Below are 143698 nucleotides of genomic sequence, written 5' to 3' on the forward strand. Positions count from 1 at the left end.
TCGACCAAATTTGATGATTTCGGTGGCTATGGATTCGGGATTCAAGCCTTTACTCAAGGTAAGCATCAATTCACGATTTTTATGGCTAATTTTGGACGAATTTTGATGAATTGTGGGCTGTTATTTTCGGCAATTAGGAGATCATGGTGTATGATGATTAAGAGCTATGATTATGGAATTTTGATGGTTGTTCATGGAGGAATTCATTCAGCCAAAGGGTTATACCATCAAACAAAGGTATAAATTCATAATTTTAGACTTTTGGTAATGAATTGATTGAATTGAGTGGAGTTTTGGTTAAGTTTAAAGTTGGATTTTCTGGTTTGGTGTTGAATTGATGCTGTCTACAACTAGAATTTTTTGAAACACTTAGAAATGTTTGTTTGAGCTGGAATTTTTATATGTTCTGAGTATATGAGTTAAGTTGGTGTATAAAAAATTTCAGAATTTTTCATAATTTGGATATTGAGATAAAAATTAAATAGCACCTAGTGCTCTGTTTGTAAATTGTGTAAGGCTGCTGCTGTAAGTTAATTATTTGAGGACCTTAAACACATTAGTTTGGCCTAATTTTTGGTATGCACTTAGAAATATATGTTATATAAGTGACATAAAATTTTCAGAGAAAAATATGGCCATTTGATAGGTTAATTGAATAAATCTTTGGCTATAGTCGGTGTAGGCAGCCGTGCTATGCACAACGATGGTTATGCCGATACGTATATTTGCATAGACAAGTAGAAAAATGGTTTGAAATGAATTGAATAATTTGTTAAGAGATGGCTTGATCGAGGTGTCTGAATTATGTTGAGGTTATAATTCGGTATCAATAGGTTAGTCTTGTTGTGTATTAAGTTCCGAATTGAATTGACGTTTTGCATAAAACGTCTTGCAAACAGCGATATTGCAAAGGCAATATCTCGGGCTGTATGATTCCAAACTAAGTTCCGTTTGCTGGTACGGAAACTTTGGGATGTTAACTACAATTGTCTAGTTTTAATATTTCTCTAATTCTGCCTCTAAGATGGTCATCTGAGGCAAAACATTTTTGTGTGCAGTCTGAACTGTTATTCTGGACAGCTTGAGGTTTTAACTTCGAAGCTTGTTTTCGACACCTTCGAGTGCATTTCATGGTCCGAGACCTAAACAAAAGTTGTAGGCGACGTTCTAAACTATAAGAATGTCACTTTTGTTTAGAGGTCGGATTATTTTAGATAAGCGTTTTGATAGCCAAAGTGAGCTACAAAACAACCTTTAAATAGAAAATTGGAGATGAGAATTGTTATTTATTGCGCTATTATCGTAATTGCGTAGATTCGACGAGGCGACTATCGACGGAGTTCAAAGTTCTTGAATCGAGATTAACGCTTTGCTTGATTAGAGTAAATGGATAGCAAGTGGTGAGTACACTTTAAATTACTCGCTAATATTCATAAAGCTACGTATTTTAATACGAAAAGCTATATGAATATTTATATATTTGAAATGTTTGTTTTTAAAATGTATACGTATGTATGCTTTGGAAATGATGTTTTATCGTAATGTGTTATTTTGATAATAACATAAATGTTAAGGCACCGGGGATGGGTAAAGTAAAATGACATGAATCGAATCAAATATGAATAAGGAAATATAGCACATTCCGATATGTACTATCAAACATAATAAATACCCATACGTGCGTGTGTTATAGATGTATGCTTGTAGTTGTAATGTGCATGCCATGGTCCATAAAGGATCAATATAACAAAACGAAAAATACAAAAACGTGAAATGAGAATTGTACTACGGTACACAAAATAATAAGAACTGAGATACAAGGTTGAATTCGGTAGAATTATCCCGGGACCTGTATCTCATCCATTCTCGATGATAATCCTCGGAACTCATACGAAATAAAAAGTAAGTGTGATACATCGAGAATCAATACGAAACAAGATCGAGACACTATGTGAACAAACACTCCTATTAAATGTCAATAGGAATCATATGAATCGACAATTAAGTTCAAAAGACCTGCAGGGTGCAGAGTCCGAATGTAGACACGAAGGTAACTCGGTTGAACTATCTCGGGACCCGTGTCTAAGGAGTAACTCGGTTGAATTATCTCGGGACTCCTATCGATCGTTTGGGATTGAGAAATGGTACAAGTAACTCGGTTGAATTATCTCGGGACTGTACCATATGGTTGAAGGTAACTCGGTTGAACTATCTCGGGACCCAACCATAAGGATCAAGTCACAAGAGACTTGCCAATGATTTAATTCGACTTAGAATCATGATGATATAAACTAAGATTAAGATTCTGTTGAAAACTAATGCAACAAAACGAGAAAGAAAAATATCAACACCATAACAAGAAATCGAAGATGCCAAATACGTATAAACTATAAGTTTATGAAATAAACAAAGAGTTATGAAGGAAAGTAAATAGAGTATGCAATATGATCTCAAAAGAGTATTTTCTATATATAAAATGGGTTTTCAAATGTTTTAACCCTTTATGTGATATTGCGTGTAATTTGGTGAACTCACTCAGTTTTATACTGACCCCGTTGCTCCTCCCATTTTTCAGGGATAGCATGATATGATTTGAAAAGTCAAGCTTCCGAAGTTTTAATTCTCGGAAGTCATTTGCACAAGAAGTGAAAGAAGGTTTTCATTCTAGCGGTCCGCAGTAGTCTAGATGTTTTTGTCTATGTATTTGTACAATGCGTTTTAACTCTGATGTTTTTTGTAAAATTGGGTCACATGTATTTTGATATATAAAATATGATATGATTTGCGAAAAATTTATACAGGTTTTTAGGCTTGCTACGGGTTTCGGAGCTACCACTCCCATTCCCTAGCGCCGGTCGCGACTCATAAATTTGGGTCGTGACACCCGACATAGCATATGTCGTTGGATTACTGTGCAGGTTTACTAGTAGACCAAGTATTGAGCATTGGAATGCTATCGAAAGGGTTATGAGATACCTTAAGAGAACTATGAATCTTGGAATACATTATCAGAAGCATCCTGCTGTACTTGAAGGGTACAGTGATGCAGATTGGAATACATTGTCAGATGATTCCAAAGCTACGAGCGGCTATATCTTTAGTATAGCTGGTGGAGCTGTTTCTTGGAAATCAAAGAAACAGACGATTTTGGCTCAATCTACGATGGAGTCAGAAATGATAGCACTAGCTACTGCTAGTGAAGAAGCAGGATGGCTAAGAAGCCTGCTAGCTGAGATTCCTTTATGGGAAAGACCGATACCAGCTGTGTTGATCCATTGCGATAGTACCGCGGCTATTGCAAAAATTGAGAACCGTTACTATAACGGTAAGAAACGACAGATACGTCGTAAGCACAGCACTGTTAGAGAATTTATCTCAACAGGAGCTGTTAGAGTGGATCATGTACGCACTGATGATAACTTAGCAGATCCTTTGACGAAAGGATTAGCTAGAGAGAAAGTCCATAAAACTTCCAAGGGAATGGGACTATTGCCTATAGAATGAGTCATTCATAATGGTAACCCGACCTAACTGACTGGAGATCCCAAGAAATAGGTTCAATGGGTAATAACAAGTTATGATTGATATGAGCCAGAACATGCAATATCGAAGCTTGATTCCTGAAGCGATTAGAGGATGAGTTAATAGAATCTCTTAATGAAGTCTATACTCCATATGGAGTGGAGTACCTAGCTACAGGAGTACTCTTGATAGCTTCACCTTTGTGAATGTGGAAGTGGGGCCGCTTTCCATGAAGTTTTTTTAGGTAAAAATTTCTAGAGCGTTCACTAAACTGGGATAGACGTGCAGGGCCATAAATGCACGGGCATTTGAGTACACTTAATGAAAAGGTTGTGTGTGGTATGATGTCTGAGATAGAGTTCAAGACTACGAGTCACTCTTGTTGAATCAGAATCCTACTCACTACGCAAAAGTTCAAATCGAAAGATACTTTTGCTTATGCACAATCTTATTGATACAGAAATTGCTCGAGATATTTTAAAATTTTTCAAGTGGGGGATTGTTGAAATAAGTGTGTGTGAACACACTTTAGTGTGAAAAATCCAAAATAAGGAAAGTGCATTAATTCCCACATTGGTAAGGAGTGTGACTTATCATGGGTTTATATGGAGTGGTTTACTCACTTGGGTTTGGGCCCCAAGAGGTACCCAGTTTTGTGAGTGGGTTAGGAGTTAAATCCTTACCGATTTACCACACACGCGCGCGCGCGCCGTCCGTCCGGTCGGCCGGCCGGCCTGGTTTGGTTCGGTTCGGTTTGGTTGGTTCGGTTCGAGCACTAATTTTTTGTAACGTTTTTATTTGAATTTTTTGCAACTAAACATTATCCCTGAATCAGCTCCCTCACATTTAATTTTATTTGACTGATTTTATTTTAATTAAAACAGATTTCAGTTTTAATGGCTTTTAATGTTTTGTCCCCCTCAACTTTCCTATAAATAGAGGCAGTCCTCTCATTTGTGAAATACACCAGAAACCAGAGCTCAGTCTTGAGTAAAGAAAAACACATCAGTGTTTATAATTCCGATCTTGAGCAATCAGAATAAGTGTTTTTGAGCTGTCATCACAGTGCAGTGGTGACAGTAGTTCGGCTGTTTTATCCTGGGGACGACGTGGTTGATCGTCAGCTTTGCACCTTCGAGCTGAGCCGCGAAACGTCTAAAAGAGAGCGACCTAGTCCGCGACTCAGCCTTTTCAGAATTATAAGTTTCAACAGCAATTGTTCCAACAATATATTTTAGCATAGACATCTTATTGTCAAATTATTATGAAAATTTTGAATTTTATCAATTGTAACTAGTACAGTTTGAGCTAATACAAGTCTATTTGATTGAATGAAAAAAAAAACTATAACTAAAAGACATTATGTTGAATATTCTCTTAGTCTTTAAAGTCAATTGGCTAATAATTGTGAATTAGAAAATTATAAGAACTGGAGGGTAAAAATTGTTGCTAACTTGCTAAATATGCCCAATGTTGGGAATCTTCTGTATTATTTAGATGGTAAAATAAAATATGCAAATCAAAAGTAGTAAAAACACAAAAAGATGAGTATTTCCCATACAAGAATATGAAAAGAAGATGGGAGAAGTAAAAGAAAAAGCTTTGAACTTTCGGTTGCAAACTGTAACTGGGCATAAAGAAAAAAAAGGTTCCATGGTTTCTTTTTCATTGACATTGACATGTTAAATATCTTTGTATGACATTGATTTGTATGGAACCTGACTTCCAGCAAGACCTTGTCGGACAATGATGATCCGATGAACACTCTGATACTTAAGTTAGCCAGTAGATAGATTGATAATTTCAGATTTAATCGAGATTACGATCGAAAGTGCATTGTTTTCATGTGCATATCTCAAGCTTTATTTAAAGATAAAATGTAGAATCATGATTGCAGAGATGATTCCTATTAAAATATGGATATCCTTTTAGATATAAAAAAAATATGCATGATTAATCGGAGTGTCGTAATATACTAATCTTTTTCATTGGTAGCTTGATTGTCTAGTAAATGACTGAAGCTAGAATTCAGTTTATCTTGATGGTGAGAGCCAATAAGTCTGGTGAAACTAGAAAATTTGGAAGCAAAAAACTTATATTGCACCAAAACTTCTTGAGTCCTGCGCTAATTTTATTTCCATTTCTAAAAACGAATCTAAGATTTTGAAACTTGAAGTTTTTAACAGTTTATAAAAAAATTGAACCTATGGCCGAACCGATGTGGACACCAGTTGAAAAATTAAAAGAAATCAGACGTAGCTTCAATCGGGTTTTCTAGTTCAATCAGATTAGACCGAATTTCCGGATCTTGATTTTGGAGCAGATATGGGCCGTTTTCCAGTTCAATTAGTTGAACCGGTCAGTCCAGTCCGGTTCTTTTAGTCACTGGTTTAAATCAATATTTATAGAAAAATATGATAATTCTTGTTTCGGTTTCGGCATTTCCTACAGGACCATTTCGTTGCTGGAATTCACATTGTAACAAACAATAACTGTATTAAAAGCGATAGAAACAGGTATCCAACTTCAGATTTCCAGGAATGAGACCTGGAAAACTTGTGGTCCGAGGGATTCACTAATTTCTATTTTGCATTTTAAAACTGTCTTCTAACTGTCTTCTTCTTCCCGTACTGTTCTGCTTTTTGTAATAACAACTCTGCTGCATTTCCATGTTCACATGAATGCCATGCTTCAAAACTCTTGATACAGACATGGACCAACAACATAAGTACTTCAACTTACAATTATGGAAAACCTAGATCCTATGACTACCTGTAGGCCATGCCAGTCATTTCACTAGCTGAAATACTGATTATCAATTACACAAACAAAAATCTCATCCCAATAAGTACGAACAAAGGATCTTCCAGGTCTCTAAATTTTTGTGTCCGAATTAATTAACTCATATTTAACTACTAATTTAATCAATTAAGGACTCTACACTCATCACATACTGTAGACGCGTTTCATATTTACAATTCGAGAGTTAATTGACATAAAACTAAAGAGTATTATTCCTAATCAGAATAGCTTAATTTGGATTAATTGACCTGACGTCTAAGTACGATACAAATTTGTGACGAAATTATGAAGGATTTATGACAAACTAATACTATTACAATGAAATTTCTAACAAATAGATTTGGCATAATTTTTTGAGTTAATGACAGTATATGACTGTACTATTGTTATAATTTTTGTGACGGACACTACTATCACAATTTTTGTGACGGTAACTAATGTCACAAACGGACAATGACTCGCTGAAAATACTACTATTTTATCATAAATGCGTCACAAATTTAATCAAGAAGTTCGAGAGGGCTAAGACGGACGGGATTATTCTCATAATCAGGAGAATTAGAGCCATCAATTTTGCCATCTTGGTCCTATTGTCAATATCTATATACTTACTGATTAGGTCCATGGATTTTAAAATGAGGCAGTTGATATGAAGAAGCTACACAATAATACACACAACAGGATATGCCAAATTTAATAATGTAGCCTATGTACTTTTCAGAGTACAAAGATTCCCAGAAAGCTATAGCATAAGATAAAATCATTACACTATGTTTTGGCAACTGTCTCACTGCCTGAAGATAGACAATAATTCAGCAGAACTGAAACATGCAAACAAAAACAAGAGCAGAATCATTCAGCATCAGCATGCTATTTAGGTAAATAATAATCAGCCAAATTTAACAATTCCATGCTGGCATGAACCAGCAAACCACAAACAGACAATTCTTGAATTAACAAGATTCATGACTAAGAACCTAATACCGACAGATTACTACTACAATCTGCTCTTCTGAAATATCCGAGTAGTTAGATTAACAAACAAGTTACCTTAGAAGATTAATTACAACTTTCCCAAAAGCTTGACATTCACTTCTGCAGACTCAGGTGCTAGTTCTGCGTCTCGCTTAGTAAATGTGGTAATTTTCTGCATGTTGATGCAGAATTCCCTGTAAGCAACATCAACAAATTTTCTTAACATGAGATACATTAAAGTTTACCAGAAGTATAAACACTATATCAAGAAAAGTAAATAAATTGCATGAACAAAAAACAATTGATTAAATCTATTACGCTACTAGGACCATCCCCTCGCAGCTAGAAATTAGATTTGTCGGTATTCTGATAAAAAAATGCACTGTGGTAATAACCTATGTAGCACGGACATAGATACAAGGAAAGCAGAACACTTGGACACGAACACAGCAAAAACAATATTATTTTAAGGATTTCTATGCTAAAAAATGAAGTTGTGTCCGGAGCGCCAAGTTTTCAAGGTTTCCGAAACGGAAAACATTGGTTGAATAAAACGTTCGTGCTACTTAGGTACTAACAACTGTAACGAATTCATGGCATCTCATCTAGTAAAAAGTTACTTACTTTAGTACAATTGCTCCCGATTGCATTGGTTATTCCAGGAGGTTTCAAATGGAACTGCTCGCCAACATGAGGAAGAAAAGATCTAGCATTGAGAGATGTCGCAGGAATGGAGCTTTCATTGTTGTTAGCGACATGCCTATCCTCGGTCAATTGGAAACCAAAAAGTCTGCAGCTGCTTTTACATGAAGACGCCAAATCTTGCCCGCCCTTTAATGATGATTGGGCTATGAGAGGCTGTGAAATACCATGCTGAACATGCTCATTAGACAGACCAAAAGAATCCGTGCCCCATTGGTTGTCCCTATTCGGAATATGCACGGAACGTGATGAAGGCATGCGCTTTTGGTCACATGTTTCAGGATTACGAAACCAACTTTGAGCGTTAACTTCCTGCTCCTCCGGTTCATTGATATTAAATATTGGACTTGGGTTTAAAGGTTGATTGCCTGCTTGCTGGAACATAAAAACCGAACATGGAGAAGATGCCTGAGCTGGCAGACGCGTATGAGTATTAGAACCCTGCATCAGGGAAGACCATCCATTTCTTGAGCTTGTAAGTTGGACATCATCAGAGATTCCGAAGAAACCATTTTCACGAGCCTCATTATTAATTGTTGGGACTCTTCCAAATGATGGACTTGGAATTATTTCTTGACCTTGCAAGACCTTGTGGAATCTATAAGATTCACTAAAGCCTTTAATAGGGACATCAGAGTGCTGCACTACTGGTTCTCTGGCACTATTTCTCATAGGAAACTTAGAACCATGCGAGCCAGTAAAACACATCCGTGTATCAAATTGATGTCGACGTTGATCAACACCATCGGAAAGAGTGTTAAAACTCATAATTTCTTGACCTTGCAAGACCTTCTGGAATCTTGAAGATTCCCCAAAGTCTGATGCACCAATCCCGTCTGCCAGATCACCATTAAGACAGGTCAATAAGATTGCAGGCAGCATAGATAGGGAATTGATTATGGCCACACACCGTCTAAGGAATGTATAACATACCAGGAATTGGAAATTCTGGCTTCGATGAAGGAAATCCAGACCTACTCCTCTTCAAACCAGGAATCACAAAGTTATTTGAACCAGAAATAGAACCAGACGGCTCAATTTCCCACGGAGAAACCCTGCTATGCCTGCTAGTATCTATATCATCCCACCTTACCTGCCAAAATATTAACATGTTAAGAAAATTTTATCCCACAAATAATTGGAGAGCTGTTTCGACAAGATTACATAAATAGATTTAAATTTTACACAGATAAATGCTGTAATAAGGGGCGTACCACAAGGCATCTCCATTTCGAACCAGGCCATCTAGCAGGGTCGAGGTCACTGATTCCGGTTATTAATCCCATATATCTGTCAAGTAGACTGTTAGTCAGCTTTTTGATCATGCAGTCCAGTTAAGAAAATAGATGACCAAGTATGCGTACCTTCTTTCCGCAGCATCTTCTGACTCAAAACGCATTTTGAACCTCATTCCAACAGAAAAGGAGTAACCAAGGCTCTTCACAAATTTATGTAAAGGGATTATGAACTCGGATGAGCTGGCTCTGTAAAACATACTTGAGAAATTTAAGAAGTAGAACTTATACGAGGGACAGAAAAAACAGTGAAACTAGAAAAAGTAGTTCAATTGAAGGGGTCAAATGGTTGTGCCGAATTCATGATTGAATTAAGAGCCAATCACAGTCCCATGCAGTCATTTTCTTAAACTTCGAGCAAAAAATCCATACCTTGGATTGTAGCAAATGTTGAAAACATTTCTCGTAGACATGGCACGGACAACATCGGTGAGAGTGCTGTGGTCGATTTGCTGACTACAATGAGCTGGAAACATAGCACCACATTTAACTTGTACAGCTCGACGAATCCCCAATCTCAGTTCTCCATCCTCACCCCTGATATAGGATGCTTAGTAAGAATAGCTGATAATTATGCTAAGACTTTCACCATAAAACAGAGCTTTTGTACCTGAGAAAGAGCACAGCATCTCCAGAAACAAGCTTCTTCTTATTCACAAACGCACTCCATCCTGTAGTAAGCAAATGCCTCCGTGGTTGCCCTGTTCAAACATGAAAGAAAATGTAAACTTAAGATAGAAAAATCGGGAGCAAAGACGATCATTTTAGTCAGGATACCCCTTGTTGCATATGAGATTGGTCAAACAATATAGATATTCAAGTATCTGGTACGTACCACGATAGATATGTCGAAACTTCCACTCAAAGCCATGCAGATCCTTGGCTACGAGTTCTTGTGAAGGCCTTTGTTGACTGTAATCCTACAGGAACATTTTAACTATATCAAACTTCAAGTTTACAGAAATTAGCCAAATCAGCTAGTTCTAAGTACTAAATGCACTTTAAAAGTGATTAATGAAAAGATATCAAGTCGGTTACAGTTGGCCTAAAGAACAACTGATCTTTACCAAGGGAGGGAAGCAGTCTTCAGCAGCTCGACGTGGGACAGAAAAGCCTCCATGAGTGCTAGTATCAGAAGCAGTAAGGGTTTTGCAGAACATGTGGGGCGTTATCGACTTAACGGCACCTTCCATATCATCCTCTTCGCAATGCCCGTTAAGCTTCCCTTGATTCAGCTTCTGCTCAAATTGCTACACACATTGAAATGCAAAGACATTCGAATAACAATCACATTGAAATGCAAAAGTTTAACCCTTAATTTTTTTAGGGATCTCTTAACCTATAACATTGAGCAAAATATTTCCTATTTGGAAGTATCAAATTAAAAGCATTAGCACCATTCAACTTCAAAATTATCATCTTTCCTTAAATTTATCAAACAAAATTTAAGATTACAAGAACAGAACCAACCTCATTCTCAGGAACCAGAGACACTTGTGCATAAACTTCATCATTATCTGTCTCAGCCTGCCAATTAAACAAAAAAGATAACACATTTAGCCACATAACAATCACCCCATTTCTCCCCAAATGGAAACTAAAACAGAATCAACAAAATAACCACAAAACATAACATAAATTTCACAACTTCCATAAATTGCAAAAGTGCCCAATTCACAAAATTTCAAGCAAAAATACACAAACTTCACAACAAATTAAACTTACATGGAGCTTGACATCAACAACTCTACAAAAAACATAACTAGGAAGCTCATAAACAGCAAGAGGAAAATCTTGGGGAAGCTGCTCCAAATGGCCTTGAGGAAAGTACACAACAACACTATTTTTCCTCGGCAAAGATATTAAAGGGCCAGCACAAGCATGCCATAGCTCCAAACAAACCGGACCAGAACCAGAACCAGAAACAGGAGGGCTCAAATTAGAACCACTGAAACCAGAAACCGAAGAAGAACTTGGAGAAGAAGAAGAGACTGTCGTTTTCTCATCCTCCTCTGTCGTATTAAGATCTATCATGCCCACCATTTTTGCCAAGAAAGAAAATTTCAGAGTATTGAGTTCAAGATGGCTGCATTATAATAGACCGAGTGAGTGAGTGAGTCAAAAAAGTTGAGTTGGTTCTTTTTAAGATATCAAATCAAAGCTTTAATATTTAGTGAACAGTTTTTTCATTTTTAGTTTTTGAAACTTTAAGGGGTGTATTTGAATGAAAAGTTGGTGATATATGTGCGAAGAAAGACAGAGAAAAAACAGAGGGAGCAGTAACAATAGACTGCTGCAAACACTGCAAATATTGCTGAGAGACTGCTGGCTGAAGATGTGATGTGTGGCAGAGAGATAAAGATTTTTAGAAAGAGAAAAACAAAAGTACTTTGTAAAAAAGAAAATGTCATTTTCAGGCTAAAAATTTTAAATAATTTATTTTAAATATTTGGTTGTGAAATTCCAACAAAATGTGTTTTTTTAATTGATTTTGAGTTTGTGAATATATAAATGTGAAAATGGAATATAACATTTACTTGTACGGATCCCTGTATTTCCGGGCGGATGTCTATTGTGTCCCCTTATGTTATGCCTAATTTTTGTTATGTTTTTCTGTTTATTTCTTTTATTTTTCTTCCTCTTCATGTTATTTGATATAGTATATGTAAACAAATACAACATTCTGGTGGGGTTTGATAAACTAACACAATTTAATACTGAATTTAAGCATTAATTGATAAAAAGGAGATGTAGATATAAGCATAATGACTTACAAAAATGTAAATAATTATTGTTTTTTATTATTTAATTCTAGCTAATTCTTTTAGAAAATTTTATTTTATATATTCATGTGATAATAATTGAATAATCGTATTTTCATATATTTTCATTTTCATATTCAGTTAGAATGATTTTGTTATGAAAAAAATCATTTGATAACTGATAACCTAATTAAATTACTACTAATTAGAATGATTATAGCTCGATGACCTGGGCTAAAATTTGAGCTATATTAATATATATACAGTTTGATAAACTGACCATCTAAAAATAAAAAAAATTATTAATCACTTAAGGTTTATATTTTAATTTTTTGAGTTATTTTGTGGACATTTTTAGAACGTCGTCCTTAAATTTTTTACGATCCATTTTAATGAAATTTGAGATTAAAATCACTAACAACACAATTAAAATAATGTAAGTAAAAATAAAAAAAGATCTAGAAACACCAAACTGTTTATGATTAATTATTCCAGATTCTTTTTTGTTAAATGATAATTAGTCTTGAAAATGAACCCTTCATTTCTTTCTTCTTTAATTGGATTCTCACTAGCACTTCTAATGGATTACCCAAAATTAGCCAACCTTGTAGAAGCCACTATTGTTAACCTTTTCCATTATTAATTTGACCAATTCAATTCTTGTTGGAAAATGACTCTCATAATCAAATTGTAGTTCAAATTGGTAGAATTTCGTTACTTAAAGTTTGCAAGTTGAACAAAAATTGGACCAATTTGTAAGTTTACATAAAAGTTCCACAACATTCATCTTTTTCCTTTGTGATGTTGCTTGCCTATGTTGCCTCCTCATTTTTTGACTTTGTACTACGCACAGTAGGGGTATAGACAAACCGAACTAAATTAAAAAAAATTAAATCATTATATTCGATTCAGTTTGGTTGGATAATATATAAAAATGATATTTTGGATTAGTTTATTTTTGGACATAATTTTTGAAATTAATTTTTTTTATAATATCAAATTAAAATGACGAAAACAAATTAAAAAAATCGACCGAAACGACTATTTCAAATTAATTTGGGAAAATAAAAACCTTAAAATTTCAGTTGGAATCTATTTAAGAAAACGCACGCTCCTGCATAGTCCATATTAGGCCCCTATGCAATTATAGTTGTTTTCTTAGGGCAAAAGCAACACAATTAACAAATTCTTGTCATTATGCCTAACCATTCAAGGGACAAAAGGCATTAATTTTATAATATCAAAACTCATTATTAATCTGCACACAATTTTTTTCATTATTAACTGTCAACTTTATTCATATTTGATTTTTAATAGGATTTGAAAAAATTAACGAAATTTAATTCTATATATAATATATACATTACAATAACAATTTACTCCCTAGATCTATAAAAAACAACAATTGGAAATCGGTTCTACAAACTTCAACAATACCAATAAACTATAATTCAAATGTTATAAGCGATGGGCAGCAATCTGCTAGATCGTGGGATCAATTCCTCTCTAAGCGCTCCTCTTCTCCTAATTATCACAAAAAAAGAGCTTTAACAATATTCGATCAGTATTATTGTATATAAAAAAGGTATATAATTTTTTTATGTTCTTCTTTGCTTCTTCAACTTCATTCAACTGATCAATAATGCTCATTGAGTAGGACATGAGAATATACCCACAAATAATTGATAAGTCATTTGTTTTAATTAGCCATAAACCTAGTACTATATGATATTGATGATAGTGATCATGGATTTATATATATTAAGGACATTCAATTGCTTCCACATATGCATATATATTACTAAATTTTATTTCTGTTAATCATTTTAATTAAAAACATTCATGTTATTTTTTGATTTCTTTAAATATAAATAAAACATAGCTCAACCATAAATTGTCAGCAATGGTGTTAAGTTCATCTATCTAACCAAGGTATGCAAAAGTTAAACTAAATCAAAAAAAAAGTTAAATTTATAAATTCAATTCGACTTGGTTATTAAAACAATCAATGAAATTTGATTTTGGATATAAATACTTTCATATAAATTTTATTGATTGAGATGAAAAACTTAACCAAACTAAAATAGTAACTAAATCGACTAATTTGCTTTAACTTAATTTGAACCTTGTAATCTATGTAAATTTATTTCGGTTTAGTTTTCAATAAAATAAAATTTTGATTCAGTTTGGACCGGATGCATATCCCCATGCCTAACTATTATACTCCCTCCGTCCCATAAAGATAGAAAAAGTACCACCTTTTTTTGTCCCATAAAAATAGAAAAAGTAGAGTTAGTTAAGTCAAAAATTATCAAAATACCCCTACATGCTTATCATAAAACATTAAATGCATATTTTGAAAAGATAAACAAATGAGTTGTAAGTGCTATAATTAGTAGAGTGGTTTTGGAAAATGTACATAACTAATAAAGTACAAAGGGTAATTTAGACAAATTATCATAAATTACCTATAAATAACTACTTTCTTAATTCTTGTAAAATGAGTATTTTTTCTATCTTTACGGGACGGAGGGAGTATATACTTTATATACTTATTTCCAATGAGATTGATTTGCTTCATAATTTTATCAATAAGGGCTCGTTTCACTCTTCTATATTAACACACATGCAAGATCAAAAGTCTCAAGTTAAACGTTAATTTTAGACAAATAAATTTTAATTTCGAAAAAATTGAATCATTTAATCCTGAAATTTTTAAAATAGATATTTCAAATGTATGTTTGCTGGATTTTATTTTCGAGACTTGAGACTAAAATGACGGAATTTTACTAAACTGCTACTTTATTTGTTAAAAAATTACTCCTTTTCATCCTTTTGTGTCTAAAATTAGTTTATGATGATGTTATTGTATATGGAATATTATTTTTTACATGAAGGTTCCACAATTTAAATTCCGAAATCTACAATCTAAAATTCAATTAATAAAGAAAATTAAATTAAGAATTATGAAATTCAAACTACTTGTCAGAATCATTAAGTGAAAAGGAACAGTCTATAAATACTCTGTAAGAAACAATAAATTGTAGAAACCCTAACAAGAATTGTAGGTATGAATCACAGAGAATGAAAATGTTGATAGGAGCCATAATTAGTAAACAAATTTGTCCACGTTATAATCAGCAACCAAAAATATATGTAATCATACCCTAATCTTGTGGGGGAAGAAGGGTATATATGTCAATAAACATAAATGTATGGACAAATGTGTCACAATAATGAAAAGAGGCAGGTCTTTATCAGAGACATCAATTGCAAATAACCCAAACCCTTCAGGGCTAGGGTTATATAGGGTCCCTAGCCCTACTAATTAAGGGCAGATAACCCGGACAAAACGGGTTACAACTCAATACCCAATTGGTTATAACTTTGCCCTAGCTTTTTATCTTATATTAGAAAGTTTTGTAACTCACTCTCACTGTGATGTGTGTTTCTAGTATAGGAAAACTTTATTTAGATCCGGTCATATTTGGTCTAAAGATTGAAAAAGATAGTCAAATTAAAAAAAATCTAAAATTGAACGGTTATAAAGACTATAATAAGCTTTTGAGTTTCTAATTTTTAAAATCAAAATGAATTTTTAAGCAAAAATATCAAAGTCTGTTTGCTTAGCTTTTTCTATATAATTTAATTTTTTAGTTTGATTTTATATAACATTATGACTCAAAGATTAATGAGGTGAGATTTTATTTATTATATATATAAAAATTAAATTATTTAAAATGTTATCTGATCTTAACATTCTTGCATTTTCTCTTCTAAGAAAATCGTGATAACACAATCTTAATAATTTTTTTTGTATAATCTCAACAAATTATAATTCTACTCATCATCTGATTGCTACCAGCACGATTACTTCATCAGTGTTGGTAGCATCGCAAGAGGAAACTATGGCTCCAAAAACGACAATTATGGGAAGGCAACAAACACTAATAGTAATGATGTGTACGGGAGGCAGTAGAAAGCGACGATGTTGGTGTGCGAGGTTAGCGATGGCCTTGACGCTCGAGGAGGCAGCAATATTATTATCATACAAAGATGCAACCTTCAACGATGTTGGTGCACGAGGAGGCATTCATTATCCAATATCAATAGTGAAAAAATAATTTTATTTTTTATACTTTATCGATTTAATTGTACTAATTAATGATTGGATAATTTTCATATTTTCAAAATATTGATTAATTTTGATACATTATTTCAATTAAACTTATCAATTAATTTTGATCAAATCGAGTAAAAAATAAAATTCATTTAAATTTATTTTTCATTGAACCGACCATTTGCTAATCATAATACAAGCAAAATAAATTTACGTTTTTGTCATCTCAATCTACTAATAGAAATATTATTCTTTTTTTTCCCAGAAATATTATTCTCTACTATTCGATTTCATCTACTCTCGTAATAATAATAAAATAATGGCTTAATTCCTTAAAAAACCCCCACCTTGCACTTTTTTTTCGTTTATACCCTGACCTTGTAAAAACACCATTTGTACCCAATTTTGGGTTTTTATGTTTCATCTCTACCCAAAAGCATTAAATTGTACTTTTTTCATTTGGAAAAGAGTTTAAAACATACTTTTTTCTATTTTAAAATATACAAATAAATCCTTAAACTTAAAAAATAATCAAATACATCCAAATAATTAATTAATTTTTTTAATTTGATAAAATAATAAAAAATTAAAAAAAATTATTATTATTTTTAATTTTTTTTGTCGGAAATATTTTTAAAAAAGTTGAAAAAATTAAAAAAAAATCGAAATATTTTTTAAAAAAACTAAAAAAAATTATTATTATTTTTAATTTTTTGAAAAAGATGGTATTTTTGTACTATTAATAACATTAATATCTAATTCGTATATAAGTTAAAAATGAAGGATTGTTTTAAACTTTTTTTCAAATGAAAAGAGTACAATTTAATGCTTTTGGGTAGAGATGAAACATAAAAATTCAAAATTGGGTACAAATGGTGTTTTTACAAGGTCAGGGTATAAACGAAAAAAAAATACAAGGTGGGGGTTTTTTAAGAAATTAAGCCTAAAATAATTATTTTTGTGTGTGCAACACAAGCAAGAGAGCGTGGCTAGCATCTAAACAAATTTCCATTTTGCCTTCACTTTACCTTTTAGCGTCAGTCCCACCAACCGCACTAAGATTATTTCACTATGAAACAAATTATTCATTGGGGCACTCCAACATTGCTTTTAGCAGAGTAATTAAAAGCTTAAAAAAGATTGGACTGAACTCATAAAACCTTTTCAGTTTTTCATCACTAATACTAAATGAAAATGAGAAAAGGAGAACCATTTATTGTTATTGTCAAAATAAAAAATGAAGTAAAAAATAAAAAATAAAATATAAAAAAAGTAAAATAATTTAGATTAAATTTATCAAGTCATTGTATCCCTAATCAATGAAATCGAGAGCATTTATTATAATTGTGAATATAAAAAAAGGTGTATGTATCAAATTTGTATTGCCCAAAAATGATGGTCAAAAGGTATGTCGGAGGGTTACTTAGTAAGGAAAGAATTAACATAATTCATACTCTTTTTGCCATACCTGCATCCACTATTAGGGCTTACTATTCTTTGCTCTTAGGACACCCTCACTTTAATTGTTCTTACTTTACTTTTTGTTAGGAAATAAAAGACATTGATCAAGTAATGTTAGGGTAACTATTTCAAGTAACAAAACTTCATACTCTCTTTATTATAATTCTCCCATTTTAAGAGATTTCTTATGACCTTGGTGAGTCGGGTGTGTATTTGATACGAGTTTAAACGCATGATCCCGTCAAGAAAACAGTTAAAATGGATTTAGACTTTTATGCTCAACATCCACTCTGATGCTAAAATCGATAAAAAAAATGGATGCTAATTAGTTAATAAGGTTGTTGAGATATTATCTTTTATATTAGAAGTTGAAGTGTCCTTGTATTCTATCGCGGTGACACATTCAAAGAGGTGTCAATATTAATTATTGAGCAAATTATTCTAAAACTTCTCACGTTTGTCATAATTCACAGTTTGGTGCTTTTTATTTGAAAATCAAACAATTTATTAATTCTGTTTTGATTTTATAAACTATAAAACTCTTATGTTAGTTCCATTGATAATTTGAAATTTGCTTTCAAACTATTTGGTACCTCCGTTTCAATTATATAAACAATTTAATATCACAGTTTCAATTATATAAACGATTTGGTACCTCGTTTTTAAACGATTTGATACTTCACATTTTCTTCCGTTAACGATTTAGTACTTGTATTTAACAGAAGAACCTTATAGTTTATAAAATCAAAACTGAGATAATAAATCGTTTGATTTTTAAATAAGAGATACGAAACTGTGAATTATAACAAACGTGGAGAGTTTTAGAGTAATTTGATCATTAATTATTTTTCAGTCGGTGGTATGTATTTATTTATGGTTTGAATTATGATGTGGTTGGGTTCCTTGCTCATTGTTGTTGTATGAAGACTCGTGAGTGTAACTCTTGGACATCAATTTTGTCAAATAACTAAATTTTACGATAAATGAATTTATATCATGGTTATAATAAAAAAATTGCAAATTTTTATGAATCGCTTGAATACAATAAGTACGGACTAATTTTACACTTTTTTTACAAGAATTTGAAACCTACATACTATAACATTATACTTGAATTGTTTTTCTTTTTGAAAGATTATATTTGCAAGATAATAAATTAGCTTTAAAGCATTTCCTTTTTAATTCTTTTTCACAATTTTAAAAACAAGTTTTAAAAGAAAGTTAGATCTTTTAAGCATTCATAAGTGACAAAGGGAATGATAGTGAAACTCACGTGCGCCATAGGGTAAAACGCATATATGAAATTGATAATGGTCGTGATATCATATTGTTTAAGTAAACATGATTAAAAAAACTAAACATGATTAAGCATAGATCTTATCCTAATTAACCAATCTTATAATTATGCTTTTTGACCAAATTTTAGGACAGTCGGTTAGTTTGTCGCCTATGGATATAAATGGTTATCAATAATTCTTTTAGCATTGCAACAAAATCAAAATTATTACATTAATCGCACGAGTTAGCTAATTAATTATTGCTCCAAAAATAGTACAATAATAAAGAGGTTTATGTTGTTAGATTCACACCAAAGATTGTGTGGTTGTCTACTTTGTTGAAATTAGCCAAAGATGAAAAATTATATGGGTCCCTATATTTGTCTTAGTGCTCTCTGAAAATTCATCATGTCAATTTGAAATATGAGAATTAATTAATATAGAATCTAATGTGATTAAAGGAGCAAAAAGAAGAAAAAGAACTACAAAATTTTAGTGTCATCATTTCTCTTTTTGTCTTGGTTAAATTTTATGTTTAACTAAAAGGAAATAGTGTAATGTATATAGTTGGTGGACATGATGATATTTTAAAATCTTTAGTACAAGGATAATGTGCATGATATTAAAGTTGGATATAAAATGCACTTTTCATTTTGTTTGGGGTGTTGAGAGAACACTTTTCATTTTATTATGCTCATGATTAGTGGCGTACCAACAATTTTTTTATAAAATAGATATGACAATTTATAAATGCAAGATTGAAAAATATAAATTTTAAGATAAATGTATTATAAATTTTAAGGTGATAAAATTATATTATACAATTTGATATTAACTTTTTAAAAATAATTTAAAATTATAAGGTGAACAATTGTCCATAATATGCTTTTTTAAGTCTCATCTATGCTCATGCTAAAGGCCAGAAATTGGAACACATTGATTCCGCTCGTTCCCGTCCTTCGCTTCAGGGCCTGTCCCTCGGTGTGGTCAGTACTCCATACTGTCGGGCCACGTTCATAGTTCTTCCATTTTTCCGGTCCTGGGCGGGCGGTCGAAGGAAGCCCCGAACCCGAATCCCATTTTGGAGCATTAGTAGGCTGGGTCACGCTACCTTCATAGCTTTCTGCGGAACTTTTTACTAACTATTTATAGAAATCCATGATAGTCTCTCTTTTTTTGGGGGGGGGGGGGGGGAGGGGAGCAGTCAAAGAATGAAGCAAACCAAGGACGACAAAGGCGAGAAAAGAAGAAGACTAACTAGATATGTCTATAATACCACAGCTGTAAGACCAAGATATGGATTCTGATTTAATATTACCAAGCTTTCACGCGAGTTAGAAAGCCGACTAATTAGGCTAACTTTCTGAATCGCTTATAAGAAGTCGATTATAAACTAACTCCCACATGAATCCAAATAGAGCCACTTTTTGAAATTTATAATCGAGTTTATGAATGAATATGCCCGTGATTTATTAATCGAACTCGTAATCAATTTTATATACAATGCAACTTGCGAGTTATACACGAAATATCTGTGAATGTAAATAAGTCAGATCACTATTAAATTTGAATTCAACTTGCTTAAAATGATAAATATAAATCAAAAATCGAGCTCATTCGATCATGAATAACAATCAAAATTGAATGAGCTTTTATCGAGTCGAAGCTAACCGCTCCGGAGCAGTTCGGTTTATTTAGAGCGATAGACATCCGACTCTGGTTGCAGTTGCCAAAAATAATGAACTAATCCCGCCGGCGGATTTATAACTTTAGTGCGGGTAACTCCGACAGAAGATGATTAACTTTTGAGAATAATGAAGTTGTCTTGAATAAAACATACGCAACCACGGAAACTAAACTAATCATGTCCTTAATCCCATTAATTTCCACAATCTAATCCAACAATCATGCTTCTACCATCGTATGAAACAAAACACTTGCTTGCTAAACAAATTAAAAATTCATTCAACTATTCTTTTTGCCCCCCTTTAGTATTGAATTGCCACCACTTCTTTTATAAGATAACTAGTTTCGCATACGTGCTATGCACGTGGCTCGTAACGTAACACGTCAATGAATATATTAGTAAATTTATTATAATTATATCAATTTTTTATTTATAATTAATATTAAATTAGATAAGAATTTTTGTAAAAGTAAATATAATATATTCGGTTATTAAATTTATTCCATACTGAATTTATTCTTCTTTTGGTTTATAATAACCATAATTAAATAATTAATTTAATTTAATTAATAATATTTTTAAAAATAATAATAAGATAGAAATTTAAATAATAATATATTGACCAAATACAGTATTTTAATTTTGTAGTTTAATTAAACTAAAAGATAGGTATTCCTACTAATTTGGAGACAATTTAGTTATTTTTTACATATTAAAACTAAATTGGAGATAAGTTAGCTACCTATTCTAATTATGACTTTAATTACAATAGTGATTAATTAAATAACTAATTAGATAATGACTATAAAACCTTTATTTAATACTAAACTGAAAAGGATTATTCGGTAAATTTGCCTGTCCCCCCCCCCATCCGTGCTTTTATATATAGTATAGATATAGATAAAGTTTGAACACTAAATATTTTTCAATTCAATATATTTATTAAATACTCATTCTGTACCATAAAGTTAAAAAAAATAGTGTTTTTAGTAAGAATTAAAAAAACTCATTAATTGTAATAAATTAATTAATATTTTTTAAAACTTTTAGGAGTGAGTCACCAGAAAGCAACTACATATAATGCTCATACAATAAAATTACGAAAATAATTTAATAATTTTATTTAAAATTAACAATAAATTTGGCTACGTTTTCTCTTTACGAGACAAAAATAGCTATTTTTCTATTTTCACGTGACAGAGAAAGCAATAAATAATTGTTGCTATAATTAAAGGAGGAACACTTGCGAGAAAAATCAAACCCTGAATTTGGATAAAATATTACTCAATACTTAAATTATTTGAATTATAGCTCGTTAATAGTGTGTAAATTATTCAATTGACAATTAATTATTGCAATGGAAAACAAATCCTACAAATTAAATTATGTTGTCTTTGTAGTACAAAGATAAACAAAGTTTGTTTTGCACATAAATTGATAATAGTAGTTTGATTGGTTATATTTCTATTAACTTCTTATTTAGCTTTAATTTAATTATTTAATTAGATATTTTTACAAATGTTAATGATACATCTTGAACAGTGGCGGGCCTAGACCAATAAATTTGAGGGGGCCACGTTAACATATAATTAAAATATTGCATATAATTTTTAATATTAAATAATTCAAAAGAAAAAATTAATAATCCAAACAATAAAATTCTTATTGTAATATAATTTATTTTTAAACGTAATCTTATAACATAAAAATATATTAAAGCATACATCTTAAAAATAATTATTCTGAATAAAGATGAATGTTTCACAATCTTATATTTGACAACAATAAAATAATTTATATTTGCTTTGTTTAGTTTTTTTGTTTAGAGAATTAATAATGATTTTAGGTTCAATAGGTTTTTATATAAAAAAATATGAAGATAAATCTTACTCCATATAAACTTAGGAATATTTAGAAAATCCTACTCTATATAAAATTAGAAGTGTTAATTTATTTAGGATAGAAAATTATAATGTCCTATTAGAATAAAAGATAGTTAATCTATGAGGTTTTATTCCTTTTTTCAAAAGGTGGAAGTTTCGAACATTGGTTGACTAAAAAAATGAAAAATTAAATACAACTGAGGTACAGTCGACCCTCTGATAATTAATACACATGGTAGATCAAAAATTTATTAATTATTAGAATTATTAATTTATAGAATTTGTATAAAAAAATTATAAAAAATATTTTAATCTATCTATATTAATAGACCTAATAGTAATATTATATTATAAAAAAACTAACTAAATACACTTTACAATCACTTAATTTAAAAGAAATAATTTTATATTTAATTTAAAAAATATCAATTGATATCAAAACAAAAAATAATTATTAAAAAATTGTATTCATAAAGTAAAATAATTTTTAATATGTTTTAAACTAGAGATACTTTATTTACTTTAATTTGTTTATATAATAATTTCTTTTAAAATTTCTCAAAAGAATAAAAAAGTCATAATCTGATGGTATTTTAACTTACACTTTATGGATTAAGGTTAGTATTGCCTCAAATAAATCATCAATTGTTATATATTTATTTAAAAAATATCTCTCTAATAATTAATATTCATGTAAAATATATTTTAAATTTTATTAATTATTAAATAACAGAATTATTAATTATCCGACGTGGAACGAAGTTGGTTCTCTCAATTTTCTATTAATTATTAGAATTATTAATTTATAGAATATTAACTATTAGAGGGTCGACTGTACTAGCAAATTTTGTAATTAAATCAACATATATATATATATATATATATATATATATATATATATATTAAAAAAATTTGTTTTCCTTTTTGAGGGGGCCATGGCATCCTCAGGTCATACAGACGGTCCGTCCCTGATCTTGAACACACCAATTTCTTGACACAAAAAATAAATTTATTATCAATTTCTTTATTGAATAATTTTTTTATTAATAATGATTAGAAAATATTTTAAAAAATATTACAATTGATGAAGAATAAAAATGAAATTTTAACTTAATAATTTAAATTAAATATATCCAAAATAATGGGACGTTCAATAAAAAAATTGTAGCATGTCTTCATCAGACGGAGGTAATAATTAATACAATCGTTTTTTTACTATTTTTTTAAGGACGGTGGTAGTAATTAATAAAAACAATGTTCTAAATTAAGATAATAAAAACGATGCATATTAGTTTATTTTTAGACCTATGAAAAGGGAAAAGGAAAATGAAAACACAGATAATTTCACTAAATTTCATTTCTATAAATTCCTAAAAAAAATTAATATTTGCTTGCAAGAAGAAGTACATTTTCACCGACCAGTAATTAGAATCCTCCTTACTCCATGACCCCACTCAATTTCCCCCAATTACTACTACTCCCTCTAACTAAACAATCTCCCCTAACTCTCCTAAACACGCGTGTCAATCACCACAGCAATCGAAGTCAGGTACTTGTCGTAATCGAACGATAGCCGAGTAGCGCGTGTACTGACATGGCTCACGAGTGGAAATAGAAAAAAAAGCGGTCCCCTACAGTGAGTAAAGTAAAAAACTTTATGCAGAGAGAACCCTCGACTTTTACGCGGGTGCTTGCTGCTGCCATTGGCTCAGCCTTTCATCGTACTTTTAGTCGTGTCAATCATCCTACCTCTCTACGCTCTCTTACACGCGCCCCCATGCGTGTTTTAATTGTTTTTTTTTAATTTCCATGCAATTCTCCTCCTGACCGTACACGTATTTTGTATTTGATTTCCTTATTTGGATTAGTGTATAAAAAGATTTAACTTTAATTTATTTATTCATTTTCTTTTATGAACAAATTTAGTATAAACTTATTTTACAACATTTTTTTAATAATTTGAATTACATGAAGTAGATAAGTTGAAGTGGACCGTTGGTACCAATATTTGGTTAGGTATTGGATTGCACGACTGGTAGCTTTGTCAATGAGGCTTTTAAGCCTCACAATAAGAAGTTAAAAATGGGGAAGTCATTTTCAATTCTAGACATCAAAAATAACATTAAATTGTATAATTTTATTTCATTGGTAAATGGATATTTACAAACGTATGTAGAGGGGTGGAGGGTGAGTGGCCCCGGCGGCTAGATCATTTCTATAGCGCAAAGTTTTGCCTTCTATTAATAAAAGGGTGACGGATTTGAATTTAAAAACGTAAAAAATCTGGTGTGTTTTTGTATAAAATGTTAATTTCAACCTTCAAAATATTATAAAAATTATCTTAATCCTAAAAAGAAAAATAATCGTATAAATTCACAATTTAACAAAATAATCATAAAAAATTATGGTAAAAATGTACAATATAATTAGCTGAATTAAAATAATCAACTATAACTAAAAATTAATTCAATTTAATTGTTTTAATTGATATGTTATTTATCAATTATTATTTTTATTCAAAATTACATAACTTTACAAGATAAATTAGGTTACATTGATTTTTTTGGGTCCGATATGCCCAAAAGCAAACCTCCACCTCCTTGCAAAGAGTAATGCTATAAAATCCAACACTTTTAACCCACCATTTTGTACCGCTTGACGTGGCAATCAAAGAGTGGATTGATTAAATTCTATTTTTTGTGATTTATATTTTTGGGTGGGAATTGGATGAATGAAACCTTACCATGTAAGGTGAGTTAAAAGAGTTGGGTTAAAGTGTTAGGTTATAAAGCATTTTTCCCTTGCAAATGCCATGACGAATAGGCCTTTTTGACCTAGTGGATCAGATTACACCGTATTTCCGGTAAGCTGATTACATTTCATGCATGTTTATAAGGAGTCAGCATATAGTATGGGATAAGATTGAACTAGCTAGGGTTCAGTACTAATGTGAAGTCCCATAATAAAGAAGTGTACCTAAACATTAACATCGTATACGTACTTAATTATAAACCAGACGAGGATCGAAGACATGAGCTGGAATACCTCTCTCTAGGGCTCAGCTACTGGTTGGAAGTGAGATTTTTAGAAGATTAATACTGACTGACTGTCGCAGAGAAATGATAGAAAAGTTGCTTATTTTTAGGGTTTCTCGAGTATCTAAATAGTGACGAACCACCCATTTTAAGCCCAACATTTAACCTCCTAAATTACCATGATTCCTTCTAAGAACTTCATTCAGCCAATAATAAGATTTTTCATTAATTTTTGGCGGAGGAGAAGATGACAAAAAGTGATTGCTAATTAGCTAGTTGATCATTGTTTTGATTGGTGCTCTGGTAGATACATCATAAGTAGCTTATAGTAATTTCTTTGTGAGTTAAATCATCATGCTTGTGACTGCAGCTACCTAACAAGCCACAGCTCGCATTGATAGCAATTTTAAATATGTCTCGTTAATATGAATTCGGAGTTCATTTCTTAATTTAATAATACGGTTTAAACTTAAAAGAGTTGATCATTTAGCTGGATATCCACCATGTATGCTCAGACCCGATATTGCCGAATTTGTAAAAAAAATCATTTCAGTTTGAGATTATATTAGATTTTTTTAATTGTATGGAATCTGGATAAAATATTTTTATGCTCGAAAAAATCTGAATATATGAAGAATCAAATCAATTAATTAGGACGAATAAGCATTCGTTCAAATCCGACTCATGAACAAATATGTTCAAAAGATTACTTGACAAATTTGATATGCAACTAAAATTGAAACCTATTTTTCATCATACTAAGATAAGCTTGTGTCGTTTTGCATGAGAAATGTGGTGTAGTATTCTTAATAAGTTGGATGTCATATGGGTTTTTCCAAAAAAATTGTTGATTTTTTTTGTACAATGGCAGAAAATTGTTCTAAAAGGTCCATATTCAGAACTGTGGCAAATGCTTTGATTTCTGATTATTTAAAAAATTTGAAAGTGTAAAAGTAATAGTATAATTTTTTAGATAAGGCGATTTTCAAAGAGGATGTGATGTTCAGCTGCTTTTCTAAGACGATTTTTATTTACAAAAGTTGTAATCGGAGTTTTTCGTATTTTAGCTTGAATTATTTCAAAAAATCTTTGTGTATTTTATTTTCAGCCTTGTATAAACTCTTTATCCTTTCTCTCAAAGTCATAATTTTAGCGTGTAATTCTGTATGTGCCGCTTTTTGTGTGAAAATTTTTTAGGAGAATTTTGTTGGCCATTTTTTATAATTGAATGTACATCTTGATTCAGAATTAAAAAAAAACAATTGGAATATCTATCCTTTACAATCCAGGTTACTGATCGTTTTAAAGAAATTATTGCATTCATCAAATTTATTTTATAAAATTTAAATTGAGTAAAGAGTCAATCTAGTCCTTGAAATTATGATTCAGGGTTAAATCACACACTCTCAATTAAGTATAATACTATCGATTATTGGGTCAATTAAGTATATTAATTTCTACTTTTAGATCAATTAAAACTAAAATTAGATCATTCTGGTCATAAACTTATTTATATTAATTCAAAAATAATACTAAACAGTGTCTTTATTAAGATATTTGAAAATAAATTATTTAGTCCTGAATCAGAAATTGAAGAACCACATTGACCCTTTAGTCAATTTAAATTAGTTCCTCGAATAGCAGACTGAATATTGCTTTATATTGTGTCCAGCCATTTAAACTCCACAAATTAGCAGACAATAACTGTTCACTACTCTACGCATGCATAATATACAAGCTCTAATCCAAATAATTAAAACACAGAGACAACTTCACAAATTACTGAAAAGAAAAAGCGAGTTCAGTCATCAGTGAGTTGATGGATGTGGAGTGAGTCTGTATACTGTACGTACCAAAATACAAAGCTCAGCCCTAACTTTGGTAGGGATGATAAAAAAAAATCCATATCCCAAGATGTGAAAATTACACGTGGCGAGATGTGGTGAAGTATTTACGTGGGTTCCATAATCTTTTTGAGTAGGAGTTGCCAAAAAGAACTAGACCGGTCCTTTTCCGATCAGACACTGTCGGCTAACCATAGGTTACGTCGCCACTGAATCGTACGGTTAACAACGGCCCCAAAACTTTAATTACTATGTCAGCCACTTAATTACACTTATTTACTGATTTTGCTTCTCTTTTACTACTACTTTTTTATTTTTATTTTCTCCTTATTCAATTAATGAAAGAATCACTTTAATTAAATTATAAAAAATTCAATTTTATAATAAATACATATAATATGAAGTACTTCATTCTTTCTGATAGAGTTATCCATCTTTATTATTACACAGTTAAGCAAAACACATACAATTATGAATTTCTATTCTTTTATTTTTTCACTATTCTCTTATTTTATATAATTATCAATTACATTGTTTACATATTGTAATATATAGAAATTAATACTAATTTATTGGTCGAGTGTGAATAAAAGTAGTTTAGAAAAATTATTTATTAAAATGGACAAAATAATTGAGACAAAAAATATACAATTCTTTAAGATAAAAAAAATATTATATATTTTTTGTTCCAATAATTTTTTTTATATATATTTTTCATAAACAACAATTATTAATTAAATATTTGTATATATATTTTTTAAATTATTAATGGACTATTGTTTATTACTTTAAATTTATATGATACATAAAAATAAATAATTATATTGACACGGAAATAGTATTACATGATTTATTATATACTAATTAATAGATATTTGCAAAACTAATACTTGTAAATAAGATAAAGTGATCATATGGGTGGGATTATAGCTATTTATAGAAAAATATTGGGCTTTGTGATAAAATGACCAATTTCTACATTTGGTGGATTGATTCAAACAAGGGCCTAACTGAAACAGAATACAGCAGACCCACTTGTAATTGGCAGCCAAGGCTCTTTTTACCCTTTAGTCCTTTTATACACCCACCATTGCCATCAGATGGCCCATTTTCTGAATGACATTAGTAAGGCACAAAAATTCATTCATTCTTTACACATACATTTATGGGCTTTTTACATAAACATCTAACATTTATAAAAATATTACTTTTATACGGGTGAGAGTTTTCAATATAAAAACTACCATACAAGCTGGAAATTATTACTTTTTTACGGATCTAATATATATACTACTCCAAGTCAAACCCTCATAAACCAAATAATTTTCTCTCTCATCACAATTAATTTTTCTCTCCTCTCTCAGATCATCTCTCGCAACTTGTGTCTCTCTCAATTCATGTTTTTCTTAACTGAAATATCAAATTAATCTACAGATCGACGTCATCTTTCAACAACACTGTGACATTTCGTCTTCATCTCGCCGTCATTTTTCATTTATCGTTTTGATTTCAGATCTGGAATTTTTTGTTATTTTTTTCATTTTCAGATCTGTAATTTGTTAATTTTTTACTGTTTTTTTACCATTTAACATGTATAAAAAGTATCTTTAAAGAATTTAATACTCATTTCATGTTATGTAGAATAATTTTGCGATTTTATGGAATAAAATTCTGTTATTTCTACGTTTTTCTTGTGTTTCTGCGTTTTTTTATATTCTGCAGAACGATTTGTTGATGATGATTGATTGCTGAATTATTGTAATGTCACAGTGTTGTAGATTTTATGTTGATTTTGTGTTGATATTATGTTGATATCAACCGTTTTTTTTATTTTAACATTGGCAAATAAGATAATATTGTCTGTGAAATAAACAAAAAAATTAAATTAAATTAAATTGAGACTAGATAATGATATGATAGTATCGGGGAAGAAGACAAATAATGAAGTTAAATTATTGTAATGTTACAGTGTTGACATTGTGTTAATTTTCGGTTGATATTTTGTTGATTTTAGTATTGGTGAAGAAGAAAATAATGATATTAAATTATTGCAATGTTACAATGTTGATCTTATGTTGATATTGTGTTGATATTTAGTTGATTTTATCATTAACGAAAAAGAACACATTATATGTGAAATAAAATAAAATAAATTGAAAAAATAAAAATTAGTGTAAAAGAAGATTGAAAAATTTAAATTAATTAGTTTATTACATATGTTGATTCCGTGTTGATTTCATGTTGATATTAAAACTGGCGAAAAACATTAACAGTAAAAAAAAGTCAAAATCCAAAAAAAATCCAAAAAATAAAAAAAAATAAAAAAATTAAAATTAAAATATGTGATAAATATTAAGTGCAGGAATATAATGGTGAAAAAAATCAAAAATGATGAAAAAAATGTTGAAAAATGGGAGTTAATCTAAAAAGTAAAGTTTTTTTCAAAAAGATAGTATAAAAGAAAAGAAAGTTGGTATGAAATGTAAAGATTTAGAAGGGATGGTAAATGTTTGAGAAAAAACAGTATTTTATATAAAAAGCCCTACATTTATTTTTAAGTTACAACTTTTTTCCATATTTGGTTGGTTTGGGATTTTGAAAGGAAGCACATTTCATTAAGCTATAAACTATTGGTAAAGGAATATGATTTAAATAAATTTCAAAAACTTAAATTTGTGATTAAATTTGTATTGGATTAAGAGATTATTAATGATGATTAAGAAAATATAATTTGAGTGGTTGAATTGATGAAGGGTAAAGTTGACCACTCAACTTAACTAATATAATTAAAATAAAAAATTGGCCATATTTTCAGACACCCAAAAATAGCAATTTGTCCTTTTTTTTGAGACAGAGGGATTATTAACATTTATTTATTTCAAGTCCGATTTAAATTTGAATCTCCAATTAATTAACTTTTTTTAGTTCTACTTAGATTTTTGTAATTTTTGAAACTTTAATATAAATCTCAAAAATTTATGTACCGGGTATACTTGTTCTTGGGTTTGAATACCTGCCCGGCTCGCCCAATCTTGTTACCCTTGGACCTTGGGTTGCGCTTGGATAGTGATATTTGGTCTCAAGCCCGGTCTGAGTCCGAACCCGAAAAAAGTCCGTCATATTATGGGCGGTCTTGAACTTTTAATATCATAAAAAAGTACATGTAGGCTCGTCCAAGTCCGGCATGAGCACGTAAAAATAGTGCATTAAGATCAAAATTGGGTAGTATATTTGAAGTCGAACCGAGTTTGGTCCGGGCTTAGGCTTTTTATTAGAAAAATCAAGCCCAGTCAAACCCGGCTCATGAACAGATCTACCAATTTAGCATGCTATACCCGTGTCGACACGATATAACACAAATACGGACACATAATTCATATCAAATCTCTTAAAATGTGTCGACACGATATAACACAAATACGGACACATAATTCATATCAAATCTCTTAAAATGCAGTTGGACGCTGGAGATTTAAAAGAGAAAAATACATTAAAAAGGGATAAAACATGGCATGCAGATAGGCAAGAAAAAGAAGATGATTCCAAAGATGAAGATTAGCTTGATTTAACTAAATTATTAATAAGTTATTTATAAAAAGAATTTAAAAAAGAATAAACACATGTATTTAGGGTGTGCATTTGGTTAAATCGAATCAGCCGAAGCGACTTTTTTTTATTTTTTTAAAAACTGAACTAAAGTATTGGGAAAAAATATTTTTTCAAAACGAACAGAACCTGTCGATTTGGTCGATTATTTTGATTCGGTTCAATTTTTTGGTTCGGTTTATGTGTAAAATTTACAAAAAACTTTCACTCTTAAAATCGAACCGAACCAACCAACCAAAATTATTCTACATTTTCAAACCGAACTACCCCCCCTCCCCCATATTTAATACTCCCTCCGTCCCGTAAAGATAGAAAAAGCACCCATTTTACAAGAATTAAGAAAGTAGTTATTTATAGGTAACTTGTGATAATTTGTCTAAATTACCCTTTGTAATCAATTAGTTATGTCATTTCCCAAAGCCACTTTACTAAATATAACACTTACAACTCCTTTTTTTTATTTTTTCAAAATATGCATTGAATGTTTTATGATAAGCATGTAGGGGTATTTTGATAATTTTTGACTTAACTAACTCCACTTTTTCTATTTTTATGGGACAAAAAAGAACAAAGGATCACTTTCACCCCCGAACTTGCGTCAAAGTATCAAAAAAGTCCAAAGCTGGAAAATAGGATCACTTATACCCTGAACTTGTGTATTTTTGGTCAAAAACCCCCCTCCCCACTCTCACCTCAGAGAGTGAGATACACTCTCCGGTATTGGATAGTGGTTTTGTTGGTAAAGTGGTTTTTGATAATAAAAAGGTTTAAAATAGTCCAATTCTTTTTAAATTTTTCTCTTTTAACACATAATAATAAAAAAAGAACAAATTAGTCCTTTTAATTTTAAAACTATATATATTAAATTTATATTAACTAAAAGATAGAGGACCTTTTTATATTTTTTACAAAAAAATTAAATTTTTTTAAATTTTTTTAGGTCTCAGGCGAGGAGGAGCTCCTCCTCGCCTGAGACGAGGAGCTGCTGCTCCGGTGAGGAGCAGCAGCTCCTCAGAAGAACAGGGTCTGTTCTTCAGGCGAAGAACAAATCTTGAGTCTGTTCTTCTTCACGAAGAACAGACCTTGCTGTTCTTCGTAAAGAAGAACAGAGAGGTTGTTCTAGGAAGAACAGACCCACCGGTCTGTTCTTCCAAGAAGAACAGCAGATTGGCCGGAAAAATTTCCGGCCAATCTGTTAAAAAAGATGAAAAAAAATTTGAAATTAGGAATTTTTTTAAAAATAAAATTAGGATTTATTAATTAGAGATTTGGTATTTTAAATTGTTTTAGTTAGGATTTTATTAGGATTTAATTAATGATTAGTTAGAGTTAATTGTATTTTTATAAATCTCACTCTCCAATTAAGGTGCCACGTCATCAAAGGGGTGCTTTTGAGCCGGTTTACACAAGTTCAGGGTATAAGTGATCCGGTTTTTCAGCTTTGGACTTTTTTGATACTTTGACGCAAGTTCGGGGGTTAAAGTGATCCTTTGTTCGGACAAAAAAAGGTGGTACTTTTTCTATCTTTATGGGACGGAGGGAGTATTTAGAGAGTTGTTTTGTCATGATTTGGGTGGAGTTCTTAATTGTCACTGTAATTACTCGACAATTTTATTTTTTAATTTGAAAAGTTTAGTAGTCACACATAACTCTAATTTGCAACCTGAAAATAATATTAAACCATATATATATATATATATATATATATATATATATATCTTAAAATTGATGAAATTCTTTAAAAATTTATATAATTAATAAAAAATAAAATAATTACCTCATAATTAAAACAACATTTCTCATAAGCAATACTATTATGTGTACTCATCAAGTTACTATATTCTTTCTTTAAGTTTTGTGTTCTTCCAACAAACTCATATGCTCTAAAATCAGACACCAACTTGATGAGAATCAAATACGAAATCTAAAACAAGTTTGTTTTTTCTTCATATTCCAACGTTTGATCATTATCAAAATGTAATTCTAGAACATTGATCCGTTCTTCACTCAATTTTCTATATTTTAAAGCTCTCGTTTTTCCCGGCCATTGTTCTTCTTTCTCCTCTGCTGCGAGTGACATGTTTACGGTTTAGACTTATACTAGACGCATCAAACGTTTAAAGTTTTTATAAAACTCCACGCCCGGCTTGAGCTTTATATTTTCCATCCAAATCCAGTTCTAACACTTTATTTTTTTGCAGGCTCAGACTGGACTGGGCTTAGGCGAATTTACATGAAATTTTTATAAAAATCTGAGCCCACCCATAAAAAGCAAGCTTTTTCAGTCTCAGCCTCGGGCCGGACTTGAACAAAAAATCATTGCCCAACCTGGTCTTAAATAACGTGTTTGTGCGAGTACGAAAGCCCATAAACAGATCTATGCCGCGACTTCCCCTCACCTATAAACATCATAAATTATTATACATTAGAATGGTTAAATATCGTTCATTCATTAAAAAAACTATGCAGCATGAAAATAAAAATACGAGAACAAAACAACATAAATGTTTTGAGTTTTAAAAATATTTTTGAAACGAAAGGCTAGAAATGTTTTCGTATATATATTGTATTAGCAGAAAAGAAATCTTATTGGGGAGGTTGTGTGAAAACTTTAAGGTACAATTACAGCGACGGAACTAAAATGCTATCTCAGAGGGGGAGGGGGCAAAATTTTCTCATTTTTATATAGAAGTGGTAAATAATTTTCCAACCAAAATACCCAACCTAACCCACCCAAGAAAATCCATCACAATAAAATTTTGGAGGGAAATTGCAGAAAATACTCCGTTTTTTTAAAATATTTGTAAAAATACTCCGTTTTTGAAAATTCATTTTTTTACCTTTTTTTCCGAAAATTTATTTTTTTACTCCGAAAATTTGTAAAAATACTCTGTAAACTGTTTGAAACTGTTTTTTAGAAACCGTTTGAAACTCTATTTGAAACTGTTTTTGAAAACGGTTTCAAATTATTTTTTAATAAACCGTTATAAACCGTTTGAAACCCTATTATAAATTGCTTTTGAAACGGTTATAAAACAGTTTCAAATTGTATTTTTTTTGAAACCGTTTGAAACTCTATTTGAAACTGTATGCGAAAAGTTTTGTAAAACGATTTCAAATTGTGTTTTTTGAAACTGTTTGCAACTGTTTGAAATTGTTTGCAACTGTTTGCAACTGCGGAGTAAAAAAATAAATATTTAAATTTTTTAGGTACATTTGCAAACTTTCAGTTTATGAGTTAAATTTTGCAAATATTTTTAGTTTTTTAGGTATTTTGCTAAACTTTCCAATTTTGGATAATGTTTTGTCCAACTAATTGTGGCCCAAAATATTTTGGGGTAATTTTTTATTTTAAATATGACCCAATTTGTAAAGGAAAATTTAGATATTTATCTAAACAACAGAAATATTTGCACTTTTAATCTCAATAAAAAAAATTATAAAAAATACCTCACTTTTTTTCCATATTTATGTTTTTACTCCCGGAATTAAAATAATTCTAATTTTATTCCATTATCATAAAAGCAGCAGTTACATTATCATCTCGGTATCATAATTTTTTTGTAAAAAATATTTTTCATACATTATCATACTATTATCATTAACTCTGTCATACTATTATCATAACTTATTTTTATAAAAGCAACAGTTACATTATCATATCATTATCACTGGAGTGTTATGATAACGACATGATAATATAGTAATACTGATACGATAATCAGACACTGTTTTATCATAATAGTATCATAAATATTATCATAACATTATCATATAGGTAACATAAATATTATCATCTCGGTATCATATGATAATGTTATGATAACGACATGATAATGTTATGATAATCAAACATTATTTTCTGTAAATAATCTTTTTTTTTCTGCAATATTATGATATCTACATGATAATACAGTGATACTCATATAATAATCAAAAACTGCTTTTTTTTTATAAAACAATATTTTTCTCTGCAAATGTTATGATAATGATATGATAATGCAGTGATACTCATATGATAATCAGATGCTGTTTTTTTGCAGAAAATTGTTTTTGATGCAGAAAATCGTTTTTTTCATCATAAAATCGTTTTATGCAATTTTTTAGATCTAAAGTTAAAAAAATTCAAGAAAACATTATTTAGATTTGAAATTAAAATAAATCGTATTTATTACCACAAATTAAGAAAAAAATCGATTAAATTAAATATAAAAAAGCGGCGAAACGATGTCGGAACAATGGAGGAGCGATGGCGGAGAGATGGCGGAGCAACGGCTGAGAGACGACAGAGAAATAAAGAAAAAGAAGAAGAAATTAAAAATATCCTGGTCAAAAAAATGGAGAAGAAGAGAGAGAGAGCATGTGAAATTGACATGTGAAAGTGACAAGTGGTGGTTGGGAGTAAAAAAGAGATGCTTGGAGTAAAAAATAATAAAAAATATGTACAGTCGACCTTCTGATAATTAATACACATGGTGGATCAAAAATTTATTAATTATTAGAATTATTAATTTATTGAATTTATATAAAAGAAAATTATAAAAAATATTTTAACGCATCTACATTAATAGACATGATATTAATATTATATTATAAAAAAACTAACTAAATACACTTTACAATCACTCAATTTAAAAATAATAATTTTATATTCAATTTAAGAAATATCAATTGATATCAAACTATTAATTAATTATTAGGAAGTTGTATTCATAAAGTAAAATAATTTTTAATATTTTTTATATTAGAGATACTTTACTTAATTTAATTTGTTTATCTAATAACTTCTTTTAAAATTTCTCAAAAAAATAAGAAAGTCATAATTTGATGGTATTTTAACTTCCACTTTATGAATTAAGGTTAGTATTGCCTCAAATAAATCATCAATTGTTATATATTTTTTTTAAAAAAATCTCTCTAATAATTAATATTGAACAAAGGATCACTTTACCCCCTGAACTTGGCACAAAGTATCAAAAACGTCCAAATTGCGAAAACCGGATCACTTTTACCCTGAACTTGGCAAAACCGGCTCAAAATCCCCCTCGGTGCTGACGTGGCATTTAATTGGAGAGTGAGTTTACTAAAAATCATAATTAACTCTAATTAATCACACTTAAATACTAATTAATTCTAATTAAATTTTAATTAAAGTAAATAACATCAGGGATCTTTTTGAATCTTTTCCCTAATAGCAAAATTTTCAAATTTTTTTAATTCCTTCAACAGATTGGCCGGAAAAATTTCCGGCCAATCCGTTGAAGGAGAACAGACCCACCGGCGGGTCTGTTCTTCAAAAACAGACCCACCGGCGGGTCTGTTCTTGACCCGCCGCCGGTGGGTCTGTTGTTACAGACCCACCAACAGACCCTCCGGTGGGTCTGTTAACAACAGACCCACCGTCGGGTCTGTAAACACAGACTCGACGGTGGGTCTGTTGTTAACAGACCCACCGTCTGTGAACTTCAGACCCGACGTCGGGTCTGTTTGCAGCAGACCCGACGTCGGATCTGTTAATAACAGACCCTCCGGTGGGTCTGTTAACAACAGACCCACCGGTGGGTCTGTTTTGAACGACCCACCGCGCGGTGGGTCGTTAACGAGGAGCAGATCTGCTCCTCGTTTTTTCGAGGAGCAGATCTGCTCCTTGCTCCTCAGCCTGAGGAGCAATCCTCAGGCGAGGAGCAGGCGAGGAGGAGCAGTTCCTCCTCGCCTGAGAAGAGGAGCACTGCTCCTCTTCTCAGGCGAGGAGGAGCTGCTCCTCCTCGCCGGAGGTAATTCTTTTTTAAAAAAAAAATAATTTTTTTTGTAAAAATTACAAAATGGTCCTCTATGTTTTTAATTAACATTAATTTGATATATAATGTTTTAAAATGAAAAGGATTTATTTGTATTTTTTTTAATTATTTGGTATTAATTTAAAATGAGTTAATAAAGTTAGGATCATTTTAAGCTTTTTGCCTTTAAAAACCACCTAGGGCTGGAGAGTGTATCTCACTCTCTTAGGTGAGAGTGGGGAGGGTGGTTTTTGTACCAATTTTGACAAGTTCAGGGTAAAAGTGATCCCGTTTTGCTAATTTTGACGTTTTTGATACTTTGTGCCAAGTTCAGGGGCTAAAGTGATCCTTTGTTCAATTAATATTCATATAGAATATATTTTAAATTTTATTAATTATTAAATAATAGAATTATTAATTATCCGACGTGGAACGAAGCTGGTTCTCTCAATTTTCTATTAATTATTAGAATTATTAATTTATAGAATATTAACTATTAGAGGGTCGACTGTATTATAATAAATAAAGATGCCTTGAAGTAAAAAATAATTGGGTGGTTGAGGTAAAAATTATAATTATTTTACAAATTGCAGTATTTTCTCTAATTTTATCATTTGTAAAATTGGGTTAAATGATATATTTCAAATTTAGGAGTATTTAATTTTTACAAAATAGCAAATAAATTTTAAATTTTAAAAATTATTTTCAAAAATCGGCCTGAACCAAATTTTTTTTTTTCAAAAGAGAACCTAATTGTAGAGGTGGCCACGGTTCACAACCCGGCGGTTCCGGTTCGGAACAGCCGGGTCACGGTTCAACAAAATATGGAACCGGCCCGGACCCGTCTAAGTGACGGTTCCATGCCGGTTCAGAACCGGACGGTTCCGGTTCCGGTTCCGGGTTGTTGGCGGTTCAAAAGAATTAAAATTTAATTAAAAAAATTAAAAAAATTAATTTAAAAATAAAATAACACGGATAGACAATATATTAAAAAAATAAAAAAAATCAATTTTTTTAATTATTATGTTAACAAAAAAATTAACTAAAATAAATTTTAATATGCTCCTCATTTGTAGCTATATTAACTTTATTTTTTTATTTATTTGATTTAAAAAAATACAATAAAAGGGCTTGAAACTTATTCTTTGATATTTAATTTATTTTATCAAAAAATAAGTTGCCTACGTATCCTCTTGTAATATCGAGGAATCAAAGCTTACGTAGTTCTATTACATTTTATTTATGAATTTTTTAATCACTTAATAAACCGGAAGTTGTAGTTCCATCGGTGGTAACATCGAATAAATCATCGTCCAACTCTTTAATATATTCTTGATTTCTTATTGATGCCTTGTTCCAATCATCTAGACAAGTTTGAGCTTCTAATGATTCGGGAGCCATGCTTGAACGTTTCTCATCTAATATATGTCCACCGGCACTAAAAGCTTGTTCCACCGCAACTGTTGAGGTCGGACTTGAAAAAATGTGTTTTGCAATTTTTGATAAAATTGGAAACGTATTTTGATGTCCACTCCACCATTCAAGTACCGGAAAATCTTTACCTGGTTTACTACCACTAAACTCAAAAGTAGTTGTTAGATAAAAATCAAATTCGGGAGATAAACCGGGAAAGTTGGATGACCCTTTAAGTCTTTTATGTCTTTGCATAATTAATAGATCACCCGCACTTATTTTTTCTGGTTCCTCCCGAACTTGAACAATATTAGGAGAACTTGAAACACTAGATGAAATTCCATAAATAGCATTATACTCAACATAAATATTAAGTAAATTTTTTTTTGCATCATTAACTTGTTTATCAATATCAATAATATTATTAAAATTATTGCAAGTGACATCAAGTCCTAAACAATCATAATAAGCATTTAAATAATCATATAAACCATCTACTTTACATCTAGGATCTAGAATACATGCAACAAGATTAATTAATGGAATTTCTTTAAAATAATTTAACCATTTTTTTTTCATTAATTGAATAGATTCTTTTAAAACAACATCATTTTCATATTCTTTAAATGCACCGGCAATATTAATACATTCAATTAGTAATAAATGACTTGTTGGATAATATACACCACTTAAAATATAAGTTGCATCATTAAAAACTTTTAACATATCCAAAAGTGTTGTACAAACACTCCAATTTTGTGGAAATAAATTAATTTGATCTACATTATTAGAAATAAAAGTGCATAATAATTGTTTATATTCATATGACTCTTTGAGTAATTCATAAGTTGAATTCCAACGAGTCGGAACATCTCTTGGAAATTTTTTAGGTCTTTTGTTATTTTCTTTACAAAATTTAAACCAAGATTTCATTATTTGTGGATGTGTCCATAGATATGAAAGTGCTTTTTTAATTGGAGCAATGCATATTTCAAGTGATTTAATACCATCTTGTACACATAAATTTAAAACATGACATGCACATCTAATATGAAAAAATTTACCACCAATATTCGGTTGACAAATATTTTGCAAATCACTAATTGAAGCGGTATTTGTCGCGGCATTATCAAATGACACCGAAAATAATTTTTTTACTAAATTATATTCTTGTAAAATATTTTGAATTATTCGAAAAATATTATTGGCGGTGTGACGTTCATCAAAAATTCTATATGCAATTATTCTTTTTTGTAAAAGCCAATTTGCATCAACCCAATGACAAGTTATTCCCATATAAGAATGTTTTTGCCAATGATCACTCCATATATCACTACAAATTGAGACTTGCCCATCAAAATTTAAAAAGAATTTTTTTAAATCATTTTTTCCTTCTTGATATAGTTTGATAATTGTTCTTTTTAATGTATTTCTAGGTATGCGTTTTGCAGAAGGATTTAAAGCATTTTGACAATAATTAATAAAACCTACTTTTTCACCAAAGCTAAAAGACAAATGCTCCATACTAATCATTTTAGCTAATTCTATTTTATTTTTTTCATCGGAATATTTAAATAAAATTGAAGAAGAGGAATTTCCATACCTTGACATTTGCGTTTGAGACTTTTGATTACCCATTTGTGTTGGATGTTTACTCTTCAAATGTCGTTGTAGTGTGCCATAACCACCTCCAACTTTATGTTTGTAAATTTGAGCGCAATAGTTACATATAGCTTCCATAGTACCATCCGATTTTTCTTTTTTTTTAAAGTGCACCAAGAATATATTGGATTGGATTTCTCTTTTTTGCACTTGTTCTTGTGGAATTGGAACATTTTGCGATTGTTCATCCATAACTCTTTCACAATAAGCTTCATCTTGATTATTTGGATAATCATCTTGTAACTCTCCCATAAAATTTTCATAGTTTTCACTTAAATTTGCCATAATTTTAAAAATTAAATCGAAATATTTAAGAATGTAAGAAATTGGAGAATTGATAAAATAGTTAGAATAATTGTAGTAAAAATATAAATTAGTGTAGTGAGTTTTATAGAGCTATTAAATCTTATTTATAATCTTTATAAAATCTTTTATAAGATTTAAATATCTAAATTTTAATTACATTAAATAATATATATATTAATTAAAATATACTATTAATAAATATTTATAATATTAATATTATTACTTAAGATTTCAAACGGTCCACTGACCGTTTGTAATATTTGCAAAATATTTCAAACGGTCACTGGACCGTTTGCAATCTTTGCAATATTTGCAAAGATTGTCACAAAAACCATCTGACATTTGGCCATTTGCTATGAGCCAATGCCTACTGTGTTACACATTACACTGTTAGTCTGTTACTAAACATTTAGTAGTATATAATAAATATAATATGTTAATATATTTATTTAATTTATTATTAATATCATATTATTATCTACTAAAATATATTAATAAATGTATAATTTAATATTAGTATATTACTAAATACAATATAATAAAACTAATATATATAGATATATAAATATAAAATAATATATATTTATATATAAATATTTTTTAATAACGGGTTCGACCCTTAAACCGCCGGTTCCGGGTCGGAACCGCCGGTTCACGGTTCAAAAAAATTGGAACCGGCCCGGACCCGTCTAACTAACGGTTCCGGGCCGGATTTAGTCCGGTTCCGGGCCGGGTTTGACCGGGCCGGTTCCGGGCTGGTTCACGGGCTGACCCGGCCCATGGCCAGCTCTACCTAATTGCATCAAAAAAATATTTTATTTTAATTTCAAATCAAACTGAAACGAACCAATTTTTTTTAGAATTGAATTGACCCGACCAAAATTTTATCTGCATTCCTATAAATCCACTAAATAGATAAAATAAATTTACACCATATTGTTACTAAATTACTATCTGCATTCTTATCAAATGTACATTACTATAATATACTACTTAATTGTTACAAAATTATATATAATAATTAATCCATTCCATTGTCATTTTCTGGCATGCCAAAAACATAATCAGAAATATTCTCAAATTCTAAATTGTCAAAAAGGAATGTTACCAAATTTTCTAAGAAGACGTTGTTGAATTTGCACCAGTATTTAAAACTCCACCCACAATCTCAGTGAGTCGTTGAATCTCCATATTTTTTTTTTTTGGCAAAATAGCAATTGTATTAATTTCGGTAAATAGAAGTACATAATGTTTGTGAGAACTAGATAACAGAGATTACAATAATAACTCCTAAAAAGGAGGCTTTAAGGACTTTTTAGCCACTTCATGGGCCATCCAAGTACACATTCGCTTAACATATGAAAGTAAGCGAACGGTATAAAATTATGACTTCTATTATTGATGGAATATCTTTCTCGACTTATTCCAGTGCCTTCGCAACTTCGGGTGATATTATTCCTGAAAGACAATGAGAACTACAATAAGTGATAAAATTCAAAATTTTCATACAAATCATACCAACAATTGTTACTATATTATAGCTGCATCAGAACTTATCTTGAACATTGCAGTAGAGGTCTTCATCAACGTACTTTAACCTCACACAGAGTACAATATCCTCACAAGGAGTACTTTAACCTCACAAAGAGTACTTTAACTTCACAAATTGATATGACAAATTTTATGTATAATAAATGAGATTTAAATAGAGTAAAAAATAGCATATAATTATACAAATATTTAAAAATAATATATAATAGGTAGTTTAAATAATAAACTTTATTATAATAGATTTGATTTCAATTGAGTTTTCAATAGTTAGAAAAAATTTATAAATAAATAAGACAAGAATATAGTTTATAAACTAAATTCAAAATTTGTTTATCATTTTCAAATGAAAACTTGAAAAATTAGACCAAGAAAATGTAATAAAATTCAATTTCAGAAGAACAACTGATAAAATTGGTTTACAAATGGTTTAATTAAATAAAAAAAACAATTTGCAAAAAAGGAAAAAATACATACCAGAAAGAAAGTGACAATGAATGTATTGGTAGCAACAAAATAGTGAGACTGTAGAAATGAAAACATCATTTTTTTTGATAAATGGTAATTATATTAGCACTACCACAAGATGTGATAGGCAAAAAAAGAAAGCGCTAGAATCTCGAAAAGAAATCTAGGCCTCGAAATACATCATTACCATCATAAACAAAAGAAGGATTGTGATATCTATAATGAATCACACCTTTATTGATACAATGGAAAAGCAAATCCTTGTAAAACGTTTCTTCATTACGGAAAATTCTCTTGTTCCTAGCCTTCCAAATCTCCCATAAACCGAAGAACCAAATAGTTGCCCAAAGCTTTTTATATTTTTGATTCGCCATATCCATCCATTGAAAGTAGAAACTCGAAACCTCCCCCGGCATAGTCCAAGATGAGACACCAATAAAATGAAGGAAATATGTCCAAAACCGCCAAGCAAAAGGGCAAAACATGATTATGTGATTTGCTGTTTCTATATCTGCGCAATAAATGCAGAAAATCTGCTCCTCGACAAGAACGCGACGATGAACCAAAGACTCTCTAGACGAGATACGACCTCGATGTAACAACCACACAAAAAACTGAAGTCTTGGAGGAATATTGTGTTTCCACATCTGAACCAAGAAACCATCACTCTGCATATTCTTCCCCGCCCTCATTCGAACCAAAGTTACCAAATCTGCTGCTTTATACGAATTTGATCCCTGCCAGAAGATACCATCCCGCCTAACTGATATAGTAACTTGCTGAAGCATAGCAATAAGCTGCCGAAGGGATTCTTCTTCTCCCAACCGAAGACGACGCTTCCAGGTAAAAGACCATTGAAACTGATCGTCCATCTGATCAGAATCTGCAACAAAAAGGGAGACCGGAGCAGGAGCTGCTTTTCTTTCTAAAACAAATAAATTCTGGAAACTCAAACTCAGAGGAATTGATTGGTTAGGCAGCCATAAATCCTTCCAAAACACAATATCTTTTCCATTCCCTAGTTTGAATCTGATATTAGAGGAGAACGAACTCCAAACCTGATCATGCGAGACACAAATCTTACGAACACCCTTCCAAAGCGTTGATAAATTCCTATTTCCCGGATCAATTAAATCATTCCAAGAATTCAAGTTTGAACCAATACGAATCACTGAATACCACAATGAATCCCTGTCGCAAGAAAGCAGCTTCCACACCCATTTTAAAAGAAGACTCTGATTTCTTAAGCGCAAGGAAGGAACGTTAAGCCCTCCGGAACACAGCGGTAAGCAGATATCACTCCACGCAACTTTACAAATACCTCTAGTTGAAGCCGAACCTGACCAAAGGAAGTTTCGCATACAAGTTTCCATGGAAGATAACACACTCGACGGAATGGAAAAACAACACATCGAGTACACAGGCAAACTACAGAGAACTGACTTAATTAGGACAAGCCTACCAGCCGGAGAGAGCAGGTTCCCTTTCCAAAGAGCTAGATGGGAGTTAAAATTCTGAATTATCGGATTAAAATGAGAAACATTTAAAGACCGACGAGAAATAGGTAAACCAAGATAGGTAAATGGTAATGTTTCAATCTTGCAATTCAGAATTGAGGCCGCCGATGCAATATCAGAATCTGAAACATTCAAACCAATAATAGAGCTCTTCTGGAAATTGATGCGAAGCCCAGAAACTATCGCAAAGCATCGAAGAATACGAAGCAAATTTCTTATCATTTCTAAGTCGTTTGGGAGAAACATAAGAGTATCGTCCGCGAATTGAAGCAGCGATAAAGATTCCCGAAACCCATCAATATAAACGCCTTCAAGCAGCCCCAAGTTCTTTGATTTTTCAATTAACGCTTTAAAACCTTCTGCTGCAATAACAAAAAGCATCGGAGAAAGAGGGTCTCCTTGCCTCACACCCTTCTCCATAACAAAATTCTCTGTGGATGAGCCATTAACCAAAACTGACAACTGCGAAGAACTCAGAAGAGCAGTAATCCACTTCATCCAAGATGATCCGAAATTCATCATACGCATAGTTTCAAGAATGAAACGCCAAGAAACAGAATCAAAAGCTTTCTGAAAGTCCAACTTGATAATGAAAGTTGAATCCTTACGTCTTGAACTGAGATGAATTATTTCGGAGGCAATAGAGTGACAATCATGAATACTACGCCCTTTGATGAAACCGAATTGGTTGTCAGAGATAATAGAAGGTAATAAAGGAGCTAGTCTATTCGCAAGAATCTTCGACAAAAACTTGAAAATGCCATTAATAAGACTGATTGGACGAAAGTCTTTAATATTACTAGCTCCTTTAAACTTCGGAATCAGAATTAAGAATGCCGTATTCAAACCCACGGGAAAAAACCCTGTTTTGTGAAAATTTGTGATAAGCCGAAAAATATCCTCCTGCATGAACTTCCAAGCACGCTTATAGAAGAACATATTGAACCCGTCGGGGCCCGGGGCTTTATTATCATTACAATGCAAAACAACCGAGTCTAATTCTTCAATAGAAAAATCTGAAATAAGCCCTGTAACTTGAGCAGCTGATAGAGTCTTAAAAGATAACAAATGAAGTGAGTATTTAACCTGACTATCTTCCTTGTAAAGGCTGCGATAATAATCACTAATCTTAGCCTTTATATCATTCGGACTGGAATAACAAACATCATCAATAGTAATCTCTGCAATTTGATTGTTTCTCGCATGAATTGAGGCCGCCACATGAAAGAAAGAAGTGTTTTTATCTCCTAGGAGATTCCAATTCAAACGAGATTTCTGTAACCAAACCACTTCCAGTTGTTTTGATAAGCCAATAAGATCTCTGTTAAGGGAAGAGAGGGCCAAATAATCTTCTTCAAGTAATTCTCTTGAATCTGCAGATTTTTCTAAGTCTGAAATTTGAACATTGACAGCAGCAATCTTGCAATTCAAATCTCCAAATATGTTTTTGTTCCAAGCTGAAATCTGCTTGCGCAGCTCACGAAGTCTGATCACCAACGAAGATTGATCCTTTAGCAAATACCAGCAAGTCTCCACAAAATCATAAAAAACCGGGTTGTCCCACCAAACATTCAGAGAGCGGAAAGGTCTTGGACCCCAATCAAAACAAGCTACCGAAGTTAAAAGCAGTGGGATATGATCAGAAAAAGAGCGAGATAGAGCTTGAAGTTTTAAATTCGGCCAATTCTCCAAAACCGAAGGCGAGACAAAGCATCTGTCAATTTTTGATTTTGAGATTCTATTCTGCCATGTGAAAAAGCGACCTTGCAAAGGAACATCAATAAGCTTGGCATCATTAACAAATCTAGAAAAAGCAATCATAGAATCTGAATAGGTATCACAATTAAACCTTTCTGCAGGTTCCAAAATCTCATTAAAGTCCCCTGAGATGAAGCATAATCTATCACAGTTAAAAAGAACAGTACATTGATTAAATATGGATGTACATGAGACAGTCCTTCAAATCAAAACCAGATTATTGAAGTTCATTTCTTAAATTTGCAGCTTTTTTGTTTTTCAATGAAGTTGACATAGTAAAGTTTATAAAAAAATTATTTTCTAAAACCACAAAAAAATGGACAGAAAAAAATATCAAAACTACAACAGTACAGTTTTTCATAAATGAAACAAATAAAAACTAATCTTAAAGCAAGTAAAAAATTAAAGGTTATATGAGTTTCGATCATGATCAAATTCTAGTAGTTAATTTATTTTGAGCCAACATGTAGAGAACAATTTCCAGAACTGCAAAACAATGTTCGAAGGAACTAAAAATGAATTTTCTGCAAATTTCAATCATACTTGAAAAAATTATAACACAATTTTTCTTTTTAAATTTAAAATAAGAAATTATCCCTAAGTGCAAAATAACTGTCAAAAATTTATACTAATTGGTAATGGAACAGTGTAATTTAAAAAAAAAAATTGAATCTCTAACTTCTAGATAATTCAAAAACGAACTGCTTCATTAAAAAATAATAGATTAATGATGCACACTGATCGCATTAGAAATATGCAAAAAACGAACAAATTGAAAAAATTAATCCAATTATGTTATATTATATAAGAATGTAAAAAATGCATTTCAAACGACCGAATATATGATCCATCAGAAATATTAAACATCTGAATAAGAAACAGACCTATCAATTGTGCCCTAATGTTGATGATTATCCCAAGTCATTTGCATGTAATTTCATTGAAGGCTTAGAAATATATACCTTACATCTAGCAATCCTTTTAGCACTCTTTGTTGATTACCAACATCATTTCAAATTGTTGAAGAAATAGTGATTTGGAAACTTGTGAACATATTTTTTAATAAATTTTATCCATACAGGAATTACTAATTAGGATGTTTGTTTTGTGGTGGGTAAAACAGGGCATGGAGGAATAACAAATCATAATCATGTAATAAAAGGAAAATGTCACTTGATGATGGAAAAGACGATGACAATGGTGAATCCGCTACCAGATGATTTTGAAACAAGAAAAAGTAACACTAGAGATGGAACTGCTTCAGCCCCATATTTGAAAATAGAAACCAATCCAACTAAAATCTGATTTAATTAACTTTATTTTTCAATCGGGAAAACAATGTATGATGCAATTTGATTTGCTTTGCTTAAAGAAACAATTAATTAAATTTAAAAATATGAAAAGCAAAACCAGAAAAAAAATATAGAAAATGAAAAAGAAGTTGTTACCTTTTGTTATCGAATATAGAAAAACATACTTGGCATTTAAACAGGAATCAATTTTCATTGTCCAAAAAAGTGGATGACTTTCAATTGTTTTTGAAGAATCATATGAGTTTCTAATTAACGGAAATTGGTGGAGATGCAGGGGTACTGCATAAACAGATTAGACTTCATATGACGACCGTCAACGGACGGCAGAGAAGAGGAGAGGATGGCAGCAAAAACGGCGGCAGTTGATTTTTTTAAATTAAAAGTTCACTAATCAAGATGATGAATGAAAATAGGAAAAATTGCTAATTAAATTGGAACTCCATACATGACATCACTAAGTTATAAAGTTATGGATACTTACCTCTGTTAACCGTCCAACTGCCCCTTCGCCGCCATCACGTTGGTCTGTAATTCCGGAGTGTAAAGCAAGAGCGACCACGGTTGCTACATTATGTTGAATCTCCATATTTGATTTCCTTTTTTTTTTGGATAAAAATATTTGATTTCCTTAATTGTCCTTGAACAATAATAAAATTAATTTTAAATATTCCCAAATTCTAGTAATTAATCAATTCCATGCCATTTTCTTTGTGTAAAAGACACATGAATATATTAAGTGTACTTTAAAAAATTTGTTATGTATTAATTTCATCTTTAATATGTGTGCATAATTCTAAAACGTCAATTATTTAGGAAGCGGGAAAAGTATAACTCACTACTAAAAAACAGTTCGATTAGCAATTAAAAAATGTGAACAATAAAAAAAATTATAAAAGAAAGACAACCACGCCTGCAGGCTACATGACTATTTTATGCCTACATAGATACTTCAGTAATGCCATCTTTATATATTTCATTACATAATTGTTCACAACTACACATAATCATGGGTCGGGTTCAAGCTGGACTTTTTTATTTTTTTTATGTAAGCTCAAGTTCGATCCGAGCCTAGTTTGGGTTAAAATTTCTACCCAAATTCGGTCTTTACATTCTGTATATGCGGGCTCGCCTCAGGCTAAATTTTGTCGGACTTACATGAGAAATTGTGTAAAAATGAAAGATTGAGCCCGCATATAAAATAGTAAACTTTTTCGAGTTCGGACCGGAGACAAAAAAATCACTACTCAAGTCCGATCCTAGGGAACGAGCTTGAGCGGACCTTAAAAGATATCCAAACACATAAACAAGTCTACCCATAACCAAGCTCTAACATCTACACAATTCAAATATTTCATAACTTAACATATTATCATAATAGCCACACAAACAAATGTAAATAAAAAGTTATAATAAACAAATAAAAATTTCGATAGTATTTTTGTATTAAATTCTTTTAAACAATATTTAAATATTTTTTGTTCTCCTAATATATGTGTAAACACTCAAATTTGCAAATGAGCTTTTTTAAAACTCTCGCAACCGTGCCCTATTTCAGATCCTCACTCTTGTGTTGAGGGGAAAAAAAACATTATCAAATCCGACATCAAATATGTGTCAAACTTGGACAACATACAAGTTCGAGTAACGTAAGTTCTTAAACAGGCTAGGACCTGGCTTTAATCAAAGATAACTTTTGATTGTGGATATTAGATTCTTACAGTTAGAAACTTTTACTTGGTGATTTAAATTTTAGATTTTTTAACAATAGCAAGTCATTCCCTCAATTATGACTTAATTTTGATTTACTTCAATAGAAATTGAATTAAGATTAATCCATAATCAATCAAAAGCGAGAACAAATAAAAAGATTTTTTCATTTCCATTCACATAATACGAACACAATTAAACATCTAACATAAACTTCACTAAAAATTAAAACACACAGCTGATAAATTAATATTCATCGCTCCACTTAAGCACGTTCTCCTCTAATCCTTCTAGCCAACTGCATATCCTTAGGCATAATCGTAACTCTCTTAGCATGAATCGCACACAAATTAGTGTCCTCAAAAAGTCCGACGAGGTACGCCTCCGCCGCCTCCTGAAGCGCCGACACGGCGGAGCTTTGGAATCGCAGATCAGTCTTGAAATCCTGAGCGATTTCACGAACCAGTCTCTGGAACGGCAGCTTTCGGATCAAAAGCTCAGTGCTCTTCTGGTACTTACGGATCTCACGGAGAGCGACGGTTCCGGGCCTGAACCTGTGTGGCTTCTTCACTCCGCCGGTCGCCGGAGCGGACTTTCTGGCTGCTTTTGTTGCTAGCTGCTTACGTGGAGCCTTTCCTCCGGTGGATTTTCTGGCTGTTTGCTTAGTTCTGGCCATGGCGAATGAAAGTTTTTTTTTCTTCAGAAAATATTTGGGTCGGATGCTTTTGGATCTTGGAGCAGGATGATTTGAGAAAAGAAATGGAGTCCTTTTTATAAGATAAAAGAGAGAGATCTCAGCCGTTAATAGTTACATTTCATCGACGGTTGTAATTGAGTTTGATCGTGATAGACGCGGATTGGTGACATGGCAAGTTTAATTCGAAAATTAGAGCGGTAACTGAAGCGGGAAATAAACACGACATTTCCAAATATTTTTACGATTTTCGCGCACTCATTCAAACGAAAGGAAGCCCAAGCCCAAAGTTTATTTGTTTTTAGAGCCTATTTGGGCCAGGCCTATGGCCCGTATAAGGCTGAGCTGTGAAACCAGATGGCAAAAATACAGGAAAGTTTAACCAAAACAGAGAGATACAAGAAAGGGATTTTGCTTTCAACTGACTCGCAAGCTTTGCAAATTTACTTGATCTCTCCGTACTGGTCGATTGGTGAGGTTAGATTTCTACTTTCTTCATTTAATTATTTTTAATTTGTTCATCTTTGTTCTGTGTAATTACTGTTCGGTTAATTACTATTTAGATCTGTAATTTCCTTAATTCTGATATGCATCTGGTAATTAACATAGGCTAGGCTGTTATTTTTTAATTTGTACATTTAATTTCGAATAGCTTGACTTTTAATGTATGATTTGGTGTTTAATTAGTTATTGATTATTGATAATTTAGTTTTTTTGGATATAGGAAGAAATAATTACTGATTTACTACGAGATGTCTTCAGCTCAAGATCCGTTTTATATTGTGAAAGAGGAGATTCAAGAATCCGTAAGTTTGTTTTCTTAGTCGTGTGTATATTGGATAGTTATTAATTGCATACAATGTTGCTTTTAGTTAGCAACTTAGCATATGATTTTTGCTTTATTTTTAGTTAGTTCATTAGGTTTGCAATTTTTAATTCACTTTCGTAATTTTTATGTAATTGTTAGATTGATAAGTTGCTATCTACCTTTCATCAACGGGAACGGAGTTCTATGAATCCTGAAGAGAAACTGCTTTTTGCAAAGGAACTGCTTGGTGGCTGTGAGAGCATTGAGTGGCAGGTACCGGGAAGTGTAGTAACAAGTTGATTAGCCATTTATATTATCCTTTGGCATGCTTTACTTTGTTAATGATAAGAAAATTCATCAATATAAGCAGCTCAGTTAGTATCCTTTAGTTGAAAAGGATTTGTATGTTTTTTTTTTAATTAGACGATTTTGATATATGCAACTGCTGAAATCTTTCTTTTTGATAGGAAGGTGGATGAACTAGACAAAGCGATTAATGTAGCGGCTAGAGATCCGTCTTGGTATGGCATTGATGAAGTTGAACTTGAAAAACGCAGGAGATGGACTAGCACTGCTCGTGTTCAGGTATTATTTGGATATTTGTAATGTGCTTTTTCCTTTGTTATTCTTTTTCATTGGCATGAAAAACCTTTCCATGTGAGCAGAATAAAAATTTAGCTAGATCTTTTTGGTTAATGTGGCATGAAGTGAGCCCTAGGCTCAAATTTCATTTTATGAATCATCCAAAGGATTGCATGGCTTTATCAGGTTGGCAATGTGAAGAAAGCAGTAATATCTGAAAAGGAGGTGAATAGTAATGGGACTACAAGTGTAAATGGGATGCGCAGAGAGTTACTGAGGCTGCAAAATTCTCATCAGGCAGATAAATCCAACCCTTATTCTCAAGATAATGATGATTTTATACACTCAGAATCAGATAGACAAATGCTTCTTATAAAGTAGAGTATTCTTCTTCTCATTCTCCTTATGTTTATGTACTTCTTCTTGTCAGTGTAAATAGTTATTTAATGACTTTGTTTTGTAAGACTTGAGTATTGGGTTAGGAGTTAAGTGGAAACAGACTACTTGTATGTTTGCATAGTTTTGAAGACCCAAACATGTGAACTTTCTTGAAGTTTCAGGAAAAAGATATTGGTCTCTTTGAGGGCTATTCATTGTAAATTTTAAGTTATTGTACCTTTTTATTTTTGAGTAAACTCGCCTCTAGAACCCTTGGTGATTATTTTCTGTTTGATTTGCAATGCATTAAAATAAAATAATAATAATCTTGACTGTTGGTCCTGTTTAAATTCCAATACTGCTGAAACAAAATTTTGGCAACTTTTGTATATGCAATTGCTTGTCTCTCTTCAACCCTCATGGCTTTTGGAGATGACGTTGGGGATGTTTGGGGAGTTTTTGCAGTTGATTAACAGCTGCATCATGTTATGTTATGTTTGTTTGATCCAAATAGTGATGCTTTACTCTTTTTCTACTTAATTTTTTTGTTGGAGCTAGAGTTGACAAGTGAGATACATAGTTGTTGTTGACTTCCTAATAATAGAAAAGATAAGGATTTTGTGTTAATTACAATCATGGATGCTCAGAGTTGAACTTTTAAATTTCCTACTACTTTTTGCTATTTTCCCAGTACGCAGTGCCAAGATAAAAATAAATTCTAGTAAATGTTATTACAACGATCTTTTGTTCATTATTGCAGGCAACAAGATGAGGAATTAGACGAGCTTAGTGCAAGTGTTGAACGAATCGGAGGTGTGGGTCTTACTATTCATGAAGAACTCCTTGCACAGGTTTGATTTTGTGGGTAGACTTAAAGCATCTACCTGAATTTAACCAGATACCTCTTTTGTCGAATTTAAGCTAAAATCTCGGTCTTTGGTGCTTCAGGAAAAGATTATAGATGATTTGGGTACAGAAATGGACAGCACATCAAATCGTCTTGATTTTGTTCAGGTGATTTACTCTTTCTACAGTATAACTTCTCACTCTCTGTTTTTGCATGTTTGGCTTTCTTTATGCGACTGAAATTGCTTTTGTTCAATGTTTGCAGAAAAAAGTGGCCATGGTGATGAAGAAAGCCAGTGCAAAGGGCCAGATTATGATGATACTATTCTTACTAGCTTTATTCATAATTTTATTTGTTCTGGTCTTCCTTACATAATCTTTTTAATTTATTAATTCATACACGATAAAGCATACATGCAATGAAGATTACAGAAGAATGATCAGCGTGGTCTGATTACGTTGAGCGAAAGCCCGGGAACTAACAGAAATTAAAATATGACATGTTAGTGGCTTTGGAACTTGATTATCAGACTGTTTTCAGAAATTTGAGCTATATATATGTTGTACTATTGGTCCGCACTGTTATTATCTGCTGATGCTGCTTTGCATGTATTTTTGTAATTTTCTCTCTCTAGATTATGTTTAGTCTTCTAATACTTTGTAAACAGTGGACAGACCTCCAATTTATTTCAGTTACTTTTTCCTACAAAAATCTAATTTTGTTTATATAGTAGATTATATTGTCGATTATACTTTTAGTTCACCGTGTTCTACTGTAATTTTTGCTGCCGTGTTCATACCTGTTTTGGTGGATCTAAAAATCTCTTTTTTTTTTGTCAATTTAAATTTTCACAAAACATTGTCAAAATAAACAATGTTTGCAACTCCAGATGGATTCATTAAGCTTTATTATGATGCAGCGGTTAATTCAAGACAACATTTTGGATGTATTGGGGGTAGTGGCAATCAATTCTCAACAATCACGTCTCCATAAATTCTCAGCAGTTTTTCGTTATATTTGGGATCCAAACATTTTAGATTGCCTAGCGCTTCGAGAAGCTATTAATTGGGCTATTCTTCAGGGATGTAAGAAATGTATATTTGAAAGCGATGCAATCCAAGTATCCAATTATATGAACTCAAATTCATGTCGATCAGTTGTTTTGCAAGGTATTTGCAAAGACATTTGACATCTTAAACGCTCCTTCATATCGACAATCCTCTAGTACATCCCAAGGCGGGCAAACACAATGGCACATCAATGGGCTTAAATGATCAAAGCGGCTTACAATTTTGGGAAATTTAGGTATTTACTCCAAAAATAAAAATATTTGCACATTTTACCTCAACACAGAAAAGTTGCAGAAAATACCTCACGTTTTTTTCAGATTTATGTTTTTACTCTGGGTTTAAAAATATTTATGATTTTACTCCGTTATCATCTGGTTATCATAAATCCTTTGTAATTATATTTTTGCGCACGTTATCATCCAATTATCATAATCTTATCATATTTCATTATCATCTAGGTATCTTACTGCAGTGTTATGATAACAACATGATAATATACTGATACTGAGATGATAATCAGATACTGTTTTATCATAACATAATCATAGATATTATCATAACATTATCATATTTCATTATCATCTAGTTATCTTACTGCAGTGTTATGATAAGAACATGATAATATACTGATACTGACATGATAATCAATATTGTTTTATCATAACATAATCATAGATATTATCATAACATTATCATCTTGATACCATAAATATCATCTCGGTATCATATGATAATGTTATGATAACGAAATATGATAATATTATGATAACGATTTTATAATCAAACATTATTTTATGCATAATTTGTTTCCCCGCAATGTTATGATAACTACATGATAATAGAGTGATACTCATATGATAATCAGAGGCTGTTTTTTTATAAAAAAAATAATTTTTTCTGCAGTGTTATGATAATGTGATGATAATGCAGTGATACTCATATGATAATCAGATGCTGTTTTGTTTGCAGAAAATCGTTTTTTCATCATAAAATCGTTTTTCATGCAGCTTTTTAGATCTAAAATTGAAAAAAATCAAGATTAATTTATTTAGATCTGAAAGTTAAAATGAATTGTATTTATCACCACGAATTAAGAAAAAAATCGCTAAAATCAAATATGAAAGAACGGCGGAGCGACGACGAAACGATGGCGGAGCGACAACGGATCGATGAAGGAACGATGATGAAAAAAAGAATAAAAATGGAGAAGAAAAGAAGAATAAAGAAGAAGAAGAAGAAGAAGAAGAAAAATGACGAAAAAAAAGAAAGCAGAGAAGAGAAAGAAGAAAAAAGAGAAAGGAAAAAAAAGAGTAACAGGTGGTATATTATTAGAGTAAAAAAAATATAATTAGAGTAAAATAATAATAAAAAGTAGGTATAATTATAATATAAATATGTCTTAGAGTAAAAAAATAATTATAGTAAAAGGGTGAGGTATTTTCTCTATCTTTTCCTTCTTGAGATAGGAAATCCTATCATTTTTAAAAAGAGAGTATTTTTCCTAATTTTCTCTACAATTTTTCTTAGTTTTCATTCTTTTTTATTTAGTTTTACTTATTTTACATGTTGTTATCCATCTCTGTTAAAAAAATTAGTCTAAAATATTATTTTTCGAAATTAAAATACTACAACGACTAATACGTACAAAATTCAATTATCCCGCTGACTTGCAATTACATCACTTTACCGGTACAAGTCATTTGGACGGAACGATACTTGCATCCGATGTCCAATCCAAAACCTTCTCTGACCCTTCTAGTTTTCCGTTTTCAATTTTCAAGTGTACTATCTCCATTTTTTACTAATTCCAAAAAAAAAAATTCACCTTATATCCAAAATGAGACTTGAGCATCATTCTTTGCCAATTGAGAGAGAGAACATTGGTCAAACTAGTCAAAATTGATTCACAATAGTTTAACGATTAGGGCAGTGTTAACCCATCAAATAATACACAAAACATCCAATAAAATTTTATTTTATGCGTCTAACTTTGGCAAAAAAAAGAAATCAAAAAGTCTAAAATTGTGAGTTTAGATAAGAAAATCCACAATTTATCAATTTTGAATCATGTTAAACTCTAATTTGACATCATTTTTGAATTTTGATAGTTAAAAGTGTAAATTTGACATCAGTTTAAACAGTGAATGTTATTATATAAAACTATAAACTTGAGGAGGCAAAATGAACCATATTAACAAAATAACCGTCTATTTTCCCATCTCTTAAAACAGAAAAAAGAATGTGTGTTTATGTTAGGCAACCGTTGTGCCACGTCATTTTTACAACAAACCAATGAAGATTTGTGATAGGTAATTTTTTAATTATCACTTATTTTTTTATCATTATTTTTTCCACATAACTAACACATGATTGATTTGTTGCACGAATGATATGGCGCAATGGTTGTACCCAATAATTATTCAAAAAATACCAAATATCAATAAACTTTACAGTTTTCACTTTCAGTAAATGAAAATGCAAATACTAATACTAATTAATAAATCTCCGTTGACATGTTCGACTCTGTGAACTTGGCTCTTTCATAGCAGCAGCCAATTTTTCTTATTCATCAAGGAATAAAATGCTTCATAATCACCTCCGTTTCTTCTTCGATCCATTCTAAAACATAATCTCCATTAATTCCTCATTTTATTTCTTAATCAGATCTTCAATTTTTTGTTAACTGACCTTTGCTGTTACTATCATGGTGCTGCCATTACTAAAGCTGGGTACATTAGCCGTTAAAACCCTAAGCAAACCGTTCGCTGCTAAGCTCAAGCAACAGGCAGCTCGTCATCCAAAGTTCCGTCAGTTAATCGTCAGCTTTGCTCAGGTTATTTTAATAATTTATTTCATATATTCAGTTCATTTGTTATTTGTTCTTCGCTGAATTTGAAAATTGAAGAACAGGCGAATCATAGAATAACGACTAGAATGCAAAGGAGAATTTATAGTCATGCGACGGATGTTGAGATTCGGCCTTTAAATGAAGAGAAAGCTGTTCAAGCTGCTGTTGATCTCATTGGCGAAGTCTTTGTTTTCACGGTAATTTTAATTTTTCAATTTTTAATTGCTTTTTATTGATGTTTTTGGAAGTTAATTGAACTATCTTGGTGATTAGTTAGGGTTTAACCTCTGCACAATTGAGCTAATTACAAAAAATGTGAAGCAAGAATTTTACTAGGTTTATATTGTGGCGCCTAATTCTGTTTCAGCGGACCTATTCCATTTCCATGTATTAATAATGATCCATCATCTTGCAATTCTCTGTAGAGATTGATTAAATTATTATTGAACACGGAAATAGAGCTATTCGGTGATGCAATTTTAGTTAAGCATTTATTTGTTTTTGGCTTTTCTACAAAAGAAAACCTAGTCACTAGAAATGCAAAAAAACCGCAATATCGAACATTTAAGGGATAGGGTGTCCATGAATAAGTGCATTACTTTTATTTGTGCTTCAGGAATTGCTTAGGAGGATCATTTTGGTTACAAAGAATTATAGGTGAAGATAATCTGGTGAAACATTTAAGGGATAGGGTGTCCATGAATAAGTTACCACATATTTTGATTCTTTTTGTTACTTACAACAGTTGAGAAAAATTTCATTTGTGGAATGAAACTATCGTAACACTTGTACTTTATTCATATTGTTATAACTCGAAATCAAGTTTATATTAGAAAAACAATCAAACAAAGACATGTTTAACATGTAATTTAGGAGCAGAAATTACAACTTGTGAAGGTAATCCAATTACTAAAAGTATCAAAAATTAATCTGAAAATATCGAACACAGCTTTTCGACATAATGGAAATGAGAGCAAGGAATGTAATGTACCATGATTAGTGACTACCTGTAGCTTCAGTTGCAACTATTATGAATGTTTGTGCCTTTTGTATTAAGGCTACTTGCTAAAGTGGATTCAACAATTAGTCTAAATGCTACATGTGTTAGATATTTGAAATTCCATAAGCTATATGCATTGGAGTTTTGTTATGCTAGTACTCATATGCCATGTGTTTGTAAATTGTACATGTATAGGTGGCAGGAGCTGTTGTGATCTTTGAGGTGCAAAGAAGTGCTAAATCAGAAGCCAGAAAAGAAGAATTGCGAAAACAAGAATTGGAGGTAATGATTTTCTGTCTTTTTGTTTTTTTATCACCGAGTCCTTTCTTGAGGTGACGACACTATGAGTCCTTTATTTCCTCTAGAGTAACAGCTGGAATAATTTGTATTTTGCCTGCTGGATTGTGGTATGCACAAGTATTTTGACAAGCTTCTTTAAACATTACTAGAGATGCTTAGTCCGAATCATTTCTGTCATTGTTTAATAACTGCAGTAAAGTATTGATGCCTCCCTTCTGCTTTTGCCAAAGGATATATTTGTTCTCTTAGTTATCGGAAAAAAAAAAACAGAAATTGGTGTTAATTGAGTTTCCAATTTGAGGGATTGAATTAATGACAATGAAGTCTGAAAGGAACACAAAGGCAAAAAATAAAGTTTGAGTTATCTATAATTCCTGGACAATTTTGAGTGTTTTTTTTCTTTTTTGGGTAGGAAACTTTTGAGATTCATTTGAAGCAAAAGGAATAGAGATTTATATTTGATATTAGTTGTGGGGATAGATTGCACATGTTGGTTTTATAAATACTTTGCAGAGGCATCAGAAAGATATAATACCTAGAATGTTGCTTTTCCTGATGCATTCAAATGGGCGTGCTAAAGTTACAGTTGGACCTAGAGTGAATCCATTTTAAGTATCTAGATTAGCGCCAGTATTTGAAAGCCAGCAATCTGTCATTACAACTTTATCTTGGTTTTACGTAAGGTAAAATGACTAGATTTTCTTTCAGTATTTTTAAGGGATACTTAACTACTTAAATGGGTTTTGCAATGATTGCTAATTTATTCTGTTAACTATCTGTTCAAACGTGATGCTTGAGGGTATTGATTGTTAGCGCTTGATTGTAGGCAATGCGTCAAAGAGATGAAGAATTGGCCAGAGAAGTAGAAACTCTTAGACACAAACTTGAAGAAATCGAACAGCTTGCCAAAGGACGAGGACTTAGTGGTGTTTTCCACTTCAAACATTCTAACACAGAAGCAGTAAAGGTCCCAAAACCAGCTTAATTTTGGTATGCATTTCGTCAATGAAACATTAATCGGGTTACACAATTTTCTAATCACTGAAGAGATTCATTATTCTCGACATATGAACCTTTTTCTTTTTTTGATTCTTTTTGGTTCTCAGATTGAATACTGGCTTCACATCCTTCATTCATTCTTGAATAAAAAAAGAGGAAATGTATAAATAGTTATCAACTGAGGTGCACAATTAGAAAAGAAAAAGGCTAAACTGTAAACAGTATTGCCGATTATTATCACAATGATGAAAGACTATACTTTGGGTGTAACATGTAAAATGTTTTTCATGTCTCTTGTTTGTTGTCTAGTAATACAAGTCGGTTTTCCAGATTCTCGCATTTCTCTTAGCAAACGCCTTTTTATGCATTGTTCTTGTCTCCGCCATTTCAATCTCTGCCTGTCTCTCTTTCTGCAACGTTCATGCAAACAAACAGTGAAAAATGTACCTAAATCCATTATGCTGCTGCTCAATGCCTTAACTAGTAGCTTTATTTATCCTCATGGACTAGTTCATTTTGTTACCTCTATGAACAAACATGTGAAAAATATTACCAAAACACATCCATTTATGCTGTCTGCTCAGTGCGCTTAACTTTTTGTTTCGGTTATCCTGATGGATTAATTCATTTTGTTATGTTATCTTTCCGAAATCTGCTATTTATCTGATCATTCTAGCCTCGTTCTTTTAACTATTCCGCAGTAGCTAGCCTCGTTTTTTTTAACTATTCTGCAGTAGCACTATCGTAGCATGGTAGTAGACCTTCCTCATAGCTATTCCATATGGAATAATTATTCCTTACTTTGGTTCATATTATAGTAATTCCGTGATTTTTATAGAATAACTATTTTCTCAAAAAGTATATCATTCCTTCAATATAAATGCAAAATACCTTCTAATTTGATGGTTCTGAACAGATTTAGTGCTAGTGGTGAGCTAAATTGATCTTACAACAACTTGTTTTTTCTTCTCAAAGGTTCGGTTGGTTCATCCTTGCTTTCGAGAAAAACAAAGTCATGGAACTTCATTTTTTTTCTCAAATTTTGGTTACAAGTAACTGCTTCTGTTTTGAACTTCGGTCTGGGATATATTATCTAGCGGTTTTTAGCATGTTAAGGCCGTTTTTGATGTAAATATAGATACTTGAAAGATGCACATTTTGCTCTTCCTTGCTAACTTTTATAACTAGTTCTAATGGCGGAATAACACTATGGAGCTCATTAATCTACTTCGGTTCATCTGCGCTTTTGTTATGTAATTGACTTTAAAAAGTTTATTCCGAGTACATTAATATTTATTGTCGAGAGCTTCCGTACTAAGATCTATAGAGGAAAATTATGAATTTCTTTTAGTAGAAAATGGTTGTCATCTAATCTGGATATGTGAGGATAAATGCTCTTGTTTGTTCTTTATATGAACAGGAAAAAAGGCTCTTGTTTTACAAGTCATTGTCTTCTTTATTTATTTTTTTCTGTAAGAGGGTCTCCTTTTCTTCTACTTTCTCAATCTAAAGAGAATTGAGCAATCTAATCAAGTAAATTTAACCATCCTTAGTTTTGACACCTATATCTTTTTGGCATGATCAAAAGGCTTACAATTAGTTTTATTATAATCTTTCTAATTTTAATTAAAGCCTAATAAATAAAACTTGGACATGATCTGGTGAAGAAAATCAATAACTTTAAGCGATGTAATGACAAATATATATCAAAACAACGTTGCGTTCGGTTCTGTGAACTGAACCCTAAAACCGAAAGCTTGAATTTTCATAAACTATAAACTAAATCAGACCATACTAACCTTTTTAACCAATCCAATTTCAATTTCGGTCCAGTTCGGTTTTACGGATTGGTTCCGTTTTTTCTCACCCCTAATCTTTTACCCATTGGACCGACCAGAATTATTGACAAAAGATGCTGGATGTCTAACATAGTTGGTAAATAGTGTGTGTAAGCATCAAACTAAAGTTTTCTGTATCAAATGGGCATCAAAGTTAGGAATCTCTTGTGTGATGGTGGACTTGACCTTTATGCCTTTCTTCTTCTACTTACCATCCCACAAATTATATTCAATAATTATTTCTTTTTCCTGACTGAAAATAATTGAGGATGAAATTGGAATGGTAAAGTTTAGATTGCCCCCTATAATTGACTAATAAAGTTTGACATGTCAACGTTGAAATTTTGGGTTCCATCAATTGCTGGCTCGTTGTGCTATTCGATATTGATAAGATCATTTTAATGAGTGCAAATCCACTCCTTGGGCAAAGGAGCTCTTGAGGATGAGGAATTGAAGATATGGACTACCTTGTTTTGCAAACTTTTGCCATAGTTGATTTCTTTTTGGGAAATTTAGGTATTTACTCCAAAAATAAAAATATTTGCACATTTTACCTCAACACAGAAAAGTTGCAGAAAATATCTCACGTTTTTTTCAGATTTATGTTTTTACTCTGGGTTTAAAAATATTTATGATTTTACTCCGTTATCATCTGGTTATCATAAATCCTTTTTTAATTATATTTTTGCTCACATTATCATCCAATTATCATAATCTTATCATATTTCATTATCATCTAGGTATCTTACTGCAGTGTTATGATAACAACATGATAATATACTGATACTGAGATGATAATCAGATACTGTTTTATCATAACATAATCATAGATATTATCATAACATTATCATATTTCATTATTATCTAGTTATCTTACTGCAGTGTTATGATAACAACATGATAATATACTGATACTGACATGATAATCAAATATTGTTTTATCATAACATAATCATAGATATTATCATAACATTATCATCTTGATACCATAAATATCATCTCGGTATCATATGATAATGTTATAATAACGAAATATGATAATATTATGATAACGATTTTATAATCAAACATTATTTTATGCAGAATTTTTCCCCCCGCAACGTTATGATAACTACATGATAATAGAGTGATACTCATATGATAATCAGAGGCTGTTTTTTTATAAAAAAAATAATTTTTTCTGCAGTGTTATGATAATGTGATGATAATGCAGTGATACTCATATGATAATCAGATGCTGTTTTGTTTGCAGAAAATCGTTTTTTTCATCATAAAATCGTTTTCATGCAGCTTTTTAGATCTAAAATTGAAAAAAATCAAGATTAATTTATTTAGATCTGAAAGTTAAAATGAATTGTATTTATCACCACGAATTAAGAAAAAAATCGCTAAAATCAAATATGAAAGAACGGCGGAGCGACGGCGAAACGATGGCGGAGCGACAACGGATCGATGAAGGAACGATGATGAAAAAAAGAATAAAAATGGAGAAGAAAAGAAGAATAAAGAAGAAGAAGAAGAAGAAGAAGAAGAAGAAGAAGAAGAAGAAGAAGAAGAAGAAGAAGAAGAAGAAGAAGAAAAATGACGAAAAAAAAAGAAAGCAGAGAAGAGAAAGAAGAAAAAAGAGAAAGGAAAGAGAAAGGAAAAAAAAGAGTAACAGGTGGTATATTACTAGAGTAAAAAAAATATAATTAGAGTAAAATAATAATAAAAAGTAGGTATAATTATAATATAAATATGTCTTAGAGTAAAAAAATAATTATAGTAAAAGGGTGAGGTATTTTCTCTATCTTTTCCTTCTTGAGGTAGGAAATCCTATTATTTTTAAAAAGAGAGTATTTTTCCTAATTTTCTCTTTCTTTTTTAGTAACAAAAGTTGATAGGGGTTATCAGTGCAACAACTCTTGTTGAGTGTGATACTTAGACAACGTAATGCGAAATTAGAAACATAATATATATCGATATGCAAAAAATAGACGTTAAATTTAAGCAAAAATATAATCAAAAATCGGCTTTCGTGTATCATACAGAGTCCTTATAATGGTTTGATATCATCATATGTGAAGTGTATAAAATATAGGCCAAATGATGTAAAAAGGAACCTTTTATAAAAAATTTACAAAAGTCCTAATCTTTCAATTTTGTCGATTTTGGCCAAAAACAAATTATTTGGTTTCAATTGTGGCCAATTCTCAATTTGATTTCAATTTGCCTATGTGGCGTCTACATGGCATGCACATATATTAGAAGGTCAGGACTTTTGTGAAACCAAATAATCCATTTTTGGCCAAAATCGATAAAATTGAAAGGTCAGGACTTTTGTGAAACCAAATAATCAGTTTTTGGCCAAAATCGATAAAATTGAAAAGTCAGGACTTTTATGAAATTTTTATTAAAGGTTTGGCCTTTTTACGACATTTGACCTAAAATATACTATAGCAAGTTCATGCTCATGCTCAGTGTTCCTTTGATTTACTTACCAATTATTGAGCAAATGTGTGAATCCGTATAAACATTGAACGTGAACTTCCTATTCAATTTAAAAAATGGAAATCTCTTTTCAATATTTTCAACTTCACCGAATAATATTTCGGACATCAACTATCATGACTAGATTGGTTAGATCAAATAATAAAAGCGTCCCACCTTATACCAATAAATTTTAAATTCGAGTAACTGTAACGTCTAAGAAAAATTCTTTAATTCTCTTAAAAAGCATTCATTCATTTACTAATTATGGTTTTGATCTAGTTATGGTGGAGAACACAACCACCTAAATATGATATTTTCACATACTGAATCTCAATCGATAATAAATTCTAAAGGAACTAATAATCATATCATATTATATCCTTTATTCAAATAGTTTCAACAATGACTATGTATTAGAATGTGAAAAAACTGAATCAAACCGAATAATCAAATTGAATTGATTTAACTTTTAAGTTTGAAAACAAAATTAAAAAAATAATCAACCCGATTAGTGTGACTTAAAATATTTAACTCGTACAAATCTATTTGATTTAGAAAAGATCATTCAATTCAGTTGAAACTCAATGTGTAGCCCTAACTAAAATCTTAGTGACCTTTTTATTGTAGAATGTCTATGGAAGTTAAAATTTTATTGAAATGAAAATTTAAAATGAACAAGAACCATTTTAATTTTTAAACTTGCGATTTGAAGTTCAATAATTCATTTCCAATCATTCTAATCAATTAACATAATACTTGTTTTTATGTTAAGAAATATTCTCTATTTTTAGATCAAATAAAAAAACATTAGGTCATTTCGATCTTTAAACTTATCTGTATTATATAATTTGTCATAAATTAATTTTAAAAATAGAAAATATTATCCTAAATTAATTAAATGATTGAGGGTAATTTATTTAATCCTAAATCATAAATCCAAAAGTCAGATTGATACTTTAATCTCAAATTAAGAGACATAAGCTCAAAAAGATATAAATTATCATCCTATATATATAAATATTTCCTTTTTATATCCTTTATTCCTGCCTTGAGTATAAAATAGTCAACTACATTATTAATTTTATCCATTAATTTATAGTATATCAAATTTATTATGCTGATGATTAAACAAAACTTATTAATGATATAAAAATAACATTCTTTTCTGATCATTAAAAAAAGGGTAATTCCATTCGGCCTGAAATTTTATGGACACAAAATGGCAAGAGGAAATATTACATTTACATGAGTTTATATCGGGTAACAGAAATTGGAGATACTCAAACTATCACTATATTTCATTTTGGTTACCGAATATTGATTTTTTTTTTTATTTTGGTTACTAAACTTTAAAATTATTTCAACCGAGGTTTTTAGGCCAAAAAAATGGCGTAGTAACTGAATTTGATCAAAGGGTCAACGCGCCCCCTAAACTTGTAACACGGGGTCATCTAACCTAATTTATACTTTTTTGAGCAACTAACCGCAAAACTCTTCATTTTTGGGTCAAATAACCCTATAATCTATATTATTATTTCAAAAAATAGATTTAGTATAATTATATCATAACAATTAGGGAAGTATTTAATTACTTTTTACATCCCTCACCTCCGATTTGTATTTTATATGTTTTAAAAATACAATTATGGGGTTATTTGACCCAAAAATTAAAAATTTTGGGGGTAATTTTTCAAAAAAGTATAAATTGGGTTAGATGACCTCGAGTCACAAGTTCAGGGGGCGCGTTGACCCTTTGTTCAACTTAATTTTGTAACCATATTGAAAAAAAAAGTTTTTCATCTAAATTGGAAAAAAAATCAAAATTCGATAACCAAAATGAAATATAGCGATAGTTAAGATATCTCTAGTATCTATCACCTTGAGTTTAGCTATTGAATTCTTCGGTGTAGATTTAATCCTCATTATATTACTATCATTTTTATAGGAAATTTTATATATTAGATCCAATTTTTTATTATTATAGCGAGTTATTCCATCTTTTAAAACTTATATCAAGCATTTCAATCTTTCAATTTTTTAGCATTTTATAGTTTGCAGCCGTCATCGTTTCATATAAAACACTGTCGTTTTGTATATATTTTATACCTTTATATTTGGTGAAAACAATTATAGATTGCAAAATGCCAAAAAATTAAAATGTTGAAATGTGCAATGCAAATTTCAAAGTATGAGATTAAATCGCCAAAAAAAGTACTTTTTTTTTTGCCTTTCTTATATGAGAAAAGCTAACCACTTCATGGAGCATGCCCATGCTATATTATTATCCTGAATTATAATAGTGTAAAGTTGAAATGTAAAATGATATAACGTTAATCAATGTTTAGTCTCAAAACCCCGAGTAATTATTTATAAATAAAAAATTTGATATTTGGAAATTATGCTTTGATAACTTAATTTTATAACAAGTCGTAATGCAAATAATAAACTTGGTAGATTCTTGACATCTAAATGAATTAATAAGAAATTTATATTCATTTAATTAATAGAGTATTTGTATTAAAATTTGATGGTGAATGGTGTATAATATAAACATCTAATACACTAGGCCTAATAAAATTTTATGGCCTCAATCATGAAAATTAAAGGGATCATCTATATAATATCTTTGAAACTTAATTTGACATGTATCTGATTTTTTGATCCTTTTACATCTTATATTTTTTTTTAATTTTAATTTTTTTTTATAATGTCTCAATCGAACAGGGCAATGTCTCGATCGAGACAGGACATGTCTCGATCGAGACAGGTTTTTATAGTGTATTTTTTATAATGTGTTTATAAAGTATTTATAGTATTTTTATGATTCTGTTTTAAAATTAAAACATTTCTCAATCGAGGCATGCATGTTCTCGATCGAGGCATGCATGTTCTCGATCGAGGCATGAGTTAAAAAAAGGACTATTTTTAAAATTATTTTTAAAAATTGGATATCCGGTGAAATTAGCAAAACATAGACAAAAATCTTATAATTAAGTTTTCAAAATAGGGTAGTTTGAAATTATCCCAAAATTAAAATATAAATAGTGAAAATTATAAAATAAAATTAAATATATGACTTTTCAAATTTTGATCTAACAAAGATTAAAAAAAATTAAAATATATATAAAAAATCGAAAGTAAGCAAAATCTAGGCATGAATTTAGCTATATTGGCTCAACGATGAACAAGGTTATGCTGGTATAAGATATTTTGTTTTTATCTTCTGATTAGACCGCCGACCCACTTGATCTGTTGAAAATAATTATTTTTCGATAATCATTTTCAGTTAGATTTTAAAAAAGTTAGATTGTTAAACTTTTAAAATTCTTAGATCTACAAAAATTTGAATCTAACGTCCGAACAATCATTAATTTTTTTTGAATGATCAAATCAACCTATAAACTTAAAAAAAGGAATTATTCAAACACACAATAAAATTTGTATCTGATAAATATTACAGAGATCTATAAAATCAAAGACTAAAAACTACTCCCTTCGTCATAAATTGATAGACACTGTTCTTACTTTTCTTTGTTCGAAATTATAGGCAGTCATTTATTGTTTAAACGATAAAATAACATAGATACCTTATTGATCATAGGTTTAAATGCACCAAAAATCACCAATTTTCACGTGTTTTTGATATTTAACACAATTTTTTAATTTTGGCAAAAAAGTACATGAATTTTTAAAATTTTGCAATTAAGAGCACGTGTGTGTTTCCTTTGAAAAATAGTGCAATTTTACATCCAAAACGGCACCGTTTCAATTTAAAACGGTCTCGTTTTACATCCAAAATGGAGCCCGTGTCTTTAATTGCAAATTTTAAAAGTTCATGTATTTTTTTGCCAAAATTAAAAAATTATATTAAATACCAAAAACACGCAAAAGTTGGTGATTTTTGGTGCATTTAAGCCTTGATTATACTACTAAAAAGAGAGCAAACACCACTAAGAGGCAAAGTCGACATTACATTAAATAATGATAAGTGCGGTATGTTTTTATGAAATTATTTATTTTATATAAATTTACTAAATTTCTTAATATTTGTGTTTGTCCTAAACTGCTGATCAAATTAGGATAATGTGGTGGGTGGATGGAAGATGATTTTCTGATTGAAATCGCATCACCATCTTCTTCCACCCTTTAAAAGATGAAGATGATTTTTTTTAAAGAAGAGTAAAAATTTAGAGAAAGAGCGATACACAATTAATTTCTTATGTCTATTAAAATAGGGTTCATGTAATACCCCAAAATATTTAAGTATTTAATTGGACCACGTGTCCAGTGTTAAGTCGCTAGAGTGGCGATATCAGAAAGATTTCCGAGAGATTAGGATAAATATTAAATTTTAGCAGGACGGACTCGAAAGGATTATTGCGAAAGATTTAATATTATATTTCAGTTCTAGAGTTGGAATTAGAATTGGAAAAGAAAAAAAATATTAAGAAAGTCGCAAAATAAAGTACAGGGACTAAAATGGTAATTTAACCATATAAAACCCGAAGGGATATTATTTCGCCAAGGTCCGCGAAATGTTTTATAGTATATGTGGTAAAAGTTTTGGGTCAATCGGAGACCTTTTAAAATTTGGACGCGGATGCGTTTTGGGCTAAATTGTCGCTTTTGAGAAGTTTAAGGGCTAAAGTGTAAATTAGCCAATTAAGTCTCGAGAATAGTAATTAAAAGATTATTGACGGAAAATAATAATTTTGAGTTAGTATTATTTATATGAATATAAATAATACGAAAGTAATTGAGTTAAAAGAATAATTTAACCATTTGGTTAAATTAGAAAGTTTAAAAGAGAATTGGTTTGAGTTAAAGAAATGAAGGATCAAAGTGGCTAATTAGCCATGATATATTAAGGAAACCAAATGAATTAAGAAAAGAAGAAGAAGGAGCAGAAGGTTACAGAAGAAGGAAATGGCGATCGATACGTTCCGCCGCCGTTTCGCCGTTTCTCGCTCAAATCGCGAGTTCTTTATATCGATTCGTTCAGAATTCGATTCTCTATCATCGGTAAGCTTCAAATCGAGGTAAGCTTGACGTTTTTATTATGAGAATTGATAGATAAGGGTTATTTCGTTTTAACGAATTAAACGAATCGTAATCGCGTTTCTATTGGCGTTTTTGATGATATTTGAGATGGTTATTAATGGAAATCGTGCTAGAATCGATTTTGGACGTTTAAGCACGTCGGAATTGGCCCGGGGAATGAACCCCGGAGCTGCACATCGGCAGCCGTTTGCTGCACGAACGTGCAGTACACGTTCGTGTAGCAGACTGCACGAACGTGCAGCACACGTTCGTGTAGCAGACTGCACGAACGTGCAGCACACGTTCGTGTAGCAGACTGCACGAACGTGCAGCACACGTTCGTGTAGGACACTACACGAACGTGGAGCACACGAACGTGCAGCGTACTGCACGAACGTGCAGTCACGAACGTGCAGTACACTGCTGCACGAACGTGCAGTCCTTCGCCGAGAGGATTCCTGAATTGGGCTTTCTGGGCCCTGACGCGACGCGGAAACTCGATTTCAAACAATTTCAAGTCGTGTCATCAATCGTGATTCGATTGAATATCAAAACGTAGACTAGGACGTTTAAAAGAGAAGTGTGATTAAGAGATTATCAAAGTTAAGAATCGTATTTGAAATACGATTATGTTAACCTAAGTTTATAACTTAGGGTTTTGATACTAAGTCAACGTTTATAAATTAAACGTACAGATTATTCGAATAAGTAGCTGACGTACCGACAAGCTACCAAGCCATTTAGCTGGAGTGGGCACGTGATTGGACAACGCATGGAGCTTACGCTTGCGGGATTATAATAATGCAGTTTTGGATAGCGGTCATTGTGAGTGGCAAATTTACTTTCGTGTATTATATATATAAAGTTATTTTGCATAGATATACATATACTGTTTATACGCATCGCATGTTATATAAATGACTGAAAGGTTATATGCTTTCTTAATTTCTATATACGAGAACTAGTATGCGATCCGAAGAAACTAGCTACCTATTGGGTGTCAATAGGCTGTGTGATCACCAGTATCGAGTCAGTCTAGTATGTTTGCATTGAGAAATGACTTGACACAGCTGGGAGCTGTTGATGAATATGAATTTTACGATTGGGTATATGATTTCGATACGAGAGTGAACTCGGCTACGGTGTAGCCTGGAAGTCCCCGTATCTAGTGGCTGGGCCACCAGCGAGTTGGACTCGCAATTGATATTTACGATTGGGTTGAATGATATATGATTATTCGAGAGATGTGTCGCATGCTAGGATATTAGTTTCGTACGGATCAAATACGTGTTTATATGTTTTATATTATCGTTTTCTTAAGATGCGATGTTATATTTTTATATTAATACTGTTAGTAACTTGCAAGCTCACTCAGTATTTTCCAAAATACTGACCCCCTCACAGTGTTTCCTTTCAGGTTACCGGAGTCGGATCAGACAGACTATCTCCTTTGTGTCGGCAGCCCTTTTGGCTTACACAAAGTGCGAGTTTTTATAGAGCTGCAGTAGTCAGTAGGTGTCAGTATAAGATTTATGATTTAATTTCAAACGGTATTTGAAAAGTAAACTCTGGTATAATTTTATAAATAAGTTGTTTATTAAGATGACGTTTTATCTGTTTGAATTGTGTACCAATTGCCTTAAGAGGAATTGGTTATGTTTGTGATCAGAAACAGGGCGGGGCTGGATATGAGATATCGCTCGGTAAGACCCTGGTTTCTAAGAATTTGTTCGCGAATGTTTTCAGAAAAGAAATACGATGTTTTAATAATTGAATTATATTATTTAAAGAAGATTTCTGATAATGTATTATATATAGTAATATGTTTTAATCGCGAAAAATTTATGACAGTGTTAGGCTTGCTACGGGTTTCGGAGCAACCACTCCCATTCCCTAGCGCCGGTCTTGGCTCAATAAATTGGGTCGTGACAGTTCATTATCCTCAAACTAGGTATCCGACTTTCATAAAGTAATTATAATTTTTTTACAATTTTTTTTACCCAGCGTTTACTCACCGTAAATACACCATAAATATACTATAAAAGCAATATAAATACATGGTAATTACACCATAAAAACACCAACAAAAATAAAAAACACACCAGAAAGGATGTTTTTAAAATTAAAAATATAATTTGAAAAATAAAAAAATATGCGATGTAATTATTTTTAAAACGTGGGTACTGCTGTAATTAAAGTTTTAGAAAAGATGCCTTCAAAATTTTTCTCAAAAATTTAAACAATCTATCTATATCATCCTTGTTAAATGTATTTAAAATAAAAAATAAAAATAGATGAATAATTCAATTCTTTTTTCAAAAAGTAATAGTATAACATAAACTAATTTTTTAAAAGTTAATAAAAATAAAATATTGCTCTCTCTACTCCACAATGATAAATTATTTGGCGAAACACAATTATTATTATTTAAATGTTTTAGATATATATAAATAACATATTAGTAATTTATTTTTTATTAGGGTATTTTATGGTAAAATAGGAAACAAAAATTTTCATTTGAGGATACAAATACAATTTACTAAGGATATATGATTGTTAATTTTTTTTTTTGTAATTTTTTTTTGTCAAAAATAAAGTTGATTCATAACGTTGAAACTAAAAATAATAAAATTGCATATCAATTAGAGATGAATGCAATATTTATTTTCATATTTTCTTTTATTTTTGTTTAAAATATTTAATATTATGCATTAAAAGATATAGAAATTTAATAAGTTTTTATTTCTAAAAGATATTTTAAACCGAATTAAATTAAAATATTTATTTTTTAAATTAATTAAAAAATTTAAACTAAATTGAACTTGTTGGTTTAGTCAAATTTTCAATTTGATTACATTAGATTATTTTATGTTAAATCTAAAAAAATTTAGGTTAGAAATCAAATTAAATTAAAAATTTATTTTATTAATATTACATCGAGTCAAATTAGATTTGGTTCTTACACACACCCGTGCTTACTTTTATTGTTACACTATTTTATCGAACTAAACAACATGTAAAAAAGTATAGTCTATGTTTAATTACTTCTTATATTATTTTTGAATTAAATTATTATAACACCCACATACATATTATAATTCAAAGTTTAATGACTTATTATTATAACACCCACATACATATTATAATTCAAAGTTTAATAACTTATGTTTGAAAATCAAACAAACATTTTTAATTTCAGTAATAATTAGAAATTTCTGTTAATTTCTTCAATGGTTTAATACTCATATTTAAATTATTTGATACCTCAATTTCATTTCCGTTAAAAAAAAATAAAGAAAGTATTATTTTTTTAATTTTTTGAATTCAAGAAAGTTTTATCATAATTACCCTTCTCACATTTCTGTTAAGAAAATGGAGATATGTTTTTTCAGTCACCAAAATAAGATTACTATACTGTTTAGAAACTTAGATTTTATTTTTTTTTCTAGTGAAGAAGGAGCATATTTGCTTTTGTGCTGTGTGGGAATATTAAAACTTTATTTTTCTTCCAAATTTAACACCACTCCGTGTTGTTTATATCTTGCTCTCCCCAGTTCCAGATTCCAACACTCAAACCTCATCTGTAAGTTCTTTAATCACACTTCTTTTTTTATTTTCTTTGCTTTAATGTTGTAATAATTGAATAAATATTTAGCTTCTTTTATATAATTTCCAAAAAAAAAAACAAGAAAATCTAGTGATTGTGTTACTTTTGCTTGTTTGTTGTTTTTTTTTGCTTATTTTAATTTAAATTATTAACATCTGGTGTATCAAAATATGTAGTAGTGTGAAGTTAATCTGTTTGCATATGTTTTAGACAAAGTTTTTGTTTTTAAAGGTCTAAAATTTTAGTTTTTTTGTCAAAATCATTTAATTGTGTTAATTTTGCAGGGTTTGTATTGGAATTGAAGAGGAAACTTTGAGTCTTTTTGTTGTGGTTGTAATGGGGAAGGGTTCAAAGATGAATTGCAAGTCAGCATCTCATAAGCTATTTAAAGACAAGGCAAAGAACCGTGTAGATGATCTGCAAGGGATGTTCTTGGATCTGCAGTTTGCTCGGAAAGAAAGCCGAAATGTCGACGTGGCTGTTCTCGAAGAGCAAGTTCATCAGATGCTTAAAGAGTGGAAATCTGAGCTCAATGAGCCCTCTCCAGCTTCTTCTTTGCAGCAAGTTAGAATTGACTATATTTTAAAAATCCCATTTTGACTACATGTATATTACTGTAACTTTACGTGCGTGTCTATGTCAAAATATGTTCATGAGCATGTTGTATTTCGAAATGACTGAGTTTGTTATCGTAATTCATGGGTTATATAGCTTTTGTGAGTTAAAAGTTGTAATCTGGGACTATGTTTTTTGCGGGGTTATTGCAGGGTGCGAGTCTTGGATCGTTCTCGTCGGATATATGTAGGTTGCTGCAACTTTGTGAGGAGGAAGATGATGCCACTAGTGTGTTAGCTGCACCTAAGCCCGAGCCTAATGATCAAAGTTTGCAAGCTGGGAATAACGTGGTCTTTCAGGAGGTGGGTCTTGTATTCTTGTTCTTTGTCCTGTTTTCTTATGTGTTGTCTCGTTATAATGCTGATAAGTATTAATTTAAGTTTGCTTCGGAGTTTTTTTTCTTTTGATTGTGCAAGTGTTGGTTTTTTGGAGCAGGCAAAGTTGAATTTTGTTACTCTGTTCTTAGATGTCGGGATGTGATTACATGCTAGTATGCGATGTGTCATATACTAAATATGTCAGTATGAATACTTGCTTCCTTGATGATTATAGAACCGATGAATGGAGGAGGTGAAGCAGATAAAATTTGAGCATGTGAATGGTTTAAATTAGGACATGGCAATGAAAAGGATAAACCGACTTTTATTTATATCAGTCATTTCTATGGAATATCCTGAGCTAGACCTCAGTTTAAATTCTTGGATTGAATATATAACCTGACAATAATACTGTAGTTGGTACTTGGTAGTTAATAATTTACTGCAATAGCACAATGGGGAAGTCCTTCAGCATGGATGCCATGTTTGTGATTCTGCGGTAGCTTGCCTGCTATGTGCAATGCTTGACTGTATGAACCGATTATAGTGTCGTGCAAAATTTGATGATTTGGGTAGCACTTAGATGGTGTAGAAGATAAGGGATATACACAATGTTTAGGTCATGCAATATCTTTTAACCTTAAATATACCAATGTAATTTTATACTGTCTTAAAGGAGAAGACTGGAGTTCCTCGTTTCGATATCATTCTTCTTCAAAACAATAAAAACTACATTGGTATATTTAAGGTTAAAAAGATATTGCAGGACCTCAACATCATTTCCAGATTGTTTTTTTGAACTGATCTCAAGATTGTTTATTTACTATTATGTCTGAAATGTGTCTTGGTTTAGCGTGCGAAAAAATTTTCAGTTGACGTGTCTTGCTGTCCTAATGATTGCAAGATCCAAATTATTTAAAATCATTCTATGCCTGCTACACGTATGTTATTTTATTTTTAATTGGTTTAATAATTTAGATAGTTTAAAATTTATACATGAGCCATTAAATTTGTAAGATTTTTGAAATGCTTGAATTGTTTTCTAAATGTGCAATTTAATTATTTCCTTCACCTCAAAATTCTGGTTTTACTATGTGTTAGGGATATGGCGTGAATCCTGGACAACAAAATCACAGCTTCCCGTTTGTTGATCAATGCAAAGAGTCTCCTTCTGGGGTTCATGGCATGGTAGTCAACAACTTAGAAGGATCTTTACACTCGGAACTCCATCATTTTGATTCTCAAAACTATGAATCAAACTTCTATGCTGGATTTAACAGCGCGGATCTTTGTACCGAGGATGGTCTACCTCATGTTTCAAGCTATTTGCCAAGCATTTGTCCTCCACCTTCTGCTTTCTTAGGCCCAAAATGTGCACTTTGGGACTGTCCGAGGCCAGGTCAGGGAGGGGTAGACTGGTGTCAAGACTATTGCAGTAGTTTTCACCATGCTTTGGCATTAAATGAAGGGCCACCTGGAATGAATCCTGTTTTAAGACCTGGGGGCATTGGCTTGAAAGATGGTCTGCTCTTTGCTGCTCTAAGCGCCAAGGCACAAGGGAAAGATGTTGGTATCCCCGAATGCGAGGGAGCTGCGACTGCAAAGTCTCCATGGAATGCACCAGGTAAGCTAATTGTTGACCTTTGCGAATAATCTACAATTTTTTTTCTCATTTTTCTTTATTTCAGAAAGCATATTCTCCAATATTATATAATATTTGGTTTGAATTTTGTCTGTTTTGTGATTACAGAGCTCTTTGATCTTTCGGTTCTTGAGGGTGAGATTATCAGGGAATGGCTATTTTTTGATAAGCCGCGTAGAGCATTTGAGAGTGGAAATAGAAAGCAAAGGTCATTGCCTGATTATAGCGGACGTGGTTGGCACGAGTCAAGGAAGCAAGTGATGAACGAATTTGGAGGGCTTAAGAGATCGTATTATATGGATCCACAGCCACTAAACACTTTCGAGTGGCATCTTTACGAATACGAGATAAATAAATGTGACGCTTGTGCTTTGTATAGATTGGAATTGAAAGCTGTCGATGGAAAAAAGGGGGCCAAGGGTAAATTATCGAACGAGTCAGTTGCTGACCTGCAGAAGCAAATGGGAAGACTCACCGCCGAGTTTCCCTCTGATAACAAGCGATCAATTAAAGGAAGAACAAAGATGAGTACTAAGATGGGCGTAGAAAATGTGTATTCAGCTCCAAATCTAGTGACCCCAACAAATGAAACGTACGAGTACGAGCTAGGGCCGCCATACAACTATCTTGTGGAGAATCTAGGCGACTATTACGTAAACTAACGGAAGGATATATAGGTAAACAAGCACAAGCATTCTATCTTACTATTGATGGTTGCTTTAGTAGTAGTATTGATGCTGGAGCATATTCTAACCCAAAAATGAACAAAAATGGTTGTTTTTCATCAACCATTTTGTTGACTGGTATGGTATTAAACATTAGAAATCAATTAAAGTCACCACAATAGAAAGTGGTGGCTGCAAAATAATTTACTGACATATTTTTGGGGTTCTAAGACATTATACTAATTATGTCTCCAATATGTTGCAAATGGGAGATATGATCTTCCTTAGGTACAATTTCATTTCTTTAGACGATCCTCTGAGTCAGCTCGCTCAGTAATCTGTAAATACTTATTATATCAAATTTAGCACATCTTGTTTGCATTTTTCTTTCGGTAAGTTGGACGTCTGATGTTATTTGACCACCTTTTTTAATCTAATGACAAAAATAATCAAGTTGATATGTACGAGGGTTAAATGTTTTGTGCGGTTATCTAACTATAGGTCTTTTATATAATGACTATCATTATTTTATTTGTTATAGGAGTATTTTGTAAACTAAGTTCTTATGTTATATTAGCGCTAGATTATTGTAGCTAATCAATTAAAAATTGCTTATGCGACAACAAATGAAACGATGGTAGCCATCGACGAGGGTAGGCCTGAGAAGATGAATGGTAGATAATTGGCTACCTGGATCTACCACAGACCATTGGTTTTCTACTATCAAATTCATAGTGATATTTAGTAGTAGGTGCCACCTACTAATTTGCTGTTTCATCGTACACATTGCACAAGTTGTACACATTAATTTGTCAGTTTGGCTGTTGCAGGAACAAAGTCAGCAATAAATTAACTGTCCTAAACAGTAGAGCATTTATGTAAACGATAAAAAGTAGAGGGAAGGGACCAATAATTTATTTTGTTCTGTTGAACTCTTATATTTATACATGTAGTAGGTTTTGCAGTTCAAAAGACAAAAAACACTAAAATTTCTAAGGTTTCAGAATTCTAACATTTTCATGGAAGACAAAAGCCTTCACATAGTAATGTATCCATGGTTTGCCTTTGGCCACATCACCACATTTCTCCATCTCTCAAACAAACTTGCAGAAAGAGGCCACAGAATTTCATTTCTCTTGCCATCAAAAGCCATATCAAAAATTAACCATTTCAATCTCCATCAGCATCTCATAACCTTCATCCCCATTGCTCTGCCACGAGTTGACGGTCTACCTCCGACCGCGGAAACAACAGCAGATATTTCTTTTTCGCTTCATAATCTTTTGATGACCGCCATGGATCTCACAGAGCCTGTCGTTGAGGCTCATCTCATTAACCTGAAACCTGATTTCGTCTTCTTTGATTTCACTTGCTGGTTACCAGCTTTGTCGCGAAAGCTTGGCGTTAAATCGTTGCTTTATTGTATAATTAGTCCTGCTAGTGTTGGTTATTTGCTTAGTCCTGAAAGAAAATTGCTCGAGAAAACTCTGATGCCTGCTGATCTGATGGAGCCTCCACTGAATTTCCCTCCGTCGTCGATCAAGCTACACGCACATGAAGCTCGAGAATTGGTTACTGTCACAGAACCATACGGCAGTAACATTTCATTCCTGGAACGTCAATTGCGTTCCTTGAGCGAGTGTGATGCTATTGGTTTTAAAACATGTATAGAGATGGAAGGACCTTATTGTCATTATGTTGAGCAGCAATTCGGTAAGCCGGTGATTCTGGCAGGTCCTGTAGTGCCAGATTCACCACCTTCAGTATTAGACGAACAGATCGCCAAGATTCTGGATAATTACGAAGCAGGAAGTGTGGTGTTTTGTGCTTTTGGGAGTGAGTATATTCTTGAGAAAGATCAGTTTCAAGAGTTACTATTGGGTTTTGAGTTGACAGGTTTGCCCTTTCTGGCTGCCCTGAAACCACCATTCGGGGCTGAAGAGACAATCGAGTCAGCTTTACCCGCAGGTTTTCAAGAGAGTCAAAGGAAAAGGATTTGTTTATGGCGGTTGGATTCAGCAGCTGCTGATCTTGAAACACCCGTCTGTCGGGTGTTTCGTGACGCATTGCGGTTCAGGGTCTTTATCGGAGGCAATGGTGAATACATGCCAATTGGTACTTCTGCCTAATGTAGGAGATCGAATAATCAACGCGAGGTTGATGAGTGGAGATCTGAAAGTTGGCGTTGAAGTTGTTAAAGGGGAAGATGGATTGTTCACGAGAGATGGCATTTGCAAGGCGATAAAAGCTGTGATGGATGACGATAGTGAGATCGGAAAAGAGGTGAGGACAAACCATAACAAGTGGAGAGACTTATTGTTGAGCAATGACCTTGAAAGCTCTTATATTGATGCTTTTGTCAATAAGTTGCATGCAAGCTTTCGCGATAAAGCTGGTAAGCAGTAAGTGAAATCAAAGAAGATGATATCAGGTTTTAGGTTAATGAGATGAGCTTCGACGGCGGGCTCTGTGAGATCCATGGCGGTCATTAAAAGATTATGAATTGTGTGACAAAAGCATCAATATAAGTGCTTTCTAGGCCATTGCTCAACAAAAAGTCTCTCCACTTGTTATGGTTTGTCCTCGCCTCTTTACCGACCTCACTATCATCATCCATCATAGCTTTCACCGCCTTGCAAACACCATCTCTCGTGAACAAATCATCAATGCGCGGTTGATGGGTGGAGATTTGAAAGTTGGCCTTGAAGTCGAGAAAGGTGAAGATGGACTGTTCACGAGAGATGGCGTTTGCAAGGCGGTGAAAGCTGTGATGGACGATGATAGTGAGGTTGGCAAAGAGGCAATGAGAAACCATAACAAGTGGAAAGACTTTTTGTTGAGCAATGGCCTTGAAAGCACTTATAGTGATGCTTTTGTCAATAAGTTGCATGCATGCTTAGGTTAATTTAGAGATGAAAATAAATAATTTATGTTTTATCAAGAATGTTCACATTGAAATTTTCAGTCAATAAGTGTTATTATCTTGAAAATAAACAAAATGTGATACTAATGAGGCTATTTAACGAAGTTTTATGAATCATGACAATTAAAATGATGACATCAATATAAATTTTATTGCTATGGAAGGTTAAGCACCAAACAATAACATTTATTTGCTACCGAAGGTTTTACACTATCCAGTTTATGACGACATTTGAGCTCACCGAAAAGTTTCTTAACCAGTCTTACAAACATACCTGATATTTATCTGCATCTCCTGATTCAGCCCAGGGCTACAATACTATATATTAGAAGCTTGAAAAAGCTAAAACAAGACCAGCTACTCAACTCGAATACAGGTACCGCAACTTGGCTAGGAACTCGAATCTTGGCTGGAAAGCTTGCCTTCATGCACCGTCATCATCGACAGTGTCAACTGTCAACGCGCTTGCAGTCATCAATCCATTCACTGTATCTGCAATTTGAACATTAAGATGAGTGTGACAGAGAAAAGAAGAGAAAGAATGAGATCATTTATCTCATTTATCGTTCTGCAAGTGTTGAACTTACATGTCTATTGCTTCGGTTAAAACTGCCAAAGCACGAATAGATACTCCAGAAGTTCACCACCAACTGAAATCACACTAGGCCAAATCCGTTCAGTATGAGCGGGTTTGGATTACGGTTACCATATACATTTGAACCCCAGATATACCCCTTTTCACACATGAAGTGAAGAAATGAAAATAAAAAAAGAACAGCTCAAACACATAAAGATGCTTACTATGAACAAAGTAGTTGCATACACCATGTGCATTAATACATTAACTGGCCTAAATATCAGAACATCTGTCTTACAACATACCCGCCGTGATTGTAGTGCTGAAACTCTCTTGGCTAGCACATACAGCTTCACCAATTAAGTTCTTCATATGCATATCACTGAAACCAGAATGATTCATGAAATTCATAAACATCTTATTAATAAGACAGTATCATAAATTGGTTGCTTTTCATTAACCATTTTGTTGACTGGTATGGTATTGAACATTAGAAATCAATTCAAATCCACCCCAATAGAAAGTGGTTGCTGCAAAATAATTTACTGACATATTTTTGGGGTTTCAAGACATTATACTAATTATATCTCCAATATGTTGCAAATGGGAGATATGATCTTCCTTAGGTACAGTTTCATTTCGTAACGTGTGAGACGCGTTACTGATGCGTTTTGACAGCTGTTATTTAGTGGTTGGCTAGAAAATGTGAACTTTTCCCTTATTTTGTCATGAATGTAAAGAATTTGTGTTTCGGCTATTTGAGTAATATTTTGGAATATTTTTGTTTTTGTCTCAAGATTATTATAGCAATTCAAGTAATACATTGTTTTTGTGACCACAAAAATGTTGAACAACCACATAAATTTTTATTGCCATATACGTAAACTTTAACTCAAGTTGCTATAGCAATGTTCGGTCATAAAATAAAATGAAAATTTAATTACTAACGTATGGTAGACAATTGGCTACCTGGATCTGCCGCTAACCATTGGTTCTCTACTACCAAATTCATAGAGATATTGAGTAGGTGTCACCTACTAATTTGCTGTTTCATTGTAAAAATTGCATAAAAAGTTGTTATACACATTAATATGTCAGTGCAACTGTTGCAGCAATAAATTCAGCAATAAATTAACTGTCCTAAATAGCAGAGCATTTGTGTAACATGCTAAAAAGTATAGGGACTGTCGGTGCAAATTACCCACAATGAACTGTTATATTTATACATGTAGAGACTTTGCAGTGGGAGGCTCAGGCTACAAACCAAAATTTATAGGGTTTCAGAATTCTAACATTTTCCAGTTCAGAATGTCTGAGAAAAGGTTTCACATAGTAATGTATCCATGGTTTGCCTTAGGCCACGTCACCTCATTTCTTCATCTTTCAAACAAACTTGCAGAGAGAGGCCACAGAATTTCATTTCTGTTGCCACCAAAAGCCATTTCAAAGTGTCAACCTCTGAATCTTTATGGAGATTTCATAAGTTTCGTCCCTGTTATGGTACCACGTGTCGACGGCCTACCTCCCGACGCTGAAACAACAGCAGACATTCCTTTTCAACTTCATAACCTTTTGATGACCGCCATGGATCTCACAGAGCCCGTCGTCGAAGCTCATCTCATTAACCTGAAACCTGATTTCGTCTTCTTTGATTTCACTTACTGGTTACCAGCTTTGTCGCTAAAGCTTGGCATTAAATCTTTACTTTATTGTACTATTAGTCCTGCTGCAGTTGGTTACTTGCTTAGTCCTGAAAGAAAATTGCTTGAGAAAACTTTGATGCCCGCTGATCTGATGGAGCCTCCGCTGAATTTCCCTCAGTCGTCGATCAAGCTACGCGCTCATGAAGCTCGAGAATTGGCTACTGTCACTAAACCATACGGCAGAAACATTTCATTCCTGGAACGTCAATTGCGTTCCTTGAGCGAGTGTGATGCTATCGGTTTTAAAACATGTATAGAGATGGAAGGACCTTATTGTCATTATGTTGAGCAACAATTCGGCAAGCCGGTGATTCTGGCAGGTCCTGTAGTGCCGGAATCACCAACTTCAGTGCTAGATGAAGAGATCTCCAAGATTTTGGATAATCACGAAGCAGGAAGTGTGGTGTTTTGTGCTTTTGGCAGTGAGTGTATTCTCAAGAAAGATCAGTTTCAAGAATTACTATTGGGTCTCGAGCTCACAGGTTTGCCCTTTCTAGCGGCCCTGAAACCACCGATCGGGGCTAAAGGAACAATTGAGTCGGCTTTACCAACAGGTGTTCAAGAGAGAGTGAAAGGAAAAGGATATATTTACGACAATTGGATTCAGCAGCTGCTGATTTTGAAGCACCCGGCTGTCGGGTGTTTCGTGACGCATTGTGGTTCTGGGTCTTTATCAGAGGCAATGGTGAATACATGCCAATTAGTACTCCTGCCGAATGTAGGAGATCAAATCATCAACGCGCGGTTGATGGGTGGAGATTTGAAAGTTGGCGTTGAAGTCGAAAAAAGTGAAGATGGATTGTTCACGAGAGATGGCATTTGCAAGGCGGTGAAAGCTGTGATGGACGATGATAGTGAGGTCGGTAAAGAGGCAAGGAGAAACCATAACAAGTGGAAAGACTTTTTGTTGAGCAATGGCCTTGAAAGCACTTATATTGATGCTTTTGTCAATAAGTTGCATGCATGCTTAGGTTGATTTCGAGATGATGATAAACAATTTATGTTTTATCAAGAATATTCACATTGAAATTTTCATTCAATGGCCTTGAAAGCACTTATATTGATGCTTTTGTCAATAAGTTGCATGCATGCTTAGGTTGATTTCGAGATGATAATAAATAATTTATGTTTTATCAAGAATGTTCATTGAAATTTTAATTCGATAAGTGTTATTATCTTGAAAATAAACAAAATGTGTTACTAATGACTATGAGGCTATTTAACAAAGTTTTATGATTTATGAGAGTTAAAATGATTACATCCATATAAATTTTATTGCTATTGAAGATTTAGCACCAAACAATATACATTTATTTGCTACCGAAGGTTTTAAACCATCCAATATAAGGTTTAACACTATCTCGTTTATGACGACATTTGAGCTCACCAAGAAATTTCTTAACCAGTCTTACAAACATACCTGATATTTATCTGCACCTCATGATTCTGCCCAGGGCTACAATACTATATATTACAAGCTCGAAAAAGCTAAAACAATACCAGCTAATCAATTCGAATACTGGCACAGCAATCTTGGCTAGGAACTAGAATCTTGGCTCGAAAGCTTGCCTTCATGCACCGTCATCGTCAACAGTGTTAACCCGCTCGCACTCATCAATCCATTCACTGTATCTGCAATTCCAACATTAAGGTCAATGCAATGGACAAAAAGAGAGAAGGAGATCATGAATCATTCTGCAATTGTTGCACTTACATGTCTATTGCTTCAGTTAAAGCTGCCAAAATAAACGAGAAAAAGATAAATCAGTAAAAATACTCTTTATAAAATCACTAACAATCTTAAAAGCAAGAATATATACTCAATAACTTCTTCCATTTACATCATCAACTGAAATCACATAAGGCCAAACCCGTTCAGTATGTGCATGCAGGATTTGTAGTAATATAAAAGTACCCCTCTACACACATGAAGTGAAGAAATAATAATAAAAGAGAAGAAGCAAATCGGCCGTCACCTTCATCCAACAGCCATACAGCCTATGACAAGAATATTCAACTCACACAGTCTAACTATCACACATAAAGATCGTACTATGATAAAGCATTTGCAATGATAAAGTACAGAATGTGCATTAATAATTTAATACAATAACAGGCCTAAAGGGCAGAGAATTTTTCTTGGAACATACCTGTGATGGTAGTGCTGAAGCTCTCTTGGCATATAGCACATACAGCTTCACCAATTAAGTTCTTCATATCACTGAAACCAGAAACATGCTAAAAGTGATTAAACAGCAAAATGATTCATGAAATTCGTAAACATCTTATTTAAGTATTTAAGAAAATATTCATAGATTATCTCATTTTAATAACCAAATGATTCTCCATGACAAATTAAACACTAATAAAAACTAAAATCGATATTAGCTCGTATTTTTCCTTCTCTATTCCTCAGCAATTGGTTTTATAAGTGTAAAACAACAACAAGAAAGCAAGAGGAAGATTCATTCAATTGACTAGATTAAAATCACAAGCAACAGGCTCAGCAACCCATAGATTATCAAAAAGGCTCTACCCTGAGCATCAACCACAACAAACCAAAACTTTTAATTGCTTAGGCTCACAATCCAAACAATTTAATCAAAACCACTGCTTACATTCTGCATTCAACACTTGTTCCATGGTTACAGAAGGGACAGCTAAAGACAGTGTCAAGCTTGTCCATTCTCTTCTTAGGAGGAGGCTTCGCTCTCGACTTCCTCTTACCCATAGCTCAAAATCCTGCAATATCAATAACAAAAATTAATAGCTTATAAAAAAAGAAAAAAATAATCACAAGCTCCCACATTTGCTGAGGCATATCATAAGCTCAACCAAATCTGCTTATAAACAACCCAAAACATAAGACACTTTCTCCGATTAAAACCGAACCCACCATTGCACTCGACAATTCCTCTCTCCTCGAAGAGTGAACAAACAAGCACACATGCCCTAACCTTGTGCTCAAATATTTTAATTAATCAAATCCAGTTATCAAAGATCGACCTAGACCTTCCAATTAAAATTGAGGGACAATGCCCCCTAACTTAAGTAGGTCTACCAGCAAAGCAAGTGGTACTTAATTGGGCAGTTTGGCAGTGGGCGGGTTGGTTTCGTGCAACTGAATTGATCATAGTTTCAATTTTTCTTTCTTGAGTCATATACTTATAGCATCATCTCTATCAAGCCCGTTTATACATCGTTATAGAATTTGAAATTCTTTATTTCGCTACCATACAGATTCACCCTATAGCTAAAGCTGACTTCAACAATAGTTTTATTATCTTCACAGATCATGTTTAATTATGCAATAATCTCAAAGACCCCCAAAAATATCAAATTAATCATTAAACTGCAATTATCTTTCATTATATGTCATAAATCAAACAGGAACCATTTCTGCCGAAATTAAGCCCTAAATTTAGTATAACGAAATCACAATTCAATCAAGAAAATAAATTCTTGAACTAATGCTCAACTTAAATTCAAGAATTACAATTCATAATTTCACCACAAAAATAAACCTAAAATATAAATTACTTAAAAATCGATCAGAACAAGAATTTAAAAGTTCGCAAATTACTTGAGAAAAAATACCCAAAAAAACCACACAATGTAAAAGAAAAAAAACTTAATCAGCCGAAATATTTGATAAGACACAATGATCAACCTCAAGAAATTATGATAAAAGGAACCAATTTGAACTTACCTTAGAAATTCTGCAAAATTGAAATTGAAACCCTAACTTTTCAATTATTGAGAGACTCGCAATAACAAGTAAAAAGTTATGGCGGTTGGTAATTTCGCAATATATACGTACTTAGCGAGGGTATTTTAGGATAACATTTAATTTTTCTGAGCCCATTTACGGCCCAATTATTCAACTTGCTAACGTGCGCCTTTCCTAAACCCCGCTGCAAAACCTTCACCAATCGTCATCACGAAAACTCAGAAAAAATGGCTCTCTTATCACAAACACCACTCCCATCACTTTTTCTTCCGAAGCTACCCCTCACAAATTCCAGAAATCCCATCCCTGTCCTTCACTGCATTTCGCCAAAATCCACGTCACAGCAAGAAGCAATTCTCCGATTAGTAGCGAACTCTAACGAGGAGAAAGCTCTCCCGTGCGTTAGAACATTCGAGAACGACTTGGCTCGGCTCAGCTTAGTCGGCTCGGTTGGTGTCGATCAGGCTCTCACTGCGGCTGCCGCGGACGGCGGCCAAGCCGCAGCCGAGCATATTGATGCCGGCATCGATGCCATGGTGGTTGAGACTCTTTTTCCTGGTCCCGGCGACGACCACGCTACTGTCTCTACTCGATTGGTTAGCTTATTGTGTTTCATTTGTGTTTTCTTGCAATTACGAAAATACCCCTGGGATTTGAACTTAGAAACAATTCAGTCCATTTTATTATTCCTCATAAAATTTTAGAGAATTGAAGTGTAAAAAGTGCAATTTAGGGTGTTAAGTGTAGTAGGATTAAAGATTTTATGGGACTTATATGTGAATCAAAACGTGTTAGGTGCTAAAAAAAACTATATTTGAAAAAACACTAGACAGGGACTTGAATGTTTTAGACGTTAAACCTCATGGAGTTATTTGTAATTTTATTGTTTGTTCTTAATTTTTGGATATTGGTATTGTTGAATGCATTGATGGTTTGGTACTTTCTTTTGTAAAATTTTAAGTACTATTGGTGGTTAAAAGTAGGCTTAATTGCTTAAAAATTCACAAACTTAAGCATGAACTTTTAATTTTAGCAATGTCATACACCAACTTTTAAATTTTTGCAATTAACAAACATCGAGCAATTTTCTGTTAAAAATTGTTGATGTGGACGTCGGAATAATGTATGTTCTGATGTCCACATCCTCAATTTTTTAATGGAAAATTGGTCGGTATTTCGAATTACAAAAAAATAATAGTTCATGTATTAAATGTCAAAATTGAAGGTTCATGTTAAAGTTGAAAAACACGCTAAAGTTCATAATTTTTAAAGCAATTAAGCCTTAAACGTATCAGTTCAATAAGAAAAGGCTTAGTAAGTACTTCATTGCCTTTCAATGGCTTGATTGAATTGGTTTCTTTTATTTTTATGCTGATATTAGATTATTTTTAAACAGTTTTTACCTGCTAAGAAAGTGAAAGATAAGGCTGGAAAACTTAAACGTGCTTTCAAAGAAGATATTTTCTCTGGAACTACCTCTCGAAACATACTTGCCATGACGTTTAGGCAAGTGGTTTTGCAACATTTATGGAACTTTGAACTTGCTGTCTTTAGGCCTGGCTCTGTAAGAAATATGGCGGATCTTGAAAACCCAAGAGAGGTTAGACGTTTATTTTTCTTTCTTATACTTATTAATTTTATTTATATTTTTGGATTCTATGTCGAAATTTGCATTGTTGTGTGATATCATATTAATATGTTTGTCCTGCAGGTGCCACTTTGATGATAATGATAGGTTCAGTTCTCTCTTTTGTAATGCATTGTTTCGTATAAGCAGGTTCCTGTGTCATTCTCTATCAGCTCGTCGGATGAACATGCTATCTCAGTGCTTGCGGAAGCTGTTTGTTTTGCTGCTCTTCAAGACACTGAAATGAATTTTCGTTATGATTTTTTAGGAAAAAACATTTCTGGTGGTGTTTTTCGCTGGTTTCGGAAGCTTAACAGGATTGCGTCCAAGGATTCTTCTGTTATCATTGATAAGTTATTTGAAGATGAGATAGTAGAAAATGCAAAGAGTTTGCTAGAAGATTTTAATTCAACTAAGGAAAATTTTAAAGGAATGAGTATGAGACAGAAGTACAATTGGTGGACATCAGTGGCGCATTCTAAGCTGGAAAGAATTGGTGGCCCCTATTTCAGTGCTTGGGCAAGTGAGCATGTACCTGCTTATAGGCTGCAAATGGATGGTAATAAAGTCAAGGATGTAAAATTTCAAGGCTGGAGAAGAGCTGCGGAGAGTAGGTGGGAAGTTCTTTTGACCCACTCACAAATGGTACTCTCTTCTTTCGTCTGCATTCGTGTTTCAGTTACTAATGGATAGTATAGTATTATGAGATCATTTTAAGCGAGGGGTTCGCTCTCATGATTTTCTTTTTAAGACAATAAAAGCTTATGACTTTCAATCATCTGTCTGAATTAGGATATACAGTGTATGCTTCATGAATTTCTTTTTCTCTCTCGCTGCTATGAATTTTAGTGGGTTTTTAGGAGTATAATCATTGGCTGTGCTCTGTTATCAAGCGCTAATAACCATTTTGTTGCACGGGGTTGATGTCTTCCTTCTGATTCTTAATTGGGTAACTTTTGTAGGCTGGGCTGGCTGAAATCTTAGATGTGTACTATGAAGATGTATACTCATTGCCTGATAAAGAGCTTTCGTGCCATGCCACTGCAAAATTTACCAACTTTGCTAACACAAAGGTTTGCAATTGTGCTGTGAAATATTTGCATTGATTTCAATAATGTTGTCAATAATGAATTTAACCTTAATTATGTGCATCTTCAGTTCATTAGATTAGGCTAAATTTTTTTTCCTTACAGAGGAGCTCTTCTTTGCTGAACATCTTGTCAGTTGGTCTTGCCAGTGGAATTTTTCTCATCGCCATCAGCGCTCTTAGTCAATTTTGTTTTCCTCATTTACGCAGAGGACAAACACACAGCCAGAAGCAAATGTTTCCTCCATCATCTGAAATTGAGCATATGGTAAATGAATCTGTTGATGATGAAAAGGTAAACACACATTGTAAACTATTTTCCCCCTTACCAGCCCAGTGCCTGCTATAGAATGTCTATTGGCAGTTTAGTTGTCGATATGTGTGTTTTTAGAAGACCCTGATTGTTTTTTTATTATTATTCATCACTTGGTTTCTAATTGTATTATTTTGTAGCTAATTAGTGAATTTTATTGGATAGTTGCAAGAGTTTTGCATTTTGATCATCAAAAAGATAAAGGACGCATTAGGCTGGCCTGGTGATATAATATCAGAAACAAGTAATGGTGCTTGGATTGGTGAAATTCCAAAATACTTGAAAGCAACGCGTGTATCTGATTACAGTAAGGAAGACACTTCACTTCCTGACCCCATTCAGAAAATTGACGAAGATATAAAGTTATCTGCATCGGATATTGCTAGTTATCAGGTAATTCGCTCTGTTTGAATCGTAATAGTAAATCTCTCATTTAGGTTTTTGTGGCTTCCTTGAGACCCATCCACTCAAAACGGAACCTTTTCTTTTGCGTCCATTTCGTGTTTTGTTTGTCATAACAAGTAGGTATACTGGCATGCATCTGTCACATTAAGGATTAGTCTTTACTTATGCTGGCCTCAATTTCATTTTGTCACTTGTTTTTGTGATTGGTATTCAGGTCATCATGTCAAGTGATGGTAAAATTGTTGGGTTCCAGCCTACAAGCCGGATAGGTGTGAATCATTGGGCTGCCAATCCCTTAGCACGAGAGCTCTACGAAAACCGGAAGCTATCCCCAGGTTAGGACTATATTTTTCTAATTCTTTTTTCTAATTTGTCACTTTGCAAATTTAGCTGGCTTGAGTTGATAGTTAAATGTCTTCTGCAACCAGGTCTAATTGAACCCGGCCTTAAGATCCGTCTTCCAAATGAGGTAGTCGCCATAGAGTTGTTGATGTCGGTTAACTCAGAGACTGACTTTGCCTTGGCAAGGCCAGTTCAATCAAACACCATCACCTGACGAACTCATCGTGCGGTTTTAAGACAGTCGATGCTGATTTTACGTCCATACAAGAGAAATTTTGATATATTAGATGCCTATGTGAAATATCGTAATGTTCGCCTTTAAAGTGCATATTTTATGAAACGACTTTCGGAATGAATATTTCATTTGATCCTCTAGATAAACGTATGAAGAATTTCAACATGATAACTCTGAAGATATGAATATGATAGCATGATGCTGATATGATAGCATGTGTTTTAGGTGTGAAAGTAAATATGAAAACGTCCACAAATAGAGGTAGACCATTTAAGTGAGTGAATTTGGGATTAAGGAAACCTATAAAACCAGCATTCTACACTAAGGAGACCTATAAAACCAGCATTCTATACTGAGGAAACCTATAAAAGTAGCCCTTGGATTCTACCCATTAACAGGCAATTTAGTTTAGGTAAAGATCAAAACAAAAACAAACTTGTCTTCCTCTATTATCATCATGAGTGAATTTGTTTTAAGATTTTTTTACGAAAATAATTCTTTTTGTAATACCATTTTTAAACTTTTAAAAAATAAAGCTCTATTTTTATTTTATTCCGATACTTAGTAGCTAATGTGGTCATGTGGAGATTTAAACTCGTAATATTCATAAATTTTCACAATGCGAGAATATTTGCGAGACCATTTTTTTTTATTATTGACTCGAGGAGAGAGCATGTAAGAAAATTGAGCCCATGATCTTAGTTGAATGTTGCCCAACGTTTATATCATTTGAGCTATAATTTATTGGTATAAATTAGACCACTTCTTGATTGTTAGCTGGTAGTGGATTTGATAAAGTGACAATTAATAATTATAATCTAATTTTAGGGATTATTTTGTATGTAAACCTATTATATATAAATGTGGGTTCTACAATGAGAGGCATCAAAATCTTCTCTTCTCAAAAGAAAACACCAAAATTTCCAAGGTTTCAGAATCCTAACATTTTCCAGTTCAAAAAAACAAAAGCATGGATGAGAAAAAAATTCACATAGTAATGTATCCATGGTTTGCCTTGGGCCATCTCACCGCATTTCTTCATCTCTCAAACAAACTTGCAGAAAAAGGCCACAAAATTTCATTTCTCTTACCATCAAAAACCATCTCAAAAATTCACCAATTCAATCTCCATCAACATCTCATAACCTTCATTCCGATCACTCTGCCACGCGTCGACGGGCTACCTCCGGACACGGAAACAACATCAGACGTTCCTTTCCCACTTCATCATCTTTTAATGACTGCCATGGATCTCACAGAGCCCGTCATTGAAGCTCATCTCATTAACCTGAAACCTGATTTTGCCTTCTTTGATTTCACTTACTGGCTGCCAGCTTTGTCCCGAAGGCTTGGCGTTAAATCTTTTCTTTATTGCACTATTAGCCCTGCTACAGTTGGTTACTTGCTTAGTCCTGAAAGAATATTGCTTGAGAAAACTTTAACACCGGTTGACCTGATGAAGCCTCCACAGAATTTCCCACCATCGTCGATTAAGCTGCGCGCTCACGAAGCTCGAGAATTGGCGACCGTGACGAAAAAACCATACGGCAGTAACAGCGTTTCATTCCTGGAACGTCTATTGCGTTCCTTGAGCGAGTGCGATGCTATCGGTTTTAAAACATGTATGGAGATGGAAGGACCTTATTGTCATTATGTTGAGCAGCAATTCGGCAAGCCGGTGTTTCTGGCAGGTCCTGTAGTGCCAGAATCGCCAATTTCAGAGCTGGATGAGCAAGTTGCCAAGTTCTTGGATAGCTATGAAGCAAGAAGTGTCATATTTTGTGCTTTCGGGAGTGAATGTATTCTTAAAAAAGATCAGTTTCAAGAATTACTATTAGGTTTCGAGCTGTCAGGTTTACCCTTTCTAGCTGCCCTGAAGCCACCAATCGAAGCTGAAGAAACAATTGAGTCAGCTTTACCGACAGGTTTTGAAGAGAGAGTGAAAGGAAAAGGATTTATTTACGGCGGTTGGGTTCAACAACAACTGATCTTGAAGCACCCTTCTGTCGGGTGCTTCGTAACACATTGTGGTTCAGGATCTTTGTCGGAGGCTATGGTGAATACATGTCAATTAGTACTTCTACCGAACGTCGGAGATCAAATAATCAACGCGAGGTTGATGGCAGGGGATCTCAAAGTTGGCGTTGAAGTCGCGAAAGGCGAAGAAGATGGATTGTTCACGAGATATGGCATTTGCGAGGCGGTAAAAGCTGTGATGGATGGTGATAGTGAGGTTGCAAAAGAGGTGAGGAAAAACCATAAGAAGTGGAGAGAGTTGTTGTTGAGCAATGGACTTGAAAGCTCTTACATTGATGCTTTTGTTAATAAGTTGCATACCTACTTATGTTGATCGGATATTAAAAAAAGATATTGCTAAGTACTCTTAAATTACATTATTTTCATTAGCGTAATCACAAGTACAAGAAAAAAAGAGAAATGTAGTAAATAAATTGAAGAAGAAAAAAAGAGAGCGGAAAAAGAATACTAGTGGAAGGTGAGGGAGCGCCCTTCCTACCTTTATGTAATTTCACAATAAATATTTTTTTGCAATTGAAGATTTAGCATTATCGAATATAAAAAAATTGTTTTATTTTTTCAATTCTAAATTAATACTCTCTCTTAAACCCGTCAGACCGGTTTGCCGAAAAGTTTTTCTCCTCACATGACATAAATTATGAGTGAGGCGCAAAATTGGCTCAAAGGTCTGGTTAATTGATTATTTGATTATTATGCGATAGATGTTACGTTGAGAATCATGAATTTTAATCTTGTTGATCTGCAGTTGTTAATTGTACGGTTCAAATTAATAAAACAAATTAATATCGTGAGACGATTTGCGTATGAGACGGCACATATTTTAGCACAAACAACACACTCCATTTCATATAATCAAGAGTGGTTCTGTTCTTTGCTGAATTTATCACGGATATAACTGTTTTGGATTCTTAAAAAAAATACTGTAATTTTTGGGAGGAAGTAAAACAGTAAATAATTTTTCCATTTATCATTTACCAAAAATCCAATACGTGTACGGCTCATAATACACTATTTCTATGAAAACATTCGCAGAATATAACCCCACTCCACCACACACGCTGGTTTGATTCTCCAGTCCACTAGGGTTTTTGGAATCAATAACGAAAAAGAAAAAAAAAATTCCTCTTCTCCGTTAAAACCCGAAACGCAAGCTCCTTGTCCATCAGATCGGAGCTCAATCTCCCGTTTCCGTTACCGTCATCGTCTCCGGCTTGCCGTCTTTAGGTTTTACCATGGGAAGAGGAAAGTTCAAAGGCAAACCTACCGGCCAGCGCCACTTCTCTACTCCTGAGGAGATGCGTAAGAATTTGTTTGACCTAATTTTAGATTTTATAATTAATTCATATAATTCATTGATTATTATTATTATTTTAGAATTGGTTAGTGTTTTTAATTTGGATTATAATTCATTAATTGAAAATACTGCTGTTATTTTTGTGAACAAATTTTGAGAAGATTTTACCATATTGTGTGATAATTTTAGCTTAATATTGATTTTATTTTGTTTTGTGATATGTAATTGCAGTTGCTGGTACCTCGAGGCGTCCGCGAACATTTAAAAGGGTCTGTTATTTTATCTGCAATAATTTTATAGCTTCCTTGTATGAGTTGTTTTATTGAGTATCTGTATGGTGTTTAATTCAGTTTATTCTATTAGGAAGAAGCTGAACATAAGGAGGAAGATCCTGAGGTAGAATCCGAGGAGGAGTCGGAAGAAGAAAAATCTGATGATGATCAAGATGTTAGTAAATTATGTTATTATAATACATTGATTGTGTTCTTTTTAATATCTTAGTTTGGTTTGTCGGGATTGCTTACTCATTTATATGGAATTGAATGAATTTGTTGTCTGTTAATGTTAGCAAAAGAGGAAGGGAACTCAAGGTCTTATTCAGATTGAGAACCCTAATCTTGCAAAGCCAAAGAATGTGAAAGCTAGGGAAATTGATGTAAGTTTGGGAAATTTAGTTGCTTATGTGGTATTTTAGTCATTAAGTTCTATCGGAAAGTAATAATATTTTTTGTATTGTAGATTACCAAAACAACTGAGCTTTCAAGGCGTGAAAGGTTGGTAAATGATTTAACATTCTACTGCAGTTCACTGTTCCTAAGCATCAAATGAGAATTTGTCAATATTTATTAAATTGTAACACATTGATATTACGAATAGTATCCTGCTTCAGGAGAATTTTAGTTAACTATATCTCCTTTATATTGTCGGCAGGGAGGAATTAGAGAAACAAAGAGCTCATGAGCGATACATGAGGCTGCAAGAACAAGGAAAGACTGAACAAGCTAGGAAAGATTTAGGCAAGTATTCATATTTTCATCAATTTTTTGGAGTGTTTCTTTTAGTATTGAAATAACAGAAGGATATTGATTTTCAACCATGTACAATGGGAACTTTTTTGAAGTAGTATGTCGTTTAGTAAGCATCATCATTATCATCATCATCATCATCATCATCCTTGTCGATGGTGTGACGGTCAAAATTGAATGGAAAAATTCATGGCAAAAGACACTTAAGGGAGTGTAAAAATAATCTAAAGATTTCACTTAGAGCTACTTATAATCTAATGTTAATTTAAATATCCTAGTATCTATTTCTGACACTAAGGTGCATATCTAATCTGCTTTATATTCAATGCTCATATTTAGCAGCTCTGGTTAAATATGGTCTTTTTGCCAGATTTACTGGTCATGAAAAATCCCAAAGGAACTATCCGTCTTCGTCTCATTTGAACCGTTAATGTTATGCATTTTTTGTTGATTTCTGCTCTAATTTATACCAGTTCTTTTTGGAATTGCCTTGTGTTCTCTCTTTTTTGGCCCGTATTCTCTAATTAAATTCCCTAACTTTTGTTTCTTATTGTCTATGCAGATCGTCTAACTCTTATTCGTCAGCAAAGGGCAGAAGCTGCTAAAAAGCGGGAAGAAGAAAAGGCTGGTACGTACAAGAGACTTGTATGAATTATGAGCTTTTTCTTATATTCTTAAGTTGACAAAACTTCTATTATTTCAGCCAAAGATTTGAAGAAGGCTGATGCGCGAAAATAATCTTTTCCGGGAAAATATCTTACAGAACAGCCAGTGCCCATCCTAAAACTAGTTATATTGGTAGTTGGTTTATACTTTTCTGTCCTGGCCAGAGTTTGTACCAGCTAAAAACTCTTGCTTATTTTCACAACTGGTTATCTTATTATGTTATAAAAAAGTAGATTTTTAGCGCTTTTAAGAATCTTCAACTTCTCAGTCTGTATTTAAATTTCTTACCTGGCCTCCGTTGAATGTTTTGGAGGAGAATTTGAATCAGTTTAGAACACCATTTTCTCTCCCATGTGCTGTGTTATAGGTTAGAACTGCCAAAGACATCAAGTTGTAATTTTTGTCGAATGGTTGTGGTGATGAAATTTATACTGGAAGGGTAAACTGATGGGGACTGTAGCCTATATTATCATCTCCATTAAAGCAAGTTTCCTGTAATTTCTGTCTCCCATGTTCCTTGCAGTAAAAGCAAGTAAAACCGTGGGGAGATTGTGAGAATACCTTCAAATGTATTATCAGGTATGCATCTTTGGATATAAAAATCTATTGACCCGGCTGCTGCTTTTAAATACAAATGTGTAGCTCATCTTATTAATTATTCAATCTAAATAAGTGTAAAATTTGCTGGCCGGTCAGCCCCTACAATATAGGATACTAGTAGCAAATGGTAAATTGGTTTTAGTTGCATGCTTACTTGTTGCTTTCACCATTTAAAATTGGTAGAACTATTGATGGATTGTTATAGTAAAATGTACTAAAAAGATGCTATAAATTTGGCGCTACATTGAAAAAGGTTAACTTAATTAAGCTAAACAGATGGTCAGATAGGTAACTTTGTTTTATGAAAAACAAACTAAAACAGCAAGAAAACACAGTAACTACTCATGTACATGAGTCACTTCCTCAGCACTAAGACTCATCCTTTGGTCTTCACACCAAGCACTAGCAAACTGATCTAGGATCTCCTCCTCCAGCCAAACGTTTCCATACATAGAAGAGGAACCTGCTGCTAACAAGTGAGCAAGTTATCGTTGAAACACAATTGGTTGCGGACAAACCGTATCGCCCAACAAAGAACCCAGAAATATTCAATGTTTTCCTTCTCAAACTGCAGCCAATACAGACTTATCCAGTCTAGAAAGACGATATCCACATTACGAGTTGTACCTAGACCAAGAGCTCGAGCGAACCAAACACCACTAACCCAGCTATAAACTTTAAGAATATGATCGATTGTTTCCTCTCCCTGCATCTGGGGCAGCAGCTGTCACCGATCTTTGTTCTATGATTTAACGCACTCTTTGTGGTGAGGCTAATGCGGAGAATACACCAAATGAAATGTTTGATTTTTAGCGGAATATTTAGCTGGTTGAGTTGGTTAAGCTAAATGCACCCACCAGAAATGTAATTTTGGAAGAGAAGAATTTGTAAGGTTGACTTGACTTTTAGGCAGAATTAAGTCTTTTGTGAATTCTCATCCTCATTTCCTTACGACCTATTGCTAAAGTTTTTCTATGTACCTGCTAGTTTCTGCTAGTCAGAATCAGTTTTGTGGGAATTATTATATGGAAGTGTATGCTGTTAGTTTGGTTGTGTTGCTTGCTCTTGCAGCTAGTCTTGATACAGGCTCTTGTGATGGTAGCACAAATGTGTTACGTATTGAAAGTGAAAAACAAGCTCTTCTTCGTTTCAAACAACAGCTTATAGATCCTTCAGACCGATTAGCTTCTTGGTCTGCTTCAAAACTGGAGTGCTGCAATTGGACTGGAATTATCCATGATTGATAACAGCTCGCAGGTGATGCAGGTACGCCTTGTTTCCTTTCAGCATGATTTGTTTCTAACTTCCTGTATGATTTATTTCAGTGAGTATCTGTATGGTATATGTAATCCAGTTTATATATCTTTTATTCTATCAAGAAGAAGCTGAATTTAAAGAGGAAGAAGCTGAATATAAAGATGAAGATCCTGAGATTGAATCCGAAGAGGAGTCGGAAATCTGATGATGACCAAAATGTTAGTAAATTATGTTATTTTAATATAATGGTTGTATTTTTTTTAGTATCTTAGTTTGGTATATAGGAATTGCTTACTCACTTGAGTTTGGGATTAAATGATTTTGTTGTCAGTTAATGTTAGCAAAAGAGGAAAGGAACTCAAGGTCTTATTCAGATTGAGAACCATAACCTTGCAAAGCCAAAGAATGTGAAAGCTAGGGAAATTGATGTAAGTTTGGGAGCTATAGACGCTTATGTAGTGTTTTAGTCATTAAGTTTTATCGGAAAGTAACACTGTTTTATTATTATAGATTAGCTAAATAACTGAGCTTTCAAGGGGTGAAAGGTTGGTAAATGATTTAACATTCTACTGCAGATTAGCTAAAAATTCATATGTAGCAGTTCTGGTTGAATATGCAAGGTCTTTTTGTAAGCTTTAGTGGTCATGAAAAATCCCAAAGGAACCATTTTTTTGTCTGCGTCTCATTTGAACCGTTAACGCTATGCATTTCTTGTTGATTTCTGCTTTGGTTTATACCAATTCTTCTTGGAATTGCCTTGTATTTTCTCTTTTTTGGTGAGAGTAACGGTAAGCTAAGGTACAAGTTTCAGGTCTGTCATTAAATATTGAAGAGTTATGGTAAATTGGTTTTCATTGCTTGATAAATTGGTCAACGTTAATTAGTTTTAATTGCATGACCAGTTCTGCACATATTGCTAGTCTCTGCATAGGATAGAGTCCAGTCAGGTGAAAATGACCCCATTGATTTTTAGCAACGAAGCAGCTCAGCACCTACCAGAAATGATTTTTAAAAAAAAATTAATATCTAAGGTTGACTTGATTTGTAGACAGAAATAAGTCTTTGGTGAATTTTCATCCACATTTCCTTACAACCTATTGCTGAAGTTGCTCTATGTACAGCTAGTCTCTACTAGTCTGAATCAGTTTTTTTGGGTATTATTCTATGGAAGTGTATGCTGTTAGTTTGCTTGTGTTCCTTGCTCTTGCAGCTATTCTTGATACAGGCTCTTGTGATGGTAGCACAAATGTGTCATGTATTGAAAGTGAAAAACAAGCTCTTCTTCGTTTCAAACAAGGACTTATAGATCCTTTAGAACGATTATCATCTTGGTCTGCATCTAATAAACTGGAGTGCTGCAATTGGACTGGAATCATCTGTGACAAGTTAACCGGCCATGTCAAAGAGCTCCACCTCGATAATCCGTACACTAATTGGGAAAGGCAGATGGAGAGTGAAGCATTGGCGAGATCAGAGCTTCAAGGTAACATTAGCGCTTCATTGCTTGATTTGAAGTATCTGAGTTACTTAGATTTGAGTTTTAATGATTTTGGTGGAATTCCAATTCCCAGCTTCATAGGTTCTCTATTGAGTTTGACGTATCTTGATCTTTCTAAAGCTGGATTTGAGGGATTAATACCTTACCAACTAGGAAATCTTATCAATTTGAGCTTACTCCGTGTTCCAGTTTCTTATTATCGAGCGAATCTGCACGTTGAGAATCTGAATTGGCTTTCTAATTTATCATCACTTGTGCATCTAGATATGAGTGGGGTGAACCTGAGTGCAGCATCAGACTCATTACAGATAATAAACAAGCTCCCATCTTTAATAGAATTACACTTGTCTAATTGTGGTCTTGTTCTTATGCCTTCTTTGTCCCTCGTTAACCTTACTTCTCTTCAAATCCTTGAGATTTCATACAGCTATAATTTTGGATCTTCAATACCCAAATGGATTTTTTCTCTTAGTAATCTTATTTCTCTCAGCTTGGATCATAATTACTTTGAAGGTCCAATTCCCAACAGTTTTTCAAACTTGACTTCCCTTAAAATCCTTGATCTTTCTAGTAATGGCCTCACTGCTTCATTACCTGATTCGTTGTTTAATCTTGAAGGCCTAGTCTCTCTAAATTTGGAATTTAATAGTTTTGGGGATGGAATTCCCTATGGCTTGAAAAACTTGACTGCTCTTAGAAATCTTGTACTTGGTAACATTGATTTTGCGCCTGACACCATTCCTGAATGGCTGTATAGCCTTCAAGATATTGAGTACCTAGATCTCCGTAATACTAATCTGCAGGGGGAAATCTCGAACGCCATTCAAAATATGACTTCTCTAGTTGGGCTTGAGTTGTCAAACAACAAGCTTGAAGGGACACTTCCAAGAACCTCTATCGGATATCTGAATCGCCTGCGGTCGCTTCACTTGCGTAACAACAGCCTCTTCGGAGAAATTCCTGAGACTCTTGCGAATTGTAAACAGTTAGTGACTCTGGATCTCGGATTGAACAATTTTTTCGGAAATATACCAGCATGGCTAGGTAGTAGTCTTTCAAATCTGATGGTTCTCGATCTCGGTTCAAATAAGTTCAACGGTGAGATTCCTCCAGAAATTTGTCACCTAACTTCTCTTCAAATTGTGGATCTTGCAGACAACAATCTATCTGGTTCAATACCTCGATGCCTCAACAATCTCACAGCCATGATTGATAATCCACATTCATACTACCAACTTTTTCATTCCTTGAGCTTCGGAAATTTTATGGACGAAGCATTGGTGGTGATGAAAGGAAGGGAGGCTCAATACGACACAGTTTTGACAATGGTAACTAACCTAGACTTTTCGAGCAACAAGTTATCAGGGGAAATTCCAGAGGAGATCACTGCTCTAGTGGAGTTAATAGGATTAAATCTGTCAGGAAATTATCTGACAGGAGAAATCCCAAAAAACACGGGTAATATGCAAAAACTAGAATCAGTCGACTTATCAAGAAATCAGATTTCCGGAAATATTCCTCCAAGCTTGTCTCGTCTGATCATCCTAAGTTACTTAGATTTGTCGTACAATAATCTGTCAGGACAAATATTACACAGCACTCAGCTTCAAACCTTTCCTGCATCTAGGTTTATAGGTAATAGGCTCTGTGGACCTCCATTGACAGAGAATTGGAGTAGCGAAATTACGTGTCCAGATGATGAGAGTGGAAGTGAAAATGCAGAAAGTGGAAGTGAAGAGGAAGGATATTTTGTGAGTATGGCATTTGGATTTGGAATGGCATTTGGTTTCTGGTGGATTTTATGTCCGTTGCTCTTTAGCCGGAGATGGAGATATTCCTATTATGCTTTCTTGAATAGGATGTGGAACAGTCTATATATAAAGTTCGCCATTGCACGTCGTGGTAACATATAGCTTTGTTGTTTTTAGTATTTGTAATTAATTACTGGAATGAGTATTCTTGTTTGATGTTTGACAGGCCTGGTGGTACTATAATTCATTCAGAATAAGCATGAATAAGTCTACAAATTCTTAAAAAGTAGAGTTTTTAAATGAATTTATAAGTATATCAAAGGCAACTATATTTATTTACGTTAGGCTTTGTCAAGCTTGTACATATGGTTATTGAATCATGATCAATTCCTTCCACACAGATGCCAAAAGAAAATGCACCTCACTCACACTCACTACAGTGATGGGTTTGTTTTCTGCAGAAGCCAAAACAAAGCTGAAAAATGAAGATCACTCTCTGGATCATTGGTATAAATTTAATTTTTTCTATAGCTTTTATTATATAGTTTTATAAATGAGTTTTGTTCTCTTAGTAATCTGATCTTATAAATGAGTCCTGTATCGTTTTATAAATGAAAAAGGCGTTCTCGCGTTCTGCAAATGTAAATGAGTAGATATTTGTAGTGCATTTAAATCTTCGACTTCTCAATCTGTGTTTAAATGTCTTATCATGGCTTCTGTTGAATGTTTCGGAGGAGAATTTGAATGATCAATTTAGAAGTGTATATGAAATGCAACTAACTTCATATACCACTCTAAATTTATTTTGTTGTTGATGGTAGCTGTCTTTAATTTTTTTTTTATTGCTTTAATTTCATAATATTTCATAAATAGGCAAATATTTTTTATTTTTGTTCTTCATAGATAGACGAAGCATAGATTGAAAACCTTTCAACAATAAAGATGAAATTGTTTATAAGCTATAATAATTTTTAAAAAATTATTTTTTATTATTTATTGTTTTTTTTGTGATAGTTTATTATTTTTTTTTATAAAAGGTTTGTTGTCCTTATTTTATGAAGAGATTGTGACGTGGTGGTTGAGTCAAATGTTATGACAGTAGAATTTGATATCATAATTCAGTTTGCGGAGGTTGAAATAATTTGATCGAATATCGAACTTTATTACTGAAACAGTTGATAATTCATTTTTTTTATTTTATAGGTAGATATACAAATCAAACAACAAAAATTAGCGTAAATTGTCTGTTTCATGTTAGATCATCGGATTTAATTTTAATTCTTTTTTATAAATATAACTGTTTTCGATTCGATTCAATGAAATTTGAGGAATTTAAAAAAAAAATATACATCATTCCATTAAAGAAAGTTCAAATATATAAAATGTCACAAAAATTTACATTTAGCCCAAATTCTAAATACAAATAAATACAGCAGCAATAACTATAAGCACCGATCCATAACATTTAGCTCAACAAAAATGGCGGATAATCATACCCCTCAAAATCCCCCTTCTTCTTCTAAAGTTCCAACTGAAATCAAAAATGGTACTACCAACACCAACACTAACAGTTACACAAACTTTTCGGGGCAACGTGGCAACTACCCTAACCCACCCGAATCAGCAAACCCGGACCCGGCAACACTGAGAGAGCAATGGAGGTTTGCAATCAAACAGTACAGCAGATGGTATTCCCACGCTTGGGGCACCGCAATTTTCGCGGGTCTATCTTTTTTTGCTCTGGGTTGGATTATTAAAGGCTCCAATCCATTACCCTCCTTCTCCAAGAGTCATGATTCTACTGAAGATGACAATAACAACAAAAGCAAATAATATTATATGTAAGTCTCATTTTAATGTGTTTTTTTAATTATAGTAATTAATTGGCTGTGAATTCCATAATTTGAAGTTGTTGAATGCCAATTACTCAAATTAGTGCTCTGTTTAATGCCATTAGCTGAGCTTATGATCATTTAACCCTAAACCCTAGTAGTATATGCTTATCTTTTCGATTCGTGATTAGCTGAGTATTATTGCTTAAAGGTTTAGATATTAGCATTACTTCAGTTTTTTTTATGTAATGTGTTGATGTTTTGAGTAGCCCTACTGTGGAAAATATTACTTTTTTACTTTATTTAAATTAGCAGCGGAATATAATCGATAAAGTTTTCAGTTCATCATCTTTATCGACACCTCACGAATGAATAAAAGTAGCAATGTTCCCTTCAATCCTTTGTCTAAGTTGTAGCTAGCTTATGTTGAGGTGTTCTCTCTCGAGTAAGAGTAGCAGCGGGGAAAGACATAGATTGATCCTTTGTCTAAGTTGGAGCTAGCCTATGTTCAGGTGTTATCTCTCGAATAAGAGTAGCAGCGGGGAAAGATATAGATTGTCGGAATAAGAGGCAAAACTTTTCGACTGGTTAGATTAGAATGAGGGAGGAAAGAAAGAAATAGAACCGTGCCTTATTAAATTAAGCCAGTAAAAAGGATTAGTCTCACGAAATCTTTTTCTTTCAGTTGATGATATTTTAGTTTGTTAAATTATTTTTACAAAAAATTAAATAAATTGGTGGTCATCATTGGTTCTGTTTTGCCTATTTTTTGCTGAATGTTTGATGCAAAACATTAGTATTACTGAGTATATAATATATGCTGCACCTCTTAGCCTTTGTTGTCAGCCATAATATTTTGTTGATCGAATAATTGGTGATTTTGATGTTCATTTTGATTGTTTGTTGCAGGCTGAAAAATTATTTTCTGTCATGTGATCATTGATGAGACTATATGTGTTTATATTCTCCCTTTAAAATTTTGTAGTAACTGATTTTCATCGAATCTCTTCATTCACCTATTGTGACCAAAAACTAATCTTTCTTTTGATTTAATTCTACATTAAAATTCATTTATTTGGCAAATGAATTATTGGATAAACTTGATTAAATTTGCATAATTTAAAAAAAACAGTGTTTTTAAATGAATTTCTAAACATACCAAATACAATTATATTTATTTACAAATAAATTACAAATGGTTCATGATAGTTATCAAATTTACTTTAGGCATCGTGGAGTTCATATAAACTACAATATGGTTATTGATTCATGATAAATTCCTTCCCGGCAGATGCTGAAAGAAAGATGGAGATTACTCACTACAGCGATGGATTCCTTTCCGCAGACAACCAAAATAACACTGAAGATCGCTCTTTGAATCATCGGGTATGCAGCTAATGTTTTCTGTAGCTTTTGTTGCTGTATAGTTTTATAAATAAGTCCTGTTGTTTCTTTGTAATCTGGTATTATCAAATTGTGTCCGGTGTGTTTAGGCTCTCCTTGATAATCCGCTCTTAAGTTTGCTTTGGTATGTCCAGAATAATTCACTTTCGTGCTTGTAAAATAACATTTTGTGCAAGGAAATTGAAAAATAGCCGATGTGTAATTCATCAGCCGATATTGAAAAACCTGCTATGGACCAATTCAACATCTTCTTCAGAATTTTGAAACTTGTTTATTCATGTGCTAGTTACAGAAATAAGTAGAAGAAGAACAAGATTGTGTTATATAGTCTAAATATAAAAACAATATAAGATAAAGACACAAACAACCAAACTGAACATTAAACTGCAACAATTGATTATCAAAGTAGTACAAAGGGGGAAAAAGTAGTTCACAACTTATATATAACAAGGTAATTAAACTGCATATTCATCTTATCATATCCTACATATTTTAGCTAACAGGTCCTGTTTAATTTTTAGCACATAAACTATAAACAGTTAATTTTTTTTCTTTGAGATAGTATTTCACGTTGCCGTAGTTTAAGACGAGCAACATCCCGCCTTCTTAACAGCTGATACATCGTCTCTTGATCCAACATTGATCGTCTGTCCTCTGGGTAAAGTTGCAGGATCATCCCCGACGTCAAGAGCCTTCCTGCTTACAACTCGATAGATCTGGGTGAGTACCTCTGTGAAGGCATTCTCTACATTCATAGACTCAAGAGCGGAAGTCTCCATGAAAAAGGTGTTTTCACGCTCTGCAAATGCGGTGGCGTCATCCGTGATAACAGCTCGCAGGTGACGCAGGTCTGCCTTGTTTCCTACCAGCATGATCACAATGTTGGCATCTGTGTGATCACGTAGCTCCTTTAGCCACCTCTCGACGTTTTCGAATGTAACATGACGAGTGACATCGTATACTAGTAGTGCTCCAACAGCACCTCGATAGTATGCACTTGTTATGGCACGATACCTTTTATCCAATAATAATAAATCAAAATATGACATTCGGATAATGGCATCATTAAGTAAAGCAGAAAGATGTTATCTAAACCGGTTCTATGAAAGATTTATGGGATCAATCAATCAAATATTAGAAAATGAGAAGTTTGGCAAAAATATGTAAGATTTTCTATTATATAATTGGTTCGAGTTCATAAATCTTTTATGATTTCCGCATAGGTAAGAATTCTCAAGTGATGCATATGCTTTCTAAACTCCAACAATGAAGTAGCTGTATGTATATGATTGTAATACGATTGCAAAAATTACAAATGAAAAATAATAAAAAATCATCTGCACGTGAAAATAATGATGAAAATCATTTCTAAAAAAAATCGATTTTGCAATGCCAGAATATAATTCAATTACCAAGTGAATCCAATAGTTCATCTGATATTAATTAACATTCAAAATTACATTATATGTTAGTTTTAAAAATATCGAATCCAATTCATTAAAAAAAATCTGAAATTCTACAAATAGATAAAAAAAAATGGAAACTAAATTGCTCAATTTTGAAAACAATATCCAAAGAATTTATTCAAAAAAAAAAAGCAAAAGTGAATTGAGAAACCTTTCTTGGCCAGCAGTATCCCAAATCTGAGCTTTGACAACCTTATCATCAACATGAATACTTCGGGTAGCAAATTCGACGCCAATGGTGGATTTGGATTCGAGGCTGAATTCATTTTTAGTAAAACGGGACAAAAGATTAGATTTTCCGACACCGGAGTCTCCGATCAAAACCACCTTAAACAAGTAATCATAATCATCATCTGCTCTATATGCTCCCATATTCTTATTGTATACACACCTTTATATTTTCTTCTTCTACTAATTTCACTATTTACAATTCAATAAACGTACATTGATTTTTTTTTCTCCCTTTGTTTTATGAGATTAATATTAATTTATCCGTAAAAGGGAGCATTGTTCTTGAGCAAACAATGAAAGATAGTCTGGCAAACCAATTTTTTTTGTTATTTTTTTCTTTTCACATTTTTAAATTTAGATATGAAGTCTATTAACCATAACCCCACAATTTTTAGCTCTAAATTTAGAATATTTTAAAAGAAGGATAATTGAATCAATATATCCAAAATTATGCTAGATTTATCAAATATATCCTAAATTAAAATAATTGATAGTTTTCTCAAATAATTTTATAAATATGTATTATTTATGTATGAGTAGCAAATAAAGAAAAAAATGGTCTAATTGATAAAATACAATATATTTTAGTTCTTTAAATTATTTGATCACCTTGCTATAAGATAATTATGTTTAAAAGCTCCCAATTTATCATTGAGTCTAGATATGTTTGAATTTTGATTTGTTATAGGTGAAACTAATCAACACCAAACAATTCTAACTAAATAGTTGGTTAAATTGAGAAGACCATTAATGTTCATACATACCTAAGTGCTTTCAAAATGCTTCAATGCTTCAACTCAAACTTCTTTATAGATTCAATTAGAATTAGTACTACTAATGCTGCTATAAGGAAAATTTATTTTCTATATATAGTTTGATTTGTTCATTTTTCTAAATACACCAGAAAAGACCGCACACACACTATAAATATGGCCTTATATTTTAAAACACTCCGGCTGTTTATTCCCTTTTCAATTATATCCTGACGTCTAAAATCATTATCCTATTTTGCTTTTTATTTTTTTTATTTCAATTGTATACTGAAAAATAAAATTAATTTTTGTTATTTAATAAAAGTTCAAAAACAAATTCTAAATTGATCCTTTTTGCATTAGATTAACTTTTTATATTAAGTTGATCATTTTTGAAGAACTTTTCTAAACTTTATCAAATAAGTAAAGGTCAATTTTATGCTTTAGGGTTGTAATACCCCAAAATATTTTAAGATAATTACGTCGTGCCACGTGTCGTGATTCCGATAAATTAAATTAGGAAGAATTTAATTTAATTATATCGGGAAATTTGAATAAATTTTAATAAGTCAATTAGCGGGATTTAGGGATTTAACTTCAGAAATTAATATAAAATAATTTATAAATCCTGTAAGGAATTTTATTTCGCCAAAGTCCGCGAAATAATTTATAGTATTTATGGTAAAAGTTTCAAGTCAATCGGAGACTGTTTAAAATTTGGACGCGAATAGGTTTTGGACTGAATTGAAACTTTTGAAAAGTTTCAAGGACCAAAGTGCAAATTAGCCAGATATATATATTTTCCTTCAGATGAAGGAACCATCCAGACCTTCATCTTCATCTTTCATTTCTCTCGTTCCGTTCATCGTCGTTTCCGTCGCTCGATTCCGTTTCTCGTCCATTTTCGACGTTTAATAACTCGAATTGATCGTATTCACGAGGCGAATCACGGTAAGCTTGACGTTTTACCGTTTCGTTGATTATATTTTGAGTTATATCGATTCAAAGTTTTATGCCACGAAACGATTTTATCGTTTTATTGATTATTGGACTCGATTATAGCGTTTAGAGTTTAGAATTAGTGTTTTTGGCACGTTTACGCTTCGTTTGGATGTCGGATCGTTGAAAGCATGTCGGAATCGGGTCCGGGGTTGAAAAACCCATACTGTGCGTAGCACAGCTTAGCTGTGCGAACGCACAGCACCCTGTGCGTTCGCACAGGTGCTGTGCGAACGCACAGCAAGACTGTGCGATCGCACAGTCTGAACAGACTGTGCGAACGCACAGTCAACTGTGCGAACGCACAGTCTGCTGTGCGAACGCACAGTGGGACGTGCTCTCGCACAGCAGTTCGCCCGGCCGATTTATTTTCAAATCTTACCCCGTTTCGCGTAAGATTGTCGGAATCGATTAGTTATCGATTAACTTGAATAGTTAACCTAATGAGTTTAAACGTGAATGGATTTTGAAGTGGTATACGATCCGTAAACGAGCTTGATATCGTTTATCGGAATATACGTGAGAAGCACGACGATTAATGAAGAAAAACGTATTGAATCTCGAGTCTAGAGTCAATCTTAGAATAGGATTCTGATGTGAGTCAAATGTTTTGAAATTTGTTTTAGATCCAGCAAGGCAAGAAGGAGCTGGACCAGGAGTTCGGGAAGCTTGACGTTCTAAAGCCCCGACGTATTTTTGGATAAGCGTTTTCTGTGAGTTTATACGATTTGCTTTTAAAGTATTTAAGCAATTATTTTATATTGTTTTGTGTTTGAATTTCATGTTTGGTATGCGAATTCTTTTTATGAATTGCATATGTTTGATTTGAAACCAGTATTGATCCGATGGAACGTGCTACCTATTGGGCGACAATAGGACTGTGTGATCACCAGTTTTGATATGACTCAGCTGGGAGCTGATGATGAATATGAAATTTACGATTGGGTTATGATTTAGATACGCAGAGTGAACTCGGCTACGGTGTAGCCTGGAAGTCCCCGTATCTAGTGGCTGGGCCACCAGCGAGTTGGACTCGCAATTGATATTTATGATTGGATTGATAGATTGATTATTAGTATGTTTGAGGATTAAGGTTTCAATCGGATCTTATACTTGGCCGCATATGATTGATTGCGATTTTACGTTTTATTTGAATACTTATTAGTAAATGTATGAACTCACTCAGTATATCCCAATATACTGACCCCTCACAGATTTCCTTTCAGGATAAAGACGCTTTGAAGCAACGGACTTCTATCCTACTTCCAGAAGTCTGTATTTTTGAGTATGTAAAGAAACAGTACTTTACTCTTAGAGCTGCAGTAGATAAGTATTTTGTGAGTCAGCTGTAATATATAGTTTTCTGTAAATATTACTCTAACGTTTTAAAGTTTTAAACGTTTTACGCTTGCTGCGTTATTTATATGTGGTGACTGCCAGAGGATATGTGTGTCTGGCATGTGTGCTTCTGCATGACACGTGTATGCTTATGTCATGCATGACGTTTACATTTATAATTGCGAAAAATTATTTTACGTTTTTAGGCTTGCTACGGGTTTCGGAGCAACCACTCCCATTCCCTAGCGCCGGTCTCGGCCCTGAGATTGGGTCGTGACAAAGTTGGTATCAGAGCATGGTCCAGTTACCATTGCTTATGTCAGAAGAGTGATTGATTTTCCTAGGATTCTACTGCAGCACATAGGACTCAAGTCTTGTCTTTGTTACGTATTCGTTTGATTTTCAAACTTTCAGCTTTCCCTCTAGGATGTGAGTCTGTCTTACGTGTGTGTTCGCTTGTGATGAGATGCGCGTTTATTACGGTATGCGTTTGCGATAATATGTGATTATGTGGCTAAGTAATGATGTTTGTCTTGGTCAGGATGTCTGACCAACGACAAGAACTAGAGCGAGCTGCCGCTGCAGCACGTAACGTTATAGAAGGGGCGCATGACGTCCATCCAGAAGCTCAAGATGAGTCTTCTGTTCAGGGAGGAGGTGGTGGCCAAGAGGCCCAGGCGCAGGCACCTGGAGTGCAAGCGCAAGCCCAGCAACCTAATGTTGTGGGTTTCGATCTGAATCAGTTTCTTACGGGAATTGCGGCTATGCAAGCCAATCAGGCTGAGGTACAGAATATGCATCGTGAGCAACTACAGCAGCAACAGTTACGCAATGTGGCTTTCACTGATCGAGATATCGTTTTGGCCTATATGCGCCTTAAGCCAACTAAGTTCGACAGTACAGGTGATGCTCTCGATTTCCTCGAAGAAGTAGAACGTAATGCTCGACGTCTGCAAGCTAATGAGAGACAGACCATCATTATGGTGGAAATGTCATTGAAAGGACCCGCGAAAGATTGGTTTCAGCAGCACATTCAGCCAACTATGGATACTATGACCTGGGCTGAATTTGCAAACCACTTTAGGGAATACTTTTTACCATATGCGGTGACGGAGAGTTATCGTAGCCAGTGGTTGACCCTGAGTAAAGGCAATCGGTCTGTGCAAGAGTATGTGACGGAGTTTACCAGGGTGAGTAGGTTTGCACCAGACCTGACTACAGACCCAGTCAGAGTGAACTCGAGGTTTGTAGAGGGTCTAGGAGCTGAATTTGTGAGTCTGACGTCTGATATCGGAAGAACCCTAGTGCAACTGATTGATAGTGCTAGGCAAATGGAAGTTTCTCTGATTCGTTTTGGAAGAATTCCTGACCCTTCCAATGTTGCACTTGTGAGAGAAAATACGTTTCGTAGCGTACAGAGTGCACCTACCCTATCATATGCTGGGAATTATTCTCGACCTCCATCACGTCAGCAGAGAAATAAGAGAGCTCGATATGGAACTAGAGTTAGTACTTCAGGCACTGGATTTAGTGCCAGATCGATGAGTGACATGGGAGGCGGAGTTCCCATATGTCTGAACTGTAATAGGAGGCACTATGGCGCGTGTTACACTGCTAGTGGAGCATGTTTTAACTGTGGTCAACGGGGCCATTTTGCTAGAGATTGTCCGAGGCAGATGCCTCAAGGTTCGATGACTACTGTAGTACAGCCTTCCTATCAACAGCAGAGAACTGCGCAGCAGATAGCGTCAGGATATGATCAAACAGGAAGTACCTTCACTGGCCAGAGAGGCCGTGGCTATGGAAATCGTGGAGGAAGAAATGGCGGAGGACGCGGTACTGGTCAGACCTCGCAGGCTGGCGGGAGTCAGGCCAGAGTCTTTGCACTGAATCCTCAGGAGGCTCAGGCTTCCAATGCGGTGGTGCAAGGTACCTTTTCTATCGCTTCTCAAGACGCTCTAATTTTATTTGATCCGGGCGCTACGCATTCGTTTGTTTCACCTAGTTTTGCTAGTAAGTTAGGAGTGCAACCAGCGTATCTTAGGAACCCTTTATCTGTAGCTACCCCAGTTGGCGAGAGTGTGGAAGTTAGTATCGTTTATCCGTCCTGTCCTGTGAGAGTTCAAGGACGAGATTTGTTAGTTGACTTGATTTTACTCGAAGTATTAGCTTTTGATGTCATATTAGGAATGGATTGGCTAGCTCAGCACTACGCCAATGTGGATTGTCGAAAGAAGACGGTGACGTTTAACACGCCTGGAATTGAAGCAGTTTCAATTCAGGGTGATAGAAAGGAATCTTCTGCGAGTATCATTTCAGCTATTAAAGCTTGTAGTATGTTGAAGAAGGGATGTCAAGGATTTTTAGCGATAGTACGAGACACAGAGAAGAAAAGTATAAATTTAAGTGACGTGCCAGTTGTGTCAGAGTATACAGACGTTTTTCCAGAAGAATTACCTGGATTACCCCCAGACCGCGAGATTGAGTTCTGTATCGAATTGGCTCCTGGCACGAAGCCAATATCGATACCACCTTGTCGAATGGCGCCAGCAGAGCTCAAAGAACTTAAGGATCAATTAGAAGAATTGTTTGATCGTGGTTTTATCAGACCGAGTGTATCCCCATGGGGTGCACCAGTGCTATTTGTGAAAAAGAAGGATGGATCGCTTCGATTATGTATTGATTATCGACAACTGAACAAGGTGACGATTAAGAATAGGTATCCGTTACCTAGGATCGACGATTTGTTCGACCAGTTACAAGGAGCGAAATACTTTTCCAAGATTGATTTGAGATCAGGTTATCATCAGCTAAAGATTCGCGATGACGATGTTCAGAAGACTGCTTTCCGAACTCGATATGGACATTACGAATTCCTCGTTATGTCATTCGGATTGACGAACGCCCCAGCAGCCTTCATGGATTTGATGAATAGAATATTCAAACCGTACTTGGATCAGTTCGTGATCGTGTTCATCGACGACATTTTAATCTATTCGAGTACAAAAGAAGAGCACGCACAACATTTGCGGATGGTACTACAGACGCTAAGAGAGCATCAGCTTTACGCCAAATTCTCTAAATGTGAATTTTGGCTAACGGAAGTGGCTTTCTTAGGTCATGTGGTTTCACAAAGCGGCATTAAGGTTGACCCAAAGAAGATTGAAGCTGTGATAGAATGGAAACGACCTGAATCAGTTACGGAAGTTAGAAGCTTCCTTGGTTTAGCGGGATATTATAGACGATTTGTACAGGACTTTTCGAAGATCGCTGTACCTTTGACGAAGTTAACTCAGAAGAACGTGAAATTCAACTGGACGGACCAGTGTGAACTCAGTTTTCTGAAATTGAAGGAGTGTTTAACGACGGCACCAGTCCTAACGTTACCAGAAGGAACGGAAGGATTCACAGTTTACTGTGACGCGTCAAGAGTTGGACTAGGATGTGTCCTTATGCAACACGGTCGAGTGATTGCATACGCTTCGCGACAGCTCAAGAAGCACGAAACGAACTATCCCACGCATGATCTAGAGCTAGCAGCGGTGATTTTTGCATTAAAGATTTGGAGACATTATTTGTACGGCGCTACGTGCGAAATCTTTACAGATCATAAGAGTCTCAAGTACATTTTTGACCAACGAGAGTTAAACCTCAGACAGCGGAGATGGATGGAGCTACTGAAAGATTACGACTGCACGATACAATACCATCCAGGCAAGGCCAATGTAGTGGCAGATGCCTTAAGCAGGAAGTCAGCTGGAAGTCTCGCGCACGTTACAACGACATGGCGGAGGCCATTAATCAACGAGATACATACGATGTTTAGCCAAGGAGTAGAGTTCGAGATCTCATCTCTCGGAAACCTAATGGCTCAGTTAACGGTACGATCGACGTTGATTGATCAGATCAAAGAGTTGCAAACAGACGACCCTCAATTGACGCATCTAATCGAGGAAGTTCAACAAGGAAAGAGTCAAAATTTCAGTATCGTCAACGGAATCTTAAAATACGGCAGTCGAATGTGCGTTCCAGATGTGGAAGACTTAAGACAGAAGATCATGGAAGAGACTCATGGAACGATTTATAGCGTTCATCCTGGTTCCACGAAGATGTACCATGACATCAAATCAACGTATTGGTGGAGCGGAATGAAGAAGGATATCGCAGAGTTCGTGGCAAAATGCCCAACTTGTCAACAAGTCAAGTTGGAGCATCAACGGCCTTACGGGTTTCTTCAACCATTACCCATTCCGGAGTGGAAGTGGGAGCAGATCACGATGGATTTCGTAATCGGATTACCCAAGACGCAGAAAGGTTTTGATTCTATTTGGGTAATTGTGGATCGTTTGACGAAGTCAGCGCACTTCATTCCTATCAAGACGACTTATTCTGCAGCAAAGTTAGCGGAGATTTATATCACTAAGATTGTGAGCCTACACGGAGTTCCCGTGTCAATCGTTTCCGACAGAGGTTCCGTATTTACCTCTCATTTCTGGAAGAGCTTACAAGACGCGCTGGGAACGCGATTGAATTTCAGCACTGCGTTTCACCCTCAGACAGACGGTCAGTCTGAACGGACGATTCAAACGTTAGAAGATATGCTTCGACTTTGCGTATTAGACTTTGGAGGTAGTTGGGATACGTACCTACCCCTAGTCGAGTTTGCCTACAACAACAGCTATCATTCAAGCATCGAGATGGCTCCTTACGAAGCATTGTATGGGCGAAAATGTCGATCTCCTATTTGTTGGGACGAAGTCGGTGAACGAAAGCTCACTGGAGCAGAAATCATCCAGATTACGTCAGAGAAAGTTCCGTTGATAAAGCAGCGTTTGAATACTGCTTCCAGTCGACAGAAGAGTTACGCGGACCCCAAGAGGAAGGATATCGAATTTCAACTCGGAGACTACGTGTTTCTCAAAGTGTCACCGATGAAGGGAATAATTCGTTTCGGAAAGAAGGGTAAATTGGCTCTGAGATATGTGGGACCATATCAGATCGTGGAGCGTATAGGCTCAGTTGCCTATAAGCTAGACTTGCCACAGGAGATGTCGCAAGTTCATCCTGTCTTTCATATTTCCATGCTTTGGAAATATATACCAGACCCTTCTCGAATAATTCAACCGCAAGCGGTAGACGTGAGCGAAGAGCTAACGTACGAAGAACGGCCAGTGCAGATTGTCGATACCCAGATACGACAATTGCGGACCAAGAGAATCCCGATGGTGAAAGTTCTTTGGAGGAGTCAGTCCATAGAAGAGTGCACGTGGGAGACAGAAGAGGATATGAGGCAAAAGTACCCATATCTATTTACGCAAGGTACGTGGCTAACTTTTAAATTCGAGGACGAATTTATTTTAAGGGGGGGTGAATGTAATACCCCAAAATATTTTAAGATAATTACGTCGTGCCACGTGTCGTGATTTCCGATAAATTAAATTAGGAAGAATTTAATTTAATTATATCGGGAAATTTGAATAAATTTTAATAAGTCAATTAGCGGGATTTAGGGATTTAACTTCAGAAATTAATATAAAATAATTTATAAATCCTGTAAGGAATTTTATTTCGCCAAAATCCGCGAAATAATTTATAGTATTTATGGTAAAAGTTTCAAGTCAATCGGAGACTGTTTAAAATTTGGACGCGAATAGGTTTTGGACTGAATTGAAACTTTTGAAAAGTTTCAAGGACCAAAGTGCAAATTAGCCAGATATATATATTTTCCTTCAGATGAAGGAACCATCCAGACCTTCATCTTCATCTTTCATTTCTCTCGTTCCGTTCATCGTCGTTTCCGTCGCTCGATTCCGTTTCTCGTCCATTTTCGACGTTTAATAACTCGAATTGATCGTATTCACGAGGCGAATCACGGTAAGCTTGACGTTTTACCGTTTCGTTGATTATATTTTGAGTTATATCGATTCAAAGTTTTATGCCACGAAACGATTTTATCGTTTTATTGATTATTGGACTCGATTATAGCGTTTAGAGTTTAGAATTAGTGTTTTTGGCACGTTTACGCTTCGTTTGGATGTCGGATCGTTGAAAGCATGTCGGAATCGGGTCCGGGGTTGAAAAACCCATACTGTGCGTAGCACAGCTTAGCTGTGCGAACGCACAGCACCCTGTGCGTTCGCACAGGTGCTGTGCGAACGCACAGCAAGACTGTGCGATCGCACAGTCTGAACAGACTGTGCGATCGCACAGTCTGAACAGACTGTGCGAACGCACAGTTAACTGTGCGAACGCACAGTCTGCTGTGCGAACGCACAGTGGGACGTGCTCTCGCACAGCAGTTCGCCCGGCCGATTTATTTTCAAATCTTACCCCGTTTCGCGTAAGATTGTCGGAATCGATTAGTTATCGATTAACTTGAATAGTTAACCTAATGAGTTTAAACGTGAATGGATTTTGAAGTGGTATACGATCCGTAAACGAGCTTGATATCGTTTATCGGAATATACGTGAGAAGCACGACGATTAATGAAGAAAAACGTATTGAATCTCGAGTCTAGAGTCAATCTTAGAATAGGATTCTGATGTGAGTAAAATGTTTTGAAATTTGTTTTAGATCCAGCAAGGCAAGAAGGAGCTGGACCAGGAGTTCGGGAAGCTTGACGTTCTAAAGCCCCGACGTATTTTTGGATAAGCGTTTTCTGTGAGTTTATACGATTTGCTTTTAAAGTATTTAAGCAATTATTTTATATTGCTTTGTGTTTGAATTTCATGTTTGGTATGCGAATTCTTTTTATGAATTGCATATGTTTGATTTGAAACCAGTATTGATCCGATGGAACGTGCTACCTATTGGGCGACAATAGGACTGTGTGATCACCAGTTTTGATATGACTCAGCTGGGAGCTGATGATGAATATGAAATTTACGATTGGGTTATGATTTAGATACGCAGAGTGAACTCGGCTACGGTGTAGCCTGGAAGTCCCCGTATCTAGTGGCTGGGCCACCAGCGAGTTGGACTCGCAATTGATATTTATGATTGGATTGATAGATTGATTATTAGTATGTTTGAGGATTAAGGTTTCAATCGGATCTTATACTTGACCGCATATGATTGATTGCGATTTTACGTTTTATTTGAATACTTATTAGTAAATGTATGAACTCACTCAGTATATCCCAATATACTGACCCCTCACAGATTTCCTTTCAGGATAAAGACGCTTTGAAGCAACGGACTTCTATCCTACTTCCAGAAGTCTGTATTTTTGAGTATGTAAAGAAACAGTACTTTACTCTTAGAGCTGCAGTAGATAAGTATTTTGTGAGTCAGCTGTAATATATAGTTTTCTGTAAATATTACTCTAACGTTTTAAAGTTTTAGACGTTTTACGCTTGCTGCGTTATTTATATGTGGTGACTGCCAGAGGATATGTGTGCCTGGCATGTGTGCTTCTGCATGACACGTGTATGCTTATGTCATGCATGACGTTTACATTTATAATTGCGAAAAATTATTTTACGTTTTTAGGCTTGCTACGGGTTTCGGAGCAACCACTCCCATTCCCTAGCGCCGGTCTCGGCCCTGAGATTGGGTCGTGACAAGGGTACAACTGACACTACTAGAAAACAGTCGATTAGTGACGGATTTTAGCGACGGATTTCAAATCCATCGCTAAAATCAAATTTAGCGACGGATTTTGAATCCGTCGCTAAATCCTAAAAAAAATTGGCGGGACTCATCCCGCCAATTTTAGCGACGGAAAAGTGGCGGGATGATTCCCGCCAATATTTCTTCCCCTTTAGCGACGGATTTTGGAATCCGTCTCTAAAAGCATTATTTTTATAAAAAAATTATTAATTAATATAATTATTAATTAAAAAAATAAATATTAATTTAAATCATATTAATTAAAAAATAACTTATTACAAAATAATTATTTATTAAAAAAATAATTATTTATTATTTGTTTTTATTTAAAATAATAATTAAAAAATAATTTATTAACTATTTATTTAAAAATAATTACTTTATATTACGGGAGTAAATTGCAGGAGTAACTTTGTTACTTTAAGATATATTTAAATATAATATACATAAATAGATAACAAGAATATGAGTTGGTTAAGGTGGAGCTACGCGCGGGGGAACTATAAGGTTAAAGAGGATTGGATGGGAGCAATGTGAAGGATGGGTGACCTACTGGGAAGTTTGAAAATTTTCGATAATTGCGGTGGGTGACAGTGTGTAGTGTACTGTATAGCGGATGGGTGGGTTACGGAGTGCAACCGATTAAATAATATTTCATTTTACGATTTTAATTAAATTTTTTTTGTTTTTTTCAAAAATTAGCGACGAATAATTTGATAAAATTCTGTCGCTAATTTCTTTTATCCTGTCGTTAAAATTTTAAATGGCTGTTTTTTAATAGTGTGAAATAAAAAATATAAAATAAGTTAAAATTGACAAATTTTCAACGTCAGTGTAGGATTGAAAAGGAGATGAAAGATTAGAGTTTTTTTAAGACATTAAGACTATATACATTGATGTGAATAAGAGAAGAAAGGAGTGTGTGATATAAGAAATATAAATTAATCCTAACCCTTTTAGCTTACTTCTTATAGAGAGTTAAATAATTTATTTATTTTATAGGAGCATATTTATTATTAGAGATGTTTTTTATTTGATGATTCTCTATCAATTTTATATACTCCTTTTGATGATTAGTATATGACTCGATTCTTTCGCTTTATACATTTTTATGTCGAATCACGTAAATTATAGTAATAGTTATTTATTTTCCTATATTATTGTTTGTTGATCATATAATTAAATATCTACCGAATGATTTTAATTTCGATGCACAAAGTAATCCGGTCAGGTCATGAAAAATTGAAAATTAGTAAAAATAAGATTAATTAATGTCATAAAATTCATCAACTTTGCACGTTTTTTCATTTTAATCACGCAGATTAAATTTTCTCATTTTCATGCACGAACTATCATTTTTTCTCAAATTCATGCACGGTACTGAAATGTTACGACTCCATTGGTGTAATTCGCTGAGATGGAGATCATTTTACACCAATGAATGAGCGTCACTTCAGCACTATGCATGAATTTGAAAAAAATGATTGTTCGTGCATGAAAATGAAAAAATTTAAACTGCATGATTAAAATGAGAAAAAATATAAAATTTTTTGACATAAACCCTAAAAATATAACGATCGGTACAATGTTACAATTATAATTATGATTTATAAGGATTATCATGGGTAAATTGGTAATCACAAATTAAAACGATGAGAATTGAAGCCAGAAAAGTAGATTAGCTGAGCTCACAGTATGGCCACCACATCGTCATGTAAAATAGAAGAACAATCCCATCCTAGTGACTATTCCTTCACCTAATGCTCTCATGGGAGCATGTAGTTATTACCAAATTCCACCATTCAGCACTTGCCACGTATCCATTATAAATACCTTATGTGTCCCAAAATCAACACATTTTTTTAATTTCTCAACTCAATTTAATCACTTGTTAAAATTGCAATCCAAGAAAAAGATAGGATCTTCAGAGAAATGGGGTTTTCAGCTTTGTATATATGGAAAAAGTCTTGTTTGTCATTATTATATTTTAACAGTATACGTGATACTTTATGCAGAAACATTAGCTATAGCTTAATTAGTATGCTAGGGTTAAAAAAATTGAATTTTAATTTTTTTTGATATATTTAATAATTAAATATTTATTTTTCAATGAGTGTCTATCATAAAATGCATCACTTATTCTAAATTAAAATATATAGTTTGATAATCTTTTCAAACTTATAATATATGTTGCTCTCCGAAGCATTGAAATGACATAAAAAATAGATAATTTAAATATTAATTTAAAAATTTAAAGTTCAGATGCTAGTAATATATTTTTTCCTGTACAATGTATAAATAGAGAAATGGTGGATGAATAAAAATGGGATAGTCAAATCGAAATGGTGATAAATAACACTGTTACCGTCAATTTACACGTAAAAAATCTGAACCACTCAACGAATTAATGTAGTCAAGAGTTGACCCGTTATCTCCGTCAACACCTACTCTCGATCTGCTGCTTCAATCCTCAACGCCATGTTTAGGGTTCATATATCTTCTGATTCGTCCAACGTTTGTTCATCCACAAATTTATGAGTTTAACTAAATTCTGTGTGTCCACTTGTGTTTTGGTCCATCTATCTATTTTCAGCCTCTTCTTCTGTACATATGAACATCAATTTTTCGTCCCAATACATTCAATGGAATTTATTGCATGTAATTCACTTTTTTTCATTGGGGTCAAAACTATCAATTTGTTTAAAAATAATATCGGACATTAATTTATTTTTATAAGGCTATCCGACTATCAATTTATTTATTATATTAAAATACCGAGTGTTAATTTAATTGTAAAAGGTTACCAAAATCTTTATTGCCTTTTAATTTAGTGATTGAATTTTAATTTGTTTTATTTTTAATTAGCGCAAAATGGCCTTTCCCACCTACAATTTTAATGATATTGCCATACACAACATAATCTTCAAATTTTATATCAGTTTGATCCATCACCTTTTAAAATTGTTGCCAAATATACTCACAATTCATCTGTAGTTGACATGGTACGAGATTGTATATGCCATGTAGTACATGTAGAAAAATAATATTGTACATGTCACTCCAGCTCAAAACAAATTATAGATATATTTAACAAATATCAAAAAGATAATAGATCAAACTGGCAAGAAATAAAAATTATGTGTTTGTCAAAAACACTAAAATAATAGATTGATTAGTTTATTTTACCTTTTAATTATTAAAGTTTAATTTCATTTTAGCAGAGCTTTCCGGCTAAAATTATAACGTGGCAGCCAAATTTTTCCGTGTTCAAACAATTTTTGCTTATAATCTCTTAAAATGTGCCACTTGTGTATAGTTTCAACTCAGCGGAATTTTTTTTGGTCAAATTATGGCAAATGTCAAATTCTTAAGTAAAATAAAAGTAAAATATTGACTGCTATACATATATAGGCATATTTTGTCAAAAAAATTCCCATGAATATTAAATTAAATTTTAATAATGAAATTAACAAAAAAAATTAAAGTTTATAATCAAATTAAAATTTGATCATCAAATTAAAAAAAATGATAGTCTAGGGTTATGATTATAAATTTAGAGCATTTAGCAAAAACTGTAGCTTTTTTGTGAGATACCATACGTTAAGATGTGTTATATACAAATATGACAATTCGTGAAGAAATATACATAAAAGGTGGCAGCATTGACCTATTTTCAGGTGAATCAAATAAATAGCCTAAGACCTCCACACTTTTCCTTCAATAATAAGTTAAACCTAAAAGCTGGCAGAAACTATGAGAATGATATCACTTCACTTGGACTTAGCTGCAACCACTTTAAACCTAACTCTCACTTTATTATTTTTTGACAACATTTTAGATTAAATTTACGGTTAAATAACTATAATTATTTTTTGACAACATTTTAGTTCAAACTTAATTTTTACGGGACGGAGGAAGTAGTAATTAACCCTTAATTTTATAGACCGTAAATAGAAAGATAATATTATAGACAAGACAAGCATATTCCATATATATATTAATCGATTCGAGAAATTAATAAGATACATTGGTCCACAAGTTCTAGTTTTATCAAAGATCTTGATAAAACAATCATAATTAAGTAGCTAAAACCCTAATTCAAACTCTAAAAGAAAGAAAAATATGAAACAAAGAAAATCATATAGCCCAACTCCTAATTATGCTTTTCAACTTCAAATCTGCAGTTCAAGAAACAAAAGTCAGTAATAATCATCCACAGGTAAACAAAAGCTTCAATGTTCACACACATAAAATTAAAAAAATTACTCCATTACTATCCATTTTAAAACCCCAATGCAATTAAATTTCTTTGTCAACTAACATAACAAGTTCCAGTGCAACCTAAATTCAACTCATACAATATGTAATTATAATATATTATAGTAGTCTTTTTATTTCAAATTGATAGATTTATTCGGATTAAACATGTTAGAAAGATCATATTTAAATAGGTGCTTCAAAATAACTCTTGAAATAAATTTAATAAAATTATTAATTGGATTTATAATCACCGTCGTGATTTAAATATCAACAATTTAATTTAATTGACTATTACTAATTCAACTGTAAATATTTCAAATATTTTTTTATTTTTTTAAAATTATCAAGTTGGAAAAAAAGTTGAAATTTGAAGAGAAAAGGGTTGACTTTTTACATGGTCACTGATGGAAAAAGGTACCAAATAGTAGGAAGCTCCATGCTGGAGGGAGTGAAGAGTGACACCCCATTCATTGGTGATCACAGGATGACCAGATGACTGAATCAAAATAAAATCATCACCAAAAGCTTCCCTCACATTGAACGGTCCCCCACCTACTTCACATGCCACATCATTGATAAACACCGTTGATCTCGCTGCTCCACCGGCTGACTCCCCTATACCTACACCCACACGATCAGTCTTATTTCACTTTCTGTCACTAAGGTAAGGTAAGCCATGTCAAATTGGTCAATTTCAATTTAATAAAACAAGATTTATAGCCATGCACACGTTCGTCCACAGAGTCAGATGGTTGACCTAGAAGAAAAATCCAACCTCATCTTTGGGGATATAATAAATTAGTAATAAATTTATAAATTTGAATTAGATATAGATATAAACAGTATTGTCCCGACTAATTCGAAACAAATTGGATAAAACTCGTAAAAGAGAAAGAATTCTGAATATTTTTTAAGCCACTTAGGTAACACAAAAACAGATAAACACTTGGAAACGGAAACGATGAAAACTACATTAATTTAAAAAAATTGACACGCTAGATTTATGAAACGTATGAAACGGAACATATTGATTGAATAAAGTGTTTGTGCCACCCTATTTCATATTTATAATTCGAAACCAAGACATTTGATAAAGGAGAAGGAGTACTCCTTGTCATTCAATGGCAATAAATTTATTATGATATAGTTGTAGTATGTAATTTACTATCATTGAAGTGCAATCAAATCTATATAATTAATACTGAATGTGAATCAACTCAATTATGTACTTCGTAAGTTTAGCATAAAAGTGGACAAACATATATTCTCAAACCTAGTTTACCCTACTTTTGAATCTTTCACTTGTACGGTAGAAATTTCCAAAAGTTGGAGCGTGTAGATCACGCGCCACATATTAGGGCACATTTTCTATAAAATATTCAACAAAAAAGAGAGTGAAAAACAAATTTTTACCTTGATGAACTTGGTTGATAGATGCAACAGTAACACTATTAGCATCAGTAGCAAGGCCAATGCTGTGAGTGATCGGAGCAGTTGAGACGGTGTAATTCAGATGAGACTGCAATTTCATGTTCTTATTGTCATCATGATGATGGTGATGATCAAGATCTTTTTTGGAATTTTCAGAACTCATGATCTCACTCAGTAAAAGACTGGTGCAAGGACCAATTATGTTATTTTCTTGAACCTGTACTACATTTGACAGATCAGAAAAACAAAACCCTTGTGTGTAAGAGCCAGTTTGAGCAGACTGTTGAACCGGAAAGAAGAACGGTTCGGGTATAAACTCGTTGTGCTGTTGAAAATAGGTTTGTTTCACAGAACCGGTCGGAGAGTTAGCCATGTCTGCAACATTTTGTGAGGTTAAAGAAAGAGTTCTTTTTGAGCATTTTGGCGATGATTTGTCCGATGAAGATGACGATGACGGTGAAGGAGCTGTTAAGGTGGTGATCGGAGGGGTTGTTTGGTAATTTTGAGGTTGTTGTTTTGATGAGTTTTGAAGGAGTCTGAGTTTATGTTTACTTCTTGATTTTCTGTTTTGAAACCAGTAAAAAACATTAGCATCACCAACTTGGCCATATTCTTGTAATTGCCCTCTGATTTTTCTGATCTCATCTCGCGGCGGATTCACCATGCCGGAGTTAAAAATCGCTTCCAATATCCGAATTTGCTCCGGTTTCGGGTTCCATCTCGGCTTCGGCTCTGGACTTCTCTCTTCACATCCAGTACCTAAAATTAAGCAAATCACCAAAAACTCACTCGTCAACTTTCAAAACTTACAAATTAATCCATTTTAAAACCATACTAAAGAATTGAGATTTACCTGGTGCATAAGGAGTTCTATGACAACCGGGTGATACGAGGGACGATGGGTTAATGTCATGCTGCCATTGGTGGTGGTGAGTAGTACAAGGCTTGGATTTGAACATGCTAGGCCAGTGTCTGTTCGATGAAGCCATGAAAAACTAAAAGTAAAGCTAAAAGAGAAGCAAAATAAGGAATATTATAAGCCCTTAAATTTGTGCCCTAGTTTATGATGACACTGATTCTAAATTATCCCTTCTTATATAGATAGCCTCTTCACCTACCCTCCGTTCATATTTTAAATAAAATAATACAAGATAATCCGAAACAAGAATCTCCTGTGACAAGACAAATTAAACAAGAAAGGAAATTAATCAAAATGAATAAGAAAAAGGGAAGAAATGAAAAATAAAATATAGGGACTTACTGGATCAGATGAAGCCCATGCCTAGTTAGCATAAAAACTGAAATGCTTGTGATCTACTCAAAGTAGAGCCAATTTCCCCGGACGAGAGGCAGAGGTGGTGACACAGAACTGAATTAAGCTCTTAAATGTTAAAGTGAAGTGAAGTAAGAAAGAGACAGAACTTTGTTTTTTTTTTTTCTAACTTTAGAGAAATGGGTTCTTCTGAAGAGTTTGTCTCTTTAGTTTTTTTAATTTGTTTTAAGAGTTCAATGGAAAATGATTCTTCTGCTTTGCTTCAATTTGGGTTTTTGCTCGCAGGGGTATTTAATGGGGGATAGGAGGGGGTGATCAAAGAGTAATGGGATAAATGTCTGAATGCTACTAAATATTTTGCCATTGTTATAATATGGTACCTTATTTTTTTATTGGTAAATAATTTTATATTTACAAATCTTTAACCGAAATGATAAATATATTTTTAAAAATATTTATGGCAATATGATTCGTCAATTGTACAATTTGTGATAATTAAATTTAATTTTCAATTTTCAATCTTTTTTGAGATTTATTTTTATAGTTGGTGATTTAGTGTTAGTTTTATGAATTATTATTTCGAGAAATTCTTAGCTAGACCGAGTATATATACCACGTCATCCGTAGACTAAGCCACTCATAATACAACACCTCATTAAAATAATGGCAATATCGTAATATCACCATAAAGATTTGAATGCATTTATTGCACAATTATTCCGATATTGCCATTATTTTAATGAGATGTTGTATTATGAGTGGCTTAGTCTATGGATTACGTGGTAGAATCGGTCTATTTAAGAATTTTTCTATTATTTCATACATTGATCTTTTATTTTAGTTTAAGAAGGGTTGAGTGATTTTAAAATGAAAATTATTTGCATGAGAGTAGATTCAGATTGAGAGTTAAATATATCTATTATAGATTATAAAATTGACATGTCAGATCGTCTTAAATACATTTTGAAAATACATTTATCATTTTAATTAAAAATATAGACTATATAAAATTATATAGCCCTTTTTAATTTATATTATTATGATACTTTCTTTTACTCCAATGGTCGGTATTTCATAAAACTCAAATAAATTATTTCTGAAATGACAATGGTAGTGAGAATATTCTCCCTATATATGTCCATCTAAGATTTTTAAAAGTTTAGATGGTACCAAATCTTTTCCTTCTATATCAATTTGGTATATGAGATAAAGATTTGGTAGTAGTGACGAACTTAACCTGATAAGTGGGTTGGATAATTGTAATGGAATGAGGTTGTTGCAGGAATAAATAAGGGTATTGTAGAAATGTGTTTGAAAGTCAAGAATAGAAGGGGCATATAGGGTTTGATTGGAAAGCGGTGGTGCTACAGTAATTGCTTCTTTCGTTTGAGCTATTTTGGCCTTTTGGATTGACTCGAGGGCATTTAATTATTCTTATTTATTTCTATTATTTTATCCTAATTAATTACTTTGTCAATGATATTAATCTCTTTCAATAAAGATTCTTCCAATTTTTCAAATTAAAGATGAGTTTATTCTTCATTTTCTCTAAATTGCTTCAATGACCAAAGATCAATAGACAAAATTAAAACGATATGAAGTTATTTTAAGAATTACTACAATTTTTTATTTTGAAATTCTAATGCCAGATAAGTTATAAAAATGTTTATTTATTCCAAATTCATTACTCTTTCATCGTTGAATTAATAACACGCATTTTTGACCGATAAAATAACAATATGACATGTGTTTAAGGATTAGGATTCTCTCATGTTCATTTGAACATGATGTGTCATGTTCACTAATATACCATTCAGTACAAAATGGATGGTATAAATTAATTTAATTAAATTTGGACTTTTTTGAAGAACATCATCTATTTTATAATGAATGGTGTAGATTTAATAAACATGGCCCATACATCCGTTGTTTAATCTTACTCTTGAGTATAATAAATTTGAAATAGAATCTTTTCCGCAACACTAATTACTATACAATGTTTTGAGTCAATAGTATTTTTATCTTAAATATGTAATTAATGATAAAGGATAAAATGAATGGTATGAATCATTATTAGGTAGATTAAGTTTTTATGAATCTAGACTCTTTCTTGTAAATGAATGGTTTAGATTTAATGAATCTAAATTAAATTAGATTAATTTTTTTAATGAATGATTTATTTAAATTCAGTGAAATAATGTTTCATTTAGTAAATTCAATCGGCGACTCTTAATTTTTTTAGAACGTATGGATATGTGAAAAAGTATAAAATGCAATGGAAACGTCCTAATTGAAGATGTCAAAAATCAGCCGAGAAGGAATAATAGGTTTGTCACACATGTGACATGACATCAATTATATGTAATCTAATATTATATGACCATATATAAAAATAAATTTATTATAAAAAGGTAAAAGAATTTAAATTTTATATGGTATCATAATAAAAGATATCTTATATGTCCATAATTTTAATAGTATATCTTAGAAAATGAAAATTTAATAGTCATAATGTATTAATAAATTATAACTCAAATTGTATAAGTACTAGGCAGTAATTTTCTGAATCGTGGATTCGATTTTTCTCACAAATACCCCTCTCTAATTATAAAAAAAAAAGTCATAATGTGTCTTTGATAGATTCGTATTAGTCTATTTTAATTGAATTAATATATTTTAATTGTTTAGACTTGTCAAATTATTGAGTTAATCAAACTATTTTAACATTTTTAAAATATATATTATTAAAATTAATATTGTGAACATCCGATCAGAATTGAGTAGCATATGAAGAAGCAAGAAAATAATTCAAGTATAAAATGGAGTTAATTAAAAAATTGCATGGAAAAGAAAATGGGATGTTGGATAAAGTGGGAGGGAAAGAGTAAGATTTTGCATAAGAGAGATGAGATGGCAAAAATGTAAGTTGGCTATGACTTTGCTTGTCGGAATGGGACCGACACTGTTTAATTGATCTCTGCCTGGGAAGATGAGTAGTGAAGAAGTGCAACTTCTGTGCCTTACCTGTTTCTTTTCTGTTTCCTCCTTTACATTTTAATTGGCAAAATAATTACTATTATATACTCCCTCTATCCCATTCTAATTGAGAAAATTTTCATTGCACATTATTTAAGAAATTTTAGTAACTTTACTTTTATATCCTCATATTACATTAAATGCTTAACCACTTTTTAAAAAAATGCTTTTGAAATGCATTAATTGATGAGGTTAAAATAAGAAAAATAGTGTGAAAAATATTTTATAAATAGAAGTTTTCAATTAGAATGGGACACCCAAAATAGAAAATTTGGTCAATTAGAATGGGACAAAGAAAGTACAAATTTTAAAAAAATACTCCCTTCAATAGACTTGTCCATTTTGTCTTTATCACACAGTTTAAGAAAAGCAATGATTACTTATAAATTTTATAAAATTTTCCTTATTTTTCCTGTCATATCTCTATTTAATATAGGGTTCACTTGCAATTTATTTTTAATTTACTCATTAATGGATTTTAAATAAGGTTAATAAAGTAAAATTGAGTGTAAAAGTTAGTTACTTTTTGAAAGTGGACAAAAGTTTTGGGACAAAAATATTTTTCAAAGTGACGGAGGGAGTATCACATTTTAAAATAGAGCTAATGTCATAAAAATTCACCAACTTTACGCGTTTTCTCATTTTAATCATGCAGTTTAAATTTTTTCATTTTCATGCACGAACTATCACTTTTTCTCAAATTTATGCACGGTGCTGAGGTGTCACAGCTCCATTAGTGTAATTCGCTGAGGTGGAGGTCATTTCACACCAATTAATGAGTGTCACCTCAGCACCGTGCATGAATTTGAAAAAAGTGATAGTTCGTGCATGAAAATGAAAAAAATTAAACTGCGTAATTAAAATGAAAAAACGTGTAAAATTCGTTTTTGACATTAACCCTTCAAAATAACATCATAAACTTGTAAGATTGTCTGATCCTTTTAACTCTCTCAGTTCCGTTAAAAAAAGGGATAAATATGCCCCTCTAGTATATGTTGGAATACAATTAAGCTTCTAATGAATTTTCAGTCCCAATCAACTCCTTAACCTTTTAAAGTTGGAGCTATTAAACCCTCTATTCTAACGTTGTTAAAAAACTGAACACCTCTGTTAGTTATCAACATTTTAGACTTAAATGGCAATATGTCCCCTCAACTTCTGAACAATGGGCAAGCAGCACATAAATTAACTTTATGGACAAATAAGTACACGAATTTGATGATTATGGGCAGTTTGCCCCATTTTGACAATTTGTCCTCTCAATTTGTAAGTTAATTATCCACTCAACTGGCAATTTGTCCCCTCAATGTAATTTAATTTTTCAAAATGTGCTAATTACCCATAATCACCAAATTCGTGTACTAATTTGCCAATAAAGTCAATTTATGTGTTAATTGCCAATTACTTACAAGTTGAAAGGGCAAATTACTACTTAAGGCGAACATTTTATATTATCATATCTACTTTTATTAATTAGTGTAATCCTATCTGATAGTTGAAATAAATGTATTATAAATTAAATTGCATTTAATTCATATTAAAATAACTAAAGGAATAAGAATGTAAGTTCAATATAAATTAACACAAAAAACATGATATAGCCTTCCATATAAAAATAAAATATGTCCCTTGTTAAACGAGACGGATGGAGTATTTAGTTTAATTGTAGTAATTTTTTCATTTTTTTTAAAGAAGATTAAATTATTGAATTCTTGCCGCAAGAATAGTTCGAACTCAAGATCCGCTGATTATTTAAATAAATTTAAATTAAAAATAAATTTAATTGTATTCAATTAGTTAAATAGATTTAATTGTACTTAATATTTAAATAAAGTTAAACTAAAAATAAATTGCATCTATTAATCAAAAAAAAAATTGCATCTAAATTGATGAGATGAGTAAGTTGGCACAATTTTTTTTTCTTACCCCTACTACTTCATTCTTACTTACAATAACCATTATTTATAGGTACTTTCCTTTCAAAAACTAAGGTTGCAAAAATAATAACTTATGGTTGAAAATACATCAAATTATTTCCTAAGATCCATTATATTTGTCATATTTAACTCATTTCATATAAATTAAAAATAATAATAAATATATTTTAATTTATAAATATTTTATTAAGTTATTCATATTAATTATTTCCACTTTTATATTTGACTTGGAATGCTTCAATAAGAGTTTGCTGGCAAAACAATGCTGGCGAATAGTTAATAACCCAGAGAGTCTACTGGCCAAAGTTTTGAAATGCAGATACTTCAAGGAGGGATCGTTTATGACAGCAGATTGTCCCAGACTAGCCTCTTTCACGTGGAAAAGTCTGATATGGGGGAGAGAGCTCCTGGAAATGGGGATGAGGTGGAGAGTTGGGGATGGAACCTCCATTAGAGTGTATCATGACAAATGGATACCTAGTGAAGACACTTTCAAGATTTCTGGCCCACACAGACTAGGGGAATTTACAATGGTGAAGGAGTTGATCACAAATGGGGCATGGAATGAGGACCTGATTCAAGAGTCCTTCAGCCATGAGGAAGCAGAAATCATACAGAGTATTCCCCTCCCTACTTCCAGAATTCAAGACAAGCTCAGGTGGCACTTTGATAAAAAGGGGAACTACACTGTCCGCAGTGGATACCACCTTGCCTGGAAAATGAAGAATATGGCTTCAGGCTCTGATAATAACAGAAATGTGAAGTGGTGGAAATACTTATGGAAGTTGGAGATGGCCCCTAAAGTAAAAAATTTCATGTGGAGGTGTTATTTCAACAGAATCCCTACTAGAGTTAATTTAAAAGTGAGAGGGATGAGCTTAGATACGACCTGTCCTAGGTGTGAAAAAGAATATGAGACGGGCATCCACTCCCTTTGGTTCTGCCCAAAGGCGAAGGAGATTTGGAGGAGGTGGATCCCTTATGCTCAATTAGCCCCTAATAGAAACTGGCACCTCCAAGACTTGATCAGTTATGCATATGAGATGCTTAATAAAAATGATTTTATTATGTTTGCTGTGCTTCTTTGGATGGTATGGAACTGCAGAAATAATACTCTCTTTGACAGGCCTCTGAAATCTCCAGAGCAGATAATTACTTGGAGCGAAGAATTTATTATGGATTTTCAAGCTGCCAACAAAGAAAAAGGTGCTGCCAAGGGACAAACCAGCCCTGGGATTTTTCGAGCAGCAGATACACGATGGGTCCCCCCCAGAAGAGGTACTTACAGAATAGATGTAGATGTTGGATTCAAACACCAGCAAAAGCAGTATGCTTCGGGAGTGGTTATACGCGATTGGAAAGGGATGGTTTGTAAAGCTGAAGCAAAAAGAATGATAGGTCAGATGGAAGTTAGCACAGGAGAAGCTTATGCAATCAAGAATGGTATCAGCCTGGCACTGGAAGCTGATCTTACTCCCTTTGAAATCTTCTCTGATTCAAAGGTTGCAGTGAAAAACTTCAAAAGTCAAGACATGCCGATGAATGATATTGGATTGATTGTTGAAGATTGTGTTAACATTTTTGGGAAAGAGATTTGTAATAGCCTCAACTATGTTAGTAGAAAAGCTAATTGTGTGGCTCATGCTCTAGCTAAGCATGCTTTTGTTCAATCTCAGGCCTATCTGAGATGGGGGGAAGATGTCCCTACCAATATTATGAACCTTGTATTGGCTGATTTGCAGCTTGTTTCTTAATGAATCCCACTGTTTCTCAAAAAAAAAAAAACCTTATTAGGTTATTTATTTTTAAAGATAAATTTAAAAAATAGCAATAAATGCTTTTTTAAAACTCTAAAGTGAAAATATTACAGACCGTTTTTTTTAAATACGACAAATATTATAGACCAGAAAAAGTAGTAATTTAAATCATGTTCAATGATTTCTTCTGAAAAATTGAAATTTAATTATCATTAATTTCTTCTATTGCTGTCTAGATATAATGGATGTCTACCGCTAGGACTATATCTTTTAACAGGTTTGAATATTTGCTCGGTCCATTTAGACCCGTCTCTTTAGGCTGGATTGGGACACTATATTTTTTTTTATATTGAGTCGAAAAAAAAGCATGCTATTTTATAAGCGGATTCCGAATTTTGCTATAATGTTTCATGTATGTCCAAAAAAATCCGACCCGACCATCTAAAAGCAAAGTGTTAGGGCCAAAATTAGGTAGAAAAAAGGAAATCAGTTGGACCAGGTTCAGGTCGAGTTTGGGCTTAAATGAAAATTAAAAAAGTCTGATAAACTCGGCCCATGAACAATCTAGTTAGAACAAATAAATAACCGAATCATTTTAATTTGGTCAAATGGTTAAAAATAATTGATTATTTATATAAATTAGTATAAATTTTTAATTTTAATTTGGGCCTGATATCTACCGTTACATATAAATATTCTTTTATTTTTAGATATTTTGGAGTGATTATCTCTTATATAATTCAAAAGCAGTTTAAATTTGATAACAATGTCGTATTTAGGGTGAATTTCATATAAAATCATCACATTTACACGTTTTTTTCACTTTAATCACGTTTTTTTAAAATGTTTTATAAATTAACCACCTTTCATTTTTTTGTAAATCTATCACCGATGAAAAAATCTGATGTCTACCTCCTCTCAAATAAATGTCCTACTCTGACTAATTATAATTAAAACAAGGGTTAATGTCATAAAAATTCACTAAATTTACACATTTTCTCATTTTAATCACACAGTTTAAATTTTCTCATTTTCATGCACGAACTACCATTTTTTCTCAAATTCATGCATGGTGCTGAGGTGTCACGACTCCATTGGTGTAATTAGCTGAGGTGGATGTCATTTTACATCAATGAATGAGTGCCACCTCAGCACCGTGCATGAATTTGAGAAAAAGTGATAGTTCGTGCATGAAAATGAGAAAATTCAAACTACGTGATTAAAATGAAAAAACGTGTAAAGTTCGTGATTTTTTTGACATTAACCCCTAAAACAATATATACTTTCCTCTTTCTCTTTTTTTATCGATTCCGGTTGTCAAGTCAATAAAAATACACCAAATTTTTATATCGGTAATAGATTTGCAAAAAAAGTAAAAGATGGTAAATTTATATGACATTTTTTAAAGAATATGAGTATAAAATAAAAAGACGTATAAAGGTGGATTTTATATGAAATTATATTTCGTATAATTGGTTGTTTTCAAAAAGCTATAACCTCTTATCTAAAATGAATAAGTAAATTAAATTAATATTAAATTAAATTAACTCTCTAAATTATGTGAACAATGTGCCAATATTTTCCGAGATGGAGTGAATATTTTGCAATTTATTATTATTATTATTATTAACTTTATATTATAATTTACATATGGGCCAAAGTATGATATCTTATTTTCTTTAAACTAAAATAAACTAAAATATTTTCTCTTTTCATTAAATTAGTTGGTATATACTCTATAAAGTAGAAAAATTTATGAACAGATTTGATTAATTAATCAGAAAATTAGAAGAATTGTGCATATAGTTAATGGCCATGACTGACAATTTTACCGCATTTGGTGTTTTAATTATTTGTGGACCGGACACAAAATCATTTGATAAACCTTGTTGCGAAATTATTTGGGATACTATTTCTCAATCTCCCAGCACCATAAAAAGAAACTTCTCATAATTTGTAATTACTAATCCCAAACAAGGTCATCTAGTAGTATTATTTTTTTGTCAAAAAAGGTCATCTAGTATTTTACTCAACTCGATTTGTGTTCGAATTAAATTACTTTTAAAATTAAACTATAACAAAATTAAACTTATTTAGAGCTTAGAATTGAGTACATTAATTCTAAACGAAATCTATATGAAAATTACTTATAAATAAAACAAATTATAGAAAATCATCAAAAAATAAATATATTATAGAACAAAACAAAAATCAATAAGGAATAAATAAATTATGTAAAGAGTTTATTTGAATGAATTTTATATTTGATATCCAAAAAATTGTTTATCTTATTGGAAACATTCTAATTTGATTATATCTTATTGGAAAAAGTCTTCCAGTTATCTTTATCGTCTCTATTTTTCCGTATAAGGATAATTATTTTTATTACTAAAAAATTCAATAGAACTTTAAATATATTAAAAAAATATTAAAATTAAATTTTAATATATAGAACAAGTTCTATAACTGAAATCTGTACAACTGCAACAAAAAAAATTTAAATAAATTAAGCGCCAAACTTAAACAAATTTTTAAAATATAGAAAAATAATTTTAAATAAAAAATACTCTAAATGTAATTCTCTAGTTATTTTTATTGGAAAATTCTTCTAGTTATTTTTATCGTTTTCTATTTTTCCGTATAAGGATAATTATTTTTATTACTAAAAAATTCCATAGAACTTTAAATATATTAAAAAAATATTTAAATTAAATTTTAATATATAGAACAAGTTGTATAACTTAAATCTGTACAAGGCAAAAAGAAAAAATCCAAATAAATTAAGCGCCAAATTAAAACAAATTTTTAAAATATAGATAAATAATTTTAAATAAAAAATACTCTAAATGTAATTCTCTAATCACATAATGGACTATTTATCTTCATCTTCTTAAACCTGACACAAGTAACATGGGACAAATAACTCTTTCTAAGTTATTGTCACTTCAATCCTGCCTATAGTTTTGAAGCCTGACAGACAAGAAATTAAATCTCAAAGTGTGGAGAAAGATCTTATCAGACACCTCTTTACTTCAGCAAACTCAAGTTAAAATTTTTTATATTTTTTTTGGCTCTTCTGCTTTAAATCATTACACTCACGTACTCTCTGTTAATTATGGCCACTCTGTGTTAATTATTTTAAAAAAATTAAAGAAGAACTGGGTGTTAGCAGTACTGTAAGATCTTCTGTTTGTCTGTATACACGTTAGTATTAATTGCATTATTTCTAGTTTTGTGTCTCTTTTCCCTTTCTAATCATTTTTGCTTTTGCATTGTTGCCAATTTGTCTGGAGAAGTTTTGAACATTGCCATTTTTTCTACTGTACCCTTTTTTGTTTTTGCATGATCAATATATTTTGATTTTTCACCTTTTTGTTGAGTTTACTATATGATTTTCTTTCCAATTTTGTTGCTTTTTCTTGATGTATGTTTGATGGGTTCATCATGATTATCTGTCTACAGTAGTACAACCTATATAATAGTATTGGTGGAAATGAAAAAAACATTTGCAATCTGTATGTGTGTGTATATATATATATGTGTGTGTGTGTATATCAAATAATGATAAGCGATGAAATTATTCATTAAAAAGAAATTTATTTAGACTGGATTAGGGGTATTGTAAACGATTTGAGTTGCTCGCAAGTTATTTGAGATTGATTCAAAACATTTGAGGCGTGCTTGAGCTCGAGTTACTCGAGTTTCATCTCGAGTTGAGTTCGAGTATCAATTAAAAAGGCATGTGAGCCTAAACTATTATATTAGTTTTTATATCTATTAATTTAGATATATTTCATAGTAAAAAAATTAAAATACATCAAATATGATGTTTTTTTATTTTAGTTAGGCTTGTATAACCAGAGCTCGAGTTCGGCTCGATCCATTTACACTTCTAGACCAGATTAATAATTGTAAAGAATCATAGCAAAAACTGAAATATTATAAAAGTTCAGTGATTGGCATGTATGCATAGCAGCATAGATAACATTTAGCCTTAAATCAGATAAAATCTTCCAGTTCCAAGGAAATTAAGATTGAGTTATTAAACTGAAACAAATAAAAATATCATAATCAAAGTAAAATATTTTAAAACTTCAGTGATTTCTCAAATTAATTATCCAACAAGCATGGACAAAAGTAGCTTAATTATCGTTTAAAACACAATTCAATGATGATAATATAAAGGACAAACATACCTATAAATCAACTTATTATGAATAAATCAATCCCAATTTGGTAAAAGATTAAGCAAAACACACAAATGGTCGGTATCTATATGACTATACTCTTACATTAAATTATTTTAATTTAAACATTGTGGGAAACAAAATTCAGAAACAAGGTCCTCTTGTAAGTAAAAGTAGCACATGATTTCAATAAATGTTGAGAATTTATGGAAATGAAACAATAAAATGGGTTTTTGTGTTCTGGTTAGCTACAATTGCGCTCAATAGCAGTTCACTAAATGCTTGTAGTAAATACCCCAACATGCTAAGATTAAATGCTTCAATTTAGGTGCACATGCTTCCAAATTTTAATATACTCCCAGTACTGACTAGAGATCAAGTTTATTTTACATCTTGCTTCGGCACTGAAAATTTTGAAAGATGGAGACCTTGCATTTGTTTTTAGAATGTCTACTTCAAAGCCATTTTTGGAGGTTTATTTTGTTTTTAATCCCATTTTTGAGGTTTATTTTGTTTTTATCGATCACTTGTCTATCAATGATTTTCAGAGTTCACCACTCTATAGCAAATTCTTGTGCCAAGATTGGCTTCAATGTGTTGATAAGAATATTTGGCTCTTTAATTTACTTCATTGTTTACGTTACACTTAGAGTGAGCATCAGTAGGTTCAGTTAGGAATCAAGTCAAACCAAAGCAAATAGTTCGGTTCGGTTAAGAACACGGTTTTCATATTTTTATTTTTTATCTCAAAATTAATTTAAACATTAAATAATTGGTTTTTGATTTTATTTATGTTTATTATTAGCATATTTATATGGGCTTAATTACTTAAAAACCACCCACCTTGAACATTATTTTCGTTTATACCCTGACCTAGGAAAAAATTCATTTATACGCTGACGTATGTGTTTATGTTTCACCTCTACCCCGAAACACTAAATTAACCTCTTTTCATTTAGAAAAAAGTTTAAAATAGTCCTTCATTTAAAAAAAATTCATTTCTAATTAAACTCTAATTAGCTTAGGTTAAAAATGAAAAACTATTTTAAACTTTTTTAAAATAAAAAGAGGTTAATTTAGTGCCTCGGGGTAGAGGTGAAATATAAATACATACGTCAGGGTATAAATGATTATTTTCCTAGGTGAGGGTATAAACGAAAAAAAAATTAAAGATGAGTGGTTTTTAAGTAATTAAGCCTATTTATATGTTGTATGAAATTTATTAACGTATGTATCAACTATAATTAAATATTATTTTAAAAATATACTTTTTAATCCAATTTTTTTGGTTTTAAGAATGTCCACCGAATCGAAAACCAAACACAAAACTTTTACCTAATTAAGCATCGAACCTGACCATTTTTACCAAAAAATCAAACTAAACAACAAATTTCGGGTTGGTTTGGTTTCTCAGTCTTATTTGGTTTTGAATTTACGCCAAGGGTTTCAATATTCATCCTGCAGATATTTTCAGATCGCGAGACATAATCTTCTCTACTCCAGTGTCGTAGATTTCTGCCATTTTCGAAATGTTAACGTTTTTTAAATCCTTCCCCTTCACAAAATGTTTCAAAATTACCAATTAGGCCCTACTTTATATTAAAAAACAAAACATTTTCGATTTGTTTTTATTTATGATCGAACCTATATTTTTCCAATTAATAAAGATATTTATCAAAATTAGTCTACAATTGATAGAATTGAACATGTTTGATCATAAATGAAAAAAATCAAAAAAAGATAAATATTTTTCTTGAAAAAATTGAATAGATGGTTCTAAGTGGTTCAAAATGGCTTGAATTGAATTTTGATTTATATTAATATCCAATGAAAAATTTGAAATGCGTATAATAAGAACTCTATGTTGGTAATTGAGGTTCTTGTTCTATGTATATTTTACATGGCCTGAACAACATCAAATAACTCTGCATTGTATGGAAAATTATAATCTCAAGAAGAATCAACTATGTATATATATGAGACATTTTGCTGTGGCAGAGTTTGAGCTAGAGGAAAAAGCATGAAGTTTTTTGTTTACGCGGTTTCCTCTTCGGATTTGGCGGTCGGAGAGCTACTTTTATTGCGGAATCAAACACGGTCTTCACCTTCTGTATAGCATCAAAAAATAAAAAAATTAGTTCAAATTAAGTATTTAAATCAAAAAAATTATTTGAATTTCAACTTCTGTACTATATAAGATGTCTCTTGAATACTATTACACGGAAATTTATCGAGTGCTGCGTTTTGTTTTTGTTTTTAAAAATGCTTCTGTTTTTGTGTTTTATAATATGCAGTGCCTCATGTTTCTGTTTCGTGCAACATAACTTGAATATTTTCCCATTAATCATATAAATCTAGATTTTAATAGATAACTAAAAAAAGCCCGACCTGCTGAGTCTTAGAACTGCACTCGACGTAAGTGACCGCACCGATCAGTTTCCTCAGCTCCTCACCCTGAATTTTATCATATACTATAGTCATTAGTCAATTTATTTTTGTAACGATTCAATTACAGATATATTGTACTAGTGATCTATCACTACCACATAAGTCACCTTCAGCAACACAAACATAGCAACACTTTCAATACTGTTGCAATAGTATATATAAGGCAACAGAAATGTTACAGTTAAAAATCGTTACAAAGAAATTAACAAATTTTACAAATTTACAACATAAGGTAACAAATATAGAAAACTGCTGCATTAGCTTAAGAAAATGCAACAGTTGTATTGAATCTAACAACACTTTTAAACTGCTGCCTTATTTTATATATAAATTTTTTTGAAAATTTTAATTTATAATTTTTCATTAAAATGGAAAATCTTTTACTACATTTTCATTAAAAAATTCAAAATCACTCTTAAATTTTGAATTAAAATCTCAAATTTTTTAGTTTTATAGTTTTTTGATAATTTAATTTCTCTTATTCTATTATATTTGTAATTATCATTTCCACTGTCTTTTCTAAAAAAACTTAACAGCCATTTCTTCAGGATAGTTAAGTCATAGTTTTTTTTGCTAAAGTTCTTATTTTTGTTTGTGTTCCATAAATTTGTACAATTTTCATAAATATGATAATATATTATTAAGCAACAGTAGATGATGAGATATTAAAATTATTTTTCAAAATTAGAACTAACACTTGCACAAGTAGAATCAGAACAAAAAAATTAAAAATTAAATTGTCGCTTCTTCACTCTCTCTCTCAATTCAAAAGAAAACTCGTTCAAGCACCTTTAATTGACCTAGGGTTCCGTTTTCAAAAAAAAAATTCATTCTTGTATCTATACAAGAGGTTAAATGAAGTTGAAGATCAACAAAGCCTCCGATCTCAGCTCTATATCAATACTTTCTTAGTCAAGGTTTTAGTTTCTCTTCCTCGCTAATCTTTGCTTGTTTCCCGAGAAAATATACTAACCAGAACGCAATTGTTTTCAATTTCAATTTGATTTACAGTGTTTAACTGCCATCAACTGAAGGTAATCTATTTTTAATTTCATTGTCTTCTCCATCGATTAAAGGTATTTTCAATTTCAGTTTTGTTGCTCTCTTTGCGTGTATTTTACAGTGCGCAACTACCATCTCTTTTTGCATGAGTTTTGCAATCCTAGAATTTACTGATGATTAGAAGATCTCTTCAATGTCTTCACTTGATAAGTAAGTATAATTTCAATTGAAGTTTGTTTTTATGTCAAGTTATTTCTGCCTGCAGATAATAGTAACATTAGTTATTAATTCGTTTTTTTAGGTTTGTTTTATGATTGATATTAGTTACTTAAAAGATAGTGCAAAGTAGGGAAACCATGTTTGATTCTATTAGAGAATAAAATGTGAATTACAGACTAATTTTGTTGTGATTACTTACAGATGACTTAGAGGAATGTAGTATTACTTTTTGATTTATCGATTAATGTTTTTTTTTTGCTTTATAGAAGATGCTCCAAGTTTTTAGTTGTGATTTGTAATGGAAAGAAATTTTTGTTTCAAGAAAATTTGCATTGATTTATCATGTATGAAGCTAAATATTTTTTCAGAAAGTATGATTTAGAGTTAAATGTTTGTGGCATTTTATTGATTTTATATCGTTCCAATGATTTTGATTTTGATATTTACATTTATTTTTATTGATGGATCTTTTGCTCATTTTGATTCATCGGCCACTGCTACTTCTTCTTCCTCTTGTAAGAACAAATCTCTCTTTTTCATTGACATTATGTGTTTATTGTAGTAATGACACTTAATATATTAATGTGTATTTGTTGGACTTGAAGGTATCATTTAATTTTTTATCTGGTGTGAGCATAGCAGCTACATGGAGTATTTGAAACCGAAAAATAAAGGTAACAAACTTGCATACTTTAACTGCTGCAGCTTTACTATGAAGTTCACAAATCTTGATTCATAAAGTACCTTTTTTCCTATGCATAAGTAGCTTTCTTGGAGAGGAATTAGGCGCTCTCACTACCAAAGAGTTTGAACAACTTGAGTGTCAATTGGAATCATCACCTAATATTAGTATAAGTACTTTTGAGTCAATTGGAAACATGTAAACATAGATGTTTCATATGTTTGTTTGAAATACATGAAAATGTTTAAATTGAAATTAGTAGTACTAAATGAGCTTTGAGCATGATTTGTAATTGTCTACAATGTAGAATGCTGAGTGTAGTTTGATGTATTTGACTAATGTTTTTATTGCTTTATGCTCTGAATATGTTTGACGCTTCGTACATTGAAACAAAGGATCACATTATTAGACTATTAGGAGCATTTCTTTTGGCAATTTATCATTTCGATCTATTAAATGGATGGAGAAATATATGAAATTTGGTTATTGTGCTAGTGGAGATATGGAACTTTTGTTCATATGGTTTTAATAGTGTGAAGTATTGTCCCTATAGTTACTTGGTTTATTATTCTCATGTGCAAATATTTCGTAATTTCATTAAATTAGGATTCACATAGTTTAGTTTTTCAATTAAAAAACTTTTGGACTTGGGGATTTTTGGAATTGAAACTTGAGAGCTGGCATTCTTATACTCTATTCCACTAGAGATTTGAGACAACATGACTGCATTTTACATATTGTCCTTATTGCCATTTCATCTCTTTATATCTGCATAGTTCTTCAGAGCCATTGTAACTCTTCTTCTTCAGCATCATTTACTGTTGTGAATTCAAATCTGATGCATTTGCGACCAGCTTAAATATTATGCAGGGTGCTTAAAAGAATTGTGACAGGTATTGTTTATTTTCATTTTGATCTTTGTTATTAGTTGGGTTCTTTTAGACTACTTGTTGATTCTTTTCTAAAGAAGTAGCATTAAGTTACTGATCCAAAAATTCTAAAATATGACCTTTGCTTTTTGTTAAGTTGTTTTTTTATATATATACTTTGATTCCTTTGCTCAATGATTCATTTTTCAGATTTTGATAACCATCTGCTCTATCAACATCACTTTAGTTCTTGAAATTTATGATTTTCATCTAAAAATTTAGCATCCGTAGTTGATTGCTCGATTTATAAGCTGGTAACTTATTGCTCCTTTTGATTCAAGTTTTGATATTTTGCATAGTTTATGCACATGCATGTTCTATTTTTTCTTGAAAGGGAATCCTTCTTAAAGTATTTGAACTTGAATGTTTTATGAGTTTGTCATAGCTAAGCTGCTCATCGTTGATGCTTTGGTTAATGGCGAAAATGTGCCAATGAAAAGGATGTAAAAGATGTAAAGATGAAGAGAACGGTGAAGTACAACTAAACAAAGAGACAAGTCCAGGTGTTATCTTCGGGTAAGGATAAATTATCGAAGGTCATGCTATGATAAATTGTTTCTAAGGATAAAATTTTGATTTTTAAATCTGAAGATGGCTTCTGGAGTCCAAATTCAAGCCACTGAGTTTAGACACAAATAAAGTTCCTTCATGTAAGTATTTGTTTCTTGTACGTATATGCCTTGTTATGTGATTTTGCAAATTATGAATGTCTATTTTATTTTTGCAGAGTTTCATACAAATATTACATGAAAAATGATTTGCTAAGCAAAATCCAACTCGGATAGGAACTTATTTTTTGTGTTATGTGATTTTGAATATTTTATTATGTGTTATGTGATTTTTGAAAATTCACTCAAAGTCGGATTCTGAAAGCGTTCAATTTTGAGTGACAGCTCCTTAAGTACTCGTTCGTGTGCATATTTATCTTATTATTATGTTTGCATATTCTGAGTATGATTGTTATGTGGTTTTGCAGGATTTCAGGAAGATATTTGTGGAAAACGATACCGTAGCAGAAAAGACGTTCAATGTTTAGTAGTACAATCGTTATTTTTTATGAACATTTTCTGTTTACGATGTAATAGATGGATGAAATATTTTTCGACTTTGAATTTTATGAATATTTTCCGTCTTCTAATTTTAGTGAATATTTTCCGATTTTAAATTTAGTGAATAATAGTTTCTGCTTTTAATTCTTGTTCTTTAAATATAAGTTGTTATTTAAAGTTTTAGCTAAACCATTGCATTAGTATATATAAATGTTGCCAAAAGTACTATCCAAATTGTTGCCTTATAAAAATAATGTTGCCTAAAGTACTATAATAATCGTTGCCTTAAAAAAATAAATGTTGCCTAAAGTTCTATACAAATCGTTGCCTTAAAAAAATAAATGTTGCCTAAAATGTAGTACAAAACTATTACAGTAGATTTATAAAATCGTTGCTTTTGTTACCAATTGCAGCGATTTTATTTCTATTACAATAGTATAAAAGAACTGTTGCAATAGCTATTAAATTCTATTGCAGCGGTCGCAAATGTAGCTGTTTGAAAAGTGTTGCAATACACCTAAGGCAACAGTTTATGTACATACAGCAACATTTGTCCGGTGTTGCTGAAAGTGACTTATGTGGTAGTGTATTATATGACATACTTGAGCTGTTGTTATGGGTGTTGCTCCCGGATGATCGATCAAGTACTGCTTATCTTCCCGCAAATCTAAATATAATTATGAGCAATTACGAGCATTGATCGATTAAATAATACTCAAACTGAGGGATTATAAGTGGTGGCAAGCTATCCGACACGGAAATAAAAAGTAAAAAAATATATTCTTTATATATGTAGATTTCAAATTTTAAAACTACTTTCGAAAATAAAAATGAAACGCCAAATATTTATTTACCAAGCTTAGTCCCAACAAGTAGAATTGGCACATTTGGAGCATAATGTTTTAGCTCAGGGATCCACTGTTTTAACCAAATCAGAAAATTATAGCAAAATCAGGACGATGATGCAACAAAAGAATAAAAGTTGAAGTAATAAAATGAATTGAGAAGAAATAGAAACACCTTTTTGTAAATATTCTCAAAACTGGCCTTACTAATGAGAGAAAAAGCCAATAAAAATACATCAGCTCCTCTGTAACTTAGTGGCCTCAGCCTGTTATAATCTTCCTGTCCTGCAGCAAAATTCACACATTCAAATTTCATAAATTACCAAAAAGGCACGAACTTAATGAAAAATTACCAGCTGTGTCCCATAATCCAAGATTCACTGTACTTCCATCTACCACCACATTAGCACTGAAATTGTCAAATACTGTTGGAACATAATCCTATCATTACAAAAAAAATTATTGATCAATTTGTTGAAAATCACAATTTAAACATATGATATGATCAAAACGGTACCGTAGGAAAAGAATTGCTAGTGTAAGAAATGAGCATGCAGGTTTTTCCTACAGCCCCATCCCCAACAGTCACACATTTGATAAATTTTGCAGTTATCATCCTCTAGCTTTTTACATATTTAGTTATGTTTTCTTCTATTCTTATACATGTAATAGCTATGAGGCAAAATTCACATTGGAGTCCCCTTACTTTTTGATATTTGTTCATTAGTCCTTACAAATATCTATTGAGACTTTTTTGGGTTCGATACATTATTTCAATTGACATTTTGGAACGGAAGTTTACGGAGTCATTTAAAAAGATTCTACCTTCAATATTTTTATTACTATAAAAAAATTATCATTTTAACTTGCTTTTGTTTCATACTTCATTCAGTTTTTATTAGGACTACCACTGTAAGTTGAAAAGAACTAAAATTTAATAACTACATTATTTAAATATTTGAACTCCACATTTTATACAATTATCTGTTTAAATTTCTTTTATCACAGCCATTTATTCTAATTCCAATTCCGATTATTATTTATAAAATTCTTAGTCTTTTTTATAGATTTGACTAAAAAATTGATTTTAACATTATTTTAGAAATATTTCAGTATTTGGATTTTATTTTTTTTATTTGTTGGTGCTTTAACTTTTATTCTGTAATTTATAAGGTTTATAGCATCTATATAAAAGGTAATATAATTAATTAATATATTGACCCAAAAAGAATTTAAAAACTGATGTAAAATGTATAATGATGAAAATATGTTTTTATAAATAATAAGGACTAACAAAACAGAACTGAAAAATTATGGGGATTTGAAAGTGGATTTTGCGTGACAATAAGGATAGAAGAAGTATTTTCAAAGTATGCGAAGAAGAGGAATGGAAGATGGTAGCTTTTAACAACCCCCGCAATTGGCTAACAAACATCACCCACTCACTATATCTTTTGTAAAATCATCAAGTAAAAGATGATGAATAAAGGGTCATTTTACCCCCTCAACTTTACACGACGTATCAAAAAAGTCCAAAACTAAAAAACCGCATCACTTATATCCTGAACTTGTAAAAACCGGCTCAAAAAACTCTTTATACTGACGTGGCATATTAAATAGAAAGTGAGTTTCTAATTAATTATAATTTATTTTAATTATTTATAATTAAATACTAATTAATCACAATTACACTCTAATTAATTAGAATTCTTTTTGAACCTTTTTTAAAAAAGTTTAATTTTTAATTCAATTTCCGGAAGAGGAGAGTTACTTTTAATCTTTTTGAATCTTTTTCAAAAAAGTTTAATCTTTTTGAGCTTCTCCTCGTCGCCGAAAAAGAGGAGCAGCAGCTCCTCGGAGCAGATTTGCTCCTCAGGCACCTCGCATGAGGAGCTGTTATTGACAAAGAACAATGTTCTTCGTCAAGAACAGATATGTTCTTCATGAATCGTGAAGGTAGCTTATTATTTTTTTAGTTAGAGTGTTTTTTTTCTTCCAAACACAATAATTTTGACGAAGAACTTTTAATTTTAAAAAATAAAATAAAAAAAACTTATTTATTTTTTGTTAAAAATCTAAAAGTTGCGGTTAATTTTTTATTTTTAGTTTTAAATTAGAGGGATTAATTTTTTTTATATATTAGTTATTAATTTGAAATATTAAAAAAATTAAGATCATTTTAAATTTTTTCCATAAAAAACCACCTAGGAAAAAAAACCTTTATCAAAACAGAAAACTCTTTTTTTTATTCGAGTTTGCCAAATTCTGGATAAAAGTGGTCATTTATTTTCTAATTTGGACGCTTTTTATATTTTGTGACAAGTTGATGGGGTAATGTTTGTTTTTTGGATTGGGATTCTCTCAAGTTCATTTTGAACTTGAGGGGGTCATGTTGTAAAATGAACGGTGTAGATCAAAAAAGTACAATTTTAATCAAATTAATCTACACCATTCATTGACAATGAACGGTATAGATCGTGAATATGACCCCCTCAAGTTCATTTGAACTTGAAAGAATCCCAATCCTTGTTTTTTCTTTTCTTTAAGTACAAGGCCAAAGAATGATGGATTCATAATATAATAAATAAGATAGCAAAAATATAAAGTATTATATTTTAGACCTAACTATTTTTTAAATTTAAATATTTATATCTTTTATCAATTACGATCAAAATTTTTAATTTATACAATTATGTTCAATTTGAAAGCGTTTTTTTGCAATTGTAACCAAAATTTTACGTTTCATTATTTAATCTAAACCTTTGTATTTTTTTTTATCAATTACGATCAAATTTTAAAAAATATCTAAACAAATATTGAATTGGGATTCGACCAGTGATCTGGTTCAAAAAAACAAAAAACCAAAATTCAGTTGAACCGACCGGTTTGGATCAAATTGAACCGAAAAAACCGGTTGAACCGCTACAAACTGGATGAATAGGATTAGCGACGGAAAAATTTGTCGTTGAAAACCAAAAATCTATTGCTAATTTTTTTTTTAATTTTTAAAAAATTTCATTAAACCGGTTGAACCGTGAGTCAGTGGCTTCACCAGTGAAACCACCAGCTTGATTTTTAAAACACTGCATCAAACCTCTTCGGCATGACCTAAGCCAGTCTAATTCTCTGAAAAACTAGCTCCCAAACTGTGGTAGCAAAATTACAATGTAATACCATATGATCTTGAGCTTCAAGAAATTTACAAAAATTTGATGAATACGATATATATCTAAATTTTGTAGGATCATTAAATCCATGCTTATTACAATTTTATAAAAATGTAAAAAAACAAAAAATCTCAAATCTCAAATGAATAAAATATATTATTAAATTTTATGGGAACATATAGGTTTGGTGGTGGTTGTTAGTTGGGTTAAAGTGTGTGAGAAGGGAGGAATGAATGATTAATGAAAATGAAAGAATTGCTTGATTAACTAATGCAAGAAACTATGATGGTTTAATAGAAGTTAAAGGCAAAAAACATGTAATTGTCACCAAGAAAGTCAAAAAAGATGTAACCTAAAAAGACTTATGAATTATGGTTGTTTCTATCATTATCAGGTGGTTCTCTGCTTATCTGGGCTGACCTCATATTACCTAAGCTTTCCCTCACCATGACTAAAGGATTATTATGGTCCCCAAATTTATGCATTATAATCAATTAACTTACACTTAATTATTTTAATCAATTAATATCAATATATTTTATTTTTAGGTCAATTTAAAATGCAATTGTACCAAATAAAAAATTTATGGACCAGTGATCTAATTTTTTCCTAAAAAAAAGTATTATACTTAATTATTCTAAGAATTAAAAATATTGTACTTAGTTGATTAAAATGGCTAAATATAAGTTAATTGATTATGATAAGGAAATATGGAAACCGCGATGACCCTTTGTGCATTATATTACTCATGTGAAGATATTTTTGTTTTTTTTCCTTCAAATTTATTCCCCTATATCCACCACTTAAAAATTAATTTGAATTTATAAATGCAAAAAAGAGAAAACTAATAACAATATATAATTTTTTTTTTTGAGAATACAATATATAATAAATTAAACATTCTAAAAAATGTTAATTTTTAAAATTCAATGTATCAAGTAAATTTTATTAGAAATTATCTTACTATAAATATATTTATTTAAAGATTATTTTTATATTAATATTATTTATTTAATTTTAAATCTATACATACAATTTAGTTTAAATATATTTTATTTAATATTTAAACTATATAAATTAATAAATATGATAACTTATAATTCATTAATATCAATTACTCTTTCATATTAATATTTTTAATTTTTTTAATTTTATCGTTCTAAAATATATTACTTTCTTTCAATGCTATACTTTAATTGTTTTTTTTTTGAAGAAAATTTTAATTGTTAAATTTATCTATTTTGTATTGGTATCAAGTATATATTTAATATTATTAGAGAGTAAGAGTCAGAGAAATAAATTATTATAATAGAATTTTATATACATATATTAGAGTTGTATGAATTAGATATAAATATGTTAGGAAATATAAAAGAAGGCTTCTTTAAATAAGTATCCTACATGGCTATACTTAATTTAATTTTTGTTGTTAACCAAAAATAAGTTGATGACATACTTTTTAAGTTTTCAAATTGCACAAATAACTTTATGATATTTGAGGATTACTGTCAACTATAAAAAAGGAAAGAAATGGTTACAAGAATCAAAATCTCCGACAAAATCTCAAAGTATAAATATGGGTTTAATATAACTTTGGTGTGTGAACTTTTTTAAAAATAACAAAATAGTGTTTAAACAAAATTTTATTACAAGTTAGTGTGTGAACTTGTTTAAAAGTTACGAATTGGTGTTTTTAGCAGGTCACCATCAGGTTACAAGTTACCAATCAGAATTTTAACTATCAAAAAAAGGCAGGTTTGGTTCCTATAGTTTTCAAGCAGCAGTACTGATAAGTACAAAAAGAAAAAATATTTTCAATTTAGTCCATATTTTCAACTAAGAAGAAAAATAAACTTCTGAAATAGTGTGATTAACACTATTTGAATAATAATTAATTAAATTAGACTTAATTAAGCTAGTTTAATGGGTAATCCAGCCGAGAGTTCAGACTCTAGTAATCCATCAGGATTGACTTCGCTACACAACGTGCAAAGTGAAGTGCACCAACTCCTTGAACATTTTCATGCAAAAGGAATTTTAGGTGATTCACCAGAAGAAAGATCTACTTTAGCAAATGAAGTAGGAAAACTGGTAAATGAAAGGTTAGATGCAATTGAAAGGGAAAAGGGTTTAAAAAAGACAAAAGGACCAATAACTGAAAAAGAAATTCTTCAATTAAGAAAAGAAAAAATTGTTCCTTTTATTGCAGATCCAACAACTAAAGCAGCCAACATGAATAATAATAATAATATGGCACAAGACCTTAGAAAATCCTTAGGTTTGGTAGAAGAAGCTCCTCTACATATAGATGACAGAACCTTTAATGAGCTAGTCTCTACGAAGAGAACAATGTACAAACCTAATTATCCACATAGGACAAAAGAAGAATTTGTACCTAGGGATAACCCTTTGAGACCGGTAATTAGCCCGGCGGCATTTCTCAACTTAGATTGTGAAAAACATGCGTCCGAAAAAATAGATGAGTGGATTACTATGATTAGATTTACAGTAAAATCAGGTGGTTACACTCCGGGAGGCGCCTACGAATTGTGCAAAGCCACCATGGTTGGTAATGCTCAAAAATACTGGGAATCATTAATAGCTCATACT

At 32.3% G+C, this 143698-nt stretch overlaps 13 protein-coding genes, 1 long non-coding RNA gene, 1 other non-coding gene and 1 pseudogene across 25 annotated transcripts in view; 10 read left to right on the forward strand and 6 right to left on the reverse strand.

Annotated features, from left to right (window-relative positions):
* The window catches only part of LOC126666099 (uncharacterized), a 3202-nt gene extending 402 nt beyond the window's left edge, over window positions 1-2800 (forward strand). The window contains exons 1-4 of one of the 2 annotated variants that reach the window (XR_007637759.2): window positions 1-58; window positions 138-237; window positions 1315-1400; window positions 2576-2800. The exon at window positions 1-58 is cut by the window's left edge and continues 402 nt beyond it. This is a non-coding gene — a long non-coding RNA (uncharacterized LOC126666099). The remainder of the gene's footprint in view (window positions 59-137; window positions 238-1314; window positions 1401-2575) is intronic. The other variant, XR_007637758.2, reaches the window with a different exon arrangement.
* Window positions 2801-7167: 4367 nt separating this feature from the next.
* LOC126664472 (auxin response factor 3-like) lies at window positions 7168-11658 on the reverse strand. Of its 2 annotated transcripts, none has more exons than XM_050356865.2 (11): window positions 11022-11658; window positions 10767-10823; window positions 10364-10534; window positions 10132-10216; window positions 9907-9997; window positions 9669-9833; window positions 9366-9485; window positions 9216-9291; window positions 8935-9094; window positions 7924-8837; window positions 7168-7493 (listed from the first exon to the last, which is right to left on the reverse strand). In XM_050356865.2, the coding sequence occupies exons 1-11, from the start codon at window positions 11337-11339 to the stop codon at window positions 7452-7454; spliced, it is 2199 nt and encodes a 732-aa protein (XP_050212822.1). In that variant the 5' UTR covers window positions 11340-11658; the 3' UTR covers window positions 7168-7451. The 2 variants fall into 2 exon arrangements, with proteins under 2 accessions (XP_050212822.1, XP_050212821.1); XM_050356864.2 differs by having other exon boundaries at window positions 10364-10546; window positions 11022-11657.
* Window positions 11659-48592: 36934 nt separating this feature from the next.
* LOC126660630 (histone H3.2-like) lies at window positions 48593-49190 on the reverse strand. The gene has a single exon (XM_050354206.2). The coding sequence runs from the start codon at window positions 49114-49116 to the stop codon at window positions 48706-48708; it is 411 nt and encodes a 136-aa protein (XP_050210163.1). The 5' UTR covers window positions 49117-49190; the 3' UTR covers window positions 48593-48705.
* A 310-nt stretch (window positions 49191-49500) lies between these two features.
* Window positions 49501-52498, forward strand: LOC126660623 (syntaxin-61). The gene is made up of 8 exons (XM_050354196.2): window positions 49501-49611; window positions 49859-49940; window positions 50102-50215; window positions 50414-50527; window positions 50711-50901; window positions 51663-51753; window positions 51851-51916; window positions 52014-52498. The coding sequence occupies exons 2-8, from the start codon at window positions 49887-49889 to the stop codon at window positions 52122-52124; spliced, it is 741 nt and encodes a 246-aa protein (XP_050210153.1). The 5' UTR covers window positions 49501-49611; window positions 49859-49886; the 3' UTR covers window positions 52125-52498.
* A 2813-nt stretch (window positions 52499-55311) lies between these two features.
* Window positions 55312-59284, forward strand: LOC126666276 (OPA3-like protein). Of its 2 annotated transcripts, none has more exons than XM_050359286.2 (5): window positions 55312-55652; window positions 55730-55864; window positions 56863-56949; window positions 57794-57957; window positions 58942-59284. In XM_050359286.2, exons 1-4 carry the CDS (start codon window positions 55524-55526, stop codon window positions 57950-57952), a joined length of 510 nt encoding a protein of 169 aa, XP_050215243.1. In that variant the 5' UTR covers window positions 55312-55523; the 3' UTR covers window positions 57953-57957; window positions 58942-59284. The 2 variants fall into 2 exon arrangements, with proteins under 2 accessions (XP_050215243.1, XP_050215242.1); XM_050359285.2 differs by lacking the exon at window positions 58942-59284 and adding an exon at window positions 58074-58305 and having other exon boundaries at window positions 55313-55652.
* An 11432-nt stretch (window positions 59285-70716) lies between these two features.
* LOC126664446 (transcription factor VOZ1) lies at window positions 70717-74543 on the forward strand. Its single transcript, XM_050356837.2, has 5 exons — window positions 70717-70899; window positions 71208-71487; window positions 71691-71840; window positions 72957-73479; window positions 73606-74543. Exons 2-5 carry the CDS (start codon window positions 71260-71262, stop codon window positions 74157-74159), a joined length of 1455 nt encoding a protein of 484 aa, XP_050212794.1. The 5' UTR covers window positions 70717-70899; window positions 71208-71259; the 3' UTR covers window positions 74160-74543.
* A 106-nt stretch (window positions 74544-74649) lies between these two features.
* LOC126664447 (cyanidin 3-O-galactoside 2''-O-xylosyltransferase FGGT1-like) lies at window positions 74650-77106 on the forward strand (annotated as a pseudogene).
* A 1747-nt stretch (window positions 77107-78853) lies between these two features.
* On the forward strand, window positions 78854-80423 carry LOC126664445 (cyanidin 3-O-galactoside 2''-O-xylosyltransferase FGGT1-like). The gene has a single exon (XM_050356836.1). The coding sequence runs from the start codon at window positions 78869-78871 to the stop codon at window positions 80339-80341; it is 1473 nt and encodes a 490-aa protein (XP_050212793.1). The 5' UTR covers window positions 78854-78868; the 3' UTR covers window positions 80342-80423.
* A 230-nt stretch (window positions 80424-80653) lies between these two features.
* Window positions 80654-83217, reverse strand: LOC126664449 (transcription elongation factor 1 homolog). Its single transcript, XM_050356840.2, has 5 exons — window positions 83075-83217; window positions 81984-82107; window positions 81516-81586; window positions 81080-81101; window positions 80654-80997 (listed from the first exon to the last, which is right to left on the reverse strand). Exons 2-5 carry the CDS (start codon window positions 82094-82096, stop codon window positions 80937-80939), a joined length of 267 nt encoding a protein of 88 aa, XP_050212797.1. The 5' UTR covers window positions 82097-82107; window positions 83075-83217; the 3' UTR covers window positions 80654-80936.
* Window positions 83218-83273: 56 nt separating this feature from the next.
* LOC126664444 (uncharacterized) lies at window positions 83274-87311 on the forward strand. The gene is made up of 8 exons (XM_050356835.2): window positions 83274-83691; window positions 84492-84695; window positions 84873-85367; window positions 85685-85795; window positions 85916-86104; window positions 86288-86515; window positions 86742-86862; window positions 86956-87311. Exons 1-8 carry the CDS (start codon window positions 83323-83325, stop codon window positions 87081-87083), a joined length of 1845 nt encoding a protein of 614 aa, XP_050212792.1. The 5' UTR covers window positions 83274-83322; the 3' UTR covers window positions 87084-87311.
* A 658-nt stretch (window positions 87312-87969) lies between these two features.
* LOC126664448 (cyanidin 3-O-galactoside 2''-O-xylosyltransferase FGGT1-like) lies at window positions 87970-89640 on the forward strand. The gene has a single exon (XM_050356839.2). It carries the CDS (start codon window positions 88075-88077, stop codon window positions 89452-89454), a length of 1380 nt encoding a protein of 459 aa, XP_050212796.1. The 5' UTR covers window positions 87970-88074; the 3' UTR covers window positions 89455-89640.
* A 534-nt stretch (window positions 89641-90174) lies between these two features.
* Window positions 90175-97499, forward strand: LOC126664511 (uncharacterized). Of its 6 annotated transcripts, XM_050356929.2 has the most exons (8): window positions 90175-90440; window positions 90667-90704; window positions 90799-90882; window positions 91004-91090; window positions 91174-91208; window positions 91366-91451; window positions 92023-92088; window positions 92164-92590. In XM_050356929.2, exons 1-8 carry the CDS (start codon window positions 90374-90376, stop codon window positions 92196-92198), a joined length of 498 nt encoding a protein of 165 aa, XP_050212886.1. In that variant the 5' UTR covers window positions 90175-90373; the 3' UTR covers window positions 92199-92590. The 6 variants fall into 6 exon arrangements, with proteins under 6 accessions (XP_050212886.1, XP_050212880.1, XP_050212883.1 ...); XM_050356923.2 differs by lacking the exons at window positions 90799-90882; window positions 91004-91090; window positions 91174-91208; ... (1 more) ...; window positions 92023-92088; window positions 92164-92590 and adding exons at window positions 94126-94201; window positions 94315-97499 and having other exon boundaries at window positions 90388-90440; XM_050356926.2 differs by lacking the exons at window positions 90175-90440; window positions 90667-90704; window positions 90799-90882; ... (2 more) ...; window positions 91366-91451; window positions 92023-92088 and adding exons at window positions 94109-94201; window positions 94315-96525; window positions 96637-97499 and having other exon boundaries at window positions 92197-93992.
* Window positions 97500-100355: 2856 nt separating this feature from the next.
* LOC126666140 (uncharacterized) lies at window positions 100356-101511 on the forward strand. Its single transcript, XR_007637770.2, has 2 exons — window positions 100356-100450; window positions 101133-101511. It is a non-coding gene; the product is annotated as an uncharacterized LOC126666140 (transcript).
* Window positions 100842-102492, reverse strand: LOC126666139 (ras-related protein RABA1f). The gene is made up of 2 exons (XM_050359099.2): window positions 102086-102492; window positions 100842-101482 (listed from the first exon to the last, which is right to left on the reverse strand). The coding sequence occupies exons 1-2, from the start codon at window positions 102304-102306 to the stop codon at window positions 101050-101052; spliced, it is 654 nt and encodes a 217-aa protein (XP_050215056.1). The 5' UTR covers window positions 102307-102492; the 3' UTR covers window positions 100842-101049.
* A 14347-nt stretch (window positions 102493-116839) lies between these two features.
* On the reverse strand, window positions 116840-120082 carry LOC126679840 (WUSCHEL-related homeobox 9-like). Of its 3 annotated transcripts, none has more exons than XM_050374870.2 (5): window positions 119819-120082; window positions 119411-119529; window positions 118540-119316; window positions 117545-117747; window positions 116840-117044 (listed from the first exon to the last, which is right to left on the reverse strand). In XM_050374870.2, the coding sequence occupies exons 1-5, from the start codon at window positions 119848-119850 to the stop codon at window positions 117039-117041; spliced, it is 1137 nt and encodes a 378-aa protein (XP_050230827.1). In that variant the 5' UTR covers window positions 119851-120082; the 3' UTR covers window positions 116840-117038. The 3 variants fall into 3 exon arrangements, with proteins under 3 accessions (XP_050230827.1, XP_050230807.1, XP_050230813.1); XM_050374850.2 differs by having other exon boundaries at window positions 117521-117747; XM_050374856.2 differs by having other exon boundaries at window positions 117521-117747; window positions 119411-119729.
* Window positions 120083-132538: 12456 nt separating this feature from the next.
* Window positions 132539-138557, reverse strand: LOC126678482 (rac-like GTP-binding protein RAC13). The gene is made up of 7 exons (XM_050373380.2): window positions 138439-138557; window positions 138275-138362; window positions 138097-138206; window positions 137931-137994; window positions 137679-137743; window positions 133136-133201; window positions 132539-132855 (listed from the first exon to the last, which is right to left on the reverse strand). The coding sequence occupies exons 1-7, from the start codon at window positions 138535-138537 to the stop codon at window positions 132754-132756; spliced, it is 594 nt and encodes a 197-aa protein (XP_050229337.1). The 5' UTR covers window positions 138538-138557; the 3' UTR covers window positions 132539-132753.
* Between the last annotated feature and the right edge of the window lie 5141 nt (window positions 138558-143698).

Source organism: Mercurialis annua, linkage group LG1-X (assembly GCF_937616625.2).
Source record: "Mercurialis annua linkage group LG1-X, ddMerAnnu1.2, whole genome shotgun sequence".
Classification (NCBI taxonomy): domain Eukaryota; kingdom Viridiplantae; phylum Streptophyta; class Magnoliopsida; order Malpighiales; family Euphorbiaceae; genus Mercurialis; species Mercurialis annua.

What these genes read in the sequence shown, in the direction of transcription:
- LOC126664472 (XM_050356864.2), bottom strand. Translation starts at nt 11,339, where the DNA reads ATGGTGGGCATGATAGATCTTAATACGACAGAGGAGGATGAGAAAACG. An exon ending in GATGCTGTGCTCTTTCTCAG is followed by an intron (nt 9,834 to 9,906) that starts GTACAAAAGCTC and finishes ATCCTATATCAG; the next exon opens with GGGTGAGGATGGAGAACTGA. An exon ending in GAAGATGCTGCGGAAAGAAG is followed by an intron (nt 9,292 to 9,365) that starts GTACGCATACTT and finishes TCTACTTGACAG; the next exon opens with ATATATGGGATTAATAACCG.
- LOC126660630 (XM_050354206.2), bottom strand. Translation starts at nt 49,116, where the DNA reads ATGGCCAGAACTAAGCAAACAGCCAGAAAATCCACCGGAGGAAAGGCT.
- LOC126660623 (XM_050354196.2), top strand. Translation starts at nt 49,887, where the DNA reads ATGTCTTCAGCTCAAGATCCGTTTTATATTGTGAAAGAGGAGATTCAA. An exon ending in CTAGCACTGCTCGTGTTCAG is followed by an intron (nt 50,528 to 50,710) that starts GTATTATTTGGA and finishes TGGCTTTATCAG; the next exon opens with GTTGGCAATGTGAAGAAAGC. An exon ending in AGACAAATGCTTCTTATAAA is followed by an intron (nt 50,902 to 51,662) that starts GTAGAGTATTCT and finishes TCATTATTGCAG; the next exon opens with GCAACAAGATGAGGAATTAG.
- LOC126666276 (XM_050359286.2), top strand. Translation starts at nt 55,524, where the DNA reads ATGGTGCTGCCATTACTAAAGCTGGGTACATTAGCCGTTAAAACCCTA. An exon ending in GCGAAGTCTTTGTTTTCACG is followed by an intron (nt 55,865 to 56,862) that starts GTAATTTTAATT and finishes GTACATGTATAG; the next exon opens with GTGGCAGGAGCTGTTGTGAT. An exon ending in TGCGAAAACAAGAATTGGAG is followed by an intron (nt 56,950 to 57,793) that starts GTAATGATTTTC and finishes GCTTGATTGTAG; the next exon opens with GCAATGCGTCAAAGAGATGA.
- LOC126664446 (XM_050356837.2), top strand. Translation starts at nt 71,260, where the DNA reads ATGGGGAAGGGTTCAAAGATGAATTGCAAGTCAGCATCTCATAAGCTA. An exon ending in CAGCTTCTTCTTTGCAGCAA is followed by an intron (nt 71,488 to 71,690) that starts GTTAGAATTGAC and finishes GGGTTATTGCAG; the next exon opens with GGTGCGAGTCTTGGATCGTT. An exon ending in GTCTCCATGGAATGCACCAG is followed by an intron (nt 73,480 to 73,605) that starts GTAAGCTAATTG and finishes TTGTGATTACAG; the next exon opens with AGCTCTTTGATCTTTCGGTT.
- LOC126664445 (XM_050356836.1), top strand. Translation starts at nt 78,869, where the DNA reads ATGAACTGTTATATTTATACATGTAGAGACTTTGCAGTGGGAGGCTCA.
- LOC126664449 (XM_050356840.2), bottom strand. Translation starts at nt 82,096, where the DNA reads ATGGGTAAGAGGAAGTCGAGAGCGAAGCCTCCTCCTAAGAAGAGAATG. An exon ending in ACAAGTGTTGAATGCAGAAT is followed by an intron (nt 81,587 to 81,983) that starts GTAAGCAGTGGT and finishes TTCTGGTTTCAG; the next exon opens with TGATATGAAGAACTTAATTG. An exon ending in TTAACTGAAGCAATAGACAT is followed by an intron (nt 80,998 to 81,079) that starts GTAAGTGCAACA and finishes TTGGAATTGCAG; the next exon opens with ATACAGTGAATGGATTGATG.
- LOC126664444 (XM_050356835.2), top strand. Translation starts at nt 83,323, where the DNA reads ATGGCTCTCTTATCACAAACACCACTCCCATCACTTTTTCTTCCGAAG. An exon ending in ATCTTGAAAACCCAAGAGAG is followed by an intron (nt 84,696 to 84,872) that starts GTTAGACGTTTA and finishes TCGTATAAGCAG; the next exon opens with GTTCCTGTGTCATTCTCTAT. An exon ending in AAACCGGAAGCTATCCCCAG is followed by an intron (nt 86,863 to 86,955) that starts GTTAGGACTATA and finishes TTCTGCAACCAG; the next exon opens with GTCTAATTGAACCCGGCCTT.
- LOC126664448 (XM_050356839.2), top strand. Translation starts at nt 88,075, where the DNA reads ATGGATGAGAAAAAAATTCACATAGTAATGTATCCATGGTTTGCCTTG.
- LOC126664511 (XM_050356923.2), top strand. Translation starts at nt 95,148, where the DNA reads ATGGAAGTGTATGCTGTTAGTTTGCTTGTGTTCCTTGCTCTTGCAGCT.
- LOC126666139 (XM_050359099.2), bottom strand. Translation starts at nt 102,306, where the DNA reads ATGGGAGCATATAGAGCAGATGATGATTATGATTACTTGTTTAAGGTG. An exon ending in GATACTGCTGGCCAAGAAAG is followed by an intron (nt 101,483 to 102,085) that starts GTTTCTCAATTC and finishes ATTGGATAAAAG; the next exon opens with GTATCGTGCCATAACAAGTG.
- LOC126679840 (XM_050374850.2), bottom strand. Translation starts at nt 119,850, where the DNA reads ATGCTAACTAGGCATGGGCTTCATCTGATCCA. An exon ending in CATGGGCTTCATCTGATCCA is followed by an intron (nt 119,530 to 119,818) that starts GTAAGTCCCTAT and finishes TTCATCGAACAG; the next exon opens with ACACTGGCCTAGCATGTTCA. An exon ending in TAGAACTCCTTATGCACCAG is followed by an intron (nt 119,317 to 119,410) that starts GTAAATCTCAAT and finishes GCTTAATTTTAG; the next exon opens with GTACTGGATGTGAAGAGAGA.
- LOC126678482 (XM_050373380.2), bottom strand. Translation starts at nt 138,537, where the DNA reads ATGATAACTGCAAAATTTATCAAATGTGTGACTGTTGGGGATGGGGCT. An exon ending in ACTTGTTGGGACTAAGCTTG is followed by an intron (nt 137,744 to 137,930) that starts GTAAATAAATAT and finishes AATTATATTTAG; the next exon opens with ATTTGCGGGAAGATAAGCAG. An exon ending in GCAGTTCTAAGACTCAGCAG is followed by an intron (nt 132,856 to 133,135) that starts GTCGGGCTTTTT and finishes GATGCTATACAG; the next exon opens with AAGGTGAAGACCGTGTTTGA.